Genomic DNA, 141,020 nt, shown 5'->3' with positions numbered 1-141,020 from the left:
TTCCAAAATGGAAAAAACAGTCATTAGAGACAAACTCCCCTATACAGTGGGCCAACATCCATTGTGACGTGATTCTGCATGTGCGGTAATAATTAACAAACAAATCAAAGCAAGACCCCCCCCCCCCCCGGCAAAACAGGGTTAGTATCAAAGGAAGAGGACAATTCACTGATCGTCTTGGCATGCAGCCCTTATTGCATTCATATCAATATACAGCTTCACTTTCTTGCAGATCTGAAAAAAAATGTGTCATTCAAATCTATAATGTGCAATGCTTCAGTTTGCTACTCCATTAAAAAAAAAAAAATCAGAGCACACAAATAAAAAGAAAGATTTCTGAAAAAAGTAACAATAGTAGTTCTGGTTTGCGTCATTGCTGTATCAGTAATACCGGCAGTTTAGGAGAGTTGCTAGTCGTTTGACGGTTCAACTTGTGGAAAACGCAGAGGGAGTCTTTAAATGTGTTACATTTAACATTATTTGAATTATGTGGTTCTTCCAATCAACAGCTCAATCGAGGCTATTTAATTAACAGCTCAGTTGGAGAAAAAGCCATCATACACGGCAGGCCACTGGGAAACTATGGGAGTTCGCTATTGAATGGTGTTGTGTTAATGTTGTGTGCAGCTCTCGACCTGAGCGCTTCTCTCACAAATTACAGCATGCATCCTGTGTTTCCCCTATGAATCAACAGTAAATGTAAGGCCATTTTTGGCCCCAAGCTAGCTTAAGAAAACTTCATTACTTTGGCAGGGAATATTTTAAAATGCAGAATGCTACTTTTTCCCCTCTTTGACTTGTAGTTTAACTCACTGCTACTTATGAACAGGAAGTTGCGGGACTGGCACCTTAGCTTCATTTTAATAGTAACTTTCGGATGCTGGATAACGTTCAGAAGGTTTCAGCTGATCGTACGATGTCTCGTTATTCCCCCCTCAGCAAGTCACGGTCAAACCAAGGAAGCCATCACCAAACAGCATGTGCTTTTTGTTTTAACGAGGCTTCAGTAATCAAAAGTTCAATTCTGCACCATAAAAAGAGAAACGATTTCTGTAACTGGGGGGTCTGATATACCACATGCAGTTCATTTGTACCTTTTTTTGCAGTCCAGAAGCAACATTTAACAGAAAATGTAAAAGCAGCCAGCTGCCAGTTATTTCCGGTATTTTGTTCCAGTCTCAGACCAGAAGTCGTATCGCTTTAATTGGGATTTCAAAAGTTTGGCAGACAAATACCAACATACAGTATCCTGCTGTTTGATATGTATATATACACGATACAGAGACCAAAAGGGTGTGTTAAGCCATTGGCTGAACTTCCAAAGGTAATTAATGACTTGCACGTAAGCATCAAGCATTCTTCATGAGCTGTTCATATTCTTAAAATGCATTACATTGAAATTTCTAAAGAATGACTAAAAAAGCCAAACACTAAACTAAAGGTCTCCAAAGTCAACAACATGATTATAAACTAGGACAAGCCTTGGATATACTTGTGGAGGTACTCTATTGATTTCACTGAGATTGAAAAACATACGTTTACTGCTGAAATACTGTTTACTGCTGAAAAGCAAATTTTACATGAATGTAACACAGACGCAATAATCTTTACAGTTTATCAAAATTAGATTCAGAATGGTGGTCATCATTGTATTTTAGTCAACTTCATGACCTCTAAATACAATTAGTAGCTGTATTTAAAAAAAAAAAAAAAAAAACCTTTATTATTTAGCACTGTTTGGTCCTAGCAAACTCCAATGTACTCTCCTTACCTACCCCCGACATTTATTTTAAATGGTATCCTCCCCCCTAAAGATTAATTGAAGGTGGAATAAAGGAAGATGGCTCCCAGGGGGTGGCCTACTGTTTGTTATTCATGTTGGTCTGAAAACGGCAACAGTAAATCCTCTAAGTTGTTGTTAAGCTCGGGGTATTACCATATGTGTGCCATTTCTATAGAGTGACAGACCTTCTGGATCAACTGGGGACTATTGATCCTGCAGCACTCCATTTCAAGTTAATTGTGCTTGAAATGAGGTGCACACGCTCGAGCATACCTGCGTCGCGAAAAGGCTTTATTTATTTATATTCGCCGGGCTGTTGGTGTCGAATAAACGGAAAATATTCGGCCCGACGTCTTTTTTAATTTCTCTCAAAGGCAGGTCGGGCCGAAGCACATGTGCAGTGATGGGCCAGCTTTTCTGTCGTCATTACGCAATTAGGAGGCGTGTCATTGTTTAGCGCCGTTGTGTCCGGGCGTGAAAGACAGCCTCTTAGGAATGGTCATTCTTACTGCGCAAAGGAAAAAAAAAAGAGAACATGCAAGACCGAAGCCTGGATTTGTTATGGCTGAGGGACTGGGATTGCATAAGTTTCGGTACGTGTGGGCGAACCGAAAGCAGGTCTAGAGAGGTGAACAAAATACATATTTTCGGTGAGTCTGAGAACAGCATAGAAGGAAGGAGAGATACAGAGGTCTGGACGGTCAGGATGAGTAGTTAACGTGATGTTATCAGAGGGATGTATTATCATTAAAATGATTTATTAAAATGATTCAAATAATACAAGCCAGCTCAGCAGTTCTGATGCTACCGAGTTAACAGAAATACTAAAATAAATAAAATATCATTTTGAAATGTAAACTTTATTGGCCTATAAAAGAGTGGTAATCAAAAAAGCAAACTAATAAAACGAAATCAAAAAGTAGCATTATCTGTGGTAGATAAGCTTATTAAATTCAAACACTCAATAAACGAGTATGGGTATAGTAATGCGGTATTTTTTTTCGTTAGAAACTTTATGATAAAGGACACATAATGCCCACACGGTTCAGAGGAATGGATGTATATTAGCTGATGATGTCTGTAAGCTAGTGTCACGGGCAGCAAAACTGCACTTTACGTTACTCTACAATTGATTATTGAGGAATTCCATTAAAATTAAAGGCTTTCCCTCATTTTCTGCAGCACAATTGTATATTATATAGCATTTCTTCCTAATGAATAATAATTTAATTTCCTAGCAAGTGGATAGCAGCTGTAAATTTTCATACAATTCCTATTTAGCATTTGGCAACATCCCCCCTGAATTAGTCTTGCCTTTCGAAAACCGCAAGGAGTCATGGGAAATCATGGATTATGGGAAATGGGAATTTTATCATATACATGTCATCCTGGGTGTTCTGTCTTACTCCCAGCATAGACCCTGGGCTCTCTACAACCCCATACTGGATAAGCAGTTGGAATATGGAATGACGAACGGTAGGTGGAACAGATGGATTTTAACACTGTCCTTCATAAAAATTCATTCACTGCGCAACAAACTCAAACAAATCCTCTGGTGATTTCCCAGGATTAATTTTTTTTCAGAAAACAAAATTTCCGACTCTGGTCAGTATGCATACAACTTGGTTTCCTTGCGAATGTATAGATAAATATACCTTTCTGATCCCAGGGAAAACTGGTTGCAAACAACTGCAAAGAAACAAAGTGTACAGGTACGATCTTACCGGTGCAAAAGACAATACAACAATTCATGTAAATATTAAACAGATGTGTGTAAATATAAACAAGGTATTAGATGTACGTAGTTACATACATACGTCAGATTTAAGCTGAATATGGATTTTATTGCATTTATTACATACAATAATCAATTGCTACTATTCTGCTCTGTTCTAAAACTAATTCTAGAATGTTCAAATATTGCCTAAAATGTTCTTAGGCAAGCCTGAATTCAGACAAAATTTTTATAACTTTTTTAAAAAAAAACGAAAAAGAGGTGTATTCGCAAATGTTTGTCACTCTTTAAAGACAGATCTACAGATTGATGCAATGCTGAACCTTTGGTGGGATGATTACGGCAAGGTTGCCTCGGCAGAAAGCGCATGACGCATCACACTTGACAGTGGGAGATGTGCTAAATCCATCAGCGGATTTCTGTGTGTCATTAGACCAGCCTCAAATCAGAAAAATATTCATATGCTTTCATGCCTGTATTATTTTTTTCTATAATCATAGCTGCCTTGTGAAGCATTTTACAGAAAAGGTTCTATATCACCAGCCATGGGGGAGAATTGTAAAAACAAATAAAGAGCTGAAGCTGAGAACTCAAATCTGATCAAGCAAAAACCACTAAGCCAACTACAATTAGGACACCGAAACGCCTAGACTATCAAACACAAATGCAAAGACTTGGAAAAGAAGCATTGCTGAGAGTGATCTTAAATAGACTAATGAACTGAGTACAGGTGTGGGTGATTACAAATCGAAGCGTATGAGGACAACGATTCCTGTGAAAGGTAACATCTGAACTGGATTACGGACCGGATGTTGTTTTAGTTTAGTAAGTCTCATTACATCAGGGATAGGCAATCTCCAGAGATGGCCATTGTGCGTGCGGGTTTTCACTGCAACTCCTTAATTAGCTTACTGATTAGAGGAGCGATTGGTTATGGAGTCCTCACACCTGGGTTTGCACAGCTGACCTAAAGGTTACCCCAAACACCTGATAAGATTGCCCACCCCTGCTATAGATCAAAGATCTTTGTATTTTAGTGAAACCAATCAAGAATATCAGCACATTTGCAGGCTAAAACCAAAATAAAGGAAAAACTAAAAAAAAAAATATATAAGAAATTAAGTGATTCTTGCCATTTCCGCAAGTACATTCCCTTCACCTACCTCATTTTGCTCTCCGTGAGACTCACATGCAAGTGAATTCAAGCTTTGGGGGTCATAGCACAGAGTCAGCCAGCATGCAGCGCCCCTGAAGCTGGGGGTTAAGGGCCTTGCTCACAGGCCCACAGACATGTGACTGTTCTACCAAGGCCAGGCCTCTCACCAGCCACCTTCTCATCACAGGCACTGAGTCACACACCATCCAAAAACACAGCAACTATAAGAAATGCAACAATGAATACCATGGTAAATGAAATAGTCATGTTGGAGCCAAACCACTGGAACATAGCTTAGAAAATTATACATGAAAACACCAGTATTGGTTAAGGACTTTATTTAAAATCGATACCATGCCTTAAAATCAAAAGTGGAATGTATTCTGAGTAAAGTAGGCAGCCAACATAAAATATTCTTTACAAATTCAGTCCAGGTTACAGGTACTGAGGCATACAGAAAGTCAAAACATAAAAAGGAACTAAGTTTAATTGTATTTCATTACAATACAAGTAATTTGTAATTCCAAAATACAAAAATACATGTGAAATTGTAATTGTACATGACGAATATATGTGACATTACAACCCTTGTAATGTGCAAGTATACAAAATATACAGCTTGCGCTTACTTAGAATAGAATAATAATTTGGTGATTCACATATGTTATAGCATTAATTGTCAAATGAAAGACTACCTTGGTAACATTAGTAACACAGTTTGAGCTCATCAGGTCGCACCTGCGGCAAGGGGTTGGGGGGGGGGGGGGGGGGGGTCCGAGAGACAGAACCACAATATAAATGTTCACGGCCTTGAGTCATGGTTTTGGGCTCAGATTCAGAACTACACCAAGTGTTTTCCAACCCAGTCTTCAGGGCCCCACAAACGGCCCACATTGTTGCTCCCTCCCAGCTCCCCTCCAAACATTTCATATTTTTGCTCCCTCCCAGCTCTGGGAAGGAGCAAAAATGTGGACAGTGTGCGGGTCCCCAAGGACCGGATTGGGAAACACTGTTCTACCAGTGACATGCATAGATTGTTTTGAGGCTGGTTGTTTGTCTCACAGTTATGCCCAAATTCCATTCCTTACATGGAATTCTTTGCCATCAAAGGGAGCTATTTTACGAACAGGGTGAGCCACAACAGAGAATCAAGAAGGGATGGCCCCGGTTCTCAGGACTGAGGGAGGTAGAGGACATAAGATTTGGATAATTAATGTCCAGAGGCAGTACATCGCTGAACTATTACTATCTTTGACCTTGGACATCCATTGAAGTGGAGTGTATGATCTGTCACCAAGATGAAGGAAATAATTCTGCACTTCCTATTTGGCCCACTTGAGACCCAAGACCTCCCACTCAGCCGTAACGTACCGTACCTCCTTTTTGCAGGCATAAAGTTCAGGAAGGGTTACAGACTTCTGTAAGGCCAAGATGACATTGTCTGGGTTGATCGGTAACCCAGTTCAATGAATAGAATGAAGCAGCCTGCACCGTTGATGGAGTGGCACAGGCACGATACAGTCGAAGGATAATTTCCATCATCTGCTGGAAGATGGTGGGCAACCTATGGACTCCAAAGGATAAGAGTTAAATTTGGATACTTCGCTGAATTTGCATTGAGAAATCATTACAAAATTGCTGGGTGCCATTGGGTTTGTGTACAAGCAATATCAGGCTAAACCAGGGGCTTTTCTTTAATGCAGAGATATAACATTTTCTGGATTTGGACGCTGTGGGCTTCCAGGATTTGACAGGGCTGATAGTACTGCAGCTCCAAATTGCAGGTCGATGGGGTATTATACAATGTGAGTCCACCAGTGGGTAGACGAAAAGATGGCTCTGTATATTTGGAGGAGTTCCCAAATGTTCTGCTTCTGTTCAGGACTGTGAAACTCTTCTAGGTTGGTGTTATCAGTGGAGAAGGTTAGTGCTTCTTATGGACATAAGAGGAGTGGGCTCTACCCACTTTCTCTGGATGTTATACAGTACAGTTTTTCCTCACCTCACTTTCCTGGGTGTCGGACCTTGTAAGTGACTGCTTCTAAGTAAATGGTCCTTGCCAGGAGGAGGGTGGTACCGTAAACAACACACAGTCTAACTGTTAGAATTTCAAGGATTGGGTAAGTCATCTATATACCCATTCACATTCCTCTTTGGCGTGGTCCATTTATTTCCTTAGAAAAGGGAGGACACGTTCAATCTACTGATGTCTTGGAGCACTGGGTCTTCCAAAAATCAAACCTGGTGGACGTTTGGAGAACCTCCCAGATCCCAAAGAGATCATCCTCAGCTATGACCCTTTTAAACATCCTTTTTAGATGATCATTAAAATGATCAGCTAACACATCTGTTTGAGGACCTGTTGCGACGATGTAGCATCTGGCTACAACCTAAGGAGTTGACTAAACTGGGCCCTGGTTGGCTAGCTTGGCTGATACAACCATTCATGGAAGCATTATGCAGCAGACATGAATAGCACCCAGCCTATGTGAAGATTCCCTCTTTCAAGGCTTTATGATTTTCAGCTGTGAGCCAGAGAAGGCGACCGTAGGCCACTTGGGCTTCCCCCATGAGATATGAAGTATAAATTCCGGCCTAGTCCCACCACGACTGCCTCGGTCTTTCAGCTATCATCCAAAGGTACAGAGGTAAGCTTCAATGTTATCGATACTTGTTAATTTGGTGAGGTGCTGACTGACATTATACTCCATGGCTGGGTGCTGTCACTGCTTGTCCTTGAATTGGCTGTGTACGGGCTCCCTGGTTGACAGTGAGTGCCTGGTCCCTTTGTACGGTGATCTTGAGAAGCTGATTCCTGCCTGAACAGCCTTGCATGGTTACATATGTCCTTATGCCACTCTGGATACCCGCATCTTCCACTAATGTCACGGGTTGGAACAAAATCCTGAGCGGGACACTTCCCAGGCAGCGCAACAACCTTAAGAGTTTTTTGGTAATGCAATATACTGTGCAGAAGTGAAAAGCGTGTTGAGTTACCATTGTCCCTCTGAAAAGACCAGGGGTTGCCCTTCGTGAATGCAGAGACGAGGACAGCTATTCACCTAAAATTGTGAATAAAGCTCTTAGTGAATAAACCTCTAGTGAAATCCACGTGCCTTTGTATTTCCTTGACTGAGGATGGAACAGGCTAATCCAAAATAGCTTTTACACTTACATGGGATCATTTGTAGACTGTCTGTACCAAACACACCCGAGGAAGGAGATGGTAGTGTTGTGAAATTCACATTCTTCTACCTTAATGTACAACAAATTTTCCACCAATCATGGTAACACTGACCGAACATGACCTGTGCAGCTCATCTCGGAGTATATAATTAAGTGCCTGGAACACAGACGGCGCGTTAATCAGCTCACGTGGCATACCTAAATACTCATAATGGCTGTTGGTCATTTGGAAGTCAATCTTCCACTCATCTCATTCCCAATTGTACATACGACAAAAATCAGGTTTACTAAAGAAATAAGCTGACTGAATTCTATAAAACATAAGCAGTTGGAAGACAGAAGGATAGATCATTATATTAATGAAGTCGGTGTTGGATATCATAAAAATTAATTTTTAATAGACATATAGTATTTCAACAACCCATTTTCCCATTTTTAACTGTTGAAATTTTATGTTCGCAACAATGATCCTGGCCATCAAAAATAAACTTCGTAAACCCATTTTATATAAAACATGCAAATATGTAAAAGGCTTAATAATCTGTTAAACTATTAAGCTGTTTTGTCAAAAGAAATATCAGTAAACCTTTGCATGCTGAAACTGGCAGATGATATATTTATCACCTCAATCATTAAAAACCTTAGGGGACATTGCACCAGCTGGCTGCAGGTCTTACTGCAATGCCTGGCTCAGAACAAAGCTATAGACAAGTGTAAAATATACACCTTTTGAACCAATTGGACCTGTGCCATTCCTCCCGTTACAGTTGGATGTAAACCTCTTGTGAATAGTTAGCTGAAGGTGTTAGTCTGGGTTCTTCTCCACGGTAACACCAATAAACCTTTAAGGTGTCTAAAATCACTGGGGCGAGCATACAAGTCAGTGAGGGATAGTGCACATGCTGAAAATCAGCCAGTAAAGTGTACTATAATTGAGAAAAAGCCCTGCAAAAGCATTAGTATGACAAATCCTTGCCTTGAATAATGTATTGTAGCAAATAAATTGGTTACATGCTAGTTTCATTTTAACATACATTTGTAGAAGCTAGGCTAGCGTTTTTTAACATGCCAAGCTAAGAAAGGTATTATCCGTCTAGCTAGCTGTTCCTTTCTTATTCCACAACTGAAAACCTGCTACACAAGACACCGATAGGCAACACAGAGTCATTATTGTGTTCCTTATTGTGACGTTCATTTAATGTATTAACATTATCTGACACTTTGGAGGGTTAACTTCTTTTGGCTAACAACCATAGATAGCGATAACGAACCAGATATCGTCATATTGCTGTAATTAGATAACTGTGACTTGAGCTAATGCTAGCTGACTGCTGGCTGTTGAAAATTTTATGCTGCTCAGTTACATAAATTCATAACAAGCCAGCTCTGATGAGGCATATCATTTTGCCACTCTCATATGTAACACTACTTGCTAAAAGAGTTGTCGAGTGGAGAAAAATATTGTCGAGGTCAGGACGTATTTCCTTGCAGTTCCATTTTCTTGCATTTGCTGTATATTAGCGGGCCGTCAGATGACCGTGAAAATAGCATGCTTAATTTTTTCCTGTCAACAGAAAATGACCCATAGCTTACACTGTGACTTTAGCCTCGATAATGAGGCAAATAAGAGAGGGAGGAGGAGGAGGACAGCAATGTCGTCATCCTGCAGAGGGAAGAGCTAAAAGATCAGCCTGGGTATTCTGTCCTCACTGCTTCACAAGAGCCTCCGAGGGTATGCAAACCAGCAGGAAGCTGGAGAGCACCAGGCTGAGAGGATGCCACGTGCCCAATCCGTGCTGGTCGCCATAGGTGGCAGCACGTGCCCCATGGCAAAGTGTTGAAAAGCCATGTCCTGGGAGGAGCATGTATAGGGCAGAGTGCATACTCTCTGTCCCCGATGTTCCTGTGGACAGCCAAGTGTCAGAGACTATTGGAAGCTGTTAAACTTGAGTGAAAATAGAGGAGGGAAAGGGGGGACAAATCAGAACTTCACCTTTTGTTCATGACCTAAGAAGTAAACAATCATTTCTCACCTTACCTTTGATCTTCTCCCGAAACCGTCACGATGACAAACACCAGAATGTCACCTTACATTATCCTCTGAGAATCTTCCGCTGTTTCTGCATTCCTTCCCTTGCTGTGATGCGATCGTACAAGTCTGGTGCGCAGAAGGTATTCACGGCGCTCGCAGTGCTCGAAGCTAATGCGAGTTTGCCTGCCCAAAAAATTTCAGGGGGGGTGGGGGGGGGGAACCCAGCCTCTTGATGACCCCTTTTCCTCATCGACACTAACAGAGTTGACTCCAAGCTAACCAGGCATGAAGAAACCGGCAGAAAAGGTACGGGAGCCAAGATTGCTAAGAGCCCACAATCAGACATTACAGTTGCCCTTCAGCATGTTTATGTTCCTGGTTATGACTCAGACAAAACTCCTTTCCGCAACAAACCATTTACCTTCGAAGAGGAGTGCGAACGCAAATTACAAGAGTGAATTCTGAGGTGAACTGGCGACGGAGACTTGTGTAACAGCGCTGTGTTTTAATAGCGAAAGCAGTATTTGTGACATTTGCCAACTAAGTAATGGAGACCATGCCCCCAAAAACGATGAGTGTAGAAGGTTAATATGCCGAGTCATTCCCGCCCTGAAAAACAGGCAAAATAAAAGGAACTATGAGTAAACAAACACAGGCAACTGCAGAAAGAAACACATTCCACACACATAGATTTATGCTTTAACTCTCTCTCTCTCTCTCTCTCTCTCTCTCTCTCGGCAAAAGCGGATGAGGCCTGCTGTAGAAAAATCAACGGTGCTCTCGGATTAGACCCAAGCTTGGCTGCCTGGCTGCCAGTTAAAAATCCTGCCGAAATCCCTGGCGAGGGGAGGCGGCCAAAGCGCGGGAGCAGGAGTCAGACATTCCGGAAGGAAAATAAAAGAAATATCACTGCTCCCTCCACTGGAATTAGAGCCACTCTGCAGGGAGACAGGCAAACTGAGACCCAAACAAACCTCATCTTTCTAAGTAATTACTTTTCTGTTCTGTGGGCCTGAGCTCTTATAAGCCTATTTCTGTTACAATATTAGATATAAACAAGTAAAAGAGTGTAATGGATCACATTAAACAGGCATGCATATTGAGGCTGGATTTAATTTGCATGCCAGATTAGCTTGCCATTGGTGGGGACAGTGCCTCGGGACACCCACTTCATTAATAGGATCTAGTCTCTTAAAATCCATTAAGTCAATTGAGCGAACCTGTATATAATCTGATTTCAAATCCACCATGAAAATGCTTAACTGGTAGCCTCCTGCCAAGCCAATGGGACAGGGAATTTCAGTTAGGAACCCCCCCCTGTGTGACAAAACGCTTCACCCAGACCCTCAGTACTGGTTCAGTGTCCACATGTTAGTCACAGGATTAAGGTATGGATTTCGAGTTGGCGCACTTGTAACCTAAAACAAACAAAGGGTAACTAAGGAGTAATCCTCCGACGAGGCACGTTTAATTTGCTGGGCTGCGATATCCGGGAAATAGCCAGCGTTTGTAATTAACGGTTTTGAGGATTTCCTACAGGCAGTCTGCTCGTGGCATCCTGGTTTCTGAAGCGTACGCATCTGCAAACGCCGGGTTCAAGGGCTCGGCTCGGCAAAGCGACGTGTAGCTGCCTCGCGAAAAAAAGAGAGATGGGGGGGGGTGGGTGGGTGGGAGGACGACTTCAAAAAGCCGCCATGGCAGCAGCAGTCCGGCCAACAATAAACAACAAATCAAATTTGTGGAAGGAATTAAAGAGGGGAGTGTGTCAAGTTGACCTAAATCCTTGTTTGCGAGCTTTTGCCAACTTGCAGGGAGGGAGCGCGGTCGGAGGCTCTGAGCTCCGCGCTGCCACGGCCGGGGTCATGCCTGACTACCCCAGCCTGCCTCGCATTTACACACTGTACACACTCACAGCTGGGGCGACCGGGGGCAGACAGCCAGAGAGGAGGATGCGCACTCGACCCCCCACGGCAGCTCCGAGGGCTATGCTCACCACAGGGAGACTCTGGCACTTTATAATTGGGAGAGAAACCAGGAGGGGTAAAGGGGAACCTCCACACACTTAACCGGGGGGGTACATGAGGCAGAACTTATTTCCGCTCATTCATGAAACGGGGTGTGCGTGGGCCTCTGTCATGCAACAAAACTAATTGTGGCAAGCACTTATTTTTAGCTTGCTATGAATGGTGTACCATATCTAAGGACCATACCTGAGGTATACCTAACCCTAGCACATAGCTTAAAATCTGCATCTATCACATATCCTGCTTTTTGTTTTTTGCCTTACTGTCATCTAGGCTACATTTATCAAATTCATATCCCGACTTCACAAATAATTTTATCAACTTCAATTTGACCAGACATTAATAAACTGCATTATGCTTTTCTGATGTGCAATACTAAACATTAATCAAATTATAAATACTCATTAAAATTAACCTGAATTAAATGAGATGTAATTTAGCGGACAGCTATACCCTCTGAAAAATTATGACTGCAATAAGCTAGTTGTTCCTTCCTGTATGAAAACTGGACATTCATCTGTATTATTAACTGTGCAAGGTATTATGATTTTGAATCTATTAATCTGTACATCTATATATTCTGGGTTTGAAACAGTACATGTCAGTGTGTCCACTAATGCATTTAAAACATTGAATTGTTTTTATTACAAGGAGTTAAAAGTAACCTTTTTTAACCACGTTTGTTCAGGCACCGACACAAGTATCGTTTATCTGTTACTAGAGTTTCTCTATTGATGATGCTGTGATAAAGAAAAACAACATTCATGTTAAAAATGATGACTTCCCACCCGGAAGAGAACCTGCAGCAGGTGAATTCTGGGTAATGGTGGCATAACATTAAAGAGCAATAATAGGTTTTCAAACTGAAACGTGCTCAAGCCAATCAGATGTGTACTCTAGCTGCCCAAGTCAAAGGCTGCTCAATCTTCAAAATCTGCTTAAAAAAACATCTTAATGAGAGTGTAAGTGAGTAAACGAGATTACAGGTCTTTTTAAACATTTCCACTTTAACTGGCTGCATTTTTTTCACTTTAGGATAAACAAGGTTCATTTCTGATCGCTCGCAAAAAGGTTACATCTTGCTCTGGAGGCTGGTGCGGCTTTACACGTGCGTCCCGCCCCTGTACCTGTGTCTCATTAATGTCGGAAGCGCCGTCAGAACGCGTCCTGCTATGCGGCTCGTGCCTTAACATGGAAGAGGCTCCCCGCTCTGCTAGATTTCAAGGGAATCGCTCCCAAGCACGATGTTGTGTCAACAGCGTAGCTCTAAGCCTCTGTTTCTGCCTCGCCGTGAACCTCATCCCATTGCCTCGCACCCCCCCCCCCCCCCCCCCCATTTAGTAACAATGTTTGATTCCCTGTAAGACCTATGGTCCGACCCCAGGCCCCGTTGTCATTCCCGGCAGTACGCCTCACCCCCTCAAGCCCGATTTGAGGTGCGCATCTCCACAGTGAATTACAGCTGTAATTTAATTTTTAAAGCGCCGTGAACGCGCGGGTGGGGGGGTTTGGGGGGGGCGGAGAGAAACTTCACCACAGGAGGCAATTAGCCGGATTTCTCCTGCAGGACTTCGCTTTCTCCTAACCTCCACAGAATGGTTATGTCAAAGGATTTGTCCCCTCCGCTGTGAGGTCTTCTCAGCTTTTCAAAATATACAATAGGAAAAAAAAATTAAATCCTCCGCTGAGGATTTAGGCACTTATGTAACTCCCAATTATCAAAACTTCTCAGAGTGGACCCACAGCCCTTTGCTCTGTTTATATGACTCACAAATATCTAATACTGAGCAGTGTATAAGGCAGGCATACCCACATGACGGCAGAAAAGGCTCTTTCACTTTCTGCCCCACTGAGTTGGGCATAATGGGCTGCTTGAAAGGCCGCAAGCTTAAACCGGCGATGTTAACAAAGCCTCGGTGGCTGCCGGGGAAGCGCCCATCCTAGGAAGTTGCCAAAAACTCATTTTCGAGGGCCCTCAGTGTTCTCTTGAAATCGCCCTGACACCATCAAAGGGGCGGCTGCGGTAAGCGTGCTCCCGGAGAATTCGTTGACGACCGAAATCGGAGATGCTGCAAGACTGGTCGTTTATTGCAAGGTGTCTGTTTTGCACGTTAAAAATCTAAAAGTCGTGTATTTGATTTTTGGCTGACAAGCAGCAATTTTAGCTACTCATAATTGCCGATATTATCTAGTAGTATTAGCAATTTTTCCCAACCATAATAAAAACTATATAACGTGTCTAAGGTGACAGAAATGAACCAGCAAGACGTCTTATACAGTACATATGTAAATATTACTCATAAATGGTGACATGATGCAAACCCTGTGGTAACAAGCACTGTAAACACTACAGGTCTATCGTTCATTTAAGCAAAATTTCTAATTGTGTATTTATACACAGACCAGTGGTGATGTGACTTCTTGAGAACATCAACAGAGACGTGGCAAAGAGATCACAGCTTGGCTAAGAAAAAACTGGACTGTCACAACTGTCTGTTTTACGTGTGTCTACAAATGGCTCAAAGTCCATGAAAACAGGCACATATAAAGCTTTTAATTTAGAATTTGTCTAAAGGTACGGTCATTGGCCTCGCATGTCAGTTGCACAGTTGCTTTGCAAGTGCATTATGCGATACACTCGCATGTTCCTTGCATGATGCGGATGAATATTTACTGTATGACTGTAATGCACATTATTGCATGAGTAAACTGCATCTTTACGTACATTTTCATTTATGTAGTAAAAAAAACACAGTGCATTTGAAATGTTTATGTAACAAATTATATCCCCAAAAGCAGACAGTTTTAGTATCATGCTTCTGACCTAAGACACCTGGGCAAAAGTGTTTCTCATACAGACCATTAAATCCCCCGTCTGACATGCACCTGATCACAGACAGTATCTGGCTCCTCATCCACGCTGAAAGCTGTATTTTTTTTTTACAATTCAGCAGTTTTCTATGATTATTCTGTATCTTCGTGTTACTTACATGCATTTATAAAATTTTTTATTCTAATTCATTTAAAAATGAAATTATCAAATAAAAAAAAAAAATTATTTACAATTTTAATGCGTCTTGGTGGTTCCTCGGCAAAACCTGTAAAGCCCCATTCAGGGTCCGCAATTCCTTCCAGGTCAAGTGACAAAAATTTGATACACCTGAATGGAGCCCAGGAGGAATTTCAGGCATTTACTCGAATTTGAACCCTTGTCCCCATAAAAGAGCGAAGAAATATGTTTCATAAACACAGCGACAGCAAATCCCCGAGCCGGGTTGCCCCATATCTCCAGCCTGTCTCTGTCGCCGCTCCTGCACCCAATCCCCCGTCTCTTCTTTGGTCCACTGGGTGGTCTTGGACCTGGTTAAAGCAAAGGCCCGTTCCCCAGCAGACCCAAGTGTACAGGGGCTGTTAATCCGATTTCAGGAAACAGCCAGAGCCACCCCCCTCGCTTCCCGGTCTGCTTCTACACTACGGTGAGGAGGAGGTGAGACGGGCTGGGGGGGGTGGGCACCGGTGGGGGCAGGTAGGGGGAGCATCAGTCAGCAAATGGTCTAAGGTAGGACTTCAGGACCACCTAACCTGTGGATTTTATTGCAGGCCCTATAATGAGCAAGGTGGGGGAGGGGTGGGGGGGTGGGATATTACCTTCTCACCGACTGCGCTTACCTAAATATGCTCTGCCCCCGTGGAGACATTACAGTGGCCAAATATAATGCGGGTTTTCATGGAGCCTGGGCTTATCAGGCCTCTGAAAGTATGTGAGACATGCCCGTGAACAAAGAGCCGTCTCTCAGCCACGGAGCGGGGTGAAGGGATCTCTTTCAGCGGCCACAGATTGCTCAGTGTTTCCTTAATTGACAGACCCTGGCCGGTTTTGACGGGAATGACATGCAGCTGGCGTAGGCCTCCGTTTTCCAGGTAGACCTCCTTTCAGCGGGAAAATCCTCTCCCGTACACATTCGGAGGTCTCTCTGAGGTCTCCCGGAGGTCTCCCAAAGGTCTCTTCACCGCACACATGTTCCACACTTACTATACGATATACATGCCGTAAGAGGCAAGGGTGGAGCGAGTTAAATCAACATATAATGAAATATCGATAAGGGAAACAAAGATTCACAGGTAGTGATGCTTCTAAACTTCCAAGACTTAAGTCTCTTTAAAATAATACACCGTATTTCAACTACTAGCTCAGGCTTCCCAAATGAATCTGAATGCCTTGCTGCCCCCAGAGACGAAACTTCTCTTACAAGATGTCAGACATTCTTCCTATGTATTCCAGACAAATTTATCACGCCATAAACGACGGAGAGTTTCCGCGGCAGACTACTCATCGTGCCTGATGTGAGAAATATTTAACCAGAACCAAGCGCCAAAGAAGAATATTATTCGGCATGTGAATATTTTTACCGCCGAGCATAATGGGAAACTGTTTAGTGCCGCCGCGGTAGGGAAGTATGACTCCGCTGAGCAGCCCCTGCGCTCTGTCTGAGGGAAGTATGTCCTCAGCTGGTCACATCCAGTAGTGCAGCCAGCCCTCTCTCCTTTCCCATTCTCTACTTCATCTCTCCAGTGTACATTTCATCATTTTCAGCATAAACATGTTTTATTTTTTTTATTACTGTAAAGGTCAAATTTTTAATTAGCCACCTAACCAGACGACCAGATAAACAAACAGAAAAAAGTATTTAACCCGGCAAATAACGAACACATTAATAACCTCTGGACTTGCAGAGTACTTTCACGTTTTAAAAAGAAAACTGGACGCTGACCCACGGAAAGACCAACTCGGTTCACAAAGGCCTTGGATCCGCCGTTAGGAGGGTCTTGTCATTGTCTCCACTGCCGTAGGTCCCCAGTGTACTGTCAAACATTAGGCAATCCAAAGGTTTTGATTCAGTAGGGATTAAAATGGGCCATATGGTATCTGTCGCTGCAGCTCACATCATCCGCAGACGCTGCTTCCTCATCCGGCCCCTTCAAGCAGGACGCGGTTTTGGGGGAGCTGGTTGGTTCAGGGGGGCTACAGGCGACTTGGTGACTCCCCACCTTCTTTCAGCACGGAAGCTGCTCTTGTTCGATTAAAAAAAAAAAAACTCCTGTTTTACTGTTGGGGTTCCCTGGCTACCCACGATGGGTGGGACTGCCCCTGTCATCCAGGCCCACAGCTGACCCTGATTCAGCACCCTGTTAACCAAAGGGAAGCCCCATAAACTCACAATATAGAGGTGGACTTGTACCTTAAAGGGCACTACTGGTGACGGGAAAAAGTAAATAACACAAAGGTGCAAATAGCACCAGGTTACCTTCACGGTGACCCCCTAGCACAGCGTTAGACATTAGGTGTGAATTTTAAAAGTTTAACTTGAAATTGTAGTGCGAACACATTGGAACACTTGAACACTCTCCAATATACTTGGTAATTCTGAGACGGTTCTCCATCATATTGGTCTGGTAGCCAAATCAAGCAGGCATGAGTGTGCAGAATTATTTGTGCGGCATACAAAGTAAATACTTAAAGGTAATTTTCTCTCAAACTACCCTTTTGTATTACCGTGGTTTTCTTAATGTTGCTTGATGACGATGACTTTACACCAAGTAAATCTGGGTAATTCTGGTCATTTTATTTATCTTAATTTTGTTCAGTGAAAAATTATCCAAGAAAAGTCTTGTTTTAAAATATTCATTAATAGTAGTATAGTTCTGGTGTGTCTTTCTATGAATTCCAAACTATATAACTACAGTCATTTTCATGTTTTTATATCATATGCGCTCTATTTTTAGGTTTAACGTTTATGAACTTATTGCATTCTCGTACCCTTTAGCTTTGTGTTACTGGAAATGTGAGGTTAATTGCTAAAAAATTTAATTAAAATTTCATTATGGTTCATATCTTTGATTTGGTTTAATTACATTTTGAAAGATGTGCAAATATGAGATGGTTTTATTATTATTACTATTGTTGATTGTAATTATGCGTTTTACGTAAGTCCCACTAAGGGCTTTTAAGTCCAAAACAAGTAGCACGCACAACAGATATGCAGAGAAGGATTTTTTTTTTCAGTTTTAAAAGTGAAGGTTTTCAACAAGGTCATCAAATTAAACATAAATCTGTAAGAAAAAAAAAATAAAAAAGCAACATACACATTCCTAATTTATTAAAAATTGATTATGACTTAGAAGCGAAAAAGAGACATTGACTATAAATCTATTCTCCAGAAGAAGTCAGGTCCATTAATATGTTTGGGGCTGTATCAGTTACACCCAATCCATTGTCAGTGTGGGATTGTGGGAGTATTGACCAAAACAAACACTGGTCTCCAATGTCTTGACCAAGAGAAATGTCAATAGACAGGATTTCCTTTTTAAAAATCGATATTTGGGGAAGCCATGAAATCATGCTTCGCCTTGTGTATTGGTTCAAGCATGTAGAGAGAAGGGTCTGGTGAGAACGCTCATGTAGACTGAGCCAATGCCTTGTTTTCTTTATTCCTTTGCTAAAAGTTCTTGGTGGAGGGCGGGCCAGGGGGGTTGGGAGGGGGGGAAGCAGACCACCATTGAAAGCCTTGCTTTCAGTTTGAGCATGTCAATAGCTCTTCTGTGAGTACCAGGGAAAACAAGAGGTATTAAGACCTCTCTTTATGCCCCAGAAATAAGATTAGAAAAGTGACTCTTGTCTCAAGAACATAAAATGTTATTGTGTGGTCGGGAACACACTGCATAAGAGGCCGACAATTGCACTCGTGAGTTAAAAGGTTATTTTTTTTTTCCCCCAAGTCCTCACCATGACAGCAAGCACAAGTTACTGGAGATAATTGTGTGTACCTGCCCCTGTGTCCTTAGCTGGAAAGAAGAAAGTTATTTGCGTCAAAAACTACGGTCCTTTTCATTCCAAAACTCATGTTAAATAATCATATTATAATCAGTTTTATATAAATAAATGTCACGCGTAACTGTTTTGTTTGCTGTCGAGGCAGATGTGAGATAATTTGTGGTTACCCAGCGTAACTGTCACACATTGTTTATATTTAAGAAAACTTGGCACTTTATTATTGCCATTTGCTTATAAAATGAGACCCAACAATCCAAATGAGTTGACAAACATTGGTCAAAACATGTCACCGACGGTAATAGCAGCAATTTTGAATGAACGTCTAGAGAAATGCCGATAGAAAAAAAAAAAACTACCCATCAGAAATCAGCATGAAATCCCACTCGAAGCAACAAAACCAATGACCTGCCGGCTGGCATGAAGATGCAGTTCTCCTGAAAGGGAAGTATAGCTGAACGCATCTGTAGTTTCCCGTTTAGTCAAGGACAACTGAACTCAGGTCCCTTTTTTATACCAGGTTCTTCCTGAGGTGCTTGGTCCACCCTGGCTGCCCACCCAGCGCCCATCAATGAATGATGCCCACTGCACCACCGACAAGCCATATTCCCTCCACCGACTACCTTGCGGGTGACGAGCTTTGGCACAAAAAGGGGCGAAGGAAAAGGCCAAGCTTCACTGTGCCACTTCAGCAGGTTCCCGTCTGCAGAGATACACCAATTATAACTTTCGGGAATTAGTCTGGAGGCTTGATTTGATTCGCAGGTTATGGAGTCTGCCGTATGCGTGGGATTTATACTGTCTCTGTGGATTTCCTTAATTCCTCTTTACATCTATAAGTGTGTGTGTTCTACAGCAAGCGAGGCTCTCTGATTAGCATAAGCTGTCGCGGTGTTTACTAAGCATTACTTATTAAGTATTAAGACACAGTAAAATATACACCAGACTGTATAATCTTGTTCACATGGTTATTTGTGAAATATTGCTGGGTGAATAATAATAAAAATATGCATAGCTGTTTAAATATTATTTAATCAGTTTTCTCATTGTACAGGCTTAAGCGTGGCATTGCATAATTAATTGCATATTATATAATAAAATCCAGGTTATTAAGAAAACTGTCCATATACTGCAACAGTTTTACATTTCAGGATTTAAAATAAATCCAGTCTACAGAACTGATGGAAAACATTAATTTATTAAGACAGTTTCATGCACATAATCAGAATATATATTTGAAAAATCTGTATGTACATTACAGCTAATCTCAGTTTGATTCATGGTTTTGTACAAGCAAAAATCTTAGTGAATTTTTAGTGGACATAAGCATTTCATGAAATACTACTTCAGATACAGCGCACAAGAATCGGGTGGCATTGTTGTTTAAAATTAAATCCAGATCCTACAAATTGTTATGCTACAATTTGTATTTTAACCACATTACTTTTCTCAAAAGCATCCATGTAATCCATTACTTATATGTATTTGTTGCAATTAAACAAGGTTTTCAATTACCTGTGGGGCAATCACAGGCAGTTGACTATATAACACAGTATATATTAAGCTTATGTTACAGTTTGAGGTGTGCCAAACTATTCTTAGTTTTATTAACGTTAATTTATTAACGTGTGTGATGCATTGTGTGAGCCGTTTCCTTTATTGAGTTAGCGGCTTCCTCAGACAAAAGGGGGAAGAGAAGCGGAATGTGAACTCAGTCCGTTTATTGCCGTCTTTTACCGACCGATTGCACTGCCAGAGAAACAGAGCACAATGGCTCGTGGCCTTGGTCTGTGAGGCACGGAGTACCGTAAAGCCAGCGTTCCTTGGGGGAGTCGCCTCGGTCGTCAGCAGTGGTGATAACTATGCGGCAGGATGTTGAGAGGACTTTCCACAGCCTTGACCAACAGCTAGCTAAACACAGGCTCATTTGTGGGGGACTCTATTAGCCCAACAAATGCATATATCCCTGAATACCTTCATGCCCATTTATGGAGGTTAAAAAAAAAACGCTGTTCTTTGGTTGACTTTCGGAGGCAGTGTCAGTCTACTGCTGTCCCTGATATTTTTAACATTAATACAGAATGATTAGGTAAAAGCTGAGGAAATTTAACATATTGCAGTACTTGGCCATTGACAGAAGCATCATTAAGCTATATAAGAAAAACCGGTTCCCATTTTACATATATTTAAATTCTTTGTAGGTGATGCTAATCTACTGCTATCCCTGACACTGCAGGAAGAAAAGAGTGGGGATCTAGTTCCCCTAAAACTCAAACTCAAAGTTCTTTACTTGTTTTGAATGATTGCGCCTTACTGAAGGTTTGTTTCTCCGTGCTGCTGATTAGCCTTAATACCGAATACATGAAAAAAGAACTGGGAGGTTTTTCAGATCACAGGAAGGAAAGTAACTCAGTATGCAGGAGGTCTACCGATAGCAGGCTGGAAGTGTGTAGACACCTCTGTGAGACTGCTGCTGTGAGTTTAGGGAGTGGAGGGGTTAACCCAGCCAGGGAAGGGTGAGAGTACAATAGCATAGGTTCTAGGGTCTGAAACTGTAGACTTTAATAAAGGCACTGACGGCAAATAAGGAGCTGCTTTTTGAGTGAAGTTACTACCAACAACGGCCTATTATGCCTCAAATTGTTTGTTATATAAGAAAACCGATTAAGTGAATTAGAAAATATGCACCTTCACTAAAATGGACCTAAATACAAAAAAAAATAAAGATTTATACATACTATAGTTTTACAAATCGATTTGCACATACTGTGGTACCTCGGTATACGTCCTTAATTCATTCCAGATCCTTGGACTTATACCAAACAGGACGTATACCAAACAAATTTTTCCCATAAGTAATAAAGGGAAAATTATTAATCCGTTCCCATGTAAAAAAATCCTATTGTTATTGGCATATTATACATTGATGGGGTTGTACAAAATAATTTGAACACTGCTTAATACTAAAATACTTAAATACAATAATAATAATATTGTTAGATGAAATAAATGAAAATTTAACCTCACTTTACCTTGCTGAGAAGAGTCGAGTGCCTACTTTCTTAGAACTCATGGTTAATGAATTTACAAAAAATGTACGCAAAAAGACACAAAATCACGTGAAAATTCACAGAGCGTTATAGCGCAGGTTGTTCACTGAATGGTAGCAACTGGCGTCCTGATGCTCGTGGGCAGTTGTGGTTTTGCCTCGAGAGAGGTAAACCAAGGGTAACACACGGTGTCGTGATTCATTTTGACCCATACAAGTTCTAGCGCGCGAGTCATATTCCAAACAAAGGTCGTATACCAAGAAAAAATTTTCATGTCCAAACAGGACGTATACCAAGTTGGACTTATTCCAAAGCGGACGTATACCGAGGTACCACTGTATACGTGATGTAACATGGATTATACAACGGACCTAACAGGTACCCAAAATGTAGGTTAATTCTGACAAGTAATAAAGCAATAATCTGTTTTGTTATAAATATAAATAATCAGATAGTAAAACATACAAGGTAAAACTGCCGTAGTTGCATTTTTTATTTATTTATTTTTTATTTCTTTGCAAATCCTGTGAAGACTTTTTTCATAGAATTAAAAGAATAGCGATCTTAGGACATGGTACTATAACGACCATTTGCAACGTCAAAGTGCAATGCGTAGGGCCCTCCAGCGTACGTAACACGAGATAAATTACTAATAAGAGCGGGGATGGGGGCGGGGTGAACCAGGAGAGCAGAAATAAGAGTCATCCAAGCATCAGAAGCAGAACAATCAGAAGAGAAACAAGGCAAAACTGAGAAAGAGGCAAGACTCTCGACGGTCCCACGCCGACATACTTGAGATTCTTGGACAGCAGGGGCTCGCTACCTGATGACTGTCTCTAAGCTCCTGCTTGTGAACAAAACAAATGAGTGGTCTGGTGAAGATCTTGTCATCCTTGGTCCGGTGCCAGGGTCATCCCCTCCCAGACACCTGTCTGCGCGCACAGGCAAAAAAAAACAGGGGGGTAAAAGAAGGCAAAGTTTGGAGAGTCGCTCCTGTGGGCCCCCGTCTAGGCACGAGACAGGTCACAACCCCCCTTTTCATTTTTCCCGAGGCTGCTGGGCTAATGAAGTAACAACAAACCGGGCCTGCGGCTAATTTGGAGCGGCATTTCCTGGCTTCTTCCGGTCCATGGAGATGTGTTTCATTTTCTCTTATCAGTGCCTCAGTCATGCGGCTTTCCGCATGGACGCCTCTGTCTCCCCCCATCGCTGCGCTAATGGAACCTTCGTTAATGTCATTAATCTGCAGAACAGGACATGTACTAAACACACATTGGGCTGTTTGGGCCGGTTTTAGGGAAAAATGCCAGAAACTGTTTAGATTTTTTTTTTTGTTGTTTTTCTTGGTTTGCTTGCGAGCTCAGACAGCCGGACGGACGCGTCTCTTTTACCTGTTTGACGGTCATGTTTCCACATATGGTGACTGACGCCATTTTTTTCCTCCATTGTAAAATTTGCTAGGAATCCCGTAAAATATCATCATACATTCAAGCTAACAGTTCACTTCTACTGAAGACGATTTCCCACTATGGTTCGCAGACTCACGGGATTTATTTATGACAAATCACACTGAAGAAAGTAGCTACGATATGGATTGATACCATAATTTACTTTTATGTAACCCAGTACGTAGCTAATTTTGGAGAAGGGGGTTTGAACGTTTAAATTATATTACCAAATTAGCAAATGCCACATCAAGGCAAGCAGGTCCTGCAGATCAGGATGAATATGTCTGACAGCTCCATAAGACATTTACAATAAATCCTGCTAATAGTCGGAAGTCAATTAAAGCTGCAAACATTTTTAGCATTCATTATGGAAGATTCTGTAAAAGCTTTTATTGGGAAAATTCAGCATATCACCCTATCTGATCATTACCAGGAGCATTATCAGGCTATATATTAAAAACAGTTTTCTGTATTTCAAAAAGACAGACTATATGTAAACCCTGAAGGCATATAACTATTTTATTTTAGATGGAATTTCTGTCTAATTTTATATCAGTTACTACGCCGAATTATATCTTCTGTGCTCTGCATGTTTAGATTTCATGAAAAAGACTTTCTGTTTGGGAGGTTGTTAAGGGGGCCACTGTTGCAAACAAGGATTATAGCTATTAAAAGGACAATAAACTGACCCTTGGTTGCTTTGAATAAAATGCGGATTTTATCCAGCATGAAAATCTCTGGAATACATGCTCCAACAAAATTTGTATTCAATAATTTATGTAAAATATCATGCACACACTAGTGAAGACAGATGCTGAAGCATTTGTTAGCGGAATACATTTCTTTTTGCATGATTACTGAAGTATCATACACATCACGCATCATTGTGTTTAAATTATCAGAACAAATACTGCAATGGCAGGGAAGCAGCCCTTCTCCACGGAGCTACGCGAAGCAGCGGCTCACCTGTCAACATCAAGTTTTGATGGATTGTGGATAAATATTGGAATTAATGTTGCCATACTGCAAGATCTTTTTCTTTTTCATCAATTAGTGCAACTTAACCTAACTATCCACAGTAGTCTGCGTTATATTTTGAGTTTATTGCGATAATTAACCATCTGTAATGCTTTCAATGCGTAAGTAAAAAACCTTGAATGCCTCAAAACAATAGCAGGACTTCAGTGTGGAAACTTGTTCAGAAGCTTAGCATAAGCGGAGCTTTGGACACCTTTGTTTGACATGCAAAAAAAAAAAGATTTGTACATAATAGGTGCCCTATTGTGATTCAGGCTGCCTGCTGAACTCTGATTGTTCTATGTGGAAGGACACGGGTTCATGGTAACTCCATTTAAACAGGTCTGAGAAGGACAAAGGAAGGGAAAGCAGTATTCACCTGCCACATCAAATCCTCACCAGTGCGGAAGACCTCCTAAATTTCTTCTTTATTGGTTCAATATTGAATCGTAATTGTGTTTATATATCGCGTTTATACGTGACGTTTATAGATTATGTTTATGGCTTATACGAACTAAATTTTGACTAAATGATTGGGAATCTTGAAAAGCAGGTGTTTCATTTCAAGCGTTCAGTGTTTTGATGGCGCAGTATTCACTGCAGTTTCTAATACAGTTCTTATTAATCGTGATGTTGCATGAATCCAGTGGTTTAAAAAAAATGCCAGTGGAAATATAGTTCATTTTCTGTTTTTTGGTTTTTTTTTTGTTTAGTTTTTTTTTACTTTTACAGTGAATCATTGAAGATCTTAGCTGGTCTTCAACACTGAAAGGCAGCCCAGTTAAACTCTCATCAGGGAGGAATTGCATCTCACCTCAGGCGTTTATATTGACCTGTAAGGCCTCAGGTGTGTCAGTGTGAGGAGTTGCAGGATGAAGTTCTGCAAAACCTTATAGGTGTCTTTGGTTTTGTAACATTTCAAGTGCTTAACAAGGAAGCAACATTTATCAGGAGAGGAAGGGAAGGCAGCAGGGCCAAGAGCACTTATCTCTAATAAGAAAATACAACTCCTAGAAACCACAAAAAAATGAAATTCCAGTAAACAGCTTTAAAGGCTCCATCTTTATCACATCTTACATATTTATGTAAACTTTGTGTATGTGTTTGTGTGTGTGTGTGTGTGTGTATTTATATATATATATTTATGTATATATAAAAATTGTGAAAAATTATGTGCTGCATGGGTGTAATGTATGCGTTTATATAGTTTGTGTGTGTGTGTTTTATATATATATATTTATGTATATATAAAAATTGTGTATGCGTATATATATAGTTTGTGTGTGTGTGTTTTATATATAGAGGTAAAAATATATGTTTTGGTATCGCAGTTCTAAAACAGAGCCGTAAAATGCCTTTCTGCTTTGAATATGGGTCGCACAAAACAGCTTCCAAACAAAGGGTTTCTAAGTGAATTCTCTGTTCTGACAATCCAGCGGACATTCTGAACCACAACATGTGGGACAAAGGAGCGCTGCTTTCGCCCCAGGACTAAAACAAGGGCCCACAATAAGGGCGCCTTAATGACGATCCAGGTGCCTGAGCTGGGCCCCTCTCCAATTAAAGGCTGCATTCATTCAGTCCCTCGGCCCCGTGAATAGGCACTGTCAGTCCGACTGTCATAAAGTCTCATTCATAAAAACGGGCGAGTAAGAGGCAGACCGCCGTTGATTAAGAGGGATGAGTAACCTGTGGGACTTTGTCTTTTGTGCGGCGCCCGGCTCATGGGGCTAAATGCCAGCAGGGTTCTGCCCAGAGCCGGCTGCCCGTGCGTTTCACACACCAGCTTTCTCATGCTCCTCGGACGGAGTAATTAGGAAGCTCGTAATGCTTTTGGAAGGTTATTAGTGTCCAGGAAAGGCCCGGGATGTCAGTTTAATTAAGTGGCGTTCTCGAGAGGTCCTGCGTGGACGTGTCACCCATTCTCTTAAACTTCGCTTGGGAGCGATAAAGAAAATCCATGCGTACGAAAAATAAAACGACCCCGACAGAAAGCTGGTTTGGTTCCTGGGTCTGTGGTGGGCCACAGAATTTGACCCGAAAAGAGCGTAACATTGACTGCTTTTAAATACCACACACATATCACCCCTCCCACCATTGCCACCATCTCCGACCCCCCACCCCCCCCACAAAAAAAGTCCCACCCGAACAAAAAATGTGCCTCTAAATTAAATGTTTTCGGACAGACTGATTCAAACACATCTAATGCTTATTCATGCAGAATATAAAATCCTAGATTATTTCTTGCATGGTTAAACCACATCCGGTTGCCGCCTTCGCAAAGCCACTGTTATGTCATCATTAGTTATGCTTCTCTGGTGACCAAAAGACTGATGGGAAAGTCCTAAAATCCTAAAAATTTATATGTGAATGTTGAGGGGAGATAAAAAAAAAATCAAATAAACACAGAAGAGGCCCGTTCATTCAAGGAACACGGGGTGGGGTGGGGAGGGGGGGTATTTCGGTTAATTAAAATTATGAAAATGAACAAAATCTCAAACATCAGACTTTGTGCGTCCTATATATGAATTCTTCAAGCCTGTCCTTTATTTCCTTCCAAAATGGATATTTTTTAATACTGTGATGGATCTCGATTTAATGCAAATAAGCCTGTTATGCGATTACATGAAGCTGACTGTGTGTAATATAGAAGCATGTAGCTAGTATGTTTATTGCAACGAACTACTAACATCATGACTAATCAATTTTTAAAAGGCAAAAATAGGTGATAATTAAAGATAGGTGATAATTAAAACGAAAAGGTAATTAAAAAAAGAAAAAACATTATAGAGCATACTGAATACTCAGAGTACTATAATCGAATACCTTTTGTAAGTAAATACTTTTTAAATAAAATCATCATGTCTGCAGTCTCTTACCTTTTATATATGCATATATATACGTCTGTGTGTGTGTGTGTGTGTGTGTGTGTGTGTGTGTGTGTGTGCGTGTGTGTGTGTGTGTGTGTGTGTATATGTGTGTATCTATACAATATATGTCAAGCCAATGAAGTATTGTCATACAATCAAATCAGTTTTTTTATCCTAAGGCGTTAATATTATCCTTGAAGGAGTAATCAGTCTAACGGTTGTTCTTTAGGATCCTGGGCCTTTGAACAATCCCGAAACGCAGCGCATCTTCAGAATTTCCATGGTGCCTATTCCTCGTTACAGCGTCGCACGGTACGATAACCAAAGGCTGATTGTTTGAAGGCTGGGTACATATCTGACTCGCCAATGAAGTGTCATGTGTAGCGTTTGCCACTGAGGGATATTTTCCTTCTAGGGGCCAAATGACCAGTCACTCCCTTCAGTTTTAGCAAAGCTAACACCCTTTGCTGCCAGACAATGGCTAAGCAGCAGGCACCTCAAAGTAATAGTCACTGCACTCTAGCCACCCATGAACAGTGGCTCTGCACAATGACATACTTGTTTCTTTAGATTGCCGGCACTGGGGGAACCTTGGCGCTAATATAACTGCTAATTGTAAAGGCCATACGGGACAGACATACCTCAACATAAGTGTGCAGGACAAGCAGCCCATTGTTAGGAAAAATGCAAAAAGAAACAGGTGATTTATTCTCTATGGGCAGGTTTTGTTATTGTTATACGGGTTCTAAACAGGTTTTCACATCAAGAACTGACTGCATGGGATTCACCAGGGGTGGAAAGTTCGGGTCCAGGAAGTATAAATCCAGACCAAGGTTTTGTTTCAACCAACCAGCTGAGCGTAAAGAGCCACAGTCACAGAATCCTCAACTGGCTGGTTGAAACAAAACCATGGTCTGGATTTGTACATTCTGGACCTGAACTTTGCACCTGTGGTATTCACCATCTCATTCTTAAATCTTACCGGCACAGATTTCCAGATACCCGCTAAATCAGGTCATCCCTCCAAACGGAGCGACCCAGGAATGAGGGAATGGCTGAGAGGATCCCCTGCCAAGCCCCCTCTCATCTCCCACCCCCAGCAGCATCCTGCTCTCAGCCTCTCCAGCGTGTCACGTCTCTCTGTGACACAGACGCCTCCCAGCTCCCCTCATGCCATCACCTAGCTCCATTACACCAGATCGTCTCTCCCGACACGCCTCTCATTTCAGCCTCTTCTGTCAGCTGTTCTCCTGCCTCCTGGCACCTTCCTTTGCACTTTCAGACAGAAGCCAATTGTACCACTTTCCAAAATGCCCATCTATAGGGCCCCAGTGCTGTTGAAAATTATCAGCCCCTTTTACAAAACATTTATGTAACAGATGCTTTTATCCAAAGTCACGTTCATTTGAGAGAGCAGGGTCAGCCTGTCCCTGGAACGACTGAGGTTATGGGCCTCCTCAAGAGCCCAGTGATAAAATCACTCTTCCAACCGCAGGATTTGAACTGGCAACCTTCCGGACCTGTCCTACACCACAGAGTCACAAACCACCCCCGCACAACCTAGTTGTACTGCTCATTCTTTGGAAAACTCCGGAATGTGCTGACTAATCAACTCTTAATAATTTCCCGTACTTTCCTGCACTAATTAATTGCAGATTAATTTGCTCAGATGTATATATGTATTTTTGTAAGATACTGCAGGATCACATGATGTGATTATTGGTGCGACCACTTCTCCACTGAGGTATAAAACCTAATACTTAATTATTTTTCTTCAAAAAAAAATCTTAAAATGTTTAAATAAGAATGGTTACTCAGCCGAATATTTCAACCAGGAGACCTTGACCTTGAATGCAATAATTTCTCTGAATTTCTTCATCCTTAATTTCCATCATATCTCATGAAATGATGAAAGCAGAGCTTAGTAAACATGAAAACTTCACATTCCAGTAAAAAGGACAAACACAATGGCTTTGTCAGGCTCTGCTTCTGATCAGATATTCCTTTACTGCGCTTTACCCTGTTTCAGTGGAGTTTTTAATATCTGAGACTTGCGTAGTATTTGCACAGTATGATGCTGTTGTTTCATTGTGGGCACCGTGGTTCCAGGCTTTCAGGATATTGCAGCTGCATAATTATACAAATGACGCACAACAAGCTGAAATACGAAGAGGACCTCAGAAGCTTCCATGTCACAAACAATGAGATAAAAACACAGAATTAAATCTTTTTTCAACAACGTAGCAGAATCACTCTATATTTATAGATCACCTACCTCAATAAGCATCATAAGAACATCGAGCTTATCTCATGATACCATGTCACCAATAGACTGCACCCTTATAGCTCTCCATACCCTTCTCTTCCAATCAGTTTGATACCCAGAAAGAGGGTAATGCCATCAGTGTGATCACCACCGTATGGACAAACATCGTGCGTCATTTCAAACATTCATACGTAATCCCAAACCTTATACGTATCAAATTTGTAGAAGATCGAGGCCAGCAGATCTGTTTCAGCACTGATCTAATGCCCTGGTTTTAAACAGTGCCTGTGGCATCGGCATGTCTATGATATCAAGTCTGTGAAGTCACAGTCAGATCACAACTAGGACAGAGACATCACGATTTTCTGCACCCAGTCACATTAGTAAACATTAATTTACTAATGTCTTCCATGTGCTCTAACGAGTAAAAAATACATAGATCTTTCATTAGATTTCGCAAGAATACCATTTCATAAGACATCCCTTTAGTCGCTTATAACATAATTTTCAAAAAACACAAAATGGGTATGAAATTGCTAAAGGCAGCAGGGTTTGTGAAGCTTTTTCACCGTGGTTGTTTTAGGCCAATAAGGGAAGGGTCAGCTGTCAATAAATACGTTACAATAGATAATGTCTCATTTGTATACGAGTTAATGGCTCCACGCCGTCCTTCATCATTAAGTAAAGCGGATAAGAGGAAGTGAGACATGCATCACCTTAATGTCAGGAATTCCTTCGTCCTGTAAGTCTGATTTACATACAGGCAGCCTTGATGTTTTTGCAAACAATAAAGCTTCTTCATACATAATGACTGACCCCAAGTCTTGGGAAAAAAGGTTAGGGAGGTTTCCTTGCTAATTCATCAGGTGTCAAAGGGGCTGAACTCTCAATGAAATGTTTATATTGCAAAGCCTAACATTGCCACTAAGTCACAAATATGTGACACTAAGTTACAAATACACTGCAAGCATGTCTGAGTGATAGATCTACATTCAAAATCCACCAGTGTGATTTTGCAATTAAGTCCTCGTGTATCTCAACCTGTACACCTTTATCGTTTTTAGACTGGTAGGCTACAATCTCTTTTAGGAAGCACAGCCATATTCATTGTCCATATTAAAGTAAATTCAAGAAAGGATAGTGAAAATGGAAGAGCACTTTAAGAAAAGCACACTTGCGTGCACATTTTAATCGCTGCTCGCACCTAGAGGTAGCTCAATGGCCGACGGAAGTCCGCCCGCAAACAGCAATAAGTAAAGATTCACTTCTGTACGATGAGGAAGCCACATGATGACTAAATATGTGTTCGGCATCATGGCAGGATTTTTGCAAGACAAACCTGAGCACTGTAGCCTAACTGAACAAAGTGGGGGGTAGACAGTCTTACTTAAAGCAACGCTGAGACTTAAATTTCTCTCCATCTGCCTTGGAGTGCATTTGTCCACTTTTACTATCATTAAAGCAATAAGCGCATGTAAAGAGTAAATTGTTTTATGTTTTGGATGCCTGTTTGCCTGCCCCAATGCGGCCTTATTTATGGATTGCCTGGAGTGGAATTGACATGCTGTTCTCCTGTTTTGACTGGACACTAATGTCTTGTGTAGATGAGGAATTACTCTGAGATGCACTTTGACAGAAGACAAATGGCAGCTGACCTGAAGATACAGAAAGGTGAGCAGCCCTTTGGCAAAACAGGAGCTGCTCTTCAGATATTTCCTGTGGAGCTCATCAACTGCCATCTGTGGGTGCTGCACTAGACAATGCCAAATAATAAAAGTTCACAAAAGTTTCAGGCTGTAGTTATTATTATGCTAGAATGAATAGATAATTGGTTATCAGACACAGAGAAAGGACACTTGTACAAAATAAAGTTACTTCCTCGGCCATCTAATTATCCAATTAGCTATGCTGTAATAGACATTTTTGTTACTCATTTCTACTGTTCCAGAAGGACTAACGTATCGATATGAACAGAGGCTGCGGATGTTGTCCAGGCTAAACATACTTATTGTCAATTAGCATTCGGATGGTTCCGGTCTATTGCCGAACACTATGAAAACAAGTGGGTTTGTGATCAAATCCAGCCTGTACACCTACTTTATTCACAATGACCATATCCAAGAATGTTATTTTGGGCATTTTATGAGAGGAGCAAGCGCTTTGGAAAAGACCACAATGGTTGGAGAAATTGAAGGTAAAAGAGGAAGAAGGTGACTAGAAGCAAGTTGGAGGGGTTCAGTTATCACTGCAGAGGTCATGTCATTGAGAAGATGTTCTAGAAAGAAGCAACACATTCGTCTCTATGATCAGCTTGGCATAATTAACTGGACAGTATAATAATAATAATAATAATAATAATAATAATATTAACTGTATCCTGCAATGGGTACAGAAATGAATGAATGAATGATCATTTTTATTGTGTGCACTACATCAACTTTGATTATATACGACTTAAACATTATGATCAATTTCAATAAAGTTAAATCTCAAATTTGCAACACCAAATATAAAGTCAACAATGGCTGCAAAGTCTCCCACAGGAATGTCTCACTCATCTTCTGCGGCACCCAGCTGACTCCTGCCATTGTTGTGAGCACGTTCCCAGCCAACCTTGGACCGTAGAAACCTTTTCTCATTTCCTGTCATCACGGTCACCATGCGGTTTGTCTTTCATTGTTCTCTTGTTCCGTCTCCCGGTTCAAACACCTGTGTATCACACCTTTATGTTATGTATTGCTTGCCAGTGCTCTTTAGTGAAAAACACTTGTCTTTGTTATCCTCCATCGGTCATTCTACTTTCCCCAGGCATTAAGGTCACCTCCCACTGAGCTGCCTAGGAGTGACTGCATCTCACACCACAGATCTGGTGCTCTGTCCCCTGAGTGGATGGGTACTTAATGGCAAACCCCAATACACCTGACGGAAATGAAACGGGAAAAAGACAAAAACTAGCCAGGAACTCGCCATTTCACAGCCGCAACTTTAAACAAAACGATCCGCTTAGAAAACGACCTGTTTGCTTTAAAAATAATTTGGTAGACTGGTTAAATACTGAGGGGCGATACTCAGAAAAGGTATGATAACAATGCTGGTATCAGGAGAGACAGACAAAAACCGCAGCAAGGGCATTCAGGGGGACATGACAGACCAAATGAAATTAACAGAGGTCAGAACAGCCAGAAAAGCCCTTTGAGGATAAAACGTGAAAAAAAGCCCCCAGAGAGCAAGATAGAGGTGACAGGGCGAGCCAAAACTCCCTTAAGAGGAGATGAACCCTCAGGGGGACCTGAGAGGGGGTGCCTGTTCCCCTCTGGTCAGCAGCTGCTTCAGACTCTAAATCCTTTTCTTCTCCGTGGTAAATATTGGGTACGCCCAGATGGAGGTCTCATTGAACTGGCCAGGCCCGAGTGTGTGGCTCGCTTCCCATCTCTCGCTCTGATCGTCCATGCAGTCAAGTTTTTTTTTTTTTCAGTTCCCAAGTTTTCAAACCTTTGCCGATGTCTAGAAAATGAGGTCATTTTGCTCACAAACTGAGGTAGTTTTCGCAGAGACCTTTTAACCCTTGTTTGACTTGTCCCTGCTGGATTTTAGAAAATATACAATTGTGCTGCTATTAAACTTTTTATGGCGAAATATTTATATTGCGTTAATTTTTGGTTTTCTGATTTTTTTAACTGTGATGTAAAAAATATAATATAATGTACAGCAAGCATTGTTAGCTTTTTTACCTTTTTGCATAAAATATGTATTTTGCATAGCAAAACAGTGAAGAATATTTCTACAAGACAACAATGAGCGCAATATCGATGATATTTAAGTTTACTATAGCCTATATGTTACCGTTTACGAAAATGTATAAATACATTCGGGAAATACTGATTTTGTGACACAAGACAAATTATAAGTATCCAAGAAAACGTATTTTAACATTATACTTAGCGTAAAAACAATACGGAACTACAACACATCAAACGATACTTTTCAGCAAGTGCGTTTTTAATTAATTAGACTGTTTTTATTAGCTTTTTTTCCATTTGAATGTGTCCTGTTTTTTGTTTTAATACAATTATCAATTCCAAATAAAATATTGCATACAAATGCTTCCGATTTTGGGGGGGTGGTGGTGAGGGGACGCTGGTTGAGTTGCTAAAGCAGAAATCATGTCCAAGATGAGGTTTTCACAGTTGAATGGACGTGCTCGCTTTCTTCAGTGTCATTTTCTCGCCCCCTCTGACCAAATAGATTAAAACAAATGATGGTCTTTAAAAACACAACAACAACTGAGCCCACAAAGCGCTCCACAAAGACAAAACCGCGACAGCCCTACGACCAGAACAGATGTTTTTTATACTTCATTTTCAGCTTAGAGTCCCCTTCCGAACAGTAGGCGATCTCTTAGGAGAGTCTGGGAAATGTCCCAAAACTAAACAAGAAGCACCCTTTCCCACATTATTCTTAGGATTTCCTCAAACTAAGTTTTAAAGTACGTCAAAATATATTTATATTTAATTTCTTTTATCTGTGTATAAAAGCTGCTAGAAGCAAAATCACACCTTCGATTAAAAAAAAAAACAAGAACCAACTTCATTATACGCCAGCATAAAAAGATCAGCTGCTATTGATCCATAATTTGGACAAGTGCCACGTTATTGACAGGAAGACAAAATATGTTAGAGTGACCATGTTTCAAAATTCGGCCCGTACACTCAATCACTGAAACAGAAATTGCTCGCCGGTATATAATAACACAACCGTGTTCTTGATTCTCCCCGTAGATCAATGCTAATCTGACTCCAGAAGATGGATGTGGTCTCGAGCACGTTTAACTCATTGGCTGCGGGGGAGGCGGGGGGCCAAAAGCATGTGTCGTTTACTCAGCCCTTACCATGCGCTACTGTACCGGCCGACAGAGGCATCTGCGCTCTGAGACGCTCTGTTTCTTTAATCTCTCGTTTAAGCCCCCAAGCCGGCAGCGCAAATAGCTTTTCGCGAAAACGGTACTTTGAATGGCTGCGCTTCGGTTTTAAACGCCAAGTGTAGCACATGACCGGAGGTCTTTAAGCTGTGATGTCGGTCCCTACTACATTCTTATAAATTAAAGGGTTATTGCGCTCTGCTTCTGCTTGTGCTAAATTTGGCACTAACAAAGCAAAATAGTGTCATCTAAAATTGCCAGACCGTGAAAAACAATAACTAACGCAAAGGCGTATTTTAACATTCACAAAAATTCAATATTACCAGCAATCATTTCCAGAGTGCTCTATTTAATAAGAGTGATATGACTAACAATGAATATATTCAATAAGAGACGCTTTTTTTTTTTGCTATTATTTTTTTGAGAATTTTTATTCTGTACTTTATTTAAAGTACGCCGCCAGAATTATAAGAATTCAAGAAATCCTAGGTTGGTAATAAAGTGTGACGGTAGAAGCGACGTGCCTGAAAATGCCCACCATTAAGCTAGAAATTAAATCTGATGCAGAAAAGCCACGTTTTCCTCAGAAGGCCTGCAGTGGCCTTGGTTAAGATATTATATCCCAGTAGGTTCACAGCATAAGGGAATACAATCCTTCCTGATGCACCTCTTTGAGACAGGATCTAGACTGGAGGCCAAAGGAGAGCCAAGGTACCTTCATAGGTGGCTGACTATATCTGCTCTGATAGCTTGATGCACCTCCAGGCCACATGGATCTCTAGGCCTCTAAATCAGGCCTTGGCTTCGCTAAGCCTCTCCTCTAAGACTACAGCTTTTTTGTTGTTTCTGTTTTGCGCTTTCCGCTGCGCCCTTTGACGTACTTAGCGTCACGTTTACCGGCCGAAAAGGTCAGAAGACTCACGTCCTGTCCCTGTTCTTGTACCGTGTAACTTGCAGCGTTACCTGTTTGTCCAGTAACCCGGAGGCGGGGAGGCTCATTTTCCGCCGAACAAACATGTATCTGTCCGTCTTCTAAGAGAACAGTAGCGTGTTCATCAATAACTCTGGTGGAGGGGGGGGGGGGGGGGGAAAGAGGCAGTTTTTGCAGTGATAGATATATTGTGGGTGACCCTGAACTTCCGAAAGAGATCCCGCAAAGAGAATTTCTGTCGCCTGCTGATGTTTGGCGGCCTCAAGTCATCGGAGCCTGAAGTTGTCTTATTCAATATTTATATCGACACTAATCGGTCGACCTGTTAATGCCTCAAATTTGGCCGACGTCGTCCCAGAGCCTCAGCAGTGAAACCCAGCCGTGTTCTTCTGAAACGGCTATAAGATAATATGAAGTCTGGGCACAAAATTAGGTTTTGGAGGGAAAAATCTAATGCATTTCCACACTAAGTACCAACCTTCGAATGGGCTCTTATTAATCATGTCACAATAAATCTAATTAAGCCACTGTGGGGACGCTTGTTATGTCACCTCACAGTCCTCTGATGCCAGTCAGCAGAGACTCCAAGGTGCTTAAACTCGTCAGTTATTAAAGTGCTGTTTCCTTAATTCTATTACCGCTTTTCCTCAGTTCTTTCCAGCCCTACAGGAGCATAAGAAAACCTATTATGCAGCATTCAGCTAACAATACTTGTAAACTTTCATGAATCAAAATAATTTCATTCCATAAACTTGTTTAGATGCACAATTAAGTTCTCATGTTGAGACAAAAAATAAATGTAAAGAATAACTGAACTTAAGTTTGAAATATCTATAAATAACAGAGAAATGATAGAGAATTTTTCTTTTTATATATGTAACATAATGCAATCAGTTCTAGCAATAATTTTAATAAAGTTAATATAAAAATAAGGCAAAATTACAAAGAGAAGCCAGCATTCCTCAAACGACAAATGAAACATTATTAACAATTGTTCTGTAGACAGCCTGTGGTATTACTGTCAGAAGTTGAGGAAAAGGTAATTAAGGCAGTAATGAATTATCCCCATCGCCAAAGAGAGGCTGGTGAATCTAACAAGAGGAAGGAAATTAGAAATCAAGCCTCTCAGTTCTTCCATTGTCTGTTAAAATATCAGGATCCTTTCAAAAAGTGCACATCGTGACTCCTGCTTCGTTTATTTTTTTGATATGCAGTTTCATCCGTTTAAATCACAAATAGTTAAAACAATTTATTCTTCAGTAGCTGGATCGACGACATTTATAAAGAAAAACTCATACATTTCACTCAGAAAAAACCTACAGAAATATATAAGAAATCTGTTATACTTTGCTTATATATTTTATTCTGAAAAAAGTTTCAAGAAATGTACTGTATGCAAGAGCATCCAGCATGAATCATATATGGTCCTTGTATCATAAACATTACTTGAACAAAACCATAATTTATTATCACATTATTATAAAATTATTATAATGAAAGATAAAACAGATGTTTTAAAATTCTTAAAACATTTATTTCAACCATAACATAACATCACCCAAAAATCATAATTTTTAGACCAAGAATTTTTAAAAACATAAATAATCAAACTATTCATTTATATTCAAAGCTCTGCTATTCTATTCCTGCCATAAATTAACTAAAAAACAAAAAAAAAATCATTGATTGTCAAAGTAAAATCTGGTTTTTAATCACACATATTATTCTATACCCTATTCTTTAACATAGTTCAGTTCACATTTATTAATTTTTTAACAACAGTGTTATTTTAACACAGCAAAAACGACAAAAGTGTTTGATATACATGTTGCATTGTATAGTTTTTTTTCCCATTATGGCTCTGTTCATGTCTAAAATTTATCCTTTTTAACAATTTTCAATAAATCACTAAACAGACAAAAGTGCACACGCATCACTATACATTTACAATGTATTTATAATGGAAAAACCTACGCAGAATGTCCAGTATCAAAGGTATAGTTTTCACAAGTATCTCGGCAGCGCTCTTAATGAAAATACAATGATTTGGTAAACAAGTGCGTGCACGCTCCAGAGGAGGGTCTCTGCACAGCGTCCTGATCTGCGGAGGCAGCGGGCTCCGGTCCCCGCAGCCTGCCAGTGAAAATCTCTGTTGGTGCACCTTGAGCTCCTGGTCGTCACAGTAGCAGATGGGGCACACGGTGCCATGAAGTGGAAAATGGATCTCTTGTGTTTGTAATGGCAAGGAAGGGGACTTGAAGCAAGACCGTGGTGTCTGCCAAACTTGCACAAGTGAAACCTTGGTGCCGCTGATGGTTTTTAATGTAGGGGAGAAGTATTATTCTGTAGAAAATATGATAATTTCATGTTGTACAATAAACCCCACATAAAGCGTTTGCAAAGCCATGTAAACCTGCGTATGTGACTAACTGAGGCTTTTAACCTTGTAGATTCGTGACAAATAATTGATTACAAATAACAACCCAATAATAGTGACATTTCCATGGAATTAAACAATTTTCTGAATTACACGAGAAACTCATTCTTCAAACTCTGTAAGTTTAGAGCACCCAAGCATTTTTATAGTAAATTGAATCCTAAAATACTTTTCGTTGCGTTTCATTTAGTGTAAAAGTTTCTTTTTTAATCAACCTTTCTTGGAAGACTATGATCACTCTAGAGAAAATTATATAAATGTAACAGATTGTCTTCCAAAAAAAAAAACGGGATTTACCAGCAGGGATTTTCATATGACCGGTACGGTAACTCAATGCTGTCATCTAGTGTTGAGCTGTAAACCTACATCCCATTACAGAACGTTTTTTTCGTTGCTGTTTATTTACTTTAGGTCTCAGGTAATACTCCTGTCAAAAGTGACGTGGCTACCCATGTGTGCATTTACCTATACAGTCCTATATTCACCCAAAAATGCACATAGTTCTTTATTTTTGCACAAAATAATTTGCTCTAAAATATAGAAATCCTCATGTTTTCCACTGCAATCACATTTCATGTGGAAATAATTTTGACCAATAATATCTTGGCCTATTGTGGTTTAGATATAACGTTCAAGCCAAAGAGATCAAAATATCAAAATGACATTTAATACCTACATATTTATATTTAGGTCATATACGTCCTATGTTTAATTTCCATCGTATAAAGATCATTATTAAAGATCTTTATAATATTTTTGGTCTTTAAGTCTAATACTGCAAAGCACATTGATATTTAAACCGTCAATAAAATATCATATTTGATATATTTTCACTCTGGCGCGCTATTTGTTCCTTTATTGCTCATTCGGCGAAATTTGAAGATGGTTTTCTTGTGTATTTTTATTGCAGTATATATTATTTAAAATGATATTGCACTGTATACATAGGCACGTATGTCGCGTATTTTACAGCATTTTAAAATGATGTGAATGGTACATCTGCTCAACTGCGGTTAATCTTTGACTGCGTTTTTGCTTAGACCGAAGAAGATGCACCTTGATATTTGCGGCTATTCTGCTTATTGTAGACGCGTTTCGAAGATCCAGACAAAGTTAATGCTGCACCTGCCGACAGGGTCCCCATACTCAGCCAAGAGGAAGTTTTCAACTTTCAATGTCTTAAAAGGGTACAATGCGAGATGTCCACGGTGAACGCGAGGGGGAATGCATGTCGCTGATGTGACTTACGATCCGCATATATGTGTTTTCGAAAATGTGAAGATCTGCAGGACAAAAACAAAAGTACCTTTACTTTTTCCAATGAAGTTTGTTAACTAAATTAATTGTAGGTGTCTTCAGGCAGTCGCTAGGGTTTTCTTGCCTGTGGGCAAGATAATGTTCAGGTTAATCAATCCACTATTGCGACACTCCATTAGGTAGCTAATTTTTACTTACAAAAGCCAGGTAATGTTATTTTCTATCCAAATGATTACTTTAGCTAATTAATCAAGCGGGTGCTGAGACAGAGAAAATCCTCAGCCGTTATAGCGCGCCCTCGGCGTGTGCGCCATTTCTCAAAATAGCCGCTTTCAGAAAGTCACTACTTTTTACATCACGAAATACTGTAACCTAATATAGTCTAAATGTTGATTTAATTTGAAGTAAATTAAAGCCACATAAGAACATTAAAGCCATATAATTGCCATTAAAATTATTCAAACACTGAACAAAGTAAAAAGAAAATCTAGTTTATTGCAGTCTGTGTCGTCATGGCTTACATTGTTATAGTTAGATGAGTCTCATTAGTTTTGGTGCATGCTGAGAACATTTGAACATTTCTTGGCAAGAATATAAAATAATAATTATTACAAATTTAAGGAATATTTAAAGTGAGCATTACTAATAAAAATGTATTCAAGCGTATGTGATTTGTGAAAATTCCCCTCATATTTAGCAGAAACTTCCGGAACTATATTTCCACCTCTGGTATCGGGATTGTGTGTGTGTGTGGATTAGGTTTATATCACATTGTGGGGACCAAATGTCCTCCACAGTGTAATAAAAACCTGTTATTTTGAATTGCAGGGACCATTTTTCAGGTCCCCACAAAGACCTGTGAATACAATCCAAAAAACAAAAAATGCTTTAAGTCTCGTATTTTGTTTGGTTACTTGTGGTTAAGGTTAGGGCTGGGTAGGGGGTTAGGTCGTCATGTTGTGATTAGAGATTTACCCATAGAAATGAATGAAGAGTCCCCACAAAGATATGATTACAAACCTGTGTGTGTGCGTGTGTGTGTGTATGTGTGTGTCAGACTGGAGCCCTGAAAACCAAAACGAGCTGAGAATGAAACCAGGGAACTGGACACAACAATGAATGCAGCCCCCTTTGGCACGGTGCTGTGAGCCAGATCAGTTTCAGGAAAGAAAGCATAGAAAAAGAGAGTCGGGAATAGACTGCTTCCCCCAGCTAGAGCAATCAGAATAGTAATACTTCTTGTATGTCTGCCAGATTTTGATGATGTCAAGCGTTTCTAGCTATTGAAAACATCAGGGGCTGAGTCAAGTTTACCTGGGCTTTGTCAAGTTACCTGGGGATTGGCATCAGGGCCAAAATACTCATTGGTGTAGCCCCAAGTGATCAGACCTAAGGACGGCCATGATGTCGAGGGCCTTACCTATGGGAACGAATGAAAACTAACGTCTTACCCTCAATCGAAATTCAGCATCAGGTGCAAGTACATAAATTTCTCTCCTAGTTTGTCACATTGTAGCAGTGCTATGATGTTAGATAATGATAACGCACAATGTTTTTGAACATTTTTACAGGATATATTTTCCACTTCTAGCTTTTGTTCTTCTTAGCCCTACCAAAATCATATATATAGCAGTATATATAAATTTGGTGATGTCTTGTAATGAAACGAGTTTCGAAAAGTGCATTTGGAGACTTTTAAGACATTTTTGGCATATTTGACACGCGACACATATTGCTCAAAACCTTCCTTCAGAACTGCTGTAAACAGCGAATCTTAGAAATAAATAATAAAACCAGCTATTATAATCCATTATGTGTCTATATATAATTGGTGATGATTAAATATTTTTGATTATTTTGCAGGTTTTATTATTGCTGCTGTTAGTTTTGGAGAACTGCATGAGATTCTGTTGTATGTGGTAGTATATTACCTTAATATCCAATATTTTGTGTTTTCTCTCCTTGGAAAAAAAAATAATTCCCATCTTATTTTGATTATAACACATGTCACACTAGTATAGACCGTTAAATCTAACTTTAAATGTTCACAGGTCAAAAATACTGCCATTAATGTCATCCAAACTAAAAAAAAAAGAACGAACAGGACTGATTTAAATACAATGTATTGATTTAATAGGCCTATTTAAACAGAACAAATCTGTGCATACTTGATAAATACATGTGATAATAAATGCTAAACACCAGTAGAGGGAGCTGTAGTCACAGAGCCTTCACTGAGCCAGCTAGAGAATTTCAGTCGCTGGTGTTGAAAACCACTTCTGCATTGCCTCAGTATCCCGGACCGGACACCTATACTATCACAAACTCTGGAAGATCGGTCAGTATCTTAGATAATTAACAGTTAGTAGTAATGTGTTATAGGTTTCACAGCTGCAAAGAAAATGTTCATATCTAAAATTTAAGCGCTAATGCGGGTGTCGCTAGGACTACTTTTGGGGGGAGGGGGTTAGCCGCCCTAAAATATTATTTAGCCCCTGCAAATAAATGTATATTATTTTGCACAGTGGTTGTCAACCTTTATTGCACCGCGACCAGTCACGACTCTATGTAAAGTATGTTAAAATTAACGCTATTACCAAGCATGCAGTGCACTATGCAGTTTACACCGATCAATGCCTATCGCACAAATCTGATTGGATGCGCCAGTGAATTTTAAATTAAGCATCTGTGGTTACGCTTCTTGGATTGGATGAGTGTTCGCTAGTTTTGCGCTAAGCATTTGCAGACCTAAGAATCGTTTATATATGTTAATTCTAGGAGTGGGGCTGGGAAATCTGGTCGTGGACCAGCCTCAGAGCTTGCTAGCTTTAAAATGCTTACATTTCCAACTCTCCCTCGCGATCCTTTCAGAACTTGTCGCGACCCACGGGTTGAGAATTACTGATTTAGTACACACTGAGTGTTAAAGTTATACAAGTGAGGACCTCAAGCAAAATTCCTCCAAATTTCACCTTGGATAGTTTTATAGTTTCACCTTTGGATTAGCTTTTTAGGTCAGCTGGCAGAATATCTGAAATGTTGGCCGCGGCTTCCTAACAGCATGGATTCAATGAAAGGTATAACATACTGATCAATAGAGTTCATCGCTGTATCACTGTATCAAATACAAACTTTTAAATGAACAATAAGTTATATCCTTGCATCTGTGAATAGCAATGAATTGAGACAACATAACATCCTGGTCATAAATAAGACTTTACACACGCAGCCAGTTATAGAAGCAGTTACATATTAAGATTAATATTTTTCATATTACCCAAGCCATAAATAAAAGTTACAGTGTTCAAAATTACTTTCATGGTTTCAATAAAAAGATTTACAGTATATTACACGCACATTGTATCCTTTGAAATTCAAGTTTGTTTCAAATTAACAGACATCAAATGACAACAGCTGTTCATGTGTTCTGGGAACATAAGCAAACAAAACAGTAATTACACTGAAACTTAAAGCTCAAAACATCTACGACATAAATATTAAATCGAAAGAAGCATGGTTTCATTTGTACATCTTCAATTCGTTCTTCATACAAAATCAACACCGGACCTGAAATACTTTATGTGCAAGTATTGGTGCAAGACAGATTCTAAACTAACATTAATGTGTAAATGAAAAATATAGTGAAAATCTTTAAAGAAATGCAATAATTAAAAAAAAAAAAAAAGTTTCACCTAACACCTGAGTATCCAGGGTTGAGAATAATGTTTTCTGTTACTATTAATAATTTTAAGAGGACGATACAGCAATAACACATCATGTAGTGTTTTGAAGACTCAGCAAATTTTACATTTACGTTTTCAAAGCATGTGTCCCCATATTACACTTACTGAATAACTGCCCACTAAGCGCAGTAACTAGATACCAGGCACTACCCATTAATGTACTGAAATTAAAGCTACAGTCCTGTGTGATGTGGAGATTAACTACTACGCTGACTAGCGTACGCCTTTGCGTGAGGCCAGAATGAAGTCCTCCCCGACTGGATTTAAATCAGCCGGTGCATTACAGCATATTTACTGCAGGGAACAGGCGGCAGGTATTACGACATTAAGGACACAATACGTTTGACGTGTTCGCTTCTTGGTTCATCTCTCCGCTGATAGGTCAGCCGTGGTCATCTTGGAAATGGAGTCATCTACCCATTCAGTGCTGAAACATGAATGAAGGAACAAACGTACATGCACACAGTGTACACATTACAGAATGTATAGACGTTATTTAAAAATGTATGCAGTTTTGGGAAAAACGTTAACGCAGATGTATGGAAGTTACTCCTATTAAATTACTCATTGTAACCCGATTCTATTAGATGATATGCCATAATACAATACAGGCTCTTCCCAGGTTACGATGGGGTTATGTTCCGATAAACTTATCGTAAGGTAAAAAATGCATTTTAATACAGTACACCTAGCCTAACAAACATCATAGCCTAGCCTACTTTAAACAAGCCTAGAACATGTACATTAGCCTACAATTGGGCAAAATCATTAACACAAAGCCTACTTTATAACTAAATGTTGAATATTTCACATAATTTATTGAATAACGTACTAAAAGAAAAAAAATCATTTACCCATCATGAAAGTTGAAATATCGTAACACGGACCTTCGTAACCCAGGAATCGTCTGTAATCAGTATCTGATACTTAATCTAGAATGTACACTTTGTATGATGACACAACAGCTAGCTGCCTATCGGGTGATCAGATTCACCACTGAACTAACCGTTATATTCCTTAGCAGTCAGTTAGTGCGCTGAGCATTTTAAAGTTAGGTTAGCAGAAAAACAGCAAGGGGGGCAGAAAATGAGGATTGCTTGAAATATGCATCACAACCTAGTACAGATATTCTTCACGTTACCGTAATCATATTTCCAGCATTACCTGTAAAATGCCAAGTGGTCCGGAGGCACCATCACATGACCGGCTCCCGCCTAGATCTGGAGGTTGATGAAGGGTGCGAACCCCACCACGTCCTGCAGCAGGACCAGAGCCCTCTCCAGGGGCGGCTCCACGTCTATCGCCACGTTCCGCCGCCGCAGTACCCCCAGGCTGGACTCAGTGACATTGTGGCAGTGGTTGACCTTGAGGGACTGCAGTTTGGGGCAGTATTCAGCGACTGTCCTGTACACGACAGTGGGGGAAACAAGAAGCGGCAGCTGAGAAAAATATCAGTGCTGAGAAATAAAAACTTTAATATCTAATAACGATAGACTTATCTTCAGCCAAAAAAAGCATGCAATCTGCTTTGCCTAACAATGAACCCAATCTTACAACACTTCCGTCTAGAACTGTAGAAGACTAGGCTTGGGTGTTAATAGGGTAATATGGTATACCACAGTATTTTGGGCACACCATTGCATTTTGAAATATTGACAATAAGATGCACCGAGCCATGATGGGGGGGTTGTGGTGCCCCATAATAAAATGTGCCAACTAAGGGGGGGGAGTCGTCGTTGTTCAGCAGAATCGATCGTGGGGACGCCCTGCCCCTACTCAGCACATTTTATTGCCAAAATTTCAAAATATCACAATCGTTTTGCGTTTGAAAATAGCATAAAAGTACCATGTACCACAGTATTATATCTGTAAGGTATGAGTGTAAGAGGATTTAAATACTGCCCAAGCCGATGTAGGACTGTAATACAGCAGAATTATCTAAATGTAATAAATGGGTCATATTTCTCGTCACCAAAGTCCATTTCGGAACAAAGACGCAGCTTCAAATCAACCTTGTACATTATTAGAAAGTAACGGTCAGAAGATCCTTTAATCCCCAAACATTACACCGTACAGCCTGCGGCAATTTATTGTCTGAACTTATGTGGTCAGTTTATTTCGGTTTACTGATTTACTTTAAGGGATACAGTTGTGAGAAAAGGGTTTGTGGACCCTTGGAAATTATCTAGATTTATTATGCAAGTTCTACTTAAAAAACGAAACGTACTTTAGTATTTCACTCTGTCAATTTTTTAACAAATGGTTTATAAAATCAAGATCATTAGTAAAAGTTATTTTGTGAGTGTTGTTTGTTAAATGAAACTCCATCCATCCATCCATCCATTTTCCAAGCTGCTTATCCTACTGGGTCGCAGGGGGTCCGGAGCCTATCCCGGAAGCAATGGGCACGAGGCAGGGAACAACCCAGGATGGGGGGCCAGCTCACACACCATTCATGCACACATGCACACCTATTTAGCAACTCTCAGCATGTTTTTGGATTGTGGGGGAAAACTGGAGTACCCAGAGGAAACCCCACGACCATGTGGGGAGAACATGCAAACTCCACACACATGTGGCCCAGGCGGAGACTCGAACCCAGGTCCCAGAGGTGTGAGGCGACAGTGCTAACCACTGCACCACCATGCCGCCCCCTTAAATGCGACTTTATTTGCTATTATGACTTATATAAAAACCAGGTCACATTTTAGGAGCTGCTTGTGCAGAAATCAAAATAAATAGAAAACTGTAAATTACTGAAATTTAGATAAATGGATATAGGATGAATGGGGAAATATCTTAAGTCTTCTTGGTTAAAAGCCTGTGTGAGTACAGAATTCTAGAAATCTTTAAATGGGGTAAATTTTGAAGTGTCGCTGGATAAGTTCTGAGTTCACAGTGAGAACAGAAGGACCAACAGGCACCTGGACAGACACCCGACGGGCAGCGTTACCTGATGGAGTCGTTCCTAACCCTCAGGCAGCCTGTGAGGTCCAGCTGTTCCAGGTCCCTGCAGTTCTTGGCCACCTCTTCCACCGCCACGTCGGTGATGTTAGCGTTGACCGCCACCGAGATGGATCTGAGACCAGTACACTTCCCGGCCAGATAACAGACGGCCTCATCCTTCAGCTGCCGGCAGGCCGTCAGGTCGATGGAGCGCAGACCCCGGCAGTGGTCGGCCAGGCTGCGCAGCGACAGACTGTCCACCCATTCACAGTGCGCCAGGCCCAGGTGCTGCAGACGCGTGCAGCTGAGCGACACGGCTACCAGGGCGTGGCGGCTCAGCCGTACGCAGCCCCGCATGTCAATCTGCAGCAGGTGCTGGTTCTGGCCAATCACGGGCAGGAGCTCTTTGTCTGTCACCCAATCGGAACAGTTCTGGAGAACCAGGCTCTGTAGAACTTTGTTGTCTTTCAGCATATTGCAGAAAGCCTCCTTTGGCATCCGAGGGCCTACCTGAAGGTGGTGATGGTACACATGATAACTCTGGGGCATACATATCTGCTTCAAGCTCTATTATGGCATTAGCCACTCTCAGTTCAACTTTTACTTAAACATCCAAGTATAATTCCTGCTAACTTCTATTTAAATGGAATGGAATTTGTCATCTTTCAAGCCCGATCTTGTTCAAATCCACGTGACCCATCCTTATCTAGGGTGCCACCTAATCCATGTCAGGAGGGACTCTATGTACTACTTCAGGTTTTACGAACTACTTTAAAACTGGCTCACGTGCTCAACTGTTCAGTTCATGTGGTAATTTCACTGGTTTGTTTCCTTGATTGAAAGACTCATCCAACTGTTCCACATTAATATTAGTGACACGTGCATGATTATAAGATACTGACTAATCAGCACACAGCCACAACTCAGTGCGAAAGCGAAATCCAGGTCCCTTTAATTGAAATGGTAGTCTACGAACCCTGTCTTAGCTCACATTGTCCTTCCTGATGTGGATCCGGTGGTCACCCTACCCTTATCGCTAATTCAGAGCAGAAGGCGAGCTGTGCAAACGCATAAATTACCTGCGTGAGGTCAAAGGAGCGACAGTTAGCCAAATAGACCTGGATGAGAGTGTGAAACTGCTTGCTCACTCTCTGCAGGCTGACTAGCTGCCGGAGCGGGAGGTAGCAGAATATGTGGGTGACCAGCACGTCCTCCCACGGCAGGTCCAGGAGCTGGCACCTGCTGAACAAGGTGGTTCACACTTCTTACTCCCCGATCGGATGAAACTGCGTAGCTCTTTTGGCACAAGAAGGAGCACATCTAGCACACTGTCCTAAAGTGATATTTAAAACATATTAACCTTCTGCTAATTTTAATTTTTCCGATTGGAATATCGTATAAAAATAGTTACATTTATTAAGCCATACGGGAGCAGCTGTCTAGCTGCAGGGCTCGAGTGCAGCATGAAAAGCAGCAAAAATGTTATCTTGTCTGTCTGTGCATTAGAAACAAACATGTCATATTACGAAAATGCTTTTTTTTCGTACAGAGCGATCGTGGATAAGACAACTTATTATTCATTTTAGATGCACCGAAACGGCGACGGACAATTATCAATCTCCAAGTAATATTTCCACATACTTAACGCCCCCCGATCGCTCCTCCATTTCTGGGAATCGGTCCCTGATCCTGAACGGCGCGCCTGCCTTTTGACGGCAGAAACCTTTCGGCACAGTGCAGTCGGCTAGCTGGAGATTAAAGGGCCGCTTCCGGGTTCGGGTGTCTCTTTGTTATGGTTCCCGGACGCTTGTCAGAAACGCGCCCTCTGCGGCTGGCCGTTCCACAAGCAGTGGATTGCTACGCTACATTTAAATAAATACAAGTAAAATAAAATGCAGGAGAAATTATGGGAGTATTACTAGAAGTCGTTTGGCTTCCTTAATATTTACAGTCATCAGTAGTAATTGTTTCTGTAGTGGTAGTCAGTTATTGCTGTTGACTATGATATAGAAGCATTATCATAAAAATCATGACCTTGGTGTACATTCAGGAAGAAAATGTTTAGAACATCCCAGCACTGGGAACAGTCCTACTGACCTGGTTTCATTCCCATTTTCCCAGAATGCTTCACATAAAGTAGTTTGTTTACCCAACACACACACACACACACAATCATCTACTTTAGTAATCTACTGCAGTTTCACAAACATCATTATTTATTGTCAATTTATCAATATATAAATACTGTTTTGGATTTCAATCTGTATTGCCTGTCAGAACCCCAAAGTCAGGCCTCTCAAGCATAAAAGCAACACGCTAGCGTTACACTGTCCAGTGAAAAGGAGCAGAAACACATGACTAGAGAATTTCGCTCACCTTTGCAAACATTTAAACAAATCACTGCACGGGAAATTCACCTCAGTGTGGGGGGACAATGGAGTCAGTCACGCAGAACAACTGCTGACCAACAAGCTATGAATCTGTGAATGCAGAGAGGTGTCAGCGTGAGCGCTAGATGTGTCCCACTCACAGTGACAGCTCTTTAAACACTCGTGCCCTCTCTCTGTGCTCCATCATGGCCAATGTGTCCATCTATGATTTCACCGTGGAGACCTTGGAGGGTTTCACCGAACCACTGGGCAACTACAGAGGCAAGGTGTTGCTTATCGTAAATGTGGCTACCTTCTGAGGGGCCACGGTAGAGGAGGTAACAACGTCTGCTTCCATCACCGTGTACATTATTGTATACCTGAGCATGTACTAATGTGTTTGGCTTTGTCAGTTGTGTTTATTTTAGTAGCCTCATGCTGTGTTGCTGTTTCTCGATTGAATTCATCCATTTTAATGCAACATTCTGAATTTAATGGCCTCTTTTCAAGTATCACAGACTGAATGCACTTGTGGATATGTACAGTGAGCTCAACTTTGAAGTTCTTGGTTTCCCCTGTAACCAATTTGGACTTCAGTCGCCTGGTAAGGTTCCTGCACACACACACACATACACACAGATCTGTAATCATATCTTTGTGGGGACCGCTCATTCATTTCTATGGGAAAATTGATAATGCTAACCATGACAACCTTAACCCCTACCCAGGCGCAACGATAACCATAAGTAACCAAACACAATGAAAGAGTTTTTGCAGCTTAATTTTTTTTATTGCAGTCACACATTTTTAGAAAATTTAGTTTTTCCTTATGGGGACCAGAAAACTGATCCCCATAAGGTTAAAAAAATGGGTATTCGTCACATTGTGGGGACATTTGGTCTCCACAAGGTAAGGTATACCTGGACCACACACAGAGGTTTGTAATCATATCTTTGTGGGGACTCTCCATTTCTATGGGGAAAACTCTAATCCCAGCATGACGGCCTTAACCCCTGACCCTAACCATAAGTAACCAAACAGAATATGAAACTTTTGGCAATTTTACTTTTTTGATTGCATTCACAGATCTTTGTGAGGACCCGAAAAATGGTCCCCACAACATAAAAAAAAAAAGTTTTTATTGCATTGTGGGGTATATTTGGTTCCCACAAAGTAATATAAACCTAATTCACACACACATGTAGTGGTTTCTGCAATTTATTCTGCTAAAGCTGTCCATCAACGTAGTGACTGCACTGATAACTATTATACTGTAGATGTTGTGCATTCTTTGTGATTGCACTCGTAAGAGGTAGGGGTTAGATTCCCTGTTGTGGTAGAGGCACTTTGGAGTGGATTAAATTTATTTCAAAAATATTTCTGTACTAATTTGATTTGAGCCCTTCTTGTCAGTTACTGTTATACTGTGATACCGGAGCACAAATGTATTTCCAAATCAGCTTACAAGAACGTACAAGCAGTAAATAATTGTGCTGAATAATTAGTACTATTCTATGTTAAACATATTGAAATACATATGAATCACATACTGTGCACTTACCGGCTTTCTTTAGAGGCAAACCACGAAACCCTGAATGTTTTGAAGTATGCCAGACCCGGTGCAGGTTTCATCCCAAAGTTTCCAGTATTTGCAAAAGTCGAAGTGAATGGATTGGATGAGCATCCCTTCTTTACTTACCTGAAGGTAGGTGGAGAGCTAGTGTAGCAATAACAGTGATACACTAATGTAGTAAACATGATGAGAGGATAATTATTCAGTTTCAAGGTAATTAATTGCAGTTTCAATTTCCATTATTGCAATTACATTAGAGCTGCACCTTGAAATACACAACTGTGGTTCATATTAATGAAATCTATATCATATGGTTATTACATCTACTTTCTGCATTTTGCTATAAAAATAATTTAATTTAAGTTTATTACATGGCGTTGTTTTCCCCCCACAGAACAGCTTGAGCTTTGTAAACCCTGTCATTGGTGACATTAAGAAATTCTACTGGTCTCCAATTAGAGTTAACGACATCCGCTGGAACTTTGAGAAGTTCCTGGTACGTGCAGACGGAGTACCACATAAGAGGTAAATAAGCCCCTTGAGGAGACTGTATATCTGCACTGCCTTTACCACTGAGTGTGACTTGCTGTGGTTCTGCTAAATTGTAGGTACGAACTTCATAGTCCGTTCGAAGAGCTGCAACGAGACGTCGCAGACCTGCTCTAGAGACACAACCTTCAGGGCCGTTGAAAGGCTAGTTGCACCACTGGGAAAGGCACTGTGAAGATCCCTCAGTAAATGTCGCCTTGCACCTGGGTGGACCTGATGAAAAGGGACAAGCGCTCAAAGTTTCAGTGCATTCGCTCTGAGCCTAATATCCCACCAGCCTCCAGTGTGTTACTCTGCTTTCACAAGGCTTTACACAGCTTCTTCAGTGCTCTTTCTGAAACATACCTTCATACGTCACAGTAAAAATTGCTGTAGATGATCAAAAATGTCTCAATCTCTTTCTTATCAGAACATCTTCCCTTGCAATGTTTATCCATCCTGCCTTGGGGTGATTGAATTCCAAAGAATCTGAATGGACTTTGAAACCAAAATATTCTCAATGTGACTCTGTTGTCCCAAAATGTATCCATCCATCTACCAACCTCTTGTCCTAGACAAGGTCAGGGGGAACATGGACTCTATACCAGAGAGTATAGGGGACAAAGTAAGGGACACCCTGGGTGTGGTGCCAATCCAACACAGGACTTACATACAAAATGGTAATTTGGAGATGCCAGTTTGCCTAAAGGAATGTCTTTGGACTGTGGGAGGAAACAGGAGTGCCCAGGGGAATCTCACACATCATGGGGAGAACATGCAAACTCCATACACACAGAGCAGGAGTAGAATTAAAATTCCCAACCCTGAAGGTGCGAATCACTGAGTCGCCTCTTGTTTTTATTTATTTATTACATTATTCATTAACAGTGCTGAGCCAGCACAGATTGCTGTAGTTAAGGATAAGCCCAATTAATTAAGATATTTTCTGAATATCAACTTCTACCGCTGTTTATTGTTGCATAACTTGCAAATGTAAGGTTTCTCTTTTGCATGATAAAGGAGTGTCAGTCAAGCAAAAACATGCAAATGCATGCACGAGTTTGCTTCAGCGTATTATACACAAAGTCATTTTACTAGATCGCCACATTGGTCTTATGCTCTATGCATCAGAATGTTCTGGCAATCACCCAAGTGCAAGCTGTTGATTTTTTTATTGTAATGCATAATAAGTAATTGGTTCCGCGTTATTCACTTGCCAAAGATCCCTTGCCGATTGTATTTAGGTCGAGGGCAGGTCATTCCTAAATTTTAACTTCTGAGGCTTTATCGAGTGACGGAAGAGAGATTGGGGTAAAAAAATAGATTCACTAATATTGGTAGCCTCAGGAAACAGCATGGAACACAGGCTCTCGGTGCACGACATTAAGCAGCCGTCTGGCACCATTTTCCTGTCTATTTGCTATGAAAGTCAGGAGCCGGTGGTGTGGAAGAGAAGGCGCTCACAGCTGGATCCTGCTGACAGCCGCAGGGCGAGAGCAGAATGCTGTGGGATACCGGCGGCGCGCGCTGGGGGGAGCGCCGTTCCCCTGGCAAACACCCACGCATAACTTTATGCTACCCGTTTTGGCAAACTGAATTCAATTTCATGCTTCTGTCACGGTGCCACTGCTATGTGCAAACTGCTAATAAATTTCATAGGTTTTTCTGAGCCGCTGATCAATATTTATGTGAAAGATTATTCAGTAACCTGAATGGTTGATGTGGCACGAAAACAAAGTCCTTTAGTTGTCCGCGAACCTGGCGGTAATCCTAATATAGCGGCAGAAAGTCATTTATTTGTTTGCTTTTCTAACATGAAAAGGACGGACCACTGAGTAAAACCGAGCAATAGAGAATGCTATAAAAATGTATAAGTCAACAGGTTCCAAATATAAACTGACTTTCGCTTTTTTGTATTCTTTTCAGTCCTCTCAGGTTAATTAAAAATCTAATACACTAAACAAGCTTAAATATAGAATTTACTGAAATTTCCATATTACATGGATTTTTATTATTATTCATTGTATGAATATTATATTCCTTCACACATAATTAACCGAAGCACCAGCAGAATCATTACTCGGTTATTTTTGTTAGATAGCGCTCATCGGATATGAAATCCACAGAGACGGGATGCAATTGGCAAAATCCCTTTAGTGAAGGCAGGAATTGCATAAAGAGCAATTCAAAGTCAAACACAGGGCGCACGGGCTAATACAGGCAAAGCAGACTCGGAAACTAAACATACAGACCAGCCTTAGTGCACAGAAACAGGTAGGATTCAAGGCAAGGGCATCAAGGTCCAACTCAGTGTAGGTGAAGGTAGGTAAAAGTCCAGGGAGACAACGAGGTGTCTTTATGTACGATCTCATCTGTGCAGGTAATAACAACTGGCGGTGGGCAGAGTCGGTGGTCAGTGCGCATTTAAGTAGTAACATCTGGTGATTCTTTAGCAGTTACGCACACTATGAATATAAAATGCACATGAAATACAAATATTCTGTTTACGTTTTAATGCTTCTAGACTGTTTGCTACAGCGTTTGCTTACTGATGTGGTTGTGGCTGAACATAATACAAATACAACCTGTACCCATTAGGGTTTAAAAAATTCTCTACGAAGCTTGAACCCTTTTGCGTTCCGTAGTTCCACGTCACTTGCGCACGCGTAGATCGCCTCTCCTGTCAGTGTTTGGTCAAAATGGCACTCCAAGGTGTCCGGTGTTGGACGCGGACTATGTTAAAGAGAGGAGGACATGGTGCTTCGGCATTGTTAGCTGGAGCTAGGGCAGGTTGGTCCCGCCCTTGTAACGTTTTATGTGTAGAAATGTTTGTGAGTGCAACCATACTCGAAAACTAAATCGTTGAAATCCAAGACTAAAGAGTAACCTTGGATCGCTTTTTCCCTGCAGATTGTTTTAACCCATTAAGTATACTGAAGTGACGTTTTCTTTTGGTGATTTAACAGCTTATTTTGGTGCTTCGGCGTAGCAATCAAATCCTTACCGACTGCAGTTCACAATGTCAGCATAACTATGCTAGTAGCACCGGTACCGATGATGGCATCGGTATAATCGGTGATAATTTTTCTTTAATTCTTTTGCAGCCTCTGGAGTTTCAAAGGGTATGCTACCAGGCCCTTACCCGAAGACCCCAGAGGAGAGAGCAGCTGCCGCCAAGAAGTACAATATGAGAGTGGAAGACTACGAACCATATCCTGATGACGGCATGGGGTGAGTGTCGTTGCGTTCTGTTGGATAGTTGGCACTGATTATGTGCTTCTAGTACTGGTTGGCATCCATTGCAGTCTGCCTTTTACCTAGGTTATTACTTGAGGTTATTAATTAATTTATTTGTTTTGCAGGTATGGCGATTACCCTAAACTACCTGATAGATCTCAACAGGAACGAGACCCCTGGTATTCCTGGGACCATCCAGACCTCAGGCGGAACTGGGGAGAGCCGGTACGGCAGTGTTTAAGTTTCTTAAAGTTGTTTTTTGTTTTTTGTTTTTTTTTTTGTTAATTTTTTTTTTTTATGAAGCTGTGTTATGAGTTACATAATTAATAATGACACTGCCACCACAATTCAGATAAGTTTGCAGTTATATAACTAATTATAAGAACTAATGGTGCTTTTCCACCGCACCAGCTACCGTGCTTTTTGTACTTCAAGAAGGTGTTGGTTTTCCACTGGCATAAAAACTGGTATGGCGCTGATTGACATCACAACCTGAGATGGGGAATTTTGTCCTGAATTCGAAAAGTGGCTTTAGTATATTATAGGGATGGATGATGTGCAATATTAATGCCACCATCACATGTCATACACATGTAATTCTTGCATCACCAGTCAGCTAAATTACGATCAGGCTTTTTCTTATTTTCAGTTCTGTGTGGACGTTATAGCTCATGGAGTTTGTTTTCTTATAACACTGGTACTGTCATAGGAAAAAAAAAAACCTTAGCTAGCTTTGCAATTTCAATTATTATTCCTTTTATAGATGAAACTGATTTTTAAACATATAATAATTTACCTTTTCCACTTTGGTATGAGCGCTGCATGCGTTCTTCAAGACAAACACAATAATTTTCATCCTTGCTGTTTAAATCACTCCCAGATTGGTTTGAGAGAAATTTCTGAACTAATTTTAGCGTCATAAATACCCAAGTATTTTTTTTACAACAAAATCACATTGCTAGTACAGCAGGACTATATGCATGCTGTCGTAGTATGTTAAACAAAATACTTTGTTTAGAAGTATAGAAGTACTCGACCGGAATTCAAAGATCAAAGGAGAATAAGAAAAGTGGCACACAAAGTATGGTACTTGGTGCGATGGAAAAAGCACCATAAGCTACACAGGGCTCCAGCCGTTCAGGACCACAGTTTGACACCGCTGTTCTAAAGAGACCTCTGGCTTGTCCTTTTTCCTTTTAGATGCACTGGGATTTTGATATGTTTATCAGGAACCGCGTGGACACATCCCCCAGCCCCGTTGACTGGAACACCATGTGCAAACAGCTGTTTGGCTTCATTGGGTTTATGCTCTTCATGTTTTACGTTGGCCAGAAATTCCCAGCTTACCAGCCAGTGGTGAGTCTCTAACAGGGTACATATGTTCCAGTTGTAGGAAATTTCATGGTGATCTATATTAAATAAATCTTTACTTACCAACCAGTAAATTAATTTTGATCTGCAGCACCATGACTGTGGCCAAAATATATATATATATTCATGAGTGTTTTGTGGCCGGCTTGTTTGACTCGTCTCTCACAAGGCATTGTTTCTGCCCTGTGTTTAAAGTGCCGCTGAGTTAAGTCAAGCAGAACCATCCATGTAATGGTCCTGACAAACACTGAAAATGAGGTCTTAAGCTTGTATGCATTTCTGTCTCTCTCGTTGCACACCGGTGCGGCAGGTGTGAATGTGGAGTTTCTCTTCTGTTTCAGACCCCAAAGCAGTATCCTTACAACAACCTGTATTTGGAAAAAGGAGGAGACCCCGAGAAGCAGCCAGAAGAAGTGAAGCATTATGAAATCTGAACTATGATGTCTTCTCTTATATAATGTGTATATTTGCCACCATAATAAAGATATGACCTGTGACCCTTCTCATGATTCATCCACATACTTTTCATTCTTGGGCTGAGTGGGTGTTTTGACATTGAATACTCTTCAAATCCACTAGAAGTAGTTCAGAGCATGGCAAATGGATTGCATTTATATCGCACTTTTCTACTCTTATGAGTACTCAAAGCACTTTACATTTTTATGTTTCACATTCACCCCTTCACACACACATTCATACACTATTGGCTGCCATGCAAGGTGCCAACCTGCTCACCAGGAGCAATTTGGGGTTCAGTGTCTTGCTCAAGGACACATTTTATGGGGTCAGGAGGAACCAGAGCTTGAATCTGCAACCTGCCGGTAGCACACCCTCCTGCACCATCATCTTCCACCAACATTCCGGAAGTAGTCGGTTCAGATCCCATAAGAGCCCAGTTATAAGGAGAATTAGTCTGAGCTACACCAGTAAAATGTTCTGTAGTAGCTTTAAGTAAATAGTCTTCTGCGGAACTAGATGTGATGTCAGTGCAAAACAGCATAAAGTATAAATAGTTTTATATTGCAGAATGCCTCAGCGATACAAATACATATTTGATTTTATTTTGTGTAAACTAAAAGTTCCGGAGTTGGTTTAAATATGAAATCTTCGGAATGCGTCAATGTCCAAATTTGAAAGTGTCACTGTAATGTGACAGAGTGGGACTGTGACAGTAAATAGCACTGCTGATTCGCATCACCATGGCAGGGGTGCATGTGGGGTGTGCACGATCTCCCCACAGTCTCCAGACTCGTGGAAGTATGTTGGTGTCTTTGGATTGCCCATTGTGTAGTGATGGTCAAATGAAGCTTCATGAACCACATGCTGTATTTTCTCACCCCACTGGATGGTGCTCTCTGTTCAAAAAGGGCTCAAAGCATGTCCCAACACAAACCAACAGCGCCATCTATTGGGCTCAAAAAATGCAACAAATGGTTCACGAAGCTTCATTTAGCCGCTCTAGTATGTGTGCCCTGTAATCGACTGGCATCCCTTCCTGGGTTTTCCTGGCGTATTCCCTATGCTGCCTGGATGAACAGTTGAGTTATGGATGGATACATATGTAAGAGTCTGCTTTCACTGCCCCACTTAACTACATAATAGTATTTAATTATAGTATTTACTTAATTGCTCACAATGCTTAAATGCTTCAAAATGTTGTATGAAACAATTGATTTTTGTCACATATGCAATAGTAACCAACTATAAATAGGTACTGAAGTGATTAAAACTCAAGAGGCAAGCCGTTGCACCACCAGTGAAAAAGATCTTGGTTATTAAAAAAAAAGCAAATAATTAAACGATTAAAAAGAAATGTAGGACGTGATGAATGAATGGCCAGGAATTTTTATTTGAAGTACTTTGCAGAATGTTGTAGTAAAGGTAAATTGTATTTTAAAACACATTGGTTTGAAAATTTTAAATCCCCGAACTGAAAGCTGAAACAGATATAAAGGTAAGTTAGAACTGTTTTTTATTAGATGTAATATTGCGTTATTGAGCATTCAAAGTGCCCTCCCTTGTACCCACTGGGGCTAAACTTTTAGAAACGCGCTTTTCATTCTGCTTTCCGGGCCACCGTAGTGGAAAAAAGACTACACGTCGGAACGCTACGACTGGGAGTGCCGGGGTGGTACAGGCTGGCTACAAATTATACAGACAGGCCGATTTGCGAGCGGGCACACTCCAGCGACACTGTAAGTATTTACTGGAAAAGTACACGAGGCTCGCTGTCTTGCGACTTTTGTCTAAAAGCATCTGCCTGTCGGTAGCTGGTGATTATCGGGAAGAGTGTAGCTGAGGGAAAGGTCTCTGCGTCGTGACGTGGGGGCTAGAAGGCCTGCCAGCCTGTCCTCGGGAAGTTTCCGGGGACTTTTAAACGTTGCTAGTTGGGCTTTTAAGCCAGTTTCCATACTGTGATGGTTATTCATTTCAGTGAAATGTATGGAATAAGTTTCTGAGACGGGGGGTACACGGAAACTGGCTACATGAGTTAGCTGATCAGGTAAGGGTGGGTATTAATGAGCGTATTGGTGTGAGAAGAGAGCCACGTGAAGATGTTTTAACGCTCAATAAAAGGATGAAAGATGAGTGACGTCATTGTATTCTACACAGATATTAAGAAGTGGTAGAGCACTCCGGTCCCAAATACGTGTGAAGCACACGCCTATGTTGATGCTTCATTTTGAATGACCCACTATAAAATATTGAGTAAATAATGAGACTTGAGTACCTTAAAGCTGACGAAGGTATGCTCTATAAGCAGCGTTTTTATTGCGTCTTATTTCTTAGCCAGCTGACCATTAAAGCTGGTCTCGGGTGAAGACAGGATTCTGTATCCATCTTGCAGACTAAGCTGTGGCATCACCTCTAGGGATCATAAACCTGTGTGTCACTCTACACACGTTTGTGGTACTTACACACTACATACTGGTGTAATTTGTTAAAATTAATAGTCTTTGTTATTCTCATTGCCTAGAGCATCACAGCTAATGTAATTTTTCATTCTTCACCTATTAGCTGCTGCTATGACATTTATGCTTCATGGAATGAAATTAGGCATTGGAAGATGAGTGGGTGGATAGAATGGAATCTCTTTTATTTATGAAAATGTTCTAAAAATAGGGGAGTGGGGAGTTAGAATCCTGCCTTTGGTCCTGGGGTGGGGAGCCAGATCCGTGGAGGGCCGCTGTGGGTATTTCGGATGGCCTCTCAGTCAGCCAGTGACAATGGGTCCCCAGGACTGCAGTTGAGAACCACTGTTTTATGGCTGATTGAGAGGTCATCCCAAAAACCTACACCCACACTGGCCCTCCATGGAACAGGATTCCCACCCCTGCTCTGGTCCAGGGCTCCTCAAATCTGGACCTTTATTCCAAATCCAGGCCTCGTTTTCAGTTCTCCCAGGTAGCTAGTTTAATAACTACTGATTCTGATTGGCCGCAGACGCTTCACAATTGGCTCACAGGTAAAGGAAGGCAGGGAAATCAACAGGGCTCGGACCTTGAAGACCGTGAGCCCTGCTCCAGTCTGTGTGTGTGGAGTTTGCATGTTCTCTGTCTGTATTCCTCTGTGTGCCCTGCCATAGACTGGCGTCCCTTCTTGTGTTTAGCCAAGTCTTGCATTAAGGCTTCGATCCCTATCCTGGAGAAAAGGTTTGAAGATGTATAGACTTCTCAAACCACATAAAATATTATCTTTTTTTTTTTTTTTTTTTAACCACTGCAGGACGATGAGGGTGAAAGAGATCCTGAGAACGGCGCACCAGGCATGGAGCCCCGCAGCACACCATCCTACCTACCTGGCAACAGGTACCAGTATTACGAGCCGAGTGCCCAGCCTTCCTCGGTAGCACCACATTGATCATGTATTAGTATTACGAGCCGATTGCCGAGCCTTCCTCGGTAGCACCACATTGATCATGTATCAGTATTACGAGCCGATTGCCGAGCCTTCCTCGGTAGCACCATGTTGATCATATATCAGTATTACGAGCCGATTGCCGAGCCTTCCTCAGTGGCCCCGCTTTGATCACGTTCCAAAAAGCTGATCGCTGTAATTGCTGCTGAATTATGACCAGATGCATCGTGTTCCTGTGAGCAGGTACATCTGCCCAGCAGCTGGACGCGTCGTTCAGCACAAGTGCCGCCCTGGAGATTTTCGAGATGGATTTTGCCGATGCTTCCCAGGAGATGAAGCTGAGGGGGTCCCTTTCCACCACTAACAGGTGTGCGAGATGCACACGGGCAGCACACCCCCCCACCCCCCACCCCAAGCTTCTCTGTCTGCGCCCTCAGGCTCTGCAGATAATGCGGCATCATTCGGGGCTTATTCTAATGACATGACTAGTGCAAAGGATAATGCAGAATGCCAGCGTGTTAAAGTCCATGTTCAGCATGCGTCAAAGACCGTTTAGCGCCTAGCGTGAGTATGCTAACTGGAGCCGGTACCTGCTTTTCTTTTTTTTTCCAGGTTCCACAGCCTTATCTGGGTGAATTACGGAATGGGAACTGAGGGTTCGTCAGGGAGGCTCATTGGAGGCAGTGAGAATGGCGCGCTCACCCTGTACAGCCCAGAGGAAATCCTGGCCTCTGGCGAGGCGGCAGTTGTGGGAGAGTCGTGCAAGCACACTGGCCCCGTGCGAGCGCTCGACTTCAACCCCTTTCAGGTAATTCGGAGTAGAGGCAATAGCTAATGGCTCCAAATTGGTGTCCACTGGGTTTTGGATAAAATCGGGAAGCACAGGCCTCTGTGTTGAACAGTAACTTGGGGCTTTTGGGCGGCGGGGCCCAACGGATTAGGTTGCTGTGTGCCTGTGATCAGAAGGTCACCGATTCAAATCCCCGAGTCAGCAGAGTGATTTCGCCATTGAAGCCCTCAGCAAATGTCTGACCTTGATTTATCTAAAAAGGAAATATATCACATAATAGCTGCTGTCACACTATATTGCCAAAAGTACTGGGCCACCTGCCTTTACACACATATGAACTTTGATGACGTCCCATTCCTAATACATAGGCTTTAATATGGAGTTGGCCCTCCCTTTGCAGCTATAACAGCTTCGACTCTTCTGGGAAGCCTGTCCACAAGGTTTAGGACTGTGTTTATGGGAATTTTTGAACATCCTTCCTGGAGAGCATTTGTGAGGTCAGGCACTGATGTTTGACGAGAAGCCCTGGCTCACAGTGTCCACTCTAATTATTCCCAAAGGTGTTCCGTCGGGTTGAGGTCAGGGCTCTGTGCAGGCCAGTCAAGTTCCTCCACACCAGACTCGCTCATCCATGTCTTTATGGACCTTGATTTGTGCACTGGTGCGCAGTCAGTTGGTACAGGAAGGGGCCATCCCCAAACTGTTCCCACAAAGCTGGGAGCATGAAATTGTCCAAAATGGCTTTGGATGCTGCAGCATTAAGAGTTTCTTTCACTGAGTTTCTTTTCAGAGGCCAAGCCCAACCCCTGAAAAACAATCCCACACCATAATCCCCCCTCCACCAAACTTTACACTTGGCACAATGCAGGCAGGCAAGTACCGTTCACCTGGCAACCGCCAAACCCAGAGTCGTCCATCAGATTGCCAGCCAGAGAAGCGTAATTTGTCATTCCAGAGAACACGTTTTGACTGGTCTGGAGTCCAGTGGTGGTGTGCTTTACACCACTGCATCCGGCGTTTTGCATTCCATGCACTTGGTGATGTAAGGCTTGGATGCAGCTGCTCGGCCATGGAAACGCATTCCATAAAGTTCTCTACGCACTGTTCTTGAGCTAATCTGAAGGCCACACGAAGTTTGGAGGTCTGCAGCTACTGACTCTGCAGACAGTTGGTGACTTCTGCACACTGTGCGCCTCAGCATGCGTTGTCCCCCCTCTGTGGTTTTACTTGCCACTTCATGGCTTCATGGAGTCGCTATTGTTCCCAATTGCTTCCACTTTGTTATAATACCACTAACAGTTGACCGTGGAACATTTAGCAGCGAGGAAATTTCATGAATGGACTTATTTCACAGGTAGCATCCTATCACGGTACCACGCTTGAATTCACTGAGCTCCTGAGAGCGACCCATTCTTTCACAAATGTTTGTAGAAGCAGTCTGCATGCCTAGGTGCTTGATATTATCTTGATTTTACCTGTGGCTATGGAAGTGATTTGAACTCCTGAATTCAATGATCTGGAGGAGTGTCCCAATACTTTTGGCAATATAGTGTATATTGATAAAAAGTAAATGACTTGAATTCAGATCTTGTGTCTGAGTCTCACTGCTTTGTTGAATACCTTTTTCAAATAACATTTTTAATGTTTTCTGTTCCAGAGTAATCTCTTGGCTTCCGGGGCAAATGACTCGGAGATATACATCTGGGATCTGAATAATTTCAGCAACCCAATGACTCCTGGAACAAAGTCTCAGGTAACTGACTTAACTTCAGACGTCGTGCACAGAACCATTGAAATATGTAGAACTAAACTGTACTTGACAGGAGGCTTCACTTGCCAATTATGGGTAATTTGTTACAGCAGGAAATTTCGCATGGTGGATGTTCATAAGTTTTATTAGTTTGGTTACTCTTCCAATTGCAGTTACCAAGGTTTTGCTTTCGTTTTGTTAGTTGACTTCAGGGTTTTTTTTTTTAAAAAAAGTCTTTGAACAACTTATCTTTTTCTTTACTTTATAGCTCTGCGAGGTAAGAGTGAAACTGTGCTCTGTCATCTGGGAGTGTGGTTGATTGTGTGTAGCCAGTGCACGGTGCCTTATTGGTGTGGTTTTTTTCGGGATTGAAATTAACCTCTCATATGACACATGGGACCGTTGTCTTGAAGGCAAAGTGTTCTGATGTGTATGGTGGGTTTTAACATACATCGTCTCAGTATCACAATGGTGTGCTTAAGAGTGACCCAAGATTATCTGACTCGCATGGCTAAAATTGGCTACAGTCTGTTCTAGGATTTCTGCAAGTAAAAAAAATAAATATATATTTTATATATAAATATAAAAAAGTTTGTGTAGATTTGTAATTATTTATTGAGTCTTGGGTGAACTCATTAGCACCATCAGGATGGTCCTTTCCACTGATTGGTTGGGAAAGTATGCAGCAGATTTGTGATTTTCTCCAGTTGCCTTTAAAAAAAAAAAAACGCTGAAGGCTTCCTCCGTGTGTCTGTGCAGCCCCTGGAAGACATCAGCGTGGTCGCCTGGAATAGGCAGGTGCAGCACATCCTGGCCTCCGCCAACCCCAGCGGCAAGGCGGTCGTGTGGGACCTGCGTAAGAACGAGCCCATCATTAAAATCAGCGATCACAGTAACCGGGTCAGTCAGGGCGCCTGGGCGGGTCACGCGTTTGCCGAGAGGCCGGTCTGGCATCGGGGATGGCGAGTGGAGTTCATGTCGTGTGTATACACAGATGCACTGCTCCGGCATGCTGTGGCACCCGGATGTGGCCACCCAGCTCGTCCTGGCTTCCGAGGACGACCGCCTGCCCGTCATCCAAATGTGGGATCTGCGGTTCGCCACGTCGCCTCTGAAAGTCCTGGAGAATCACACGAGGTGGGGATGGACGGTCGGTCGTCAATTACCCCCCCCCACCCCCGGCTTATGCCCGCTCATCCCAGCACCTGACTAGGTTTCTTCTCCTATAGGGGCGTCTTGTCCATGTCTTGGAGCCAGGCGGACTCTGAGCTGCTCCTCAGCAGTGGGAAGGACAATCGCATCTTGTGCTGGAACCCCGGCACCGGGGAGGTGAGTTGCCATTCTTTTCTCCCTCTCACCACAAGGGGGCGCCGTTCATCACATCCCTGACATGACACTCCACCGGCATTTCCCGCTCCAGGTCATTTACGAGCTGCTGACGTCCAACCAGTGGTGCTTCGACATCCAGTGGTGTCCCAGGAACCCGGCCCTGCTGTCGGCGGCGTCGTTCGACGGACGTGTGACCATCTATTCGGTGATGGGGGGAACCCTGGAGGCCCAACAACAGCACAGTGTGGACAAGGTCCAGCCTGCACTCCGCTCCTCATTGATAATATGGGTTACTAGTCTGCCGGTTTATGGTAGTATTTAATTTCTTGTTTTATAATCGTAATGACAGTTACCGCAATTATGCCACTATTTAAATCAGAATGATTGCTTTTTTTTAAGTTTGACTATTTGCTTCAGCTGAAGTAGCTACACACAGTCTAAAGTCCATGACTTTGAAGTTCTGTCTGCCCCCCCCCCATGACTAGATCTCCTCTTCATTCGACGCCATCGACCCCTTTGGGACGGGACAGTCTCTCCCTCCCCTGCAAGTGCCGCAGCCCGTGGCGCCGCCCACGGTGATCCCACCTCTGAAGAAGCCCCCCAAGTGGGTGCGCAGGCCGGTGGGGGCCTCCTTTGCTGTGAGTGTCCTTCCCTGTTAGGATACTGCGGGTTTTTCCTCAGTACGCTATCCTGACCGTACTTATGTTCTTGCATACCTGCTTCACATCATCTTCCATTGCCGAAGACCAGTTCCAGTGAGAGCTGGGCGATATCACATCGATATTACTTCGGTCATGTGCAATAATCACCAGGGCTTCAGATGACGGGCGAAACATTTGGCCGGATACTTTTCGATACAATACGGACGTTTATTTAGTAAGCAGATTAGTAGCGCTCCTGAAATATTAATGAGGCTTTTTATCACGCCCAAAAGTTAGTAGTCAGTATAAGTTTGGCGTATCCTCATGTTTAATAAATGTCGACTTTAAACTGCAAAAAGTATCGCCGCATCACCGACATCATTTTTGTTCATCCACAAGATCTCCGCTTTCAAAAGATGCTGTGGCTGCTGAGCTGTTCCTTTCCTCACCACCTGTCCTGTGCATATCAGACTGAAGTATACCAAACCACAGTGTACCAGATCAGTATTATGTGGTGTGCTCTGCTGCAGTGCATATCAGACTGAAGTATACTTGTCCTGTCAATTTTCTGTGCCATCAGGAAACATTACCCAGAAGTCTGTGCAAAATATTCTGTAAGAATATAGCATATTATAGGTCATATTATTCATTGTTCAGTTGTGAATATACTTGCTTAACATTCAGCTAAATATAGTTGCTTTTACAATAGTAAAGTGTGGCCTTAGTCGAAGCTGAAAAGCAAAATAATAATTTATGCAAAGTGAGTGTCTGGAAACGGCAGAAAGGCCTCTAGGATTCTGCCTAATGTGTCATTTTATTTAAACGGATGCTGATATGAATGATCATTTTAAATGCTTCATTTTCCCTCCTCTCAGTTTGGCGGGAAGCTTGTCACCTTCGAGAGCCCCAAGCCTCCTCAGCAGCCGGGCTCGCAGCCAATCCCCAGGCAGGTGTTCGTCAGTCAGGTCACCACGGAGACGGAGTTCCTCCAGCGCTCCAAGGAGCTGCAGGCAGCTCTGCAATCTGGAACCTTCTCCAGCTATTGCCAGGCCAAGATCCATAACTCGTCCTCCGAATCCGAGCAGGACATCTGGAGGTTTCTCAAGGTGAGGGCCATCTGTCTATTTTTGGATGGTGCCTATTCGCCCAGAAGTTGTTGAATGAATGGCAACCATGGGCTTTATTTCTATGAGTCGATGATCTGAGAATATTTAAAACTGAATGACAAAAACGAATACTTTCGACTGTTAATCTCCTATCTACTCTGAAGGAGGTGTCCTTGGTCTGTTATGGAAAACTGCCTTTCTGACATTTATATATTAGTAGATACTTCTGTCCAATTATTTTTTTTTTTGTCTTGGGGGGGATGGGGCTGTCAAACCATCCTTGTTAAGGTCAAGGGTCTCGCTCAAGGACCCAACAGTGATAAGGGTACTCTACCTGCCAGAGGATCTGAATCCACGACCTTCCAGATATGGGAACTGATCCCTCCCCCCTGAGCAGTGCACTACCCCTCATTCCCAACCGCTAGGATTTGCTGCGTGTACATGGTAGAGTCCAAGGAATCCATCCATCTGCTTATCCAGTTCAAGGTTGCTGTGAGCCTGCCTAGGAATTCTGGCAGGGAATTCTGGCCGGAACTCCAATCCTTCACAGGGCACAAGGTTCCACACCAGTATGCATAGGCACGTCTTTGGTCTGTAGGAGGAACCCGTGGGAAGACCGGAGAACATGCAGACTCCATGCTGAACTTCTCTTGCGCCGTTTTCCCCTAACCGCAGGTCAACTTTGAAGAGGACGCCCGTGTCAAGTTTCTTAGACTTTTAGGCTTCAGCAAGGAGGAGCTCGATCAAAAGGTACGAGAGAAACGTTGGCCCTGAAGCTATGAAGCTGCCGTCTTGTTTGTCCCTCTCACACGTCATGCCTGCTTCGGTCCCATCTGCTTTCCTTCTTTCCCGTCTCAGATCGGCGGCAGCCTGGGGAAGAACACCCAGCCGGATGGGATCGACGCCGGCGACCTGACGGAGAAGCTGCTCTCTGCCCAGGTGTGTGTGGCAGTCAGTCCAGCTCGGGGTGAAGGATATGGGACATAGTGTGGCGCTTCTGCTGCCCACCACAAAACTTTTTTATATGTGAGGTTTTCGATTTCGCATGAACACGATTTAATCATATTCGACTCAAGTTAAAGGTGGTAACTATATTATTCCTGGATGTGTTGTACGCTTATGTGATCTTCCAGCAGACAGTATCAAACGCTCCTGTCGAATCCTTTTTTTGTTTTTCAGAGGCAGGACGAATCAAGTGCCGACACCCTGAACTCTTCCCCGCCCTCCGACTTCTTCAGCCACCTGCCCAAGAGCAAGCCGAACATGCACATCCCTGTCTCCTCGGGTACCAAGCGTGCAATCCATTGCTTAGCTACCACCAGTAATAAATGCTGTTGAATAGTTTCGATGTTTGTCCTTGCAGCGATTGGTGAAAGCATGTGTAATACCCTCGCCCCCATTTTGGCCAAGGACCCGCGGCCATGCATAGCTGTTCATTGATTTGCCTGCTCGGAATGCGATAAGGATGGGTGTTTATTCAGAGCGATAAGCAGGGGGCGACTCTGTACGCCAGTCTGTGGAGGGTCTGTCCTGCAGAGGGCGCTGTGCTCCCTCTAATACCGTTTGTTTCTCCCCGTGCTGAAGATACAGACGGACTAATCAGCCAGGCGCTTCTCGTGGGGAATTTTGAGGGGGCCGTGGACCTCTGCCTAAGTGACGGCCGCTACGCAGAGGCCATCCTGCTGTCCATCAGCGGTGGAGAGGAGCTGCTGAGGAAGACGCAACAGCGCTACCTCGACAAACAGAAGAGCAGCGTCTCTGTGGTGAGCAGCGCCCCCACCTGGTCATGCACGATATACAAAATGTGCAAAAGTCTTGGGCAGCCAGAGAAGATGGTGTTTAAATTATCTTCATGTTGGCATAAAGCTATGAGTTGGTCTGTTGAAGTGTGTTACCAGAGCCACTTCAAAGCCTTTTCTAAAATCATCTCAGTATTTACAGCAGCCATCCAATACACCCAGGTGTTTTTGGTGGTGAGATTTAAGGAGAATATGGAACGGCTGAGGTGCCCCTGAGGAGAGGTTAGGGAACTGAAGCGGCGTTCATCTAGCCGTCCAGCGAGATATCATTTAGATATTTAGATAATCAGGGGGTCAGAGTCTTACGGCTCCAGCCTGATCCGCCCGTGTTAGCGCCCCAGCCGGCCCCCCCTCACCTGTCCCTGTTTCCCCGCTCCTCTCGCAGCTGATTTCCTCGGTGGTGAACCAGAATTGGGGGGCCATCGTTCAGGGCTGCCACCTGGACAGCTGGAAGGAAGCTCTGGCTGCCCTGCTGACGTACGCGCGGCCCGAGGAGTTCGCGGGGCTGTGCGGTGAGGCCCATGCCATTGAGGCCCCCCCCCCCAGGGGGGGGCATCCTTTAGATGTGTGATCTTAGGGTGTGATCTTGAGGAGTCATAAAATATTGTAAATACACAGTTTATTTTTTTTTGGAAATTAACCGAAACCTACCTAACTTCGTACCATCGGCTCTGCACTTGGGCCACCACTAAAGATTCAGCTCTAACATGCATTTTCTCCCCCCCCCCCCCCCCCCCCCAGACACCCTAGGGGTGCGTCTGGAGGACGAGGGCATGGAGAAGCGCTGCCTGCAAGCCTGCCTGTGCTACATCTGCTCAGGGAATGTGGAGAAGCTGGTGGAGTGCTGGTCTCATCAGAGAGACTGCTCGTCGCCCTTGGCATTGGAGGTGTGTGTGTGTGTGTGTGTGTGTGTGTGCGCAAGCATTTTTCTTATTACATTGTGGGTACCAGATTTCCCTACAATATAAAAACTGAACTTTTTACCTCAACTTTTTAACCTCATATTTATAAAAAAAAATAAAAAAAACTGCAATCAAAAAAGTAAATTCCAAATGTCTTCCATTTGGTTTGGTTACTTACAGTTAAGGTTAGGGCTGGGTAGGGGTTAAGGTTGCCATAATCGGGATTAGAGATTCCGTAGAAATGAATGGAAGGTCCCCCAACGTGTGTGTGTGTCTTTGTACGAGACCCTGACCCCGGCTGCCTGTTTGCCGTCCGCAGGACCTGGTTGAGAAGGTCATGATTTTGCGCAAGTCAATCGAGCGCCTGCGCAGCGGAGAGGTGGTGTCAGCACACAGCCCGGCTCTGGCGGACAAGCTGACGCAATACGCCGGCCTGCTGGCCTCACAAGGGAGCCTGGGCACCGCCATGAGCTACCTGCCAGCCACCTCAGACCAGGTGAGACCAGGCTGGGAGGGGGGCACGCAAAGGTCACGTGGTCCAGCCTCCGGCCACATGCTAGGAGACCCTCTTTATTAATCCCTGTGGGGAAATTAAGCCTTAAACGTAATCATCTGTCAATCTATCCAAACTACTATTCTTATACACAGGAGCGGAGCCTCAGGGGCATTGGTCAGAGCTGAAAGCTGATTGGCCCGGAGTATTCCCTTCCCTGACAGTCATTGATTCAAAACTTATTATTGGCTAATGATAACATTATGAACTTTGGCCCCTCCTACGCTCCCCCTTCCATAAATCATAGAATCGCTTTATTTTTTTTTTTATATATATTTAATGCATTGCCATAGGGTAACGGAGTAGACCTGAAAGTTGAAGAATTGATTCGGTTTGTTTGCGAAGGTTCCCACATGTTTTATATGATCGGCCATCTGATGGCGGGTGTCTCTCTGGGACAGACCACCATCCTGACGTTGAGGGACAGGCTGTTCCACGCCCAGGGGGAGTCGGCCGAGGGCCCGCAGCCACCCCTCCCTTACAGCCGGGTGCAGGTCGGGGGGGCCACCCGTGCTGTGCCAGGATCCAAGGGCCAGCCACCTGTGCCGAGAATGCAGCAGCCGGTAAGCCTACCTACGGGCTGCGTGTTCCGTACAGCTGGGGGTGTGCCTTATTATGCTGAATATAATGCACATCGTCGCTTACAGGGCCAGTACCAGGCTGCTGTGGCCCCACAGAGGGAGGCGGGGCCTCCTCCTGCCCCCACGGTCTTCACTCCACAGGTACCTGCCTCCGAGGGGGGGCATCTTCAGTACTACCCAGGCGCCGCACCCACCTCGCAACCCTCAGGACCCGGCCTTCCACGCCCGCCATACCCCCTGCACCCCTCCAGTGTTCCAGGTAGCCCCCCCCGCTCTATCGACATGGCAAGCCTCTTGTATAGAGCAGCCTATTCTCATCTTTATTTTTTTAACCCCCCCCTTTAGGATTTCCCCCAGTGCAGCCGTTCACCCCAATGGCCGCTCCTCTGATGGGACCAACCAGCTTCCCCCCCGGCCCCACTATGCCAGCAGCCAGCCTTTCGGGCCCCGTGATGCCCCCAGCATCCCTCCCTGGAGGCATGCCCATGATGCCCAGCCCCCGCATGCCCCAGACAGCCTTCATTCCCAGCTCTGTGCCTGCCGCTACTGCACAACCCGGCGCACCCCTTTTCCCAGGGGTCCCTCACAGCCAGGCCCCCCCACCGTCATCAGCCTCAGCTGCCCCCTTCCAGCCCACGACCACCTGCTACCCGCAGGGTGGTCCCGGAGCACCGGGCGTGAAGCTACCCGCCGCGGCTGTCCCCCCTCCGCCCACAGGTAACAGCTCCCCCCAGGGGGGCGCGTCCACTCTTAAGGGGTCACCATTTTGAGTGGTTTGGGGCATAGTGGGATTGTGGCCATTAGGCAAGTTGCCGTTTAGGTTGGGCAGTGGTGCATTGTGGGAAATGCACAGCCTTCTTAGGGGCTGCGTCAGTATGTAAACGCTGCTAGTATGATATATAGTCTCAACGCATTACTGCTCACTCTACACAGAATCTTACTTCAGGGTTTTAATTTTGTTTTTTTTTTTTTTAACACAATTTCAGTCAGAAGTCTGGATACACCTACTTTTAATTCATTTCTCTGTATTTTATATTACTCGTCGTAAAAGGAATGCACGTCTAATATTGCACCAACCAAGAGAAGTGTTTAGTCTCTAAAACTTTTCTCTGTTTTTACACTCCTGCTTCGATGACAGCATCTTAGACTCTTGGCATTCTTTAAAGCAGCTTGCAGATGTAGCCACCCGGAATGTTTCCACAAGTTCTGGACGCAAGTTGGCTACTTTGCTCTTACTTCTCGATCCAACTAACCAGCTGTGTAGTGTTTGGGTCGGGGACTATGGGGGCCGGCTTCATCTCTTTCCTCGTCCACAATATGTGCCGCATAACCTGGAGGACTGCTTATGGTTGTTATCTTGTTAAAAAACAAATGATTATCTGTGTGTGTCACCTTTTTGACTGGTGTCGTATGTATTCTTTTGTTTTTCCTGTAACCTTAGTCATTTAAGTAGAACCTTCCCCAAACTGTACCATTAATTCACATGGTAGTACTATGATCCCAGAAAATCAGGAGGGCAGGACCTCAGCGGGGCAGATAGACTGAGTCTGTGGTGGGCTACTGAGACCTGCCTGCTTCGAACTGTGTACCTCTCTTGTGCAGATGTCTGTTGTTTGGCTTTCAGGGTACTTTCCATGGCTGGACCTCCGTTGCGATGATGAAGGTGATAGGATGGTGTTAGCATCAGATCTGTGTGTGTCTCTGTGTGTGAGCGGCAGGAGGGTTTTACATTAGGCAATGAGTCCAATGGTAACAACTGAGGGTTGGTAAACACTGAGCAGACAGATATCAGACGCCAACAAACGCACACTGATCACCTCATGTTCAGTCACTGCCTCCGTGTGTGTGTCTGTGTGTGTGTGTGTGTGTGTGTGTGTGTCTGTGTGTGTGTGTGTGTGTGTGTGTGTCTGTGTGTGTGTGTGTGTGTGTCTGTGTGTGTGTGTGTGTGTGTCTGTGTGTGTGTGTGTGTGTGTGTGTGTGTGTGTGTGTGTGTGTGTGTGTGTGTGGTCTCTCTCTTCCAATGTCTGCATCAGGGCAGGACTTCAGTGAGTAGCTAAAATCACTAGTCGTTTCATCTTGTAAATTCGCAAACTCAGAAATGTGATGACATGAGTATCCCCAGGGACGTACTTAAGGTTCCTGTCCGAAACCTGCCGTGTCCATTTTTACTGAGGGGGAATTGGAATGAGGGCTGACCGGTTGGTGGATGACATGTCTGTGTACCTTGGAATTGGACTCGGCTGTTTGCCTGTTGCTCAAACCGCTGGCTCGCTCTTGAACACCCTGCTAATTCTCACATCAGTTTTTGAGGGCTGCTTGCATCATAGTTGCACCATAATTGTGTTTTTTTTTTTTTTGGCGCCGATCACTGTAGTCTTTAGAATACGCTGAACACTTTGTGACCCTGAAGATGGCCTTGTCCAGCTGAGCTCGTTGTGCAGTGGGCTCCAGTTCCCGAGGTCACTTCAGAGCGCTATCTCGTCTTAGCTTAGCGACCAGGACTTACAGTGATTGCAGCCTTTTCCACTGACCTTACCCTCTCCGTTGGAGTGCACGGCCTGTAGAAGCGTGTGGCTCATGCACGCGCACACACACACACACACACACACACACACACACACACACACACACACACACACACACACACACACACACACACACACACACACACACACACACACACACACACACACACACACACACACACACTTTGCTTTGCCTGTCCGTGGCCTTTGGGGTGTCTGCATGCGAGCTTTGTGACTACGGTCAGAGCACTAACACCGCCCCCTCCGCGCCCCACCCCCGGCTCTCTTCGCAGGCTCTCACGAGGGCTGGAATGACCCCCCTGCGGTGCGAGGAGGTCCTAGAAAGAAAAAGGTATCCGGGCACAAACATCCCAGTCACGCCGCTCCTCCACGCTCCTTTTCTTCCGCGGCGCCGGCTCGGGACACAAAAGCGTTTTTGACACAGGACATCAGCGCCGAATCGCGGTACCGGGATGCCTAGTAACACAGTTGGAATTCTGGCATCCACGCTGTAATGGCCCGTTTTTAAAGATTTTTTTTTTTTAAAGAAGTCACTAGCAAATTGAGAGATTTGTATTCCAGATTTATTCGATAAGCACCCCCCACCTACACCCCTCTACCCCCTGTTTTGTTACCCTGGAGCCCAAAACGCATTTAAATACCTATTCATAAGTAATGTCTTTGAATCTCCAGGAGGGGTTTCACTCCTGCACCCTCATGGGCCATGCAGTACCTTCATGGTAATCCCGCCCTGTTCTCATTGTAAGTCAAGGATGCCTAAGCCACAAATCCTATTAGCCAGGAATTCCCAGACCCCTGTTTTACATCTTCGTTTCTTTGCCTCCCTTTTTTTTTATCGTGATAACTTATCAGCATATCCCTTCCTGTAAAATTAATTTTGCAGATGGGAGAACCCATAGGGTTGATGATTGAGGGGATTAAGGTTGTGGCATGTTGGTCTACAGCGGGGGGGCCGTCCTCACTGGCAGGGGTGTATGTGCTACCGCTGACTCTTGACCACCTGGCTCTCGCCCATCTCCCACGCCTGGTGGGGAGGGGGGTGGGCTGCACAGATTGGACGTTCACTCAGCTTCGTGCACAGCGTGCGGCCTGTCGGTCTGCTGGGGAAAGCAAAATTAGATTTCGGGATGACAAATTGCAGCGTGAATTAATAAAATTCAATCAAAACTTAAGTTTTTAAAAAAGTGACTGAAAACTTTACTTATAAATCAAAACTTTATCTCTATCTCTCTGGGGATTAATGAAGTGTCTGTTGGTCTATCTATGTAAACTTAATTTTGCTGTATTTTTTTTCAATACCTACAGTACACAACTTTCCTGTTTCCTCCTCCGTTTAATTATTTTGCATGGACCCTTGCCAGATTATAGACGTTTATGGCATAAATGTTTCTCCCTGGGCCGGACCTGTCCTGTAAACTGACCGTGGCGGCCGGCCCTGCCCAGACAGACCCCGGTCATGTGGTCGGCATCATGTCGCCCACCCAGTGAAATGAGAAGAACCTGACCTGTCTCTCTCAATGCAGCTGTCAGAGAACTACACCCCACCAGCTCCCATCACGGCCCCTGTCATGGGCTTCCCCGCCGAGGCCCCCCAGGCTCACGAGCACATCCAGGCACCGCCGGGGGCCCCCCAGGAACCAAGCATGCAGGTGCTCAGCCGAGGCTATGCCTTAGCTCCCACTAACATCCTATCTATATCTAACGCAAAGGCTTTGTTAGCACGAAGTACCCTACATTCCTGGTGTATTATCTATTAAAAACTACAGATTTGCAGTCAGTAATCGCTTTAAATTGTATTTTTAACTGTCATCCGTTTTGAGAAATATAGTACAAGTCAAAAGTCTGGGCACCTCTACTGAAAATTTGTTGCTTCGCAAAATAACAACCGTAAGCACACCTCGAGGTTATGTAGCAAGTATTATCCTAGGAACAAGGAAGGAGATGAGCGGCTGTGTCAGATGATCTGACCCCCACAATCATCGACCTAAACCTCACAGAGCTATTGTGAAGAGTTTAAAATCTGAGAAAATGTTGAGATGTAGAACACTTCTCTTGGTGACTGCAGTATGCGTTATGTATTACTCCTTTGCCTTGAGGCCTTTTACTATAAGGCAAATAACATCGCTGAAATAGACAAATACATTAAAAGCAGGTGTGTCCAGATTTTTGACTGTTATCGTAAGTAGGAATAGTCCCTGTAAATTTTGTTGCAGTTTGTAGTTTTCTAGAGCCGGTGGAATGAGAGCAGGTGAGGGGTGAAGTTAAACAGCTGCGATTTCCGGCTACTGTAATTTCTCACAGCTCCTGCAGCAGCTCCCAGCTGAGAGGGTGGAGCGGCGAGAGATCCCCGCGGAGCACATGGTCCTGAAGACTACATTCGACGGACTGGTGCAGCGCTGCCAGATGGCCGCAGCCGACCCGGTAGGTGGGCGTCACGTGGGAATGTGGTTTCTGTCCTTCATCTGTCCGGCGTAGGCGGATTTTTAACGGTTGTCGCCCTAATCCCTCCTACAGCAAACGAAACGGAAACTCGACGACGCGTCAAAGAGGCTGGAGTACCTGTATGACAAGCTGAGGGAGCACACGGTGAGCGCTTTACCTTCGATGGCCGTCTTTTCGCAGGGCTGTAGGAGGCGCCGGCGCGCTCTGAATGCCGTACACTCTCTCCCCCCCCCGCAGCTGTCGCCCAGCATCCTCGCCGGCCTCCACGAGCTGAGCCGCTGCATCGAGAGTCACGACTACCAGCACGGCCTGGCCGTGCATACGCAGATCGTCAGCTGCAGCAACTTCAGCGAGATTTCCGCCTTCATGCCCATCCTCAAAGTGGTGATGACCATCGCCAACAAGCTGGGCATTTGAGACTGCCACCCCCACGGCAGCGATTTCCCCCAAACTTTCTAAACGTGAAGTCTACGCTTTTGGAATGTGCTTTGGTGCTTTACATGATGACATGCTGCAGATCCGTAATATTACTCGCGACGTTATTTTATGACTAACATGTTGCGTGCAGTTCAAGGGCTTTTTTTTTCTTTCTAGAAGGGAAGAATGTCATGTCGATCATTGACAAGTGTTTGATCTGTCTGCTAGTGAATTTGTGGGGGGGGTGGTGAGGGTGTAGAGAAGTCTTACTGTCTTTTTTTCAGGATATCGAAGGTGAACATTTCTGGGAAACGACACTATCGATGCATCGTGTGACCTCTCGGTCACGAAAGAGAGGGGCATTGTGGGAAATCACTGAGAGACCTGGTCCTCACAGGCTGGTTCCCATCTGAACTTGTGAAAGCATTAAGTGTGTGTGGTGCGTGCGACGCACGCTCACCTCTGGGTCTCTGTGTTTACGATCTGGATGGTGGAATGTCCCACAGCACAGAATTGTCAAATTAAATCCCAATAAACTAAATTAACTTGACATTTTTTAAAAAAAGAAAAAAAAATCTCCATTATGTGTACATCTACAAAAATGTCTTCTGTCGTCATCTGCTTGGAAAGGAATACAGACTTGACTGAATTTTTGTTGAGATATTTTTTAAGTCCTGCGTTTAGTTCGCTCAGTGCTGATCCCCGAAGGTCTGTCGCCTTCAGTGTCGTTTTGATAGATGCTAACGTCTGTTAGCTTAATCACCAGTTGCCAATCATCTCTGCAGACAGATGCTGCTGTGTTGAACCTTGGATCTTTGGCTGTTGGTTTTCTCACCCGACACTCCATGACCAGTATCACGTGCAGCTCAGTCTTTTCATTACCACCGCACTGTGATTAAAGTGCGATTTTTCACTCTTTTTTTTAATCACACCATTGCTGGCAGATCATTAGAAGCAGTTTAACCATGAGTCCGCTAAGGAGTTAAACGAAGACCTACACAATACCGTGAGCCTTCTTGTATGTGTTGGTTATATTTCATGCAAATCTGGGCTCTTCGTTCTGCACGAGTGAGAAGCGTAATAGCAGAGGAGCTTTGCGTTTTAGCCGTTAAGCCAGTTCTTATGTCACGTCGCTGCCCGGCCCATTTCATTAACGAGAAAGTCATTTCAAATTCTCGTTTGGTTGGCTCTCTGCCTGAACGCTAATTAGAATATTACTTGGGATTAGAAGTTTTGTATGACAGCAGGGTGACGCATTGCGGTATCGTCTCAGCATGCGCTCCCTTATTTGGCCACTGCCGGTTCAAACCGACCCTCATTTAATTACTAGCGTTTCTCGATCTTAATGAAACGCTCATTGGTATTTTATGGTACACAGTATTGAGACCCCCATCCCCACCCATCAGTGATGAGGTTAGGCAGCACCTGCTGTGCTGTGGGCATGCAGACATGTCACGAGTCTTACTGCTCAAGAAAATCCACGTTTGGATCGGTGCATTTGCACGTGGTCCTGCTCAACCGGCCACGTTCCCTTTCTCGCACAAGTATTCACATGGTCGATTTTATTATTTTTTTTTTGCCTGTGCTGTCATGTGTTGTACATTTATTTTTCATATTAAATACAGTATTCCTATTTATTCACTCAGACTCGTTCATTTGCGTCATGTAACCGCCGACGGGCAGCGAAATGAGAGGGAACAAAGTCGGGCGAGACGTTGGACCTCGGTCCACCGTTTTTTTATCCATCTCGTTTGTCCACGTTTATCTTATTTACAGGGAAGATATGAAACGTTATTTTAACTTTGAACTCGCTGGATGAATAGGCCACAAATTAGGTGCATCCTCGTCCGATAATCGGAAAGTGCCACTGCAGCGACGCAGCCGCTCCGGCCCGCAACGGTCTAATCCCCTTTTCAGATCGCATCACGTTTAGAGGGCCCCCGGGTTTTGTGCTAGTCTTCTGTTGGCACGTTTGCAGGTGGGTTTGTTGCGGGCAAAGTATTTGTTTATAAAACCCACTTGTCCCGGCACAATACTTGAACTAACTTCTATTCAGGGAACAGTGTGAATCCTTGCAAAGCCTGTTCCCAAAGTCCTTTTGAAGGCGACGGATCACTAAAGGAGGTGGAGAGCGGATTAGCTTCCGCGACAGCGGCACATTTCCGAGGGGGCTGATTAGCTTGGCCATTCATTGTTAAATGGAGCACAGGGACATTTAAAAAGAGCCAAATAGGTGGGCCGGGAATAAAACAACCACAGGAAGCCCTATGCAGGCAACATGAAGTTTTCCCAACAATTTTTTTTCCCCCCTCCCCTGAGAAGGTAGTGTGAAAAAGAAGATTAGCATACAACATCAAGCAGGAAGATTCGAGGGCAACTTGCTTGATGTTCTCCCTCAAAGCCTCCTCTCTGTCCTGTGAAAGTTAATTAAACTTGTAGTAAACAGTGAAGAAACCAGCACCCCCCTACTTCCCTGATGTTTCTTTTAGAGGAACTTTGAGTAGGGGCGGAGGGGGGGGCATTTGTTGGGGCAATGCATAAAGCATGAAGGAAGGAAGACTTTAATTAAACCTTTTCTCCATTTACATTGACCCAGGTTATCTGTCCCCAAAAGTGAACAATGTGGACAAACGTGAATTTACGGCTGGTTATGAAAGCCCTTCGTAAAAGGTACAAGCTACCGCGATCACAGGACCATAATTGGTTTGTTAACATTTTTCGTTGTAGCTCTGATTTTTGCCCTATAAAGTATAAAACGCATTTTGAATATAAATACAGATTTTAATCATGTCTATATACACGTCATGGCCACTTAAATCTCCGTCATGTCAACGTCTCTTAATGACATGCTAGATTGTCTTGAATTAAAATCATGAAAGTTGTGTATTTATATTTTGGAACTTGAAAACATCAAAACAGGCTTAATGTGAATTCTTTACTTGGAAGAAGGGTACGCTACACACTTAGTTACACACAAGCTTGAACAAATGGGCAATAAATTAACAATGTTCAAAGTGCTTCATTTTATGTACAATATAATACCACCGTTGGAAAAAAAATAAACTTGCGGACTGCCTTCCTGATAACCGTGATGACACTATATGTTATGTTCTAATGAAGCGGGCAGACACAAAAAACCTGTGTTGTCATATCCAGTGAGGAACAAAAGTGTAACATTACAAGGGTAGATGATAGAAATCAGAGCCATTATACAATAACAGCCATCCAGTCATCGGCGCCAGTCTAACCACTAACCACTAAAAGCAGCCGCAAACATATCAAACGTAAGCTACGGTCGATGAATACTGGATGCCTGGACCCCTGATTTTCTGTTCTTTGTCCAGGAAAGCCAGCTGCAGCTAACAGTCGAAAATCTATAACTTACACACCTGCTTCCAGCGCCTATTTAAGTGAATTAAGACGCCTTTTCTTTGTTTTTAGGGAAATGCACAAAGACAGACATGACTAGCACTACGCTAACATTTCACTGGAGTCTAAATACTCCACTGTAACTATAATTCCCAAAAACCTGCACGCATTGTCTACATCTCTGTCTTGGATGTGGCTTATTGAATCCATGCTGGCAGTTATAGCCCTGGATTGGCGGGCACTGGATCCTAGGGGAGTAGTGTTTAGGCTTCACTGGCGTTCGGGACGGCCGGTCATTCTTTCACTGCCTCTTCTCAAGCCGGAGACTTTTCCGGCGGCCGGCGCCATCGGTGCTTCCCGCGGCCGTCTTCTTCACGCAGAAGTACTTGGTGACAGTCTTGCGGCACTGCTCGCACCTCACGGCGCAACACCAGTGGAACTTGCAGTTGCAGCTGGACACAGTCTCGGCCTTGCGCTCCTCCACGGCCAGGCTGCACTCGCCGCACAGCCGCCGGCAGCTGCGCCTCTCCCACCGGCGCAGGTTCTTGCCCTTGCGGAGGCACTCACGACCCTCGGTGCCCGGCAAGCCCAGCGTCTTGTTCTCCAGGCAGTAATCGGGCGAGTCCTCCAGGTGCACCAGCTCCTTGCGCGAGATGGCGCTGAAGGTGTCGGCGATGGCACCGCGGCTAGCGGCGCTGTTGCCAGCCCCCTTCAGCAGGTCCACCTTCAGGGCCCGGTGGTACTTCTCCTTCAGGTAGTTCCCCACCTCCCTGAATTCGGGTAGCTGCAGCCAGCAGGTTTGGGTGGTACAGCTCCCGGAAACGCCATGACACTTACATGTCCGCTTCATGGTGCCCTTCACGGCCTGTGATGACATGGACAGACGCCCAAAATATCAGTGGCCTGCTAAAGATGAAGATTTAGGACCAGCTGTTCAATGGTCAGGATGTCTGCTGCAGACAAACCAACGAAGCCCAATGCTGCAGCCACCCCATAGCCTGACCCCTAAGCCATCATAAATCTGACTGTAGTCATGCACTGCAAGATTTTTGCACTGGAGCTCCATACCCAATATTTATCATTTCTTTCAAAAACGTCCCCCCTTGGATCATTGAAGTCAATCTTAATTGTATTACTTCAGAACTTCAGACGTTTCTTAATTCCCCCTTTCTGGCTAATACAAGCCTAACTGATGGCAACCGTTAATCCAACCACAGCCAATTTAGTCAAGAGATAATAAAAGGTATGAAAATCAGCCCAGAGCCCCAGAATAATAACCAGTATTTTCAATTAACCGTGATTTTTTTTTTAATAATTGTATTAATATCCATAATATTATTTAGCGAAAGAAGAAGTGAACGGGCGCAGAGTTGCAGTGAAAATAAACGTTCCTCTTTCTTTATACCCTTAACACCGTTCGACTCCAAACCAAAACACAGCTGTCATCTGAATGAAAAGGGGCGATTTTTTTTTTTTTAAATTTTCCACCGATACTTTGCAGCAAAGTTACTCCGACTCGAACACTAGGAGCTCCCTGAGGAGAAAACGCGGCCGTGTGTGTTAAGCACAGCCATTGTCGGTGTGTGTTCTGCTATGAGAAGGTCTTTTGACTAGTGAAACAAGCCTTTAGGTTTTTTTTTTTTTTTTTTTTTTAAGTTTCAATAATGTTCCAGGTGCTATTGGAGTCTGACAAAACCTGTGGAAAGAGGCTGGACACTTCAATGATATTGTAGTGATTACCCCTGGGCTTCTCCAGGCCAACAAAGACCAGCACAAATATAAGATCCTCGTTGCAAGAATAAAAAACTAAACACTTATTTAAAACCCAAATAATACAGGACCTTTGCAATGTACGCCTCCCAGGGTCTTCTAATTAAGGCTTCCACCACTGGTCCCAAGAATCTCGAGTCAAGGCCTTATCATAAAAGACATTCAAAACTAGAAAATAGAGCCTTCTGGTACAGCGCACACACTGTTATAGGGGTGAGTGGCACCTTGCCTATAAGGCCTTGAATAGGACTCTTGGGTGGTAAGCTGTGTTTCTTTTTAGGAAAAAAAAATGATGAAAAGGCACTTTACATTCAGGGTCCAGTTGGTGGCCTCGTAGGGATATATAATCTTAGGCCCCACCTTAAACCATGAGAGTTCTTACAGACAACCACTTGGCCCCGTTCGGAAAATAAACTCTTTAGCTCCCCGGCTGTTCTGAAGGGGTCGCCATGACCTTTGTCTACGGACCAGGGAGTTCAGACGACACGCAGCGGAGAAGCTGTCCCACCCCGGGCCCCCGCTCCCCCAGCACTCCGCGCTCGAGGTTCCTAGACCCCAGGGGGAGGAGCCTACCTTGCGTCCCGCCTCGTTGTTGTGCAGGTTCATGGCTGCCCGTGCGTCCTGACCCGTCTCCAAGGCGTCCACAAACTGCTTGGAGATGGTCTCCCCGAAGCCCACATTGTCACTGCAGCCTCCCCAGAGCCACCCTTGACCACCTGCACCCAGGAGAACATTCAGAAGGAAATGTTTCCGCCAACACAACCAAGGTCGACTCCCATTCCATCCACACTAGTGGCCAAAATTGTGGAAACACCGAGCTTTTCTGGCATTACGCTTTAAAATTACTACACATTTAAACACTGGAACTCGTGGCCATAATTAGCAGGAGAACATTTTAAAATGAGTTTGAGGAAGCACTTCTTTACACAGCGTGTAGTTAGAGTATGGAATAGTCTTCCTGTTAATGTAGCGCAAGCTAAAACCCTGGGTTCCTTTAAATCAGAGCTAGATAAGATTTTAACACTCTGAGCTATTAGTTAAGTTCTCCGCAAACGAGCCTGATGAGCCAAATGGCCTCCTCTCGTTTGTAAATTTCTTATGTTCTTATGTTCTTACACGAATATTGGCAGTAATGTTTTTAAACAGTCAAACGATGCTACAAGTATCATACATTGGACAATTAAATAAGTTACTGGATCAACAGTTGAATAAAGTTCTGCAATCTCTAAAAACTGGATGTTTTTCCACAGTTTTGGCCACAACTGTACTTTGATTTTATCCAACGCAGCTCCAGCTACATTTACGATAGATTCTTAAAAACTGAAGACTTGAGCCCCTTTTGCAGTTACAGAAATATAATTGGATTTAAAAAAGTTTTGGTACAATGATCTTCCATCAGCTGAATGCGAATTTACCCCAGTTTTCATCTAAATGCTCAGGTATTAATCATAATTTTCAGCAATTTTCAGATATAATTATTCTGTGGTCCAATTACCTTTCATCATTTCTCTGAAAAAGCCAGAGACATCACTAAAAAAATCAGTAGATCGGTGTGTCTTTTTTGACACACTTGTAAGGAAAAAACAGTTCTGATCCTTTGACGCTGTTCACAGCTTTCCTACTATACCAACCTTGTCCATTTTCTTGGCAAACCCTCCCTGTGGATCGTAAAAGTCTCTACTCACAGTATGACCATCCGATGGGCCGATGTTCCCCAATCCGGTCCTCGGGGACCCACAGAACGTCCACGTGTTTTTCTCCCTCCCAGCTCTCTGCCACAAAGTTCACATTTTTGCTTCCTGCCGGCTCCCCGGAAGGGAGCAAAAATGTGGACCGTCCGCAGATCCCCCAAGAACCGGATTGGGAAACACTGGCTTATGCTGCTCACCCAGCTGTCCGTTTCTGGTGTCGTCGCAGCCGCAGTTATCGAAGTCGCCCAGGCTGCAGCTCCTGGTCAGCGTGTACATGACCCCGGCGGAGCTGATGGCGTGCACGAATGCCGTCTCTCTGTTTGCTGTAGGCGAAGCCTCAGTTAGGGCTGTGTGCCACCTCTCCCCTTTGGGACACAGCTAAAATCCGGCAGCGACAACCAAACCCTCACTCCACTCCTCGGCAATTCCTTAACATTGAGGAACCAGAGGTGGGTAGTTCAGGTCCAGAGGGTAAAAGTCCAGACCAGGATTTTGTTTCAACTAACCAATTAGGTATAAAGAGTCACAATCACAGAGTACATAACTGGTTGGATGAAACAAAATCCCGATCTGGACTTTTACTCTCTGAACCTAAACTACCAAACTCTGCAAGGGCCCCATTGAAGAACCAACTGAGCAAGTCTTTTTGTGGAATTCCATGTTTTCGGTTATAATAATAGACTAAAAACATCTGAGTTAAAATCCTCATTAGGAGCACATTATTTCATTGTGGACATATAACATTAAACATCAGCTGCTGTGCTTCATTTTTTAGCTCTTCACATGCAAAAGTCTTCATTTTTAATCCATGCATTTAAGGTACTCCCTATACAGGCACTGTCACCCTAAACACTGACTTACAAAGCAAGCAGAAATCTTTTTGAGCTGCAGCAACTGTGTTACCGTGACTCTGCCTTGCGACAGATGTCCATAATGACAGTGACCAGTGTGACATCTACCACCGCCAAGGTCACAAAAGGGTAGCACATCAACAATGGACATCGACAAAGCAGTACCAATAGTACTGACATTGATTACAACTGCTTGTCATTAAAAAAGTGCCCCACTGCATGTAGATATTGGGGGCCAAGCCACCCTACACAGGCACAGTGACACCTAGTGGCTGTGGAGTGGGCGTGGGGCCGGAGGCTTGTACCACTGCGGAGGCCACTGTGCGTGGACAGCTGCAGGGCTCTCTCTGGACAGTTCCAGCGATCCCAGGCAAACTGATACTTGCACTCTTCGATGCCACTTTGAGCCCCTGTGGCCACACTGCTGGAGTAGATTAAGTAGGCCTGCAATTCAAAAAGGGGACAACAAAGTCAGCCCCCCCATCACCACCACCATGACAGTCCAACAAAGGATGGAGATTAGGTTAAAGCCCGTCACATTCCTGTATGGAAGACTCTACAGGTCGAACACCATCGTGACATTCATGACATGAACGGCTAGGATTCTAGGTTCACATGTACATTTCCTGCAGCCTGTTTACCGCATGATATCTTGATCATTTAGTTCTTCTTTTGGCAGAAAATGTGACTTTCATTTAAAAGAAATAACTCACCTAAAATGCTAAATGCTTAATAACACGAAGTACTTCCTATTTTACGTCATCCGAATTATTCAGGTTTAGTTTGCAAATTTTCCTCCAATTTCCATACCCGGTAGTCCTATGCCGGGTCGCGCGGGCTGCGCAACCGATACCGGAAGCTACAGGCGCGAGGCAGAGAATAACTGCAGTGTGTAACTCAGGAACGTATGCCTTCTAATCATTTTCATATTGCCAACAATATAGCATATCTTCCGAATATAATTTCTAAATGTGCACTGTTCAAACATTTCTTTCAGAATGTATACTTGAACGGTAGTTAGAAATTTCAGTCTATTTCCCACCAATAATTTGCAGCACGCGCTGGGGAAAAGTTTCATTTAGACGTGAATGCGGGGGTTATTCTGATTGTTTCAAGGTTACACGTTTGTTTTTCTCAAGTGTCTTTAACGTGCCTGAGGCGCCACACACCTAGTTGCATGCTGATGATGACCCACCCACCCACCGTAACCTATTTTCCATTCGGCGCCTGTTCTTCATATCTTTTTACTGAAGATGCACATATAGGTTCCCGACCATAAGAAGACATTATTTTGAAAATATATTAATTCGGAGTAAAATTATGCCGAAATGGGGAACTCGTCTGACACTCGCTAGCTGTCAAGTTCAGACATGGTAAGAAATGGCATGGAAAGGTCGTGTTACTAACCTCAAGCATGGAAGAAGAATTTTTGAAAAAGTTTACCTTTGGGCCAGTCATCAGGAAGTTATTCACCGACCTAGCAGACAAAGTAGAAGATCAGCTTGCAGAAACAAGGTCTTGTTCGGTTTTGTAAAATAACTTGACAAAACATTTACAGAATGTGTCTGAAGCTACTGGACAACCTGGTCAAGTTATATTGAACTGTAATATAATATTTAAAATGTATCAAACAAATACAGATTTTGAGCTTGACTAAGAGATTGATTAATGCAACTATTTGCCGGATACTTTCAAAACATTGCTCATTTGTATGATGTTGCATTAAATTTAAACAAAAAATCGTGACATTGTTCAGGATATTAATGTTTTTCTAAACTGAGAGCAATTTGTCCTTTATTTACAATATCAATACACGCACAAAACAAAAGCCGCCTCGTTGTTATGACAATGTTATTGTCATCATATAAAAATATGCTGTCATTAAGCCTACCATTTGTATACGGAAATTGTTGCTGAGATTTAAGACAGTCTTGCATCACTTATATCGCGGTTTCTTTCGTGTAGTAAAATAGTATTATAGGCTACAGTAAGAAAACGGATTTAGGCAATACTTGAGCTACAAAATGTTTGCAATTATATACGCCGGTGTTATTGTTGCATCAGTAATATTACATGTGCCCGCAATTCATTTCTGCATTGATTTCCTCTTAGATGAAGCGTTTTCTGTGACTGATACTGTACAGAGGCCACAAAAGTGGATTATGTTTCAATAAAATCAAAAAAGAATAAACATTTGTAAGTGGCACTATGCATTTTATAACTATATCTGGATTTTTATGACAATTTATTAGGGGTATATGGAAAAAAAAATGCTGAAAATTTTCTTTCTGGAAAAAATCTTCTCGGTGTGTTGAATCCCAACTTTGATACCATTTTAAATACATTAATGCCCCTGGAACACTATATAGAAGAGGAAAATAGAGTATTACTAAACACATATATTAACTGCAAAGGTTAACGGTCCCATTTTACCAGGTGTCCCATTTTCACAGTACTCACCTCATGTCTTAATGCTAAAGCGTTTCCCTGTATTTCAGATAAACAATTTTGCAGATTTTCCTATGGTTTTGTTCTGTTAGATTGGGATGCAACAAGGTCCACAACTTGGTTTTATTACGAATTATCTGTATGAAGTTCCTAATTGGAGTGAAATATCGAACAAGATTTAAAACCAATGCATCAGTACGACATCCTCGAATTATGAACCCCTAGAAAGAAATTATTTCTGTATAAACATAAAACACAGCATTTGAAGGTAGGAAAACTCTCAAAACTTATTTTCTGTCAGTACGTGTAGCGCTGGTGACGGACGGCTAAAACCCATCCAAACGATGCACCACTTCATTCATTCTTTGAAGTCGCTGTTTTTTTATATATATATATATTAACGAGTGCCTCTTAAAAGCCATTGGTTCAGATTTGCCATTTATTGGAAATTACAATGCGAAGAACCCTCAGATCTTACCAGCTGCAGCAAGACTTCATGTGAGCCATCAGAATGAAAATGTAATAGCAGACATCCAAATACATGAGCATCCTGAAGGAGCGGTGTCGGTGTCTTTATGCCGTAACGCGGACAGTCTGCCTGCCGGATAAATACCTACACGCAGAGCCCAGGAGGTTGGGGGTCTCATGTGGGGGCCGAGGGGGTCTGAAATGGAGCTCCTCTCATCCCAACAAGAGATTATCTGCTTAACTAAAGATTTTCCCCTTCTAACTCGTCCAGCCAATCAGAACTATTGTAGCCATGAAAGATTTAAATGATCAAAAGGACACCCTGGGTTTCTTGAAATCAAAACACAAGGGAAGAGCTCTCTGCATGCCAACTCCTGAAACAAATTAATTTGAAGACATTGAATCACTGGTTTCCACAAGACTTGCTCCAAGCCTTCATTTACACACCAAACTGAATCCGTTTCATATAGTCATTTTATAATTATCCTATATAAGGCCAACGAAAATTGCACTTTAATCATGGACGTAATTATGTGAATATTCATTTAAAGTGCCGCACTTTAGTTTTTAAGCGCCGGTTTTTACCAGCCGAAATTATTTGCATGGCATATTTAAATATAGGGCTATCATTCTGTGCTGTTCTGGGGAAGCTTGTTCGTGCATCGCAATCGTCATGTTTGTAGCGTATATATTTTGTGAAGACATTACCCTGAAAAAACAAGCCCAAGCCAAATCCGTTAACATTTCGTATAGATGCGATGCCACTCGTTATCCTAAATTTGATCATTTTAAGTAACAATAACCTCCTTTTAATCCTTTTTTTTAAATAAAAAAAACATCAATTGTCCATGTTAAATAAATTGCTCTTTTTGTCTTGTTTTTTTTTGAGTGAGATTTACAGATAATTGATCCATATTTAAAATATGTTGAGTAAATGAAACGCATTTTAAAAAATCGTGAACTGCAGTGACTTCTCGGTAATTTTTATTTCCATTCATTATTTTGCATTTATTCAGCATCATTTTCATTTTCATGCATTTTCATTCAGCATCAGCATTTATAATAATATAAACATGGACGGAATTTGATTAAACGCACAATTCGACCCGACATTATGACGAATTACTTATAACCTTTTCGTAACCTAACATCGTTTTTATTATGGCGATAAACTTTATCCATTTGTGGATCCAGCCATTTTGATTAAACTATTATATGGTACTATTTAGCTTGCATTTTTCTTACTGCATGTGTCATTGGTTCTTCATGCAAAACAGAGCAACATAATTTAATGCGCTATTAGAAAAAAAGTTGCAGTTGAAAAAAGCTGCTAAAATATATTTCAACTGTATACATTTTGATAAAATTTCTAAGCAAATAATTTCTATGATTGTACGACAGGTGAATTTAGACATTCTCTGATTTTCAAATACACTATACGGGAAAGAATATGTGGGCGATCGTTAATAAATAATCGTTAATAATTGTAGAGTAATTCAGCTATTAAATATAACTTTCAGGTCAGTGATTCCTGCAGCCTACTATAGAACAAAATACTATGGAAAAATAATTAGCGTGTGTAAAAATTCATCCGACTGCAGAAAAATATGTGAAATGGGATAAGTAGGAGGTGTGTTTAAATCGCGTGTTTGCTTCACAGAATCTGTCATTAATGTGTGTAATTATGTTAAACTGAAATTGAAAAACAATTGTCAAATTATTTACTACTGATGCTGCAAGCTGTCTGGGTCATTTTTATTAGTCATTTTTAGAAAAACTAATTTTGTGGTCAACTTTTTAGATGATATTTCTTTATATATGGATTTGGTTATTACCAAACTTTCCAGTCAAAGATCTAAAATCTGTGAGAATATAATATATGCCTAATAATTTCGTGTCGTCTTATTTTTTTAAAAATGAGTGCTGTATTTCATTTGTCGCTACTTCCTAAACTCGTTCCTAAATGATCATTCTTAAATGATTTTAAGGATTAGTTAGATTCAATCCATGTTTAGGCTTCAGGTCGTATTTAATGGAAATTGATGTTTCTGACCCGTCGCCTGTAACTGTTCCAAAATGACTGAACTCAAATATTTGTAAATGCGATCAATATTGCCATTAAATCAAACAAAACATGAGGGCCTCGTATGGAAAAGAATAAATGATACAATTTCAAAAGAAAAAAAAAAGAAAAAACAGCACGCTAAGAAGTTTACATATTTTATCAATGATTTCAAAATAAGGTCCCAGTCGAGTCTTTGCGATTAGGATCTTGTAGTGCGGTAAACTTTATTTATGAATGTATCGATTATATAAAAGAACGTGAATATATACCGCCACCCATCCTCTCCCGTTTTTATAACGACTGACACACACAACGTCCAGACATTGACAGCGTCTATCCCAGCCACAACGGCATTTCCACATGTTGTCCAGTAGATGGCGATAGAATCCGTGTTAAGAATTCTCAACGTGAAGCGCAAATGTGTGCAATTTGTAGAGGGACTTTTTAAATGTCAGAATTTCATTAAAAAAAAAAGAAAACCATCGTTAACAGAAATAATATGGATACACGTGCATATATATATCATATATCATTATATATATATATATATATATATATATATATATTATTGTTGATATTTAATACCGTAGATGTTTGAATGTATCAGTCAATATGAAATTTATTACATTTACGCCAATTCTTCGTTTTGCGTGTCGCCTATCGGGGGAAGGTACTATCTTTCTGTTAGCAATAGGCATCTACAGTGTTGAATATTTTCTTTTGTTAGGTTAGATTAAACGCTTATTTAGGCAATTATAGAATCTTTTTTAATGCTGTAATATACTGTACAGTAACAGTATGGGTCTCGTAATGCAGGGCATGTAAGTTTCTGGAAGGATGTTGTGAAATTTCTAATAAAATTTCTCCGTATTTCACGCCACATACTTTGCCCGGCTGAAATCACACAGCACGTTTCGGGAAACCCCTCGCCCGATTGGTCGTAAGTGAATCAGACAAGCACCAGCCTCGCTGCTGATTGGCTCTTGTGGATCAGACGTTGTAAGTCGCTGCAGCTGTTGAACTTGCCAAAATCGCTTTGACCCAGAGTTACCTCTCATGGTTTTATTTTTTAGAGCCCGGATGACGTAATCAACGAACTTTGCTGGAGATGGATGGCAGATGGTGCAAGAGCGTCTAAGGGCCAATGGGGAGGTCTCGCCACCAACTCGGCAGGTAGGTGTGTCCCTAACCATTGTGGCTGCCCGACTGCTTGGGGGGGGGGGAACTTGCCTTTTCTTTTTTTTTGCATCGTCTAGTCATTGAGTTAAACTTGACTCTACACCTTCGCACATGTGATGTCTTCTGGCTGGTATCTGTTCCGTAAACCCAAGCAGCGGCGTTAGAAGCGTACGTGGCAATTGGTTTTGAGAGGAACACTTTGTGCAACTGCGTTTCCCCCAAAATAACTGAAAACAAATAAGGAAAAGCGACTAGTCGCACGACATACCTTCAACCGTCAGCTAATGTCAATGATATGGTTAAAACCTGAGTCGACGCCTTAGATCGTTGTAACTTAATCATGAAGATGACTCCTTAGCAATGACAGTCGTTTTTGCAACACAGACATGAGCAGACACCACGTTTCCTGCCGCGGAAATCACATGCTGCTGGATTCCTACCTGTTTTAGGAGTAAGCAGAACTACTATTAACTCTGTTAGTTCTGACACTATGTAATTGCGTCTCAGTGTACAGTTTATAATTATGCTTAACTGAATCTAATTCTCCTCATATACCATGCCTCGTTATTTTGGTGGTTTATATTGAACCAAAAATAATAGTTTTCAATAATCTTGGTGAAGTAATAGAACATATAAGATACAGAATTATTCCAACAACATGACTTCAAAAGTGTGCGGAATCAGCCAGATTTGCACGTGACTCTGCTTTCACAGGTTGTTTCATTAGAGGACTGAAATGAACGAGACGTACAGTGAAAACGCTGATATCGCATGTTGCATTTGCCATTGTGATTAACAAGGACCAGAACTACAGCAATTGGTGACAACATGGCTCGGATACAAGAGACTCTCCTACACCAAGGGCAGCAGATAATCTTTCCAGGATTTTTTTAAAAATAAATTGCATGAGGAGACGAGTCATCTATTGTTCATGGAAATTATGTGGGTGGTGCACATAGCCATTTTACTTTTAAAATAATATGTCGGAAACATGCATTCATTTTCAGATTTCTGATCTAGTACAGGGGTTGAGGAGGGTCTGGAGTGTATCCCAGGTAGCGCAGGGCGCATGGGCGAGGCGCACCTTTTATGCGTATACCAGGGGCAATTTAGAAATGCCAACCCACATAATTGCAGGATGAAACTGAAACACCCAGAGGAATTCTGCACAGCACAGGGAGGACGTCCAATCTCCACACACACACACACAGGGTGGGGTTCAAATCCCCAGACCTGAAGGTTTTTATGCAACAGCGGCACCATGCCACCCTCATCTCAACACTGCAGAAGTTATTTAGAACAGGTTGTTAGGAAACATGCTGGAGTTTTAACGTCAAATTTCAGCCCTTTGCACTCCCAGTATTCATGTTTCTTGCTTCTCTTCCTTACAATTGCTAGTCCAGAACAAGACCATGAGGATTCCCCAGTACTGGGGAGCGAAACAAGTCATCCAAGTGATTTTGAATGTGGTGCGTTTGTCAGTGTCGGACGTGTTAGTTCTAGCATTCCAGTAGCAGCTCCTCCCATGGGAATTTCATGGACTACAGCATCTAGAGTTTATGCAGAGATGCAATGGACAAAGACACACCCAATCAGAGCCAGTTCTGTGGATTTTGAAGCCAAAACTGGGTCTTAGGGGGGGGTACCTGACAGAGTGGCCACCTAGTGTATTTTCAGTAGTATTGCAAGCATTCCGTGCCTTCCCATATTGTCAGGTGGATACTGCACCAGATTATCAGCTCCCATGTGACAGTGGAAAGGGCGAGCCGGTCGTACAGGCTCAAGGACTGACAGCCGCAATGGTTTTGGAACAAAGCCTCCTGTCTCCGTGGAAGAAAACGGGCCCTTTGAGACCTGGTCATCATACCGTGCCATGAGAGGGCGGCTTTATGCGCTAAAACAGAAGTAAGCTGAGATTTTTAGGCAGGTCACCCCACCCACTGAACCTTTATAAATGTCATCTCCGGTGCCCCCAGCACTGTCCTGAAATGCCGTCGCTTTTGCTGCAATGGGCCAGTGGCAGTCTGACCCTGGCGCGTCCCCAGCCGGGCCGCGGGTTCACTTCCTCCAGGCCCCGCCTTTATTGGCTGCTGTCTGGTGTCCGGCTTGTTGCTGGGAAAATATCCACGCGTCACGTTATACGTATCTGGACCATTTTGGAAATGGGTAATTTCCCAATCTTATGCTCTGTCTATTTAATGGTAGCTAATGCAGAATTATACTGTGAATTTATATCTCGAGCAGGGGCTCCATAAAGGGGGTGGGGGGACAGGAACATGATATGATTGGTCTGGGTTGGGGGCCCAGGATCTCCAGCGGCACTCCTTATCTGGAGAATGCTTCAGGAGTATCAGACCATGTTCTCCTCTAAGTAGAAATATTCGGAATGGGTTCTTGTTATGGAAAAATGTTTTTTGGTCACACATCCAGTGGCACAAACAGAAGTGACGATCTCAGATTTCAGCTGTCCGGTAACTTTGACACAGCTGCTGAATGCCGGTGTGGGTGCAGTCATCTCCTCTGTCGATGTTTCAGTTCCCCTGCTGTACAATAACCAGCCTTTTCATCATTTTCTCAAGGGGTTTCTCAGCTTCAATAGATCGTTATTTACCCTTAAGCTCTGGCAGCAGTCCCTTTTTTCCAAAAGAAAAATATACACATCACACATTATAGTTAAATCTTCCCAGACATGATATCCAACCTGCAGCTAGTGGTAGCTGTATTTGGGCCGTTAACTGCCTGCTGATCGCATACTCTTCTGCCCTTACTTTAATTCTCTTATGCCTGTTTTAAATGGCTTCTTCCCTGAGCCAGGACTGATCCAAATCTCGTGTCCCACTTTGCAGCCTGAACTTACCCAGAAGGCTTGTCGCTGGCTTTCCCTTGGTTCGGACGAGTAAACGGTCAGACTGACCAGCCGTGATGACAGAAGGAGTATCGGTCGGTGAGACACCGTTAGCCTCATATCCAATTTCCACATAGCCTTGGAGGACTGATTTTAGCCCTATCTCCCATCTACCATTGCATAGCCTGCCGTGAGCACGAGCGGTGAGCTGGCAGACCCTGATAGGTCACTGTGGCACAATAGGTATTCAACCCATTTCCACGCAGAAGTCTTTCTCTGATGTTTAAATGATTAAATATTTACCACATACCTACTTGGTTCAATAGACATGTTTCAGATCAGTACAGTAAATGTACATTATCATATGTTTGCACCATATAAAATTTTAAGAATGTGCTGTATAGAACCCTTTTATTCAGCTTGGGAACTGTTTATCAATACTTACTTTTATCAACGCAGTAATTTAATATACATTTTATGCTTTTTAACGTTTTAAAAATCCATGTGGTCTTGAGTAATATTAGTGCAACACAGCCAATTAATTCTGTGCGTAACACAGGAATAAAATCCAAAATTTATAGGCTGACTATCATTTTCCATTTTAATTCCATTACCAGCATAGGTTCCGGACCCCCCCCCCCCCGACCCTGAACAGGACAGGTTATAGAAAATGGATGGATTTCATTACTGGCATTTTTAGGAGACACTAGATTTAGATTTTCATTGGTCATCCAATTCATCTGCAACTTCAATTGGACAGATTTTGGCGTAAATTCACCTTCTCCACAGATAGCCCTACCGATGGCTTTGAATGGTGACGGATCACATGGTCTTTGGAAAAGTTTGTTTAAAAGTTTAACAGTAATAAAATACATATGGGTTCAGGTCTTCAATCCTCTAGTCTGGGGAAACCATTTATTGTACATTCTACTTTTTCATGTCTTTCTGATTAAAAACAAGCTTATTTAACAGTGCACACAGTATTTATACACTGAAGTTTCTGCAGAGTTACAACAGTGAAACAAGCAGTTTTTTTTTTCCACGGGACAAATGGGTTGATTTCTAGACTATGTGAAATGTCAGACCAACTATACAGAGTATGTTAGAACTGGCACCGGACCACATGATGTATATTAGGATAATTACTGTCTACATTTTTTTGCTACTGCCACTTTAAAAAGAGTAGACAAAAATGGGGCTATTTATCTTTTATTTGATTAAAAAATGAAATACTGTGTCATTGCAACACACAGACAGACAGTGTCTTTCTCACCTAGTAAAAAATGCTACAATTACAGTGCATACAATACTCCTTGCAAAATGTGCCAAACAGTTTTTTTTCTTAAGGCATTCAGAATCTGAGAACACTGGAGAAAAAAAAAAGAATCGCACTGCAAACTGTAGGGCAACGAGAGTTCATTTAATAACAAGTTTATTGTTTAGTTCAAAATACTTTTGAATCTTGCCCAGAACTACAGTACACATATTTCGACATGCTGGAAATTATAAATAGAACCCCCCCCCCTGTCCCCCCGTATTTGGATGTTTCCTTCGGGTGGCCAAGCATGATGTGAAAAGGTGTTATGTGACCGTGGAGTACATTAAGTGCTGGAGGGGGCACCTCGCTTGCAGCTAAGACTTTGCCTTCCCGATAAAGCACCTTTTGTGATTAAAAGTTTTGAGCAGAATTGCCAGACCCCCCCCCCCCCCCCCCCCGCCCAACCACCCCTCCCAAAGATTACAAAAATTGGCACTCCTTTTGGAAATTTCACAAAAAAAAAAAAACAAAACTAGCGAAAGCGCTGTTGTTCCCCACTGAGTAATTTGGGCCACGTCTCTATATTTTCTGTGTTTTTTTTTCTCCACAAGAACCTGTCTAGCTACATCAGATGTAAATGCGGCATCAGGAATGGATTAAAGTCATAAGGCATTAGGCTCAACTGGCATGGAGTCATCGACAGGATAGAGAGAATTGAATGGAATTGCTACACTCTCCTGTTTGTAGTACAAATAGCTCCAATCCTCCTCTTGGTAAAGGGACTATGAAGTTAATTTGTCCCCCCCACCCACAAAAAAAAAACACTGCATGTTTTTTTGCAAGTGGGAACACAACCTGTCTGCCAAGTACTGAACATTTTCACAGGCAACCTTGCCAGGCGACCAAAAAGGGTCCTAATATTTATCATCCCAAACATATGAAAACACCCCATACTGTAGACAACTAACAAAGAGCACAAAGACCTGTAAGATAAATAGCTTTCACAAATTAACAATCATTCTTATTAATTAGGGCCTGACTGCTAAGGAGCAAAGTAATCTTGGTCTTTTAAGTATGGATTATCTTCATGAAACCCTTTAAGTCAATATGGCAAGAATTAAGCTTGTAGAACTGCACCAATAAGCTAGAGGGATCCAATTTGACTGGGCCGTTCTTATACCAGTGGGTATAAGAAAAATGGTGAGAAGCTGGAGGTCTTTGTTTAGCAAGCAAAAATGGCCCAAAATATTCAAGCCAGCTAAATGGGTATGTTCAGTGATATTATGACAGTATGTTAATAGTCTGGTATTTTTACATCTACATTTCCATCCATCCATCTATAATTGCTTTTCCAATACAGGATCACGGTGATCATTTTTCACCTTTTGGATTGGATCCTTTGAATTTCCACCTCAAGGCATTTCAAACCTTGGTAATCCGCTGTTTTCACTTCCTGTCCTCGCCTGGAATGTGTTGATTTCCTTTTAATGTGTCAGTTTCTTATATAGCAGCACGTGTGTGTGTGTGTGTGTGTGTGTGTGTGTGTGTGTGTGTGTATTTCTTTACGGCCCAGTGATGCATGAGGCAGGTTGGCTGCCCTGCATCCCAGATCAGCGAGAATCGCAATTCGGAACAACATACGCACATTGACGCAATCTTTCGTCTTTTTGTGCAAGATGAAGTAACTTGAAGAGCACGAAACAGAAAAAATATTTTCAGATTCTCCCATGATTCTGTTCTACAAACATCAATACCAAAAAATCTTCGATGGCTTTCTTCCCCTAGAACCATCGTAAATCCCCAGACGTTGCAGCATCTACTGTTGACGCGAGTTGCCACGTGCATAACGAGCTATGCGAAAGCGCGGCATACGCTATCCAGGACACGGCACCTCCACGCTAACCTCGTCTGACCCACAACCATTTACTTTAAACATCATCCATGTTAGAAATCGCTGTTAGTCAATCGGTGCTCCAAAACCTCACAAGGCTTTAAAATACTGGTAAATCAACAGCTTATCCCGTTTCATCGTAAACTGCAGAAATGTTAAAGGACACACTGGCAGCAGCTGCGTTTACGATAAATACAAAGTGGAGTTTCATTAACCTCCCAGCAGTGTGCTTGCCAGTGTAGAATTTTAAAAATCCTATTAAACATTAAGATCAAGAACCATACCTCAACAAGGAGGGTAATAAATTAAATCTCCTTGGTGTTTGGCTGAATGAGACCCACATTTCGGGGAAGAAAAAACCAACACAAAACAAAAAACGAAGCCAAGACGACCAAACTTGCCCGTTTCATTGCAAGTTTCTAAAAAATCTAAAGGTGTGATGCCATAATAATAAATATTTCTGCTTGAGTACGTAATTTAATTTCTCCATTACTGCTTAACCGCAGCTTGAGAAGTTTGGTCTGCTGCCCCATGCGACGTCCAGTAACATTAACGAGATTTGAATAGTCTGCGGCACCCGGTCCGGTTCGTCCACACGTGGGTCAATTCGCGCAGCATTAGTGACCCTGGCCGAAAATTGGCCGTCCTCACCCCACCACAGACTGGATATTCTGCTGCAGTTATGGAGAAATTAAACTGAATTACAGAGAGGCCCAGGTATGCTTAAAGCTATTAATAATCTTAAGAATTCTGGAAATGGCGGGAAGCCATAATTATAGCTAGACAACAGAAAAGCACCCCCAAACCTATACTGTAAAAGCCTTTTGTTTCGTTTGTTTAGGGGTTTGGGCCCCCACCCTTTCCATCTTCCACAGGCCCCTAACCACTTCTGTGGCTGCCGTCCCCAGTGCGCTGTAATCGAGCCAAAACCTGCTCCCGGGACACCTTCTTGCAGTCCGTGGCCAGACCCAGGTGGCACATCATGTCGATGAAGCAGGTGGTCAGGTTGAGCTTGCAGCCAAATTCGCTCGTCGCATAGTCGTATGGAAACGTGTGGTGGTAGTTGTGAAACCCCTCCCCTGGAACCAAAGCAAACAACAGTTTACATGTCGATCAAAATATTGATTGATTCCCCCCCCCCCTCCCGCGCCCAGGTTACTTTTAACATCAGTTCAAATATTGCCTTTCAGATAACAGCTCCCACTGTCTCACTTTAAACAAGATAACGAAAATACTGCAGTCTCTCTCGCAACGTATTCATTTAAAGATAAAATCCTTCAGGCCGCCTTCCAGCCATAAATGAATTTATTTCAAATAAACTGAAGTATTACATCATTCAGAGGGTCTCGGTGCAATTGGGAAAGGAGCAGAGTCTTCAGAAAATAAACATGCACTTCAATCATCATCATCCAAGTTTGTTTTAAAGCAGTGATGAACCGCCTCCTAGCAACTGGAGTCACATAGATAAAAATGTGTCATCTGATTGGCCAACTTAGCCTTTCAGTCTACCAATTGCTGCGAGAAGACACTTCGCTCCCACCACCATATTAATATACTGTGTTCACAGTAAACCCTCCGCACTAACGCCTAATGTTCAGTCTTGCAACCGTTTTTTATTTTTCTTGCTTAGGTTGGGTTGACGCTTCAGTTATAATTTGGCTGATTGGTTACAGCTGGAATTAAATCGCTCCACCTTCTGTGGCTTCAAATAGCCCACACAAGAAGGACTTCTCATCGTCACGCTCTTGTTAGTTTGCTTGTTTGTAATTAAAAATAGCTTTTTAATCAATAATAATGTGTGGATTGCGGTCCTCGCGTTATTTAGATGTTTGGGGGAAGAGTTGTACTATGCATCTTTTCAGGTGTTGATCAGAGTAGCTATCTATGTGCGGAAGACTTAGTTTGGATTGAGCATTTAGTTTGTTCAGGTTGTCAGGTAGGCGTGTCGTTTTCTTTTGAGGTACATTCCTTTTGTTTATATTGTTCTACTTTTCTTTCTCCTTTCTCCCAATAAAAAATATCCCACTTAATTATCACTCGGTTCTGTATTGTTCTTCCTAGACAGGATGTTTAGGTTCCCTTTACTACTATGTCTAGCCCCTTTTTCCTCTAGACTACATTTCAAAAAGGGTCACACTATCAGTTACTCATGCAGGCTATCTACACACAGAGAATTCTAACTGGAATCAATTTTTTCCCCATAGATATTAAGTCTATATGTATCTATATACATCAACATCAACAAATGTTTAGATCTTGTGGTAGGAAGAATGATGTCACCGTTGGGCCCTTGAGCAGTGTTCCTATCCCCCACTGATCCCAGCATTGTCTGATCCTGCTCTCTGATCCACACTTGTATGTCACTTTGGGCAAAAGCATCTGCTGAACAAATAAATGTACTTCGCTGCTGTTTGACACTAACCTACTTTGAATTTAAACCGGTTTGCAGTCTAATTACAGTTCATCACATGTCACTTATTTCAGATGTTTCCACGGACAAAGCAAGATGCAAGCATGAATCAGAGGTTACGGCCATTGTTCAAGGGCTGGGTGGTGATACATTTACTGTCTTGGCCAAGGGATGTGAAACCACGACCTTCTACACTTGAGCACAGATCCACAAGCCTCCGACACAGATGAATAAATCAGGGCAAAGTTAAGTTTTAGGCTCCAGATTTTCTGCCAGCCTGTACAAGATGCATGTTTGTTTTACACCTAAGACTGAGTTTACGGTCTGACGTAGTAGTTTGCAGTTTTATGATTTATTGACATCTTTGTTTTAAAGCAAGACCAACCAGAATACTTCATCTTCAACTAAGAACTAGTGATTTAAGGGGGAAAAAACTAAAGTAAAAGCTGTTTATCCAGTTAAGAGGGAAACTATAGATGAACTGAGATCTTTAAACTCAAAATGTAATGTTGATGTTGAAACAGCACGGTTCTATATTAAGCTTATATTTCCTGAGTGTCCTGCCGCTGCCTGAAATTCCTGGAAATCTACAACAAGCTGGTATATGAACTCAGACAGCTGCTAAGACAATGACATTTCTGCAGATGTGTCCACATTCACTATCAGTATCACTCAGCAGCCTTATATGAACAGGTGAGTGCATTTCCAGCTTTCCCTGAAACTGACCCGCTGGATTCTCTCCTATTTTCGTCCTTCTGGAATTTCCACTCTAAAAGTCTTCGCGTGGGCCAGCGGATTAAGGTGAAGGCGAGCGGACGGACGGCCGGCGGACGGACTCCTTACCGATGGCACTGAAAGCGACGAACTTGTTCTCCCTGGGGTTGATGTACTGGTCGTACGGACGGTTGCCCCACATGTGCGCGGCACTGTTCACCAGCCAGGTGGCATTCAGCACCAGCGCGTAGCGGAGCAGCCCTGGAATGAAGTAGGCCAACCACAGGGACTCTCCCCACAGGTACCAGGGCACCACCGTGGGAATGACGAAGCACATCAGCAGGATGGAGGGCTTGTAGTGCCTGCCGACAGAACAGCGTGATCCACGGGGGTGTCTGGCTTATACAGTTTCGCAATTAAGCTACGGCCTTGGATGGGAATTTTTGGACAAAAGAAACAGATTGTACACCGTCAGACAAAAGTACTAATTCGAGGGCACAGTTACTTGTCACTGGGACTGTACCCTCAAGGGGTACCCTAGCTGTAGGTGAATGTACCTTTTAGTCTAACTTAAGGTACATAAATGGAGTTTAAGGGGCATTTTTGTACCACTGGGGGTACATTAATGTTGTTTGTACTTTGAGGAATAAATCTTTACCAGAGTTGTATGCTTTTTTTGACAGTATATTGTTGACCCTATACGAGTAAAATAACCTATGCTATATTTCACATTCACTGGGACTGTTTCACTCAATCCAAAATCTTTCACTGGTTTAGTAACAATTACAGGAAAAAAAAACTATGCTAACAAAGACAAATCAGTGGTACCGAAAAGTGCCATTGCATCAAATACACCTCCATCTGCCAATCAGTTATGTAATACAGGGTCAACTGGAGACTATCCAAGCCAGTATTGAGCATAAAGCAGGGAAAGACCAGGGGCAAGATGCCAGTCCGCCACAGAGCACAGACAGACAGACTATGAGCAATTAAGAGATAACCAATGAACCTAAATGCATGCACTGACAGAAAAAGAGTACCAATCTGTACCTTTGCTTGTCATTAGTGCTGTACCCTCAAGGGTCTGCCAATTGTACCCTAGCTGTAGGTACATGTACCTTTTAAGGTACAGAAATGGACTCCAAGGTACAAAAACATGAATGTACCCCCAATGGTACAAAAATGTTTTTTGTACCATTGGGGTACATTAATGTTGTTTGTCCCTTTAGAGAGGAATAAAGGTGACGGCATTGATCTGGGAGGAGGAGACGCTCACTTTCTCTGAAACATGACGACCTGGTCCTGCTTGAGGTCGCTCAGCTCCAACCTCTGGCCCTTCTCGATGACGTCTGGGTGTTTGCGTACCAGCAGCCACCCGATGTGAGCGAAGAAGAAACCTCGGACAGCGTTGTGGGGGTCGGCGTCCGTTTCCGAGTACTTGTGGTGAACTCTGTGGTCCCTGGCCCACTCGTATATATCATTCTGCGTGGACAGCCCAGCGTCACAGGATCGCGGTCAGACAGCGGACCCAATACAACCCCCCCAAATAATCATGTTTCTCCCCTAAATGGGTGGAGACCCCCCCCAACACTCGAACCAAAGTTGTGCCCTTGGGTGCAGTAGTAAAAACACCATTATCTTCCCCTCTTAAATGAAACTTTAATAATGATACTTTAAGTGGAAATACCCAATAAGGTGACAACTCATCCCGCTCAGAGCCAGTTAAAATGGCAAATATGCAAAGGCAAATAGCCACAGTCATCCTTTATATTGATAGCGGAAATTTAAGTCTGATAAGCTAATCTAATTGAGGAAATGAACTAAAAACACTGAGAATGGGTAGTGGGTGAGGGCGGGGCTCCGGCTGTACAGACTGAGAGGATGCGAGATTTACCTGAAAGGCCATGGAGTTGGCAATGGCTAGAAAGATCCGGAGGGGTAACGATGCCTTGTAGGACCTGTGGCTCCAGAGCCGGTGAGCACCGGCTGTCACTCCCAGGGCACTTATTAAGAAGCACAGGATGGCTGCGGGTGGAAGGGAAAACGAGGTAACGCGATCGGTGGGGTGCACATCACCGCGCTCTATGCCCGCTTGTTCCCCGAATTGCGTAGTCTGTGTATCTCCTTTCACTAGAGATCGTTCCGTCCCCCCCCCCCCCAAAAAAAAAAAAATGGCTGGATGCCTCCGCGGCTGGTGACGACTTCCAAAAATGTGCGAATTCGGGAAAACAAACCAGGCTCAAACGCTGTTAGACGGACACAGTTGCCGACTGAACCGAGCAGACAATGCGATGTTTATTACATATCCAATTGTGCATTGTTCTCCATACAGAGTGTTATGCAGTTTCAGCATTGGGGAAAAACAGTTATTCAATGGATAATTTTAAAATAATTTTCTTAAATATAGCAAAACGGAGAATTTTCATACTACAATGATACTTTAAGTGTAGCACACATGACAATTTTAAATTAGTCTTAATACAGCGGCTTAAAAAAACTGTTTTATTCGTATTGCATATAGCCATTCAGACACTTATAACTCAGATTCGCTAATTAGCATTAATAACAGATTAATAAATTAATCTTAGCCAAGCGGGAAGCGAGGCATGTTTATTTCATAATACAGTGTATGAAATCATCACTTTAGTACGTGACATTGACTGTAATTACGATCCATGATTCATTATCACGGCCAGGTTCAGTCAGTGAAGCTGCTCATACGCAGCATATAACAGGCTGTGCAAGTGACCGGGCACGTTTTCCCAACCCCATCCACCATGCAAAATTAACTACGCCACACCAGTCATCCCAATAGCCATTTTGGATAAGGGAATGACATGATGTGGATTTTTAAGGGAAATTAAATGGCAGAAGACGCTATACTTACACCACGCCAAGGTCAAAACTGAAGCGGATGGGAGCATGTACAAGCCGTATAAGGCTCCCAAATGCAATAAACTCATCAAGATGACGTTTCTCCATACGATCTGCATCGGCGGTTTTGGGCCGTCTTTTTCCCGGTAAGTGTCGTCGAAAACGTCCTCGACCAGCGGCGCTTCTGCAGCTGCGGCTCCCTCGCTGCGCGTCTCACGCATTTTATTTCCACTGTAAAACCTTCGCCGGAGTGACAGCAGACATTTTGTTATTTGCGAGAAAATGCACGTACCTGCACAAATAAAGCGAAAGCCTTACATCCGCATTTGACTTCCTAAATCACCCTCGGGGGCTTTTAAAAAAAAATTATACTCCTTTTGTATTTTATTGCTTAAAACCCGGTCAAATGTATCAATGTGAAATACAGCAGTGTAGAAACGTAACATTATTTCTATTTTTTATGCAGAGAAACTTACCTGACGGGAGAAATGCGGGTCCAACGTGTGTCTGCAGACACTAGAGAAAAATTGGCTAAATTTATCAGAAATTATAATAGTCGGAATATGAAGAGAATGGCTGTTACTAAGGAGAAGGCGCAGAGCTGTCGGCGAGCAGCAGCGATTCAGTCCTACCTAATGCTCTGATGTCGTTTTGGTGAGGATGTTATAAGGGCTGCAATTGGCTGAACGGGCCTTGATGCCACCTGACTCCCAGATGCTCATTGGTCCGCTTATATCTGCTGTTCACATTTTAGCACTGATTCATTTCCAGCCAAATTTTGCTTTCAGCAATAGTCAACTACTACCATTTAGATCCACATTTATTTCATGAATATTGAAACGCGCGCAGTCATTTCCAGCGTGAATCATTTTAATTCACTACGTGTCAACGTGCACGAGTAATCCTGCTGATTTAGGTCATGCAGTTTCTTCCCATTGCTGACAAAACGGGGTGTGATTCTGAATGCGAAGTATTAAAACGCTCGTTGGGATTTAGTCGTGAAAGTATTATGTTTACGTGACAATAGCTCTTTCGCTTTAATCGCAGACATGTCACAAAAAACAAGGTATCATACTGGAGTAACAGAAAACGTGCCAATGGTATTTTCTGTCTCAGAATTCATAACATGATCTTAAATAATCCTTTAGTCGAAAAACCACGAGACAATTCACCACCTATGAAGCACTACAAGTGTAATACAGATTATATCCCCAAGTGCTTGGGAAATTTAATAGGATGGTGTAGAATTTCACACCATATTTTTACACAAAACGTCTTATGAGCATGTTATGAATAATCATCCATAGTTTTGCTGAGTGACTCCTCAACCGAGTTTTCCTTTATAGATTATGAGCGATGTTTATCGATCGTTGTTTTAGTATGAATTATGAAATTCAGAAATCCACCAACAAGCCAAATACTGCCTGCTGTGATTGTAATCAAGAGCTGTTAGACCTTTGTGATTACGCTGTCTTCCCGAGATCTTAGACATAGATGATGTCATTGTTAAAGGTAAACATATTAGATGTTGATATGGGTATTCAAGATGATCCTGTTAATTAAACAGGCAGTTTTGAGGAGCGGTTGAGAGAAAGGCCAGCTCGACTCTTCAGCCATGGTGAACATTGCTTTGATGGTCAAAGATTTTCATTCTTGTATTTCGTACTGTAACATGACTGGCATTTGACAATAATTAGCTCGTGTTTATGACCAGTCATCTTAAGCAATTACATTGAAAGTATTTAGAGTGATTCCAGAGTTCACGCTGCACTGTACCGCAAGAAGGCTGTTACGTTACCTGCCATTACTTTATCCCATGAGCTTTTTTACTTAACTGGTATCATCAATATGTCATAAAACTTTAGGCCTAAACGCTTTTAAGTGCCTGTCGCATTTCTGTCTGTTTTCCCTAGGAAGTTGCCAGTGTATTCATGTCATAGCTACGCTAACCATTCCAACTTAGTACTGATCTAGTTATTCACCAACGTAACTAACAAAACAAGTCAACATCGGCTGAACCGATAGTCAATTGCCTTCTCAACTTACATCCCTGCCACATTTATTTTTATTGCAGTCACATTTAGTGTAGCATTTATTATAAGAAGACAGTAAGTAGCACTATTGCATTCAGGGTTGGGAGCTCAAATCCCACCTTTGCGTGTGAATACCGCTTCCTTTCACCGTGTTTCCTCCTGCAGACCAGAGCCATGCGGTTTGGTGTGTCTAAACTGCACACAGTTCGTGAGTATATTCCCTATCATGCATTAGTTTATTTATATCTGGTATATGGTATCTTAAGAAGAGGACTTAGTCGGTTATATCTAAAGTTGCAATGCGACTTTAGTACACGAACACGTACAGCATTCATTGTACACGAGATTTAACCTGTGGTGCCATCTGGTGGAAGAGTTCTAAAAGTCTTCTGATCTTTGATTTTCTATTGGATTTTTACCATTTGTCATTCTAATAATAATTTTAGTGTCTTTTATTATTTAAAATGCCTAATTAACACATACTCCTAATTTACTGTGATTTATTACCATCTAATAACTAGACCTTTCGTTGATTCTTGTTTTAAAGTATCACTTCTCTAATAGTGAAAAATAACTTCCTAAACTTTTGATGTGGAAGGGAAATCGGGCATTGGTAGGCCCGGGAGGGGGCATATTGGGTCTGTTATGTCTTAGGCCTTAGGCAAGGGGAGATTGTTTAGAATACTGTGTGTCCTTGCGGGGGGGGGGGGGGGGGGGGTAATTGTTACGTTAATCATACTAATCATATGTTAACCATGTTTTTGCAGTGATTCAATGACAATACGTCAATGTGTTAATCTTTAATTAAAGGACAACAAAATATTTACAGTAATTCAATGTCATATAATCAATATCTATATACATATTTCAAGTACAGTCTAGCAGTCGAGAAAGATTCCGGTAAATTAAGCAAAATGGGTGGATTTTACCTACCAAGGTGAACCAATAGAGCAGAAGAATTGTATTTGTTATACGCTTGAGCTCGGTTTGTTGGTGTTTTGTGACCAATCAGGACTTGGAAGTCCTTATAGGGAACTGGGAGTTATGGTTTATCAACTGGATGCTCTTTGTGCTCTGGGTACTTTGTATCTAGTGCCAGAGTGTGACGGGAACGCTTTGCTGGATTGCTCGAATAAAATGAGCGGTCCGAATGAGCGAACCAAATGAGAGGTCCAGAGTTTTATTCTAAGTGGCTCAAATAGAATTATTAGAGATTTTGATTTATAATTTAACTACCACACTGGCATTAGTTTATGACTGATTGGCCTATTTTTGTTCAGCAAAATATTTACTTAAGAGAAAAGATATTTATATTTCCATAAACTTAGCGGCCCTGACCAGGATAATCGGTTGGACAACAGATGAATGGATCGGTGGATGACGTATTATAGCCAAAGCTCTTTTAAAACTTATTACCGCTTTGAGATGCGCGTTGAAAATGGCCGATTGTCTGCGATTTAAAGCACAAATAAATATCGTTTACGGTGGTCTTATATATGTATAAATTTACACCACGAATTAATGTTCTAAGTCGAAACACGCACACGAATAATTTCAAGCTGCAAAGGAGCCATCTAGCGTTTATTATTCGTAATGCACATATAATAACTTTTTACACTACTGTACTTAAGTTGCACTTTGTAGTAAATTTTTTGATTGATGTAGATCTATAAAACCGTAATTAGTATTCTATTGTTATGCCGTAAGTCAGTGGTGAGGAAAAAAATGCTTTTACTACAACATTATACATTTTATTCGTTTATTTATTTAGCATACGCATTTATCAACAGTGACATACAATTGAGATATTAGGGTCAGTCAGTCTGTGGAGCAACTAGGGTTAAGGGTCTTGTGGTGGTTGGAACACAGGCCTATTTTCAAAAGATCTCTTCAGGAACGATTATATAATCTTCACTTTAGTGTTTGACGTCGAGGGGATAACTTCTCACTCCCTGCACAATCGTCAATAATAAAGGAAGCAGCACTTAAGAAAAACATTGCAGAAAGACACTTGGCACCAACGAAGGACAAACGTACTGACATACATCTTGGTCAGAATATTGCATCTTTAGTGATTCTTTATAGATGAAGTAGCTGGACAATCAAGAAGGACGATATATTGACGCTATCGATGACTTTCACTTTTAGTGTTTTCAGCTTAGACTGCAAGGATGACATTCAAGAGAAATTTCGTTATTCAATGTATACCTTACTGGAAAAAATGCCTCTAAAGTCTGAATTTGATATTGAAATATTTGGATACAAATCAAAGGTGCAAGAGTATACATATGCCGTCTTCCGAAGCGGTGTTTATTACCTAGCTTTACACTTACACATTACACATTTAACATGAACACTCCTAACATATCGAACTTAGGCTTTACATTATATTTTGTGGCCCATGTACTGGTGAAACTGAAAAAAAAATTGAATATCGTGCAAAAGTTCATTTATTTCAGTAATTCAACTAATATATGACATCCAACTTCTTTTACAATTACCCTTTGACGCTTTCCCTCCTCGTGGAGAGTGTCAATGATGGTTTTCTGCACAACTGTCAGGTCAGCAGTCTTCCCCATGATTGTGAATTCTACTGAACCAGACTGAGACCATTTAAAGGCTCAGGAACTCTTTGCAGGTGTTTTGGATTAATTAGCTGAATAGAGTGTGACACTTTGAACCTACAATATTGAACCTTTTCACAAAATTCTAACTTTCTGAGCTTTTGAATTTGGGGTTTTCATAATTTGCCATAATCATCAAAGTTATAACAAATAAAGGCTTGAATTATCTCGCTTTGCAAGTAATGAGTCCATATCATATATTAGTTTCAAGTTGAATTACTGAAATAAATTAACTTTTGCACGATATTCTGACATTATGAGTTTCACCTGTATTGTCTTGCACGCCAGAGTCACCCGCTGAACTCACATTCCATATCCGTCAGGTATCCAACCTAAGTTGCTTATTTATAGGAATTTAGTAGCGGCTAGGGGGCGCCCGACGCCTGCGTCCAGCATATGGCTAAACGTAATGGCTGGGCGTTATGTGACGTCATCTACAAGCGACACGGCGCGACGTAATCACTCAGCAGGTCCGCGATGGAGGTAAACAGAGACGAGGCGAAGCGCTGTGTTGAGATTGCTGTCGCGGCGCTCAAGAACAAGCAAACGGACAAAGCCGTGAGGTTTTTAGAAAAGGCACAAAGGCTGTTTCCGACTGATGAGGCGAAGGGTAAGACGGCAAGGCTTTTTTGCTACAGCTGTCAAGCCTGGCCGCAGAGTCATGGCTTAATGCTGTGTAAGATTCTGGGCCGTAACACCAGACCTCCAGATATTGAAAATTGCTTTAATTGCGAGTTAGGTTCACAAACCCCTTTTCAGGGCAGAGGAATGTAGTTCAAATGTAAATTAGGTACATGTAAATTTGTACTTGTCAACGTTGGTATGAACTTAGTGTTGACTTCCTCTTAGACACTTCGTCTGTTCAGTCATTCTGCGTTCATTTCATGTGGCATGAATGCATGGTTTCTTTCTGTTGGGGTCACCACAGTGCATGAAGTTTTTTTTTTTAGGAATACGAGATGAGCAGCACCTGTTTTCAGTGTTTCACCTTTAAAAGTTGCTAGGTAGGCAGCTGTCTGGGCGCGGAGGGTGATGTTACTGGGAGTGCTGTTGATGATGATTAAATAATAGTTACCATTAGGCTTTATATGGATTTAATCAATTTGTTATAGTTATGAAGTAAAAAAAAAAAGACCATTTAATCTCAAGTGAAGCACTTTGAGCTGCATGAAAAGTGCTATATAAACTTATATATTTACAATCTAATTATCTGGTTTAACTTAAAATTCTGGTTTAACGTTTTCTTTTATGTACTTCATTACTTCTCTGTTCTGTTAGAGGTGTAATGGTGGAAGCCTATCCCAAAAAATGAAAGAGCAGCACCAGAGAGAGAATGAGAATCTCTCTCTCTCACACACACACACACACACACACACACACACACACACACACACACACACAAAGAGCAGTTTGTAGGTGTCAGTTCCCTTGAGCTGGATGTCTTTGGCCCTTGAGTAGAGCAGTGTTTCCTAAAGCCCTCGGGTACCCATAGACATGAGGACTGTCTTACTGGGGGCCGTGAGGGATTTGCTGTGGGTTCGCATTGTGCAACATTGGGGTCGAATGTGCATTAAAAACCCTTCCAAACACTGGAATGTGGCACAGGAGGGTAGTGTTGGTGCATTCTGGTTAGTGTCCTGTATGTTAACAGGGGCGCAAAGGAACTTGGGGTTGGGGGGGATAGTGTGCTCCAATAAACAAACCTTTGTATTTAAATTTTTACCTTGTGTCCTCTCCTCCACAACATCAAGCACTCCTACGTCTTTGTCTGTTAAGCAACCCATTGTCTCACTTAACTGAGTAGTGCAAAAATCATTTCACAGAACTTTGATTAAATTCCATTTTTGCTTTGTGAGGTTTCATGTTTATCAATTTTTTCCCCCCCGAGATTCAAGATAGTTTTTTTGTCATGTACATGTTATGCAGTGAAATATATTACCTAAGTTTCATTACCTTAGTCTGCTAAGCAAATCAGAATAGTGAGAGCCAGTATGCAGGATGTTTAATGGATTCATCACCTTTTCAACAGCATATTGTTAAGCATTACATTTGGACTTACCTTTGAAATCGGGGGCTTTAAAACTAGAGAATAAATCGGGTTTTGCTTTTAACGTACAGATATGTTGATTAATTGAGATTAATGCACCTGTGGCTTTTCTGCTGTGTTCTTTCCCCTGTCATCTTCTGTGCTGTGGTTTTGCATTGCCCGCTTGTACGTGGAGTGATGCTGCATTCCCCTGTAATCCCCTTCAACTTGTGGAGGTTCTTTTATCCAAGTGTGTTTTCACCTCACTTAACTGCTGCCATCCGTCATGTTATCTTTGTCTCTTAAACAGCCGGCATGTTTTCTTTCTGTGCTAATTATAGTGTCTCGCATAAATAGCCATGCTATACACACAGCCCTTAAGGATATGCGTGTCTATCAAAGCTCTTTTGTACTCTGTTTAACGGATATATTGTTGTCAAATAGAAATGGTCTTCTGGAGCTTCCTGATTTGGTTGTGATAATTAAGTGTCCTTTCAAGTTCATGTTGCCTGTTGGTGAGCTTTAATAAGATGTGCAGTATTTCTCCCACAGATAATATTTCTTTGTGCATGTTTAAATATAACACTCCATGGGTTATTCCAGCCAAAAATAAGACCGCTACCACATCCTTGGCTGAAATATGTGCAGAAAACCAACCCTATCTATTTACCACCGCATGCCTTTCTAAAACTAACAATGCGGCGGAGAGTAAATCTGCTTTTGGGACAAATCCTATGGTTTCTTTTTCACGAGCCTCTCTTTTTGGACGTGGGTTGTGTAATGTTTTTATACCCTGTGCACTTTTACTGCACTCTACCAAAAATGCAAACTATCTTTGTTTTTCAGGCTTAGCTTTTAATATACCTAGACCACAGATAAATGACACAAATGCCAGGCCTGCTGTTTAATATAGCCACCTTTGTACAAAGAGCCTTTTTCATACTCAACCCGCCCTCCGAACCGTGCTGTTTTCCAGCCCTGTTGGAGTCCATCACAAAGAATGGGCAGCCATGCGGGGCAGAGAGTATGCCAGGAGGCAGCGATGGCCCAGGTCCCCGACACCGGAGAACCAGGCCAGACAGCGGCACGGCCCCCGAGGAGAAGGCCACAGACTCTGGTAAATCCTACACCCCAGATCAGCTGGAGGCTGTGAAAAGGTGACTATGCTTCCACATCTCTGCTTTGTAAATTCATCGGAAGTGTCTGTGATACCCCTTCCCTGCCAAATGCACGAAAATACGCACATGTAGTACACACACGTAAGAACAAAGAACCTGAACTTCTGGAGCTTTCAGGAAATTTCCAGAAGAATTCTGTCTATACGGTAACTAGAATCTGACATTGACAGTACCTAATAACGAAAATAATATATGGTTATAACCTGACATACAATCAGAATTGACATTTAGTCTCATATATTGACAGAAGCAAATCCCATTTTGCTGATTATTAGTTAAGTTAGTAGTAGAATTAGCTCTGCAGTGCTGTATTATCTCAATATACACATGTAATATGTGCTTGTACGAATATCATCACCATCACTACATAGAACTTTCCGGAACTTTCTGAAAGAATGCTGTCTATATGGTAACCAGAAGCTGACATTGACAGTACTTAATAATAACAATGAAATGGGTGTAACCGAAATACAGTCAAACCTGTCAGCAAATCTTGGTTCAAACTGACAGGACGTGACGCCATTTTGCTGATTGTTAATTAGTGGTGAGAGGGTAGTAGGTTTCTCTCTGGAGTGCTGTACAGACAGGGTCCCGGTTACGCATAAGATCACATTCCAAAGTCTGCCTTTTAGTTGAATGTGTAGGTAAGTCAGAAAAATTTAAATAAAGTTCGTACTCATAGTAATTATACAGTAATATTAAAAATAGCTACATATTGTAATATGCTTTGAGACAATCTATTCATAAGTACGAGTTATCTGTAAGTCAATTGTTCTTAACCCGGGGACTGTCTGTATTATCTCAGTGCACCTAAGTATTACATACGCGTATGAATGTCATCACCATTACAACAATCAGCTACAACTTTCAGTATCTTTCTAGAACTATCTAGAAGAATGCTGTATATATGGTAACCAGAAGCTGACAAAACTGTACCTAATAATATTGACAACATGGATATAATCTGAAATACAGTCAGAAATGTAGTTTTGGGTCAAACTGACAGAACCAAAACCCATTTTATGAGTGGTACGGCGCTTCACGGAGAATTGTATTATCTTGGGTTAGCCTTAAACACTGACCTACATCGGGCCTACCAGCATTTGGTATAGCCTAGTTAGCTGTCTGATATGTCCGAAAAGCGGCCTGCATTGCATTGACAGTAAAGGTATTGTCTTCTGCTCTCTGTCAGCCAACAGGCCTCACGCCGCAGGTAGTATCAGCAGCCTGCTTCTCCACACAGGGACTTTCAGACGTCGCCTTTTATCTTATCAGGCAAACATGCCTCCCAAGCATTAGTGTGGGACGGGGCTCCAGCAGGCGTCTGTACGGCCAGTGCGGATCCCATGCAGGTCCGCGGGCCTGACACGTGTCGGGTAGCCATCACGGTTTCGAACCTCTGCACTCGGCGGTCGTACTCAAAGTCAGTTGCATTTGTGAAGGAAATCGGGTCTGAATGAATAAACACGAATGGCCAGATGTGGACACAGGCAAGGCAGCTGCCTGGTGAAATTTACAGATGGTACCCCCCCCACCACCACCACCATTTGGCAGAGCAGTTTTATTGTTTATTGGTTTTTAAAGCAAGTTTAGAAATCGTTGATTTTATTACAATTAACCAGCTGAGTATAAAGAGTCACAGTCACAGAATTCTCAGCTGGTGGGTTGAAACAAAATCTTACTTTTTTTACTTTCTGGTCTTGAACTTTCCACCTCTGTGCCCATATCCTAATGTCTGCCTGATTTGCCTTGCAGGATAAAGCAATGTAAAGACTATTATGAGATCCTGGGAGTGAACAAAGATGCCACTGAGGACGATCTTAAAAAGGCTTACAGAAAACTGGCGCTGAAATTTCACCCAGACAAAAATCATGCCCCGGGTGCCACCGAGGCCTTTAAAGGTAAAATCAAGTTTTTTTTTTTCTGCCCATAATAATTTCCGTCGCTAGGTGGGAGTATTGAGTCAGTCGACTTGATCTGCTGCCGCATGCGATGACTGTGCAGTACTTTGTATTGTTCTTTGTGTCTTAAAAATATATTTCAGTGTCCTCTTTTCTCCTGCCATGGGGCATTGTACATAAAAGCTGTTTTGCATCGGACGTTTTGTGTCTTCTCACAGCTATCGGAAATGCCTACGCCGTCCTCAGTAACGCTGAGAAGCGGAAGCACTACGACCGATTTGGTGGCGAGAAAGCGCACCCATCCAGACAGGGCCACGCTGATGAGTTTGAGGCAGACATTTCACCCGAAGATCTATTCAACATGTTCTTCGGAGGTGGCTTCCCATCAAGTAAGTCTGTACCTCCCCCCCTGGCCGTCTGTCGCCATTGGGCAGTTGGGATGAGGACTGTATTTATCCCGTATTTGATTTCCTGCTTTTCAGTTCTGCTGAAACAGAAACGGTCTTTTCATAATGGTCCTTTGTTACATTGTGTCATCTGTATTTTGAGCCTGATTAACGACGCTCTCGTTGGAGATTTCGCCGTTACCGCGAATTCGGAAACTTTTACGAGCGTTCTGAAGAGTTCAACATGCTGTTTTTCCATGTCGGAAAGGCAACGTCCACGTTTACAGCAACGGCAGGATGCGGTACACCTTCCAGCAGCGACCCGAGCGCCGGGAGCAGCAGAGGGATGTAAGGGACACGTCTGACGTTTCGCGAGCGGTTTGGGTGGGTTTGTACCGGCAACGCTGACGGCCCCCGTGCTCTCGACAGGGGGGCCTGGCCCTGTTCGTCCAGCTGATGCCCATCCTCATCCTGGTGGTGGTCTCGGCCGTCAGTCAGATGATGGTGTCCAACCCACCCTACAGCCTCAGCCTTAGGCCGTGAGTGTTCCCGCGTGTCTCTATAAGCCACCTTATCTCCTTATCCATACATCCATCCATCCATTTTCTATACCCACTTGCCCTGTACCAGGGCGGCCGGTGCCAATCCCGGAAGCTGCGGGTTCATTGTCTCATGATGTTTTTGTCATTTTGAATTTTGTGTGCAATTTATAAAAAAAAAAAAAAGTGTATTTGTAGTATTCAAATTTCAACTCCTTTTGGCCATTGTACCTTGGAAGTGAGTGAGTCTAATGCTCTACTTGGAAGTTTATGTGGTCTGTGGTTAATACATTACCATTAATAATACGATTATCTCAATATACTTATATAATACGTGCTGCGTATTTTTATGGTTGCCTTTTCGTGTAGTTTGACGTGACGGTAAACAGCCAAAATAATGAAAGTACTTGTGCCTTTACTTGTATGCAGACGGTCAGCACGATCCATTCTCTGTTAAAGATGACCCGTGTGATGCAATTCAGCTGAGTAATCACTTGCTATTACATCATGTCAGATAGTCATTTCAGTCATTAGCCAGTTCAGTTTCCATTTCAGTGGCGTTTTGCACCCCATGCATGACAGACAGAATAAGGTTGATGTAATTATTCGTCCTGGTTCGGATTGCGCTGATTTTCGTGACATCCTCTCTGTCTTTTTGCCGGTCGGCCTCCTGGTGCTGGGTAGCGCAGCGGCCAGCTTCCCCTTGATGTTGCGTAACGGTGTGCCTATCACGTCCAGGGTCCCCCTGAGTCACTGCTCTTTGTGGTTGTCTGATTTCTCTTCGCTGGTATTATAATGCTGATGCTATGCTCCGGGTCGCACATCTGAACGTCCGTAGCTATTTAGACCCTATTTGGGATTCTCGGGTTGTTTGTGTTAAAGAGAAAAAAAAACCTACTGTTTTCTTTTTTATTATTGTTCATTAATACTGTCTTATTGTCATATGATGTTTACGGCCGCATTTCCCAATCCGGTCTTCAGGAACCTGCAGGCAGTCCGAAATGTGGACTGTCTGGCAGGGAGCTGGTCCCTCCCAAGAACATGTGCTGCTTGTAGGTCCTCATGGACCAGGTCTTCCAGTGATTCAGTGGACCGTAGCTCAGCTTGACGCGCTCTTCTGTCCCCACGCAGGTCGTCGGGCCACATTCACAAACGGCTGACGGAGACCCTGAGGGTGCCTTACTACGTGGGAGACCACTTCACCAAGGAATACAGCGGCGTGAGCCTGAAGAACGTGGAGAGGAACGTGGAGGACGACTACATCTCTAACCTCAGAAACAATTGCTGGAAGGAAAAACAGCACAGTGCGTTCTTCCAAAAACTCCAGAGTCTGGAGCCTTTTAACTTTTCCCCCTTTTCTTAGCTTCTGCAACGAATTAATAAACCATTAATCAGGGTCTTAGATGATCTTTCATGAGACATTAGTATCCATCTCCAGTTAAATGCCTCACTGGATAGTGTAGTATCTAAGTTTTCCTTTTTTTCCCAATAGATCCATATATACAAAGTATTTGAATTTAAGTGATATTTTGTTTCTTTTTCCATCCACTTCACAGACATGCATAACAGCCTCCATCATTAAAATCATAACTGTCATGCTATAAAGTTGCACACCGTGACCTTTAAACGTTTCGGAAGGGATCAGCTTCAACTCCTCATTCTTCTGGTTTCTGTGTGAAATCGTATCTCTGGTTATTTTCTCCTCTGCATTCCTCCTGATTCCCACCTGCTCCCTCTTCCCGACGCCTCAGCGGATTCTTACCTTCACACGCGCTCTGACGCAGGCTAGCTTGACTGGCACCAGTGCCGTACTGTACTGACCCCCTGGGCCGAAGGTCACACTTGTCATTACTGCCCATTTTCAAAAGCGTCGTGCCTTGAGTGTTACAGGGAACGGCGCACTTGGGTAAATGTGATTCCCGAGTTAATTCAACCTGACTTTCCTGACCTCGATAACTGCTCTCATACTGGCTTTGTGCTGTGATCTTTGTGCAGAGCTCGGAATCGCTTGTCTGAAGATGACCTGCTCTCTCTTTGCATTGCAGAGGAAGGCTTGCTGTATCGAGCTCGGTACTTTGGCGACAGCGACCTGTACCAGAGGGCACAGAAGATGGGCACCCCAAGCTGTTCCAGGCTCTCTGAAATCCAGGCCATGCTACATGGTTAAAAAGAGAAAAAAAAACTCACTCCTTGCCACAAAACATAGGTGCGCCAAAATCGGCCAAACTTCACCTCACCCTGTAAATGCCCTTCAAGACTGTGAGAAGCTATGAACGTTTTATTCCAGTCAACATTGTAGTGGTCGTTTTAGTGTAAGATATGTTGTCTACTTTTTCTTTTCCACATGATGAAATGTTTTTCATTTATTGATTTCATTGTTGCCGTTTTTATGAAATATTATTTTATTATTATTAAACAAATAGTAAGAAGCTGCTGGGTCTCCTTCTGAGCCCCAGAAAAGATAAATCAACAGGTTTTTATTCAGTTTTGTTAGCACAGTGTGCTGGAATATAGCCAAAACCGGGACTTCTCCCGTAGTCTCCTCATTTCCCAAAATGCTAACAAGCCAGAATATGCTGTGATCGTTTGTATCGCTCCAGAAGGAGGCTTGTGGAAAATTGCCATACGAACTTTGGCAGAATGAGTTTTACGCTGTAGTCTGCTGCCTACTGAAAAGCATGACCGCTGTAATCGTGCGGCGACCAGCCCAGGGAAGAATAACGCATTCTGTTGGAAGTTATTGCCATTACTCTTTAAATAATAGAAAACAGTACGGATTCAAGATATTCGCTGCTTGGGCCCCTAGTTATCCTGTTTATTGTCACCAATAACGAGTTACAAAGTACCAACATTTTAAATGCCATTCTTGCTTTAGGTGCTTTCGAAGTATTTGAAAGGAATCGTTTTGAATCGTGGTCAGGAGCGTGCCTGTGTGTGTGTGTGTGTGTGTGTGTGTGTGTGTGTAGTCTTTACAATTTGTCCGTAAAACATCGATTTAAAGTGGGGAATGGATGATTGCTTTGTTGAACACTCCGCTTTTGCAGATGATAAACTTTTTTTTCCCCCTGGCTTAATGAGTCAGTGAGCCTCGGGATTGTCTGAGCGGAGGAAGCTTGGAGCGCCGAGCGCTTTCTACATCTGGAACTAATTTATTACGCTGTGAGAATCTGTCTTTGATTGGAAATCAATTCTGTGAAAGAAAACTGCATTTTTCCTTACGTTAGTCCGTTTTATTGTGTAAAAGAAACTCAGTGCCTGTTTTTAGTCAGTTAAGCCGGTGGTTGATGTTTTGTACATGTTTAACTTAACTATGCAGGGATAAAATGTAATTATTTAGCATAGTTTTGTGTATGACGAAATTCTTTGAGGCTTTTGCTTAACGGCTTTACTCGAATGTAAATGATTGCGTCATTGAAAAGAAACTTTATTTTAAAATAGGATAATTAAAGTGTATTTTAATTTAAGATTAAAGCAGACAATATCAACCCACATTTTAAAGTACCTTTATGGGTACTTTGAATATGCATTTCCACAAGCGGTGAATAATAAAATATGCGTGCCACACTCTTTGTCATGACTTCTGTGGGAGAACTGAGTTGACTGAAATGATCCATTCAATTAAAATCAGGGCTATTGCGAAATCACTATCCAGGCCTGTGTGTCAATACACGCGTACGCTATGGCAGCGCAACTCCGTGGTTAATCCCGCAGTATGTCTCAAATGGGCCTACAGCTAAAAGTAAAATAAAACGTCGGTAAATGTATACCCCCCCCACCTCGATATAATATTCTGTCAAATGCAGCCACGTCTGTTGCATGTCATGAGTGCTTGTGTCTAATAGTGGGGGGTGTCACACCCATTTCGCAATTTACTTTAAAACCATAACACACAACCTTTAAAAAAACACGATCGGGCAAATTAATAGTTTTACTGGTTTGCATTTAATTATTTGCAAGATTCTTTTTCGTGATTATCACTGCATGTATTAGCAATGAGCCTGTTAAAGTAACCACGGTCCGAGACTGGGCTTCACCAGTGGTCACGGTATTTTTAGTTTGGGAGATTGTGCAGTGCGGCATTTTATAGTGGCGGCTCTATTCAAGTGGGGCGTAAAACAAAGTGTTGCGTTTACCCCGACTCAAGACAGGGGTTTAACAGCTTGGAAATGATCTGGAAACGCATCATGGGATAAGTCTTAATCTTAAGGACAGGAAACTGGATGTATTATGGGAAAGAAACATTCACATATGTAGAAAAAAAACATTTATTGGTCGCCTATAATTACTTTAATAAAAAGTATAAAACAGTGCAATGTGAATATTTGAACATCAAATAAATTAAGAGGCACGAGTGAACAATTCATAGGAAAATGGGGGGGGGGGGGGAAAATCATGTTCCCAAAATATTAACCTATATCGTGAACATACTTAAACTGACCAGTCAAACTTCTGGACATAGTCCCATCTTTAGAACAATGCGTCACCTTACAGTACAAAAGTTTAAAAAAAAAAATGAAATAAAATGTTACAGCACAAATTAAAATGAACATGTTTCACATTTGAATACTGCTAATGTCACCATTTGAATATGCTGCCATGGTCTTCGTACTGAGGTAGACCGTCTAGAGTGTTAAAAGAAGCACCATTTTCATTGCACTGTTAGCTGTGAGCCCTACCCCAATATGGAAAGGTGCCTCAAATTTATTGTAGCACCAAGCCACCTTCTTCCCTCCACCTAAGACTGGAGTCTTTCCATGAGACAACTGAAATCGAAGAGCAACTGTCCATTGACAACTGACACTGGTATAAAGTGTGAACAGTTGAATTGCTTATGATCAGAACACCGAGTCACACAACTGAGTCAAAGCTAGATGTGTAGTGTCCATCATTATGATTGATCTACTGGCAACCTCAACCGAAAAAGTGTCTTCAGAATTCAGCATTCTTCGATGAGGAGCTCTTCAGAGCTGTACAGTTTCTTCTTGATCACCCGAAAGCCAGTGCTCAGTCTAAGGGCATGTCTCACAGTTGGGGCAGAGGGCGATTTAGCAGAGAACAGTCCCTGGATCTTTGGCCACAGTCCCCTACAGTCCAGCCTAAGCACTAACGTGAGCTGGAACGTTGGGACAAGGTAAGGGTCCACGGCGATCTGCTCCACACTCTGGCAAACGTCTTGCTGCTCAACGCAGAGGTCGATGAGCGCCCCCCGGAGGCCACAAGGCTCACTGGCCGCTAAGTGCAGAAGCTCCTGACCTATGTGTTCCAGAAGCTGATCGGGGATGAGAAGTTTGGTGCACCTCAGGGCATTGTCTTTAGCGTCCATAAGACTACAGGCGATGAGTTGCACGACCTCTTTGCAAAGGGTTTCTTCCACGGGATCGTAAAAGAGATCACATTCGTCGCAGGAGGAGACGTCAGACAACAAGAGCGCCGGTTCTGAAAGAATTTATTGCAAAAAAAAATCAGCTCAAACTGCAAACGATACTACTGAACCGTAGCCAATGTATCCCACATCAAAAGCACCCCAAAGAAAGCCCAAAGCTTAAACCGGGAATATAATGAAAACGATCCTTACCAGATTCTGAGCACTCGCTCCGGCTGCAGCTATCAGAATCGGAGTCCATGCTGTGATTGACGCTAGATCCGCTGAAGTCCGTCAGCTTCTGCATCAGTTTACTCCAGGACAGGCGTTTCGCAGTGCTGTCAGTCGTTGGGGTCGGGGAAAAACTGCTATCTGAGCTTTTTAAGTTTGCACACTGCGCCGGCATGGTCTTAATGCTGGTTTGGTTGCACAATGAAAAATAACAAAAAAAAATCCGCAGGTTACCTTCTGGATGCAAAATGCTGCAAATAGAAAACAGAAAAAAACAACGTTTAAATAAGTGCTCAAAGACAAAATGATGAAACCAAGTCGCACAACGAACAAAGCGAACCAGTTAACAAGAGACTGCAAACGGACTGCATAACGTCATCATATAGCGTAAGTTGGAGCTAAGCAAACTGGCAAAGAAAACGCTCGTGCAAGGATACTTACAGGGATGTTAACGTAGACAGGGGGGTATCATCAAATTTAGTTTCAGTGATTAATAACCAACAGTGAAGTTATTCCCCTAAGTCTAAACAGTGCAATGTATAGCTAACACCTGCCTCCCCCCCTTCACCTTGTCCGGCACTGCAACGCTTCTGCTAAGGCATAGGCTGCTTATATAGATCTGGCCAGGGGGGTGCAGCAACCGCCCCCAACACGGTTTTCAGCCAATCAGCTTTTACGGCACGTTCGCAACGTTTCAATCCTGCCTGGTAACATTTTTGTAGCCAGAAGAATGGGGGGTTGGGGGTGTTGAAAATGACCCCCAACTTTTGTTTGCGGTTCCTGTGAGCCCAGTACTAGGGACGCCCGAAAACACACGTAGACTGCCCGAACATGTCCGAGCAAAAACCCCTGAAAAGTAGACAACTTACTAAGTGTTAGGAGGCAGACAAAGAAACAAAGATAACTACGCAAAATTAAGACTTCGCCACAAAGTGTATTTCAACTATTGTCATTCCGCATAACTTATAATATTTACAGGGGCTTTTCATTATTTGAAGAAGTGAACATTTTAAAATTTATGTAATATTTCAAGTCAATCATCATTGAATCAGTCAGTGAAGCGTATGTTTTAGAATTTGTTCCTTCCCACAACATTTACATTTGACAAATTTAAAAAATTAAAAACTTTGTTCTGTGTGCATTTAATTTTTACAGTCACACCAATTATTGGCTTAATTGTCACAGTTTAATTGTTTCAATATGCTGACTTGGGCTCGGATTACTTCATGCGATAAACAACTCACAGCGCTACCCCTAGCAATCCCAAAGTGAGCTTTGCCATACAGCAGCACGTCCGCATCCAGGGCCCCCGCCTGGCGAGACAAAGGAAACGAGCCGCTGATGCTGGGTCCTACCGCCTACCCTTCTCTCTATTTATCCGCGTTATATTTAATCCAGAAAAACAAAAATAGTAAACGTAACTGTGAGGTTATGTAATTAGGTGTTAAAAGAACATTTCATTCAGCGTGTTTGTTATTTTGTCAGTTATATTTTAGGTAACCTTTAACGCGGACCTTTAACTGATGAGCAGAGCAGAAAGTATGATGTAATGTTGCACCGTCTATTCTTTTGTTGCTCACTGCGGATAGAACCTGCCTCATTCTCGCCGTAGGTAACAAAGGGGTTGTGCGACTTTGGAGCCTGCAGTTCTATGGAAGCAATGTTTTACAATCCCGAATTTGGACATTTTCGTAGGGTCTTTGTAAAATCTAACGGGAAAATGGGTGCATGTAATATACTTCGATTCTGACAATCAGGCAGTAGTACATTCCCCCCTAAAATTTCAAATTTCAGTATGCATTTTAAAAACAATACTATTTGTCACTGGGGTATTTTCTACATAGTAGTAGGTTGTAAAATAGTTTTCAGAAGAGGTAAAAATGCCTTAGCAGATGAGTGATAATGATTACAGTAAATTCTGTAGACGTACGTTAAATGTTTCTGTAAGAAGGGGGAACTTCTTTACTGCAGGTATTTGTTCTGCTTCAAGTAGTCCGTTAAGGATTTTGCATCGGCATCTCCTGTTTTGTCCTTATTTTAACAAGTATGGCATTCTTGGTTTTGGTGTAAATATAATTGTAAGGTTTTCCCTTACACCAGTAGTAGCGCATTTCATATCAAATATCGATAAATTAAAATTGAATAAGTGTGCATTTCATGACTCACTATAATTCACTGAACTCATTCTTGAAAAAAAAAACGCATGTAATTGATTTTTTTCTTTTGTTTGCCCAAGTAGAATATTTGCAAGTAGTAACTTGCAAGAAATTGTAAATCTGTAGGTCGTAAAATAAAATAGCTTATTTCTTTAAATAGCCTACGGTAGGCCTGTCTTTCAGTTTCTGCTTGAATGCACAGAATGCGAAGAATAAGTTTCTTGGTGATTTAGGCAATATTTTCGTATGAGGATTTAAAAAGTGATGATAAACTTTAGTTTTTACTTTTGCAGAAAAATGCATCGCAAGCTATTCCCACACTTTCCTTATTCCGTAACAGAGCTTACAGTTACTCTCTGCTGGAACCCTTACAGTTCATAGCAGAAGAGAAACCCTTTGGCGGCCCGCCAAGTAGCACAGCCGCGCTGCATTGTGACACGTGAGGCGCGTTCACACACTGAAGTACAGAGTGTACTGTGACGCTGGACGGTCAACCGCAAGAAAAACAAAACACGCTGTGTGTACGCGCAAAATGAATATCTCTGAGAGTAACTCCGTGTCCACTTTCAATGCCAAGCCTCTATGCACGGGCATTAAAGCGGACGTCAAGAGGTAGAGAGCACATTTCTTAACTAAAATTAACTGAACGAAGAACGGTGCAGCTCGGGTACATATGGGTCATGCAACACGTATGGCTGCGCGGCACGTGTGTCTGGCATGAAGAATATGCGCTGGGAGTTTTTCCACAGTCTCCAACTCTGTAGCTATTCGCAGTCTGCAGTCCAAGTCCCCCCTGAATTCAAGAGATCTCAGTGTTTGAGCAAGATGCCTTGCAGCCTGCTCCCCGTTCTTACATATCATGAAATAAAACACTTTTTACATTTCTAGTTCCACGCTCTTGTCTGGTGTATCTTTCACATATTACATTAATAAATTAAATGAAAAAAGGCGTAAACACAGTCGAGAATGAGCCATACATCATCTATAAGACTCTGTTCACATTGCTGGCAATCCTTTTCCCGCTAAGAATGTATCATTGAATGGGAATGCCTGAAAAACACACTTAAAGGGGATGACGTACAGATCAGGAAAAAAGTGAAGTGCATGGGCATCAAAGATCAGAAACTGATAAAGTACAGCACAAAGACTGCACAGGGGATATAAAAAGAGTTAACACTCCTGTTCACGTGCCGGTTAGGGGGGTAAGTATTTAAAAAAACGCACAACAGGATGGTTGCATAAGTGTGCACCCCCTTAAACTAATACTTTGTGGAAGCACCAGATTCGTTTGTGTTTCAGTTGAATTGTATGGGCTATAGGTCACATTAAAGGTGGGAAAAGTTTTGAAATGATTTATTGTGGGCTGGTTTTTTATTAAAAAAAATTTGCATCACAAAAAAACCTGGTATTTTAACAGGGGTGCAAACACTTTTTATATCCACTGTACATGGGCCTGTGGAGACTGTCCACTTCCCATATTGCTGTAGATCTATTGCTGAATGAGGGAGCAGGGTCTGCTACAACAACACTGGATATATGGTGCATGACATGAACAGGCGTCAGAACAATTACCCAATTGCCATTACAGAAATGTTACCTAATCTGGGCAATTTTTTATGTCGTTCCTGAGAACAGTGCTTATCCCTTCCATCTTTTTCCTGGAAAGATTTGGTGAGTGTTTGGCCGTTATCTCTACCATTACCTACCTTTTCCACAACACCCAGAATTCAGAGGAAATTAGCAGTTAAAACCTGAAATTCGGCGTGGTGGATGCTGTCATTTCATATATAAATGCTGCAATTCAGCCACGATCTGAAAACGTTTGCTTGGCAGATAGATAATGATCGAGTGCGTGTGCTGAAGTGCTGATAATTGGCAAAGGGTACATGTTTCACTTCTGCGGCTCAGCTGGTAGAACTGCATCCCCATATCTCTGGGCTTAGGGGTTGATATCCCACATCTTTACTGTGTGTGGAATATGGACATGCTCTCTGTGTCGCATAGGTTCCCTCCTGTAGTTTTAAGACATGATTAGGTGCCTCTAGAATCATACCACCCAGGTAGGGGTGTCAGAAGCATTTTGACTGCAGGGGGGACACACTGGCATAAAACTAATATTTTATGTTGAATGTGGGGGGTCCAAACGAATTATTATGAAATGTGAGGGGGACACGTCCTCCTCAGATTTAATGGCGGTGACGTCCATGCACCCAGGGTATCTTCCTGCCTTGTGCTACCTGGAAAAGGCTCCAGACCTCACCTCTACCCAAGATAAATGGTTAAAGAGCACAGCTGAGTATAGGACAGAAAAAGATGCTGGTGGCAGAAGCAGCTTGCCTTCAATTTTTGTTTGTATGTTTAGAGACCAGTGACACATACAAATGGATTGGGGCAGTGTGCCTGTAATCAGAAGGTTGTTAGTTCAAACCCAGTCTCAGCATGTCTGTGCGTCCTTGAGCGAGGCCCTTAACCCCCTGCTCCCTGGGTGCCGCTACAGGTGGCTGCCCTTTGTAGACACTTCACTCTACAAAAGAGCACATTGAGGGAGGCATACAGACAGCTTCCCCACGGGGATCAATAACGTATCTATCATTATTATGGCGCTTTTCATGCTTTATGCGTCACTCCAGAATGTGCCGCTCATGACTCCAGAACTGAAAAATATGCATCGTCACAGCTGCACGATAATAATAACTTCAATGGATTCTGTAGACGGTCGCTAAGCATTTCTGTCGGGGAGAAGCGTGAACTCTGTTTTAACCGTTAGTCTTGTGTTAATCAGCCGGTTATGTGGCATCAGCACAGTCTTTCGACTGTGAGAGAAAACAAAGGTACCTGAAACAAACTGGTGCAGAACAGAGAGGAAACGCAAACTCCACACACATAGCAGAGGTTGGACTCGAACTCGTAACAATGAAGTGGTGAAGCTACAGCACTAACCACCAAGTTACCTCATCATCCCATAAATGAGAATCCCCCCAAATAAAGTAATACGTTTGGTTTGCCATCGAACTGGGTATTAAAAACAGGCACGTGAGCGTTCTTGAATATGTACCTGGGGTTAATATGTCAATTAACGTAAAGCAATGAGATACACTGCACAGGCAACAGTAGTGACGGTAAGATCTGAATAACACCAGCGATCGGCTGGGGCTTCTCCCGCTATGCCCCCACGGTCTCATTGCGATAAAAGACCGATTTGTACAGAAAAGCATCCACACTGTATCCACCCTGCTCAAAAGCTTCAATATTTGCAGGTGTTGTAAAATATTCACCATTATTATGCATGCTGTTACAACAGCAACAGCTTAACAGGTGACGTTATTCGTGTTTTTATTGCTCGCCCGATTCTGTGAAATAGTTAAACAGTGAACGCTACGTCCCAGTGCTACATTGTCTTTATAGCACTATTTGTAAGGTTACTTCCTTAACAGATAACGGAAATTGACTTTGAGTCTCATCCAAAGGCGCGACGAAAAGCGTTATAAACAGGAGCGTATTTTCTAGCATTAGGACCCAGGGACGCGCCTTGAAAGGCTGGCCGTTTCCTTTTAAGGAAAATAGGGTAGACAATCTTAAGAGAACAGTACATTCTGTACAGCAGTACAACTACTCATTCCTTATACAAATTCTGGCTTCATTGTAATGTGCCAGTACGTTGAGAGTACCGCCTCAAATATATTTGCATACCAGAGACACGTTTGTGGATATTCGTGACCAAAAAAACTGTTCTTCACAAAACAGAAAGTTTGTAAGTAACTGTACTAACAGAATGGGATAGAACGAAAAGAAAGGACATCTTATTTTACTTGGCGTTTGTTAATACCACACAGTAACACACAACTACTCAACTTAACTCAAACTAATCCTGAATATTCAGATCACAGCTTCTGGCAAAAAAAGTGGTTATCTGAGAAGAAAAAAAAGTCATTCAAACACGGACAGGTCTTTAGGTTTCACGTCCTTTCGCTGTTAGTGAAAAGCAGCTGAGGCGGCACACGGCATCGGGGGATGGGCAGCTCATGACGGGTTGCAGGATAGTCCTGCCATCAAGAAAAACAAGCAGCTATCGATGGCAATCCCCGCACAGTCACGCCCGGCTTTTTATCGCGCTGCCGAGTTCACAGCAGTAACAGGAGGCTGCATGAGCAGAAACAGAAAAGCAGTTCCCATTGTTTCAAAGTCGCGGCTTCCCTCTTTTTTTCCAACTCATCAGATCGGTGTGAATCCCAAACAATAGCCTCTACAGGTCAAAGGAACGAAGTGATAATTTCTGAACATTCCATCTTATGATTTCAAGTATTCGGCTGTATTGCTTGTTTCCTTTATTTCACCACAGATTCGGACAGGTAATCATAAAACTGGATGAAAGCGGCTCTTCTGGAAATCAGTCGTTCAAATGACGTTAAGATGATTCATTACCTTCTTACGCTTTTCCTCTAACATTACGAAAACGGCTTTCACAATCACTGATTTATGAGTGATTTAAAGCATGATTTTACACTTATTACATAAAGTATCCAACGCCCCTAGGTCCTTTCCAGGCAGACTGCTTTGTTCTATTGGGAGACTTACCAATGAATGAGATACTTATGTGAATAACACACTGGTACAAGGATACAAATACATTTTAATACACTATTAAGCGCTTTGCATGAAAACAGGGAGGGCAAAAAAAATAACCACACAAAACAAATGTATAATAATCATAAAATAAATGTATCATAAATATGCAAAAATGTTCTGAGGTGCTTGGCCAAATATCTCTGAAAACTTTTTTCGGCTTTCCAACAAACTTCAAAAGGTTTTGCTGCCAGAATAAAACACGAGCGTACAGACTTCCCGTCCAGATTCCACGAAGCAGACGCACGTCCGCAGGGAGCCAAGAGCTGGGACGTCACTGGGGAGGCTTGACAGTCACATGACCCGCGGTGCCTCAGCACTTTCACGGCCAGCTTCGGCCGCGCGAGCGATCAGGAACGGCAGCTGGAGTTACTCAACAGCCAAGAGCCGTGAAGGACAGGAGCCAGCCGGAGCCAACCAGCCCCCCTCCCCCAACACACACATACACACGCCAGTACTGCTGTTGTGAAAAAGTCAAGGAGGCCCAAAATACTTCTGCTGAAACAACGAGCCACACTACTAATAAATAAATCACACTTAACATACTATACAGTGCACTGACTATAGCGTTACCATATTTGCTGTTTATTTAGCTATATTCTGACACTAACCAGTGTACAATGTGACAGAGGGAAAAAAATAAGAATAGGATACATGGATGTTGCATTAATCACTTAAAAAAGTTATATTACAGAGACTTCGCTTACAATCCCCACCCTCCCCAAAACAACGCGCTGTGGGCTTTATGACTAGGAAGGTGTGAATCCTAAAAGCTGCTCGATAGGTTTATATCGCCACTCGTCTGCTTCGAGCTCCTCGACTAAACTGGCCAGTTTCTCCATTCGGGACACCTGTTGATCTTGGAGAGGGGGGATACATAAAGTGCGTTAATTTAAAGAAACGAAATGTTTGTCAATATTAAAACCGTCTTCGCTTAAGTACTAACGTTAAAACCGCTGATAAGTATCCACTAAATATCTCTGGGAAACAGCGGCCCTTTGTTCTCAGTTCTAACCACTTATTGAAATTTTACAGCACGTTCAGAGCCTGTGACAGAAACACTGTAAAAAAAAAATAAAATAAAAAAATCATGCAGTACTACTGACCCGCCATGAACACAGAAAACAGGCCGCACACACTTACCGTGCTTCACCTGCTTTAGCGTCGACGCGACTTGATAGCTGAACACCGATTCGCACAAAAACCTATCAGAGCCATCTGAAAATGACAAGCACATGCATCAGCACAGTTCTGAGTCTGTCAATCGTGCCAGTTTTAATGAAATTGGCAAACATAAGAGACTGTGAACGGAAAGAAGGTAAGAATAAGGGGAAGAAGAGGAAATCAAGTCCATACGGAAGGAAATGAGGGGCTGTGCCAAACTGGAGTGACCATAATGAAAAGGTGCAGATTGCTTTAGATTTGTTTTACAGGAATGAAACTCCCTGCAACAAACCCAAAGTACACCAATCTATACTCCGATTTGGCCCACTGATCGTTGCTGTGTATGAGATGAGAGATAACGCTCATGAGACCTTCCATCATTTCCCCGGCTCCTTTTGGGTATGTGTACAGCACTTTCCGTGGGGGGATGAGCTCCGAAGCACTAAATCCAGACCCAGTGACAGAGCTCCCGCTGACACCCCCGGCCGAAGAGGAGGAGGAGGACGCTGCCATTGCTGTCCCGTCAACCTATGCAAAGTGGCAAAAAAGCCTTTCAAGTCACCACATGTTAAAAGACCCATATACTTAAAAGCGAGTCGGAGTCGCCACCCGCGCAATAAATACCCGACCATTGATGCTTTTACTTTTGCCTGGGGTGTTTTTACCCCTACCAACCATAAAAGAGATTAAAGACAGGGACCATGGCGTCTGTATTATGTTGTAGTTAGTACAACCGACTTAACTGAAATGTTAATCGGATATTTTCCAGGACAGAGCTGCCAAATAAATTAAAGTATCATACAAAGTACGAGCAACTCTAAATACTGCACTAAACAAATATTCGTTTAATTTCACACAAGAGATAAACTCGAAGTCTGACTAGCTTATTAAAATGATCCCGCGACTTTTGACTTTAAATTACCCATATTGCGACAGTTTGTAGTAAAATTGCAAAGACTGGGCTAGCAATACATTATTACAGTTGTACTGGATAAGACATAATTTACAGGTCATAAACATTCATGGTGTTGAAGCTGTTTACCTTTTAAAGATACGAACAGTATATTTTCGGGTAGAAGAACAAAAAAAATCTTGGAAAAACAACGACGCTGCAGTAAAGGTAAATCACTTTACGGCTCATGCAGTGAAAATATTTGCGACAGGTTGCCGTAAATGGCGTTAAAGCCTAAATAGCTGAAAGTTTCATCTGCTGAAGATGTCATTCATTTGTATTTCCGAGTAAATCCATGTCGATCGACTGATTAGGGATGCTGTGTAAAAACACTGCGTGAAAAATTAGTGACATGAGATGAACGTGGGATGTAAGATAGCAGCTGAAACTTTTTCGCAGTCGAAAGCACGCCACGTCTTTCTCGTTCATTTTATGTGTGGTTAGTTATCGCCTGTAAAAGAACGGTGTAGAAATAAATACGTTCGTTGTGAGCTGGTGCTACCAGGGTATCTTCCGCCGTGGTGAGCTGTCTATTTTTTTTGTTTAACCATTATTAGTGAACTGATCATTTCTAGGTACTGTCATCGTAAAGATGTTTCAAGGGCGTCCATTTCACTTTAGCCAGTTAACTAATTGAAATAGTGCTCGAAACAATGATAAAGGTTAAACAGACACCTTGAGTCCAAGTCAGCGTTTTCCAGATGTGCTCATCATAGACCCCCCGTCCTCCCAGTTCTAGTATTACTGAAGGCTTTGATTGTGATTGATCGAGATACTAATTTAAACGGCTTACGGCAGTATTTGGAACAGATTTAAATATACATATTTGAGGTGATACAATTCCTTCTCATTATTCATGAATCTCTTACGGACCAGATTTGTTAATCTATATAGATTAATCAGTATTTGAGTGGCTAATTGTAAATGGAAGGATTTAAATTTTAAAAGTCGTATTTTAGTGTATAGAATAACAAATGCTAAGAGAGTGGAAGAAATGAAAACGAGCATTAAACTATGTGATGGGTTTTGGGAGACGCTGGCGTACGTACGTTTCTGGTTTTATGTTTTTATGCGTTGGTGGATGTTTTAGAACAGGATGTACAGCGCCACCTATCGGATTAGCCTGCGTATGTCAGGGTTGAATTTTGTTAAACTTCCTTTACATCCCTGTAAATTTCCAGGTGAAAATGGATGTTTTACGACCAACACTAATAAATATCAATGGAAGAATTTACAGGAAAAATGTAATCAAAGAACACGTTTATCAAGAGGAAGATGGTGATGAATTTTCTTACACAGGAACAGGTAGTACTTAACCCATCTATGATAATTGTACTTTCACCGACTCTCTTTAAAATGAACAAGCTGTTTCGACAGTGACCCTGCAGATCATTGTATTGATTTACCTTATGATGGTTAAGAATTACATGAAGGAAACCGAATGGAAACTGATTGTCGTAACTGTTTCTCAACCTGAAGTGTTACAAAAAAGTTGCAGATACTCATTCGCAGTGCAGGATTTCTTTATTGAAAAGTGGCAACATTATTGCTGAAAAAATCACTGTCAGGTTGTCAATTTATGGTTTGTTATCAGGCCTGCGCAACAGTGCTGTCGTGCTGGTTGCTGATCTCTCTCTTAGTCCCCTTCCATATCTTCTCGGTAGACTCTGCGCAGTGTGCCGATGAACCCTGCGATATGGTCTCTGTGGAAGAAACCGAGAAGGGCTTCCGCTGTGCCATGGACATGCCCAGTGTCCTTTACAAGTCAGTGCTCCGCTCACAACCCTTCTCTGCCACCATCTGTCCTTCAAACCTTATCTAGATCTTGAAAATATCTATGTTTTTCTTTTTTTTGTCGCACCTGTGTGCTTTTTTTATGATCAAATTTTTTATTGAAAGACGATGGAGGATGAACACCCCTATACTGTATCCTGAGACAACATCCTAAAAAAAAAGGGAGAAAAGTAAAAATACATCAACGGACGAGATCACCAGCACACCCCGACACTGGAGAAAGAGCAGCTGAAAGCTGGGGGAAAAATAATGATAATAGTAGAAATTGTGAAAATAAACATACAAACAAAAGTTTAATTCAAGGCATATGGACTCACAAAATGAGCCCCAATTAGCCCTTGACTAGCTGCACATCTTGATGCCAACTCTGAATGGTTGAGCTGGACGATTTATCAATCCGGGTTGCAGACAACTCAAGTAGTGTTAAGTTAAAAAAAAAAGGTAGGATTCCTGACAGAGCGGCACGGTCAGATTTACAGCAAGAGGCTTATAACAAATCAGCCGCTAATGAGGCCGACATCAGGAGCCTCTACCGGGCCGGTTAGAGTCTTAATCGAAAGGTGAAATCGTGCCACAGGCGTGACGGATCGCTGTCTCTCTTGCAGGTATATTATTGGCAAGAAAGGAGAAACGAGAAAAAGACTCGAAACAGAAACCAAAACCAGCATCGCCATTCCCAAGCCGGGGGTGGAGGGGAAGATCGGTGGGTGAAGCAGCGCCGTCTCATTCAGAGTGACACCAGGAAACTGATTTTGAATTAAATTCAAGCTACTTTCTTTTCTCGTGTTTTCTTGCATATTCTGAGGGATCTTATCAGGGCTGAACTGGAATTAAAGAAAATCAGCCCTGGACTTTTGCCCCTACAGACCCACCACTTATATATACCTATGATAAAACTGACAGACTGTTGAGTACAGCGTCTCCTTCTGGCTGAGGCGGGGTTTTGTAACTCGATGATGAGACCGCCTCATTGGGTAGCTGTTAATTCCTGTCCTTTTTGTGTTTTCTTGGGCACAGTGATCACAGGGCAGCAGAGGTCGGCGGTGACGTCGGCGGTGACGCGCATAGAGCTCCTGGTGGAGAGCTTCAGGGCCAAGCAGCCTTTCACGCACTTCCTCTCGTTCGCTTTGAATCACGCGCTGATTCAGGAACACGTCCTGAAGTTTAAGGAAGACGTTCTGGAGCACTGCTCCCAGGTAGGGACATTTCAGAAGTAGAATAATAAGAGTTTCGCTCACTCTTTAGGTTTTTGTTTAATACCTAGTGTGTACATTTGTAATGGTAATTGTAATGTGCTTGTAATTCAGGTGGTAGGATTGTTGAGTTCTGTCCCTGCACTGTGTGTGCATGCATGCGCAGTTTGCATGGTCTCACTGTATCACAGGCTTTCTCAGGCTGCTCTGCCCTCCTCTTGCTGGCCACATGCCTGCAGTTTGGCCAATTACGCACAGTTTTTTTTTTTTTTTTTTTTTTTTTAGAGGTTCCTGATTACAATCAGAAAACAAAAGGTGTCTTTGTCTGTCCAAGTCTTTTGCCAAACCCCAAACAACCCTTGCAGGATATCATTGTTAAAATGTGTATCCGTGTGAGGAACATCCTTTTGTAATGAGAATTATAGAGATGGTAGTGATTTGAGTTTAATTCTCAGAAATAAAAATCTGAAAGCTAACTATATCTGAATAACCCACAAATAAAATAATAGGCTAAACATTCTGCAAGGAAATGCCAGCGTTTCTTTGTTTGTTTGAAACAAGGACTGTGGAGATTTAGCCATTTTCTAGTAAGGAGCATAAATACAAAATTTTCTATGTTGAACAAGTGATATAGAACAATGTTTCCCAGTCCGGTCATTGTGGACCTGCAGACAGTCCACGTTTTTGCTCCCTGCCAGATATTCCACATTTTTGCTACCAGGAGCTGGACTGGTCCCCAAGGATTGGTTTGGGAAACATTATTCCCTAGAACTGTATTCCTTCCTGTTGTCTTTTTTCCATGTCATATGGTTACATTAACCTCGCTGTCTATGGCCCAGCTGTCGGCAGTACTGTGCTCACTGCAACTTAACCGTGTTTCTGAAGGACCGCGGCGTGGACGACAGCATCTTCCAGAACCCCGCCAAGCTTCACCTGACCGTGGGGACCCTCACGCTGCTCAGTGACGGCGAGGTGGACAGGGCTCGCCAGCTGCTCCTGCAGTGCCAGGACCTCATCAGGTGGGCGCTGGGAATTCTGGGAGATCGTATGGAAGTGCAAGGCAGTTGGTCCCCTGCTTTTGACTGTGCCTCCACGGTATTGTTGCCTTTTCATCCCATGTAGGGTTTTCCTAATGATTTTGCCAGTACCATGGATAAAATGAAATAGTTGCATATAATTCGCGGCATTTGAGTGGAGCAGATGCTGGATGAGGTCACCTTAATTGTTCTTTTTGACGTTTTCCTTCAGGGACATCGCAGGAGGGAAGCCGATTTCTCTCATGGTGGGGGGGATCGAATACATGAACGATGACCCCGCCATGGTGGATGTCCTTTACGCTAAAGTTCAACCCAAGGACGGGTCTGACCGGTGAGCCTCATCCCCAGTCAGCTGTGACGTTCTTTAGCTCCTAGATTGTCATAATATCTGACCTTTGACCCCACGACGGCCGCAGGTTGCAGGTGATCGCTGACCGGCTGGTGGAGCACTTCGTGTCGGCGGGGATGATGGCAAAGCAGTGGGACAGGGTGAAGCTGCACGCCACTGTGATGAACACGCTCTTCAGGAAGGACTCTTCAGGTAACCTATGTGCTCTCGAACCTTTGCCATTAGTCTGGGGCTCCCTGGGGCTGCCGGTTCAAACCCAGAACCAGCCCCTGATGGGTTTCATGGGGTGTTACACCCGTGCAGAAATATAGGATCTCTTCACATCGGTCTTTTTGGGTCTACTCAAATATCTATTCCCAAAGCATCCAGTATCCATACGAACTGGAAATGGTCCTTCGGTTTTCATTTTAAGCTAGACTGATCGTTAGAGGATATGACCTGCAGTCCAAAGAGTTGCCGTTTGCATGGCTCGGCCCGGACGCTGAACATCACGTGTCACGAAGGCCCGCCCCCTACTGCAGCTCTGCAGAGACACTCGCTCTGATTGGTCAGCCGGTTTTTTGGACGATATTCTCAAAGACGGTTGGGTGGATGAGAAATGGGGGAAAACGACAGGGGCATGTAGGAGCACCAGAGAAGGAGGAGCACTAGCTATAATATATAATGTCGTCCCCCCCACCCCCCCCCCCCCCGTATACCTAATGCCTTGAGCTCTTCACTGTGAGCCACCTGGCTGTACTTGTTCAGAGCTGGACACAGTTATTTTCCCTTTGCTTCTGAGCCCAGCAGACAGTCTCTCTAACCTGACTGCAGTTCTCAAAACAGAGATGAAATGCTCCAGTATCGTTCTTCTTTTTTTGTTTACTCTTGTCTGTCTGTATTTCAACTGAAGTCTTTTTTGTAATGGGGCCAAAAAAGCGTTTTTTACTTAGAGAAGTGCCTGATTAGTTGGAGGCATGAATTGGAGGAATGAATTGGAGGCAGACCACTCTCAGACGTGGAGTTTTCACCCTCAGAACTGTTGCTGCCTAGATCATATTGTTCATTACAGCATCCTCATTAAACTCTACACACTGCACTGCATTTCAGGGTCCTTGCTATTCCTCTGATGCTGGAACCAACATGTTCAAAATGGCCTAATCAAGCCAGTTACGTGTCACTTTTTTCCATTGGTACCAAAACTGGTTGCTGTTAATCATGCTAGGTGTTCAGTTTTAGCCCAGTCACAATAAGCCAACCACACGTATTTGTATGAGCATGCCCAGTTTGAGCCCGACAGCTCTCCTATACAACCATAGCGTGCTCAGTTTGGTTCCCCGCAAACAGCTCCTCCGAGCCCCCTGGTGCTGTTTATGTCCTTGGGACGTCGTGTGTTTTCAGCAGCGTCCACAATGACTTCATTCATCTGCAAATGGATGGCGTCCAGACCGAGATCCCAAACATGATTTAGTGTGGGTGCTCACTGGTGGCCGGGTGCGGGGGGGGGGGGGGGGGGGGGGAGGGGCTGCTTCAGCACAAGCTGTTTACCATCAGTGGATGTTCTGATTGGCTGTCGGTTTTGTTTTCGCCTCTGAAAGAGCGTCACCGCCTTTAATTCAGAGGGACGGCAAAATAACGCCGCCCTCCCGCCCCCCCGCGTGCATCGAGGGTCCTTCCTGCTCCTGCTGATTATTGGTAAACAAGCCAAAGGCATGTTGCAGGAAACATGCTACGCGGAGAACTCCTCATGTTTTGGGTTCAAATGTGCCGAACATATTAGCAAGAATAATACAACTAATAGGTTCTCATTCCTGTCTCCAGCTGAAGACAAGGGTAATGCAGGGAGACCAAACGTGAAAGACCGGGAATCATTTGATGCACGAAATATATTGAGGGTAAGTTTCACACACTGAGAATCCCAGGTATAAATGACAGCAAATCTAACTGAGACACGGTCTGCTTTATTCCACTATGTCTCATGTCTTCCCTCTAGTGGTCATCTAAAATCGTCATTGTCAGAAACAATCACACAGTCGCACATGTGCATATGTAGAATATATATATATATATATATATATATATACACACACCAGTCCATTCTCAGACTGCCTTTGGAAACTCGCGTCATTCATATGTTGTTTCTGTTGTTATCGTTAAATTCCAGCTTTTAAGCCAAATTATGTTGCAGGGACCTGCTGTGACAAGCCTTTGAGATGGAGGCATGATGTGCCAGACATGATGTTCTTCTCCTGAAAACCCTTCGATGTACTTTAATCCATTATGAGGGTCTTCTAAATGTCAAGAGGGCTTTTGTGATTCAGTGTTACTTTTAGGGAAACGTCATTGGAGAATTCCAGGGTAGTGTTCGCTATGCAGTAACCATAGTAACGCGCAGTTTGTGTTTGAGATGCCCTTTCTCTTATTCTGTGTCTGCTCCTCGAGTGGAACCTAAATATTTCAAAAGCTGATTTCCGTAACGGGATGGGAATGGGGATTGGTATGGGCGGTAATTCCATCTTTGCGCCACATGAATTTTGATTATGATTTCCTCAGTGATTGTTAAATTCCACGGTGTGGAGGGTCTCATTAGATTGTTTAACACTGTCGTGAGCTGATTTCTGAGCTGAGCTGGCTGCGATCCAACAAATAATCAGGATTATTATGATGTGCACCAGCCTTTCCAGTGTATATCTGCACTGAAGAGTAACAGGAAAATGGGTTGCTGGTTTTTTTTTTTTTATCTATAGCATTTGACAAAACGCTCATTTGAAAGGACCGTGCAAAAGGTTAAAGCTTAAAAGCGTAACTTGATTTTTTTTTTTTAATAGCCTGACAGCTTGTCTGTTTTTTTCTGTTTGTAGATGTTTGGCAGTTATGGTTTTGGCGAGTTTGATCTGAATGCTGTCCAGATTTCCCAGAGGTATTCTACGGACAGCTCTGGTTTCTACATGTCAGCTGGCAGCGTCACGTTCTCCTGATGACCCTCCGCTCTCGACACCTGCTGGGGGAGAGGAAGCCGGAGCTGCGGAAGAACATAAACGCTCAAACCACGTCCAGGCTGCAGTAACGCACTCGCTCTTAAACGTATCCGTGAAACAGAGTGAACATATCCTTCTGTTTATGATTCTGTTAATTGCGGCAGTTGCAAACAACCTGCTTTTTCTGTGGATAAGTCTTAGACATCGTGTTTATGTTTTCTGAGGGGGGTGTGATTTTTGTTTTGGTTATTTATGCACGCAGGATCCTTGTCAGTCCAGCAGATGTCACTGTAGAGTGCAGTTTTTTTTTTGTAAGCTGTGAGAAAGGTCCCAGGGCTGCATATAAAATCTGAATTAATACAGCAAATTTATAAATATTGAAATGAATTAAATTAGTGACATTTAAAGATTTAGGCTTAAATATGTTTTTATGGAACACTTGATGATTTTAATTTGTGAACAATTCTAATTAAATCTCTCGGCTGGCCTGGGAACGCCTTGGTAATTCCGCGTTGGAGCTGGAGGAGGTGGCTGGAGAGAGGGAGGTCTGAGTATCCCTGCGTAGGATGGATGGATGGATGGATGGATGGATGGATGGATGGATGGATGGAAACTATGTACAATTTTCAAGAGAGGAATCTTGAGAAATGAATATTAATTGAGGCACAGCATAATCCTTTGAGTAATACTCAGTGTACCTTAGGCTGCCACCCCCCCCTTACCCTTGCCCCAGGATGCGTGGTTAAAAGATGATAGGACATTTTCATAAACTCTTCAAATGAATTTCCTGTAGGGTGCAACTAAAGATAAAATGAAAAACTCTGGAAAGGTATACTCACCCATCGGTAGGTATGACATTATCAGAGACTTGAGTATTTTTCATAAATATTTTGAAATGAATCCCCTCCGTGAATCACCAGCTAATCATGGGGGAGAAGATGCATGAATCCGTGATCCTAAGAGCTATGTTGTCGGTGGCAAACTCCCATGAAGAAAAATAAAATGATGAACCATGTTACCCTGCCGATTTGGGGAGATGAGGGCCTTGCTCTGGAGCCATTCCTGGAGAGGGAGCTCAAAGGCAAGCTCATGCTGGTCAGACCTTCACCCATGGAGCATAGCCCAAAGGGGCGACATGGGTTAGCCCTCCTGTGGCCCACCACCTGCAGGGGGAGCCGTAGGGGTCGGGTGGGATGTAGATTGGGTGGCTGTCGAAGGCAGGTGCCTCGATGGACCAATCGTTGGCTACCAAAACTAGCTCTTCATGCTTGAAATTTCGTATCACTAAACTCTTATTTTAGTTGCAAATTGCCCATTGGTATGAATGTGGTGTTCGCCCTGCGATGGGTTATTCAGGGATATTCCTTAGCTCGCCTCGCCTCGTCTCTGGACCCCCGTAACCCTGCATAGGGCAAGCAGGTATACAAACTGTAACCTGCTGGGGCCGTTTGTTAATCCATCTCTCCATATAATGGGGGATTAATGTATCCATCCAAGCATTTTCCAAACTGCTTATCCTACTGGGTTGCGGGGGGTCCGGAGCCTATCCCGGAAGCAATGGGCACAAGGCAGGGAGCAACCCAGGATGGGGGGCCAGCCCATCGCAGGGCACACACACACACACACACACACCATTCATTCACACATGCACACCTATGGGCAATTTAGCAACTCCAATTAGCCTCAGCAGTTTTGGACTGTGGGGGGAAACCGGAGTACCCGGAGGAAACCTCACGACGACATGGGGAGAACATGCAAACTCCACACACATGTGACCCAGGCGGAGACTCGAACTCGGGTCCCAGAGGTGTGAGGCAACAGTGCTAACCACTGCACCACCATGCCGCCCCGGATTAATGTATAACCTCCCTATTTTGTATGTTATAGCCCCAACCATCAAACTCTGACACCGATTCAAGAATTTAGGGCGTCCCTTCAACGTTTCTGAGGGAGAACGATTAGGGCGGGACACTGATATGAGCCGATATGCCCATGGGGGAGAACTGAAGAGTCCTGTTGTTCATAAGTGCAATTAGACTCGTGTCTGATTTATTACCCATGATCGGCTCTCAGAGATGTTTTCTGGCTGCTTCATTTTTTGTGCGATTGAAGGTTTCTCCCAGCCAGACAGAATCCTGCACAGGTAAACATCAAGCGCTCTGGGGAAAAGGGACTTGTAGGCGTTTGTGTGGGAGTGGATAGATTTGGAAATGGCCAAATTCTGGTAATATTCTAATTTCTCAGGATAAAATTTTCCATGATGAGTTGACTTTAGGGCCTCCCAGAAAAGGTGGAGAGGAATTATTCGGTCTGCTGTCTTCAAAATGGACAGAGGAAGGTTCTGCTTCCGCAAGGCAAGTATGGATGAGATGCTCGACGGTGGACTGTGAAGATGACACTTCCGACCATGGCGGCGGATAGGGCAGCGTGGTATTTTTCTGAGGTCTGGGTGGTTGAGCTGACCAGTGTCTGCACAGGAGCCTGAATGGATGCACTTACCATCCAGCAGTGACCGGCCGATCGAAACCCAGGCTACAGGATCAATATTCACCTGCCGTGGTGGGAGAGAATTCTCTCTGTTCCCGGAAGTGCCCTGAATCACAGTACCAATCCACCCTCAATCTACCCTTTATGCTGCCACGTTATGTTTCACCATATGTCTATTGTATACTTCTTGGACTTCAGTCCCCCTTGCTTCTTACTATCCTATGAATTTTGCAGTTTAAGCTGCTGTGGATTCCCCGCTCTCATTATATGTCGCTACAGTGCTCCTGCGGAAATGTTATTTTGCATCACTGTACACGTTTATGCAAACGTACAAATGGCATGACGATCAAGTCCACTTGACTTGCGGTTCCGTCTATGATCATTTCAACGGTACATTACACAATTACAAATTTGCATTTATTTATTTAGTAGATAATGCTACCCGAAGCATTGTAGAACTCGGAAAACAAAGTCAGTCGGTCCTTGCAGATGTCTTAAGACCCCAGCAGTGAAGTTACTCTGCTAACAACAGGCCGCCTATGCAGTGGTGTGTCCGCACAGGTCTCCTACTTGAGCAGTCATCAGTCTATCGTTTAAAAATCCAGGAAGTTATTTTTTTTTATTTGCTTTTTTAAGGCTTTTAACTACAATCTTAGTCTACAATTAGTCTACAATTGGTGTAACATTTCACTTTGACCTCCATCACCTGGTCAAATCGTTGGCTTAACGAAATGGATGCAAGCCTTCAGTGTGAATTAGCCTGTTCCACACCCCCAAAGGGTTTACACGAAAGAGATTGGGCAGCCTAACCCAAGGAAGGAGAGCAGAACAGAGCAAGCAGAAGCTGTCGATCAGATTTATGAGCGAATTCAGCTGCCAGCCTCTCTGCTTTTTAGCGATAGCCAGGGCGTTGGGTGACTGGCACGGGAACATCTCATCCCTCGCGTCTGAAGTTTGTATCTTAACCTTAGTTGTACAGCTTCATGTAGAATAAGATCTCCTGTCTCAGAAGGGTCATAGCCACTTGGGACATAGTTGAGGAGGAAGACGATGAGGCTGGCTAGTAGTAATCGCCAAATGAAGCTTCATGAACCATTTGCTGTATTTTTGACTCCACTAGATGGCGCTCTTGATATACTTTGGGGCACGCTTTAAGCTCTTAGGAAGAGAGAGCGCCATCTAGTTGGGTCAGAAAATACCACAAATGGTTCCTGAAACTTCATTAGGTCATGATTGCTGGTTAGCACCAATTGCATCCAAAAACAAGTTCTCCTGAGTGTAGACAGGTAGCGGCAGAGCTGTTTGAGTTGGTGCCCCAGAGGGTAGCCTCGTATCCCCAGGACTTGGGGGCTCGAATCCCAGCCCTGGTTGTGTGTATATTCTCCCTCTGTGTAGGATTCCTCCCTGTACTGAACAGACAGTTATGAAAAGGGGCGTGGATGTTACTGTGATGTGATTTTATTTATTTTTTTTTAATCTGAGAATGCATCTCTACAAATACACATTTTTCTTATAAATGGCGTAAATGTCTATATTTAAATCCATGTGCTACAGCAGATCTTCCTGCACTGAACACGGAGTGTCCTCATTCCTCCCCACCCCAGAGAAAGAAGCGATCGCCCACGGCTTATTAAAAGCCCCAGACGCCAGTTACTTCCCGCATGCCTGAGGTCCCCGTTTATTTCATTGGTAATTGTTGTTCCGACGCTGTTCCGTCACGCTCCCGATTTGGTGGTGGCTCCGTGACGCTCGGCTGTCTTCTGCTCTGCTTTTCTCCTGCCCAGCTAATCTGACAGGATGCGTATCGTGTTGCTGCATTTCCAGTCTGACCCTTTTTTTGACTTAATTAGCCAACTCTGTGGTCTCTGGAGTGAAGCTCTAGTTGCAGTTTTTTTTTAAAACATTCTTTTAATGTACTTTAAGCATCCCTTACAGTACATTTGATAAATGAGTCTCATGTACGTGCCCTTTTTATTTTTCATTTATTTTGATTGATTTAAAAAAAATTAAAAAATTCATCCTTGCCGTCGCATTTTAAAATGCGCTTCTGTTTCCAGCCAGCGAACGCCGAGGGGCAGGCTTCGCATCTGGGGCACAGCGGAAACGTAAACGATGTCAGGTGCAAGGCGGCCGCGCCTCAGAGTCCCACAGGAAAGACTGATCACCACCAAAGCATGTTCCCTCCAAGAAGGTTCTAGACGGTAGCAGCAACAGACACAGAAGGAGGTTAGAGTACAAAATGCGTTTCACGCTCCCCGGTATCGGCCCGAGAAAGGAGAACTGCCTCCAGTCCTCCATGGAGCTTCAGTTTTTCACTCATGGGGGCATCTGCTGTGAGACTAATGCAGCATTTTGGCCGGGTGAAACAGCAGCAAGCCGCTATCCTGAAATCTGCTGAGATTGGGGGGTTGGGGGAATCCGGGCTCCGCTCGTGATGAGAAATCACCTTTGAACACTGACGTCTTCTCTATCTGCTTAAGAGCAAAAAAAAAAAAAAAAAAACTGCAGTCCCAGTTCAATGTCATTTTAAGGAAGAGAGCTGAGCCCTGCCTCACTACACCCTCTCTGGGCAGAAGCAATTAGAGCGGCAGCGAGACACAATCCCAGCCTCGCATCCAAAGGCAACAGACGTCCTCCCTGATGCAAGATCAATCTGGAAATGACCCACCTCCACTGCAGGGAAATGGACGAAGCGCGTCTGGCTTGAAGTTTTTTTTTTTTTTATCCCAGCAACGGCTGCGTCTCAGATTATGCATTGGCTCGGTGTACGGGATCTGCGACGGACGCCGCTCGACGAGGCCCCTTTGTCCTGCACTAATGACATAGCACTGCGGTAATGGCTGCACTAATGAGCTAAATGCGGATATTGCAAAATGTGCAGCAGAGTAACTGAAAAGCAGGCTTTCATGCGGTAATAGAGAGCGGTGTTAGTGGCGCTAGAGACAGATATTAGTCAGTCTGGCTCATCAATATACGTATGGACGTTACCCTAGCACCCCCCCCAAATGAAAAAGTATGGTTTTATGTCTATCACTCTGCCCTTATGCTTATTTATATAACTAGTTCATATATAACCAAGGTGAAGGCACAGTGGATTGCAGTGTTGTCTTATACGCCAAGGGTTGGGGGTTCGAATCCCACCGCCCTCTCTGTATGTGGAGTTTGCATGTTCTTCCCATGTTTGTGCGGGCTTCCTCCTGCAATTAGGTGAACGGGTGTCTTGGATCTGTCTCTCGTGTGAGAGAGAGTCTGCCCTGCGAAAGACTGGAACCCACGCAGGGCGTGACCTGCCTTTAGTTTACACCATTCTAAATGGAGACCAACAACCACACCCTTCCAGGCGGATGCAGTCGTTTTTTAAAATAGTACAGCACGGGGGCTCATTGTGTAGCCTTACCGCTATATAGCTCCAGGATTACATGTGTGTAGCGTAAAGCTAACTTGTTCCTCTAAATAACTGTGATTACATCCCATCTTGATAATGAAAGTTCAGTCCAGCTGTATTCTCAGAAGCACTGGAATATTAAAGAAAACTACTGGAATGGAACTCCGAATCAGTATAGAAATGATTAATGATCTTCCCAAGTATCCCGTGATCCTGAACCCGATAAGTATTTGGGAGATGGATGAATGGTCACTTCTGCGTAAGTAAGAGCAGCGCTAGTTCCTCAGGCATCCTATAGGGGGCTCGGTGCTCATCAGTGAATGAACGTTTAATTCTTTGTGTCAGCATAAGAGGCGGCTAGGTGGCTAGCACTATTGCCTCACACCTCCAGGCCCACGGTTCTATGCATGTGGAGTTTGTGTACTTTCTCTGTGACGTTGTGGGGTTTCCTCTGGGTTCTCCAATATCCCCCCATATCTGAAAATGTTCTAAGTTGACTTGGGGGGGTGGGGGTTACTGAATTGTGAATGGCGTGTATGCCCTGTCATTGATTGATGCCCCATCCTGGGTTATTCCCTGCCTTCCTCCCATAGCTTATAGGCTTCAGACCCCTGTGAGCCTGAAACAGACAAGCAAAAACACTATATTGAATCCTTGCCAGACATAAAATGTTGGCTAATGAAAACGTTACAGCATACACTGAACCTGTGCATTCTGGTCCTGTGATTGCTACAACTGAGCCCCATCATACCCTTCAAAGGGGAAAACTGTTCTGAATTACTGAGTAGGTGAATGACCTCGCTGAATGACTCCACCTCTTAGACATTTAACAATTTCTGATAACTAAAATACAGGGCTACTCAGCTGTTGCTAACTGTTATATTGTTGCTTAGTTGACATTTCCAAAACAACTCAAATTATAGTATTTGCCAATTCAGGTATATGGATATTTGGTGAAGATATTTCAGTAAGGTGCTTTGCAACATAAATGGACAACTTGCGTTTTTGCAGTTCCCAGTTCCCAGTTTCTTGCGCTGTAATCCGAGGAGCTGGCAGTTGTTTCCAACAGACTGTCCTTCCAGATCATGCAGCATTTCGGATAGTGATCCAGGAACTACAGCACTAAGTAATGAAGAGGTGCTACGCCCCCTACTGTTTGCAAAAGATACACTGTGGAAGGAGAGTGCAGTGAGAAACTGCATTTTCATCTTAATGTCCAGCTACCCCATATCACTGATGGACCTGAATTAAGATGTTCTGATAAATTTACCTAGGGTTTGGAGATTTTTGTTTGTCCAGCTGCATGACTGTTTGTTTAACACATCATTCAAATTGATTGACTTCTGAAAGACGGAAATCCACACTCATCTTGAGGGATGTGGTCATTATGAGGGATACGCTCTGACTCACTGGCAGCTGCAGTTGCTTATTAGGGCGGTCTTCCATTAAGGATTCCCTGCAGTTGGTTAAACAGGAATCCTGGCCAGACGACGAAGCAGTCGCCTTTCTATTCGGCCGTCTCATTTTATTTCTTCCTTCCGCGTGCCGCTTGGCCGTGGTTTAAGATGCTAATGTTGCCCCCCCTCTGCGGTAATTGGTTTGTCTTCCGGGTGAAGGCTGAGCTGCGTGTCTCCTCGGCTGTCCTCGTGCTTAACGCGCAACGCATCCATCCAGCTTTCTGTCACCTGGAGGGACTCGTTGGGTATCGGTAGCCTCCAGCCTGGACATGCTTCCAGCTGGCTCGGCGAACTCTCGAGCTACATGGAGACGAGAGCTTCCACTTCATGGTGCAGAAGGGATTTATTCACAAAATGTGGAGAAAATATATCATCTATCATGTCACATCAAGATAAACTTGCATTTTGTTTGAATGGACGATCTGTAAATGTCCCTTTTTGTATTTGATCATGCCCTTTTTCGCCAAACCAATAAATGCTCACCCTGCCAGACATAATAATAAATAGGCCTGCATGCTTAGGCACACCCTGAACTGCTAATTAAGATTAAGCCTTTGAAACGTGACTGCCCAGTGGCTAATTGATAATTGCGCGTGAGCGTCAGAGTGTTTTTGCATCTTAATAAACATGTTGATAATGCGAATTTTATAAATGCATCTGAGTTAACATCTTGCTTCTTGCTACCTTAATTCCCGTGTGTCAAAAGCGCAGGCGCTGTGATTCCACGTGCGATGAAATTTAATTCAGATAACGCGAATATTTCAGGAGGGGGGTTATCACAGGCCGTCACACACGCAATATATTCCCTTCCGAATAAAACTGTGTCATTGGGAGGCTGTGGGCGCCCGTGTATGTAAATCCAGCTTTATTGTGCCTGTAGGTCGGCTTTATTTATTTCGATGGCGTCTGATTCCATTAAAGAGCGCTCCACCCCCCTTCATGCTAACTGATTACATTCCCCAGACAGATCAGATGCCTTCTACTTCTCTTTCGGAAAGGACAAAAAAGATTGTAGGGAAGAGAGGAAAGGAAAGATGACATCAGTTAATCCCGCATTTCAATTAATAGCGCTTTTCCAGCGCGTACCTTAGAGGCAGACCTGCTGGGGAGTGCTGTGTGCACTATAACTGCTTATGACAGTATGCCAACTCCGATGCGCACTCTGCCTCTGAATATCACAGGCAAAGAAGGATAATAAAGAACACCTTTCTGGAATAATTCTCCCGGCGTTTCCGTTTTGCTGCTTCGGTGTGCGGTTTATTTAGTGCGGGAAACGGTGTGACAGCATAAAAGACCTTTGAAGTTTTGTACTGATGGTTCACCATGCCTGTTTGTGTTCCCCAATAATGCTTAAAATATAGTAAGCGGACAGTTTCTAAAGCTCCCGGTCCCAATCAGGGTGGGATCGTGAGTGCCATGTACGACACTTTTGGAAGGGCAGGTGCGGGAGGGGAGATAGGGGCGTGGCTTTGGGTAAATTGTGCTGACCGAGAGGGTGGGGGGGGGGCCCGATCGTGCTGATCGTCGGTTATCGTATACGGGGCACTTCCAATGGTTCGTCAAAAGGCGCCCAAGCACCCCTCCCTCTCCCGCACGTGCCTGGGAATCATTACTATGAGCAGTGTACCTTGGAAGAGCAGCGCTTGGTTCAATAAAAACACCATTGATCATTGAGCAGCTGTCCCTCTGGTGGGCCGAAATACCAGATATCCAACACCATATCGTAACCAGACGGAATCCACTTCGTCCACGAACACCCGTTTTGTATGTGTCACACAAACATGAAAGTTCCTTAGCAGTGTACCAGTGTTTTGTGTTTTTATGTGCAGTGTCTCAGGATTCAAGGTTTTGTATTGCAGTGCGATGTGCACCTTCTGACTCTGAATGAGGGATGTGTTAAAACATTTAATTGCACGCAGCACTTGTAATAAAG

The 141,020-nt window shown here is 42.9% G+C and overlaps 10 protein-coding genes and 1 long non-coding RNA gene across 17 annotated transcripts; 6 read left to right on the top strand and 5 right to left on the bottom strand.

Annotated features, from left to right (window-relative positions):
• Positions 1-41,049: 41,049 nt before the first annotated feature.
• fbxl15 (F-box and leucine-rich repeat protein 15) lies at positions 41,050-47,402 on the bottom strand. 2 transcript variants are annotated; one of them, XM_048987770.1, is made up of 5 exons: positions 47,270-47,402; positions 46,708-46,870; positions 45,636-46,138; positions 43,847-44,086; positions 41,050-43,109 (listed from the first exon to the last, which is right to left on the bottom strand). In XM_048987770.1, the coding sequence occupies exons 1-4, from the start codon at positions 47,293-47,295 to the stop codon at positions 43,897-43,899; spliced, it is 882 nt and encodes a 293-aa protein (XP_048843727.1). In that variant the 5' UTR covers positions 47,296-47,402; the 3' UTR covers positions 41,050-43,109; positions 43,847-43,896. The 2 variants fall into 2 exon arrangements, with proteins under 2 accessions (XP_048843727.1, XP_048843728.1); XM_048987771.1 differs by having other exon boundaries at positions 46,708-46,867; positions 47,270-47,401.
• Positions 47,403-47,970: 568 nt separating this feature from the next.
• Positions 47,971-50,454, top strand: gpx9 (glutathione peroxidase 9). Its single transcript, XM_048987774.1, has 5 exons — positions 47,971-48,335; positions 48,508-48,601; positions 49,572-49,702; positions 49,965-50,095; positions 50,179-50,454. The coding sequence occupies exons 2-5, from the start codon at positions 48,535-48,537 to the stop codon at positions 50,234-50,236; spliced, it is 387 nt and encodes a 128-aa protein (XP_048843731.1). The 5' UTR covers positions 47,971-48,335; positions 48,508-48,534; the 3' UTR covers positions 50,237-50,454.
• A 2,275-nt stretch (positions 50,455-52,729) lies between these two features.
• ndufb8 (NADH:ubiquinone oxidoreductase subunit B8) lies at positions 52,730-55,208 on the top strand. The gene is made up of 5 exons (XM_048987773.1): positions 52,730-52,888; positions 53,203-53,329; positions 53,461-53,560; positions 54,536-54,691; positions 55,048-55,208. The coding sequence occupies exons 1-5, from the start codon at positions 52,798-52,800 to the stop codon at positions 55,138-55,140; spliced, it is 567 nt and encodes a 188-aa protein (XP_048843730.1). The 5' UTR covers positions 52,730-52,797; the 3' UTR covers positions 55,141-55,208.
• A 1,580-nt stretch (positions 55,209-56,788) lies between these two features.
• Positions 56,789-75,057, top strand: sec31b (SEC31 homolog B, COPII coat complex component). Of its 2 annotated transcripts, XM_048987755.1 has the most exons (27): positions 56,789-56,901; positions 58,433-58,515; positions 58,808-58,931; positions 59,177-59,372; positions 61,012-61,107; positions 61,864-62,004; positions 62,099-62,241; positions 62,334-62,433; positions 62,525-62,686; positions 62,919-63,071; positions 63,950-64,180; positions 64,856-64,930; positions 65,039-65,119; positions 65,360-65,465; positions 65,765-65,943; positions 66,365-66,491; positions 66,721-66,866; positions 67,201-67,377; positions 67,836-67,997; positions 68,082-68,274; positions 68,361-68,732; positions 69,640-69,678; positions 70,834-70,892; positions 72,085-72,210; positions 72,863-72,982; positions 73,076-73,147; positions 73,241-75,057. In XM_048987755.1, the coding sequence occupies exons 2-27, from the start codon at positions 58,437-58,439 to the stop codon at positions 73,418-73,420; spliced, it is 3,639 nt and encodes a 1,212-aa protein (XP_048843712.1). In that variant the 5' UTR covers positions 56,789-56,901; positions 58,433-58,436; the 3' UTR covers positions 73,421-75,057. The 2 variants fall into 2 exon arrangements, with proteins under 2 accessions (XP_048843712.1, XP_048843713.1); XM_048987756.1 differs by lacking the exon at positions 69,640-69,678.
• Positions 75,058-77,046: 1,989 nt separating this feature from the next.
• wnt8b (wingless-type MMTV integration site family, member 8b) lies at positions 77,047-85,327 on the bottom strand. Of its 2 annotated transcripts, none has more exons than XM_048987766.1 (6): positions 85,309-85,327; positions 82,545-82,579; positions 81,407-81,545; positions 80,448-80,573; positions 79,133-79,275; positions 77,047-77,654 (listed from the first exon to the last, which is right to left on the bottom strand). In XM_048987766.1, exons 2-6 carry the CDS (start codon positions 82,557-82,559, stop codon positions 77,091-77,093), a joined length of 987 nt encoding a protein of 328 aa, XP_048843723.1. In that variant the 5' UTR covers positions 82,560-82,579; positions 85,309-85,327; the 3' UTR covers positions 77,047-77,090. The 2 variants fall into 2 exon arrangements, with proteins under 2 accessions (XP_048843723.1, XP_048843722.1); XM_048987765.1 differs by lacking the exon at positions 85,309-85,327 and adding an exon at positions 84,028-84,098 and having other exon boundaries at positions 82,545-82,578.
• Positions 85,328-87,128: 1,801 nt separating this feature from the next.
• Positions 87,129-97,047, top strand: LOC125715817 (uncharacterized). 3 transcript variants are annotated; one of them, XR_007384192.1, is made up of 4 exons: positions 87,129-87,255; positions 90,108-90,201; positions 90,291-90,349; positions 90,724-91,762. It is a non-coding gene; the product is annotated as an uncharacterized LOC125715817 (long non-coding RNA). The 3 variants fall into 3 exon arrangements; XR_007384194.1 differs by lacking the exons at positions 90,291-90,349; positions 90,724-91,762 and adding an exon at positions 95,740-97,047 and having other exon boundaries at positions 90,108-90,205; XR_007384193.1 differs by lacking the exon at positions 90,291-90,349 and having other exon boundaries at positions 90,108-90,205.
• Positions 92,879-100,023, bottom strand: LOC125715811 (acyl-CoA desaturase-like). 2 transcript variants are annotated; one of them, XM_048987769.1, is made up of 6 exons: positions 99,731-100,023; positions 99,267-99,499; positions 98,274-98,404; positions 97,656-97,861; positions 96,509-96,741; positions 92,879-94,334 (listed from the first exon to the last, which is right to left on the bottom strand). In XM_048987769.1, the coding sequence occupies exons 2-6, from the start codon at positions 99,472-99,474 to the stop codon at positions 94,135-94,137; spliced, it is 978 nt and encodes a 325-aa protein (XP_048843726.1). In that variant the 5' UTR covers positions 99,475-99,499; positions 99,731-100,023; the 3' UTR covers positions 92,879-94,134. The 2 variants fall into 2 exon arrangements, with proteins under 2 accessions (XP_048843726.1, XP_048843725.1); XM_048987768.1 differs by having other exon boundaries at positions 99,267-99,493; positions 99,730-100,021.
• A 4,325-nt stretch (positions 100,024-104,348) lies between these two features.
• On the top strand, positions 104,349-113,504 carry dnajb12b (DnaJ heat shock protein family (Hsp40) member B12b). The gene is made up of 8 exons (XM_048987763.1): positions 104,349-104,520; positions 106,913-107,093; positions 108,870-109,015; positions 109,234-109,404; positions 109,670-109,749; positions 109,831-109,940; positions 111,072-111,244; positions 111,986-113,504. The coding sequence occupies exons 1-8, from the start codon at positions 104,388-104,390 to the stop codon at positions 112,105-112,107; spliced, it is 1,116 nt and encodes a 371-aa protein (XP_048843720.1). The 5' UTR covers positions 104,349-104,387; the 3' UTR covers positions 112,108-113,504.
• A 685-nt stretch (positions 113,505-114,189) lies between these two features.
• ddit4 (DNA-damage-inducible transcript 4) lies at positions 114,190-116,141 on the bottom strand. Its single transcript, XM_048987772.1, has 3 exons — positions 115,975-116,141; positions 115,516-115,784; positions 114,190-115,376 (listed from the first exon to the last, which is right to left on the bottom strand). Exons 2-3 carry the CDS (start codon positions 115,706-115,708, stop codon positions 114,877-114,879), a joined length of 693 nt encoding a protein of 230 aa, XP_048843729.1. The 5' UTR covers positions 115,709-115,784; positions 115,975-116,141; the 3' UTR covers positions 114,190-114,876.
• Positions 116,142-122,881: 6,740 nt separating this feature from the next.
• Positions 122,882-124,654, bottom strand: anapc16 (anaphase promoting complex subunit 16). Its single transcript, XM_048987776.1, has 4 exons — positions 124,519-124,654; positions 123,848-124,004; positions 123,456-123,530; positions 122,882-123,171 (listed from the first exon to the last, which is right to left on the bottom strand). Exons 2-4 carry the CDS (start codon positions 123,987-123,989, stop codon positions 123,062-123,064), a joined length of 327 nt encoding a protein of 108 aa, XP_048843733.1. The 5' UTR covers positions 123,990-124,004; positions 124,519-124,654; the 3' UTR covers positions 122,882-123,061.
• A 160-nt stretch (positions 124,655-124,814) lies between these two features.
• ascc1 (activating signal cointegrator 1 complex subunit 1) lies at positions 124,815-132,263 on the top strand. The gene is made up of 10 exons (XM_048987764.1): positions 124,815-124,949; positions 125,610-125,733; positions 126,093-126,192; positions 126,828-126,925; positions 127,240-127,418; positions 128,301-128,434; positions 128,664-128,783; positions 128,869-128,993; positions 130,602-130,675; positions 131,642-132,263. The coding sequence occupies exons 2-10, from the start codon at positions 125,616-125,618 to the stop codon at positions 131,756-131,758; spliced, it is 1,065 nt and encodes a 354-aa protein (XP_048843721.1). The 5' UTR covers positions 124,815-124,949; positions 125,610-125,615; the 3' UTR covers positions 131,759-132,263.
• Positions 132,264-141,020: the final 8,757 nt, after the last annotated feature.

This window comes from Brienomyrus brachyistius, chromosome 20 (genome assembly GCF_023856365.1).
Source record: "Brienomyrus brachyistius isolate T26 chromosome 20, BBRACH_0.4, whole genome shotgun sequence".
NCBI classification, from domain to species: Eukaryota; Metazoa; Chordata; class Actinopteri; order Osteoglossiformes; family Mormyridae; genus Brienomyrus; species Brienomyrus brachyistius.
This window is presented reverse-complemented; position numbering and strand designations above follow the sequence as displayed.

Excerpts from the sequence above, each read along its gene's own strand:
- anapc16 (XM_048987776.1), bottom strand. The coding sequence starts at position 123,989 with ATGGCAGCGTCCTCCTCCTCCTCTTCGGCCGGGGGTGTCAGCGGGAGC. Across the intron at positions 123,531-123,847 it reads AGCCGGGGAAATGATGGAAG|ATGGCTCTGATAGGTTTTTG; the intron begins GTCTCATGAGCG and ends TGTCATTTTCAG. Across the intron at positions 123,172-123,455 it reads GCTAAAGCAGGTGAAGCACG|ATCAACAGGTGTCCCGAATG; the intron begins GTAAGTGTGTGC and ends CCCCTCTCCAAG.
- wnt8b (XM_048987765.1), bottom strand. The coding sequence starts at position 84,098 with ATGCTCATGTATTTGGATGTCTGCTATTACATTTTCATTCTGATGGCT. Across the intron at positions 82,579-84,027 it reads ATGAAGTCTTGCTGCAGCTG|GTCGGTGAATAACTTCCTGA; the intron begins GTAAGATCTGAG and ends TTTGTCTGCTAG. Across the intron at positions 80,574-81,406 it reads GCACAGTGGCCTCCGCAGTG|CAAACAGAGAGACGGCATTC; the intron begins GTACAAGCCTCC and ends CTTCGCCTACAG.
- gpx9 (XM_048987774.1), top strand. The coding sequence starts at position 48,535 with ATGTACAGTGAGCTCAACTTTGAAGTTCTTGGTTTCCCCTGTAACCAA. Across the intron at positions 49,703-49,964 it reads CCTTCTTTACTTACCTGAAG|AACAGCTTGAGCTTTGTAAA; the intron begins GTAGGTGGAGAG and ends TTCCCCCCACAG. Across the intron at positions 50,096-50,178 it reads GACGGAGTACCACATAAGAG|GTACGAACTTCATAGTCCGT; the intron begins GTAAATAAGCCC and ends GCTAAATTGTAG.
- ascc1 (XM_048987764.1), top strand. The coding sequence starts at position 125,616 with ATGGATGTTTTACGACCAACACTAATAAATATCAATGGAAGAATTTAC. Across the intron at positions 125,734-126,092 it reads ATTTTCTTACACAGGAACAG|ACTCTGCGCAGTGTGCCGAT; the intron begins GTAGTACTTAAC and ends TCTTCTCGGTAG. Across the intron at positions 128,435-128,663 it reads CAGTGCCAGGACCTCATCAG|GGACATCGCAGGAGGGAAGC; the intron begins GTGGGCGCTGGG and ends GTTTTCCTTCAG.
- ddit4 (XM_048987772.1), bottom strand. The coding sequence starts at position 115,708 with ATGCCGGCGCAGTGTGCAAACTTAAAAAGCTCAGATAGCAGTTTTTCC. Across the intron at positions 115,377-115,515 it reads GAGCGAGTGCTCAGAATCTG|AACCGGCGCTCTTGTTGTCT; the intron begins GTAAGGATCGTT and ends AAATTCTTTCAG.
- fbxl15 (XM_048987770.1), bottom strand. The coding sequence starts at position 47,295 with ATGGAGGAGCGATCGGGGGGCGTTAA. Across the intron at positions 46,871-47,269 it reads GAGCGATCGGGGGGCGTTAA|CAGGTGCCAGCTCCTGGACC; the intron begins GTATGTGGAAAT and ends CACCTTGTTCAG. Across the intron at positions 46,139-46,707 it reads GCTCCTTTGACCTCACGCAG|GTAGGCCCTCGGATGCCAAA; the intron begins GTAATTTATGCG and ends CACCACCTTCAG.
- dnajb12b (XM_048987763.1), top strand. The coding sequence starts at position 104,388 with ATGGAGGTAAACAGAGACGAGGCGAAGCGCTGTGTTGAGATTGCTGTC. Across the intron at positions 104,521-106,912 it reads TCCGACTGATGAGGCGAAGG|CCCTGTTGGAGTCCATCACA; the intron begins GTAAGACGGCAA and ends GCTGTTTTCCAG. Across the intron at positions 109,405-109,669 it reads CGGAGGTGGCTTCCCATCAA|GCAACGTCCACGTTTACAGC; the intron begins GTAAGTCTGTAC and ends CATGTCGGAAAG.
- LOC125715811 (XM_048987769.1), bottom strand. The coding sequence starts at position 99,474 with ATGCGTGAGACGCGCAGCGAGGGAGCCGCAGCTGCAGAAGCGCCGCTG. Across the intron at positions 98,405-99,266 it reads AGTTTTGACCTTGGCGTGGT|CCATCCTGTGCTTCTTAATA; the intron begins GTAAGTATAGCG and ends TTCCACCCGCAG. Across the intron at positions 94,335-96,508 it reads CGTCGCTTTCAGTGCCATCG|GGGAGGGGTTTCACAACTAC; the intron begins GTAAGGAGTCCG and ends CTTTGGTTCCAG.
- ndufb8 (XM_048987773.1), top strand. The coding sequence starts at position 52,798 with ATGGCACTCCAAGGTGTCCGGTGTTGGACGCGGACTATGTTAAAGAGA. Across the intron at positions 52,889-53,202 it reads GTTAGCTGGAGCTAGGGCAG|CCTCTGGAGTTTCAAAGGGT; the intron begins GTTGGTCCCGCC and ends ATTCTTTTGCAG. Across the intron at positions 53,330-53,460 it reads TATCCTGATGACGGCATGGG|GTATGGCGATTACCCTAAAC; the intron begins GTGAGTGTCGTT and ends TTTGTTTTGCAG.
- sec31b (XM_048987755.1), top strand. The coding sequence starts at position 58,437 with ATGAGGGTGAAAGAGATCCTGAGAACGGCGCACCAGGCATGGAGCCCC. Across the intron at positions 62,242-62,333 it reads GTCCTGGAGAATCACACGAG|GGGCGTCTTGTCCATGTCTT; the intron begins GTGGGGATGGAC and ends CTTCTCCTATAG. Across the intron at positions 68,275-68,360 it reads GCACCCCTCCAGTGTTCCAG|GATTTCCCCCAGTGCAGCCG; the intron begins GTAGCCCCCCCC and ends CCCCCCCTTTAG.